The sequence below is a fragment of the Manis javanica genome, chromosome 2, assembly GCF_040802235.1.
Source record: "Manis javanica isolate MJ-LG chromosome 2, MJ_LKY, whole genome shotgun sequence".
Lineage (NCBI taxonomy): Eukaryota > Metazoa > Chordata > Mammalia > Pholidota > Manidae > Manis > Manis javanica.
In genome coordinates, this window is record NC_133157.1 from 215,148,453 (window position 1) to 215,292,631 (window position 144,179).

A 144,179-nucleotide genomic window follows, 5' to 3' on the forward strand; every position below is an offset into this window, starting at 1 on the left:
ATCCAAGAATTTTCAAATCAAAGTCAAAATTGGTCCTCATAATATCAAATATATGGCTTACTCAGAAGTCTTGATAATCTTCTGGGTTATGTCACTAAAGTAGATGTTTTGTCCTTTATTTCAGATCATTCTAGCAGACTGATGAAGAGGTACCACGTCCCCAAGAACAGGTCATGACTTGGTGACCTGGGAGTATCAGTGAACCACCGCAGAGATAGAGGTGCTAAATGCAAAACCACCTTACAGGCTTGATATTAATTATCCTCCTTTAAAAATAAGAAGAGTGAAACTTGATATCTCCACATTTTGCCCAAAGGCACAAACTTTGTAAGAGACAAAGGCAGCAAATAAACCTACAATGACTAAATTCAAATCGCACCCTCTTCTCCACCACAGTCCCAAAGCAAAGCTTATCAACTCTCGAGTTTAACAAACATTAATTAAGAGATGCCTTTATGGAACTTTGAGTCTGGGGAGCTCAAAAGAAAAAGAAAACCATGGGTGTCCCTTCCTTCCTGATCAGGTAATGCCACCTGGGACATTAATTCCCTCCTCCCTGACAGATTAAACTCCCCAGGCATGGTCATTCACGGACAGAAAAAAGACTGATGGGATACACCCAAAAAATAAAAAAGGCTTCAATTGGCTGTCAGAACTTTAATTAAAACACTTATAGATAAACTTCACTGCAGCAAATTGTCTGCGCCACTATTACTATAGCAAGATGGATGTTCACTGGGAAAACAGACAGAGAACTCTCCCCTGGACTAAGGCGTAATTTCGTAGCCATTGATTTTTTTTACTTTGAAAATTCTTCCCTGGCTCTTGGGAACTGGAATCTGTTCTGGGTGACCCGGCAGTAATTTTACTTTCCTTTTTCTTTTACGAAAGTGGAAGACCATGTCTTACGCCCATTCATATTTTATCTTCATTGCTTTGACTCAGAATCAAACTGAAGTGGTGTGGGATGGTTGAGCGCCCTGGAAGCATCTAAGGGCAAAAGGTGGAGAGAGGGTTTTGAGGAGGGAAAGGAAAATGTACAAAGAAAAAAGAAGGAGATGAATAAGAAATAAGGGAGAGACCTGGGAAAGTCAGATCGCATATTTTTGAGAAGATTGTTACTAACGTTTGAAAACAGACTCATTTAAATTACAGTTTCAAGTAAAAAATTCATTACAAATTAATTAGATAAAAATCATCTAATTCACTGAATAATATTGTCTCAAGGTAATGGCTTGTAGGTGATTTTCCTGTTTCTTTATAATTTTAAAATTTTCTAAGTTGAGATTATTTTTTTGAATTCTAGTAAAAATCGCAGCAAATAAAAGAGTTGTTTAGGTTGGGAGACACCCCACTCAAATCCAACCCTTTCTGACGCCTCTGAAACTGACAGCCTAGTAGTCCATTGGTTCTCAACCAGGGGACATTTGCATACAGGTCTGGATACTAATTGTCCAGACCTGTATGGACAAGTTATTAAAGAAATGACTTACTTTGAAATATGAATTAATTGTTGTGAGACATCTCACAACGTCTGGAGACATTTGGGGCTGTCCCACTCGTGCAGAGGGGCATTACTATACCCAGTGAGTAGAGGCCAGAGAGGCTGCTAAACGTCCTCCCATACACAACATAGCCCTCCAACCCGAGACTTACCCAGCCCGAAGTGATGAGAGCGCTGAGGCTGAGAAGCCGTAGTCTCGTCCAAGCGGCCGTCACCTCGTGCCTGGATTCCTGCAGAGGACTCCTTCCTCTCTGCTTGCACCTTTCTTCCCTTCGGGCTGTTCTTCACACAGCAGCCAGAAAGTCGGACCATGTCACCACTTTGTTCAGACCTCTCCTGCGGTTTCCCATCACACTTAGAAAAAAAAAAAACAAAGCCTTTTAACATATCTGCTTCTGGGACCCCACCACTGATCCCTGGCCCCTTGCCCAAGCTGCCCCAGTCACACTGGCCACCTTGATGTCTCCTGGACACGCCCACTTACTTGCTGGGGGCTTCAGATAGGTTGTTTCCTGTCTCAGTTTCCATGGGAAAAAATATCTACTCTGCAGAGCTGGAATAAGGAATAAATAGGAAGATATATGCAAATGTATCAGAACAGAGATGGCACCCTTCACTTTCCATACTTGCCTTTCCAAGAGTGAGAAAACTGGACATTGAACAAAGACACTGGTATCCCACTGTCTCTCAGAGTACCTTAACGGAAGAGTTGCTTCCACTACTTCCTGGGAGCTTGCAGTGGACTGAATGCTTGTGATTTCCCAAAATTCGTATGTTGAAGCCCTAAGCCCCAAAATGATGGTATCTGGAGATGGGGCTTTGGGGAGGTGGACCCCTCAGGAGTGGGGTTAACATCCTTATAAAACCATACAAAGGTGCTCTCTCTCTCTCTCTCTCTCTCTCTCTCTCTCTCTCTCTCTCTCTCTCTCTCTCTCTCTCTCAGTCACATTGGGCAAGAAGGTGGCCATCTGGAAACCAGGAAAAGGGCCCTCACCAGAGCCTGATCGTGCTGCCACCCTGGCCTTGGACTTCCAGCCCCCAGACCGCAGGAAGTAAATGTTATTTAAGCCACCCACCCCATGGCATTCTGTGACAGCAGCCCAAGCTGGCTAAGACAGGGCTTCTCCATGGGACTTAAGGTTGGGCAGAGTCTGGGTTCTGCAGTGGACACCACAATGTCTTCTCACTCCAGCTCTCATACAAACAGGCAGGGACAGTTCAAACACATACACACACATACACACGCAATTTTTCTCTTTTAGTCCATAAAAAGGACAAAGAAAGAAAAAAGAGAATCTAAAATGAACAAAAAAGCAAACATCATGTTAATTGTTTCATACCATCTGCACACTAGATATGCCCAGAGTTGGATTCTCAGTCAGGCTCAAGGATGCCTGTTGCAAAGGACTTCTTTCCACTCACCATGATGGCAACCATCAGGCCAGAGCCAGGCTGCTCACCTGTGGATCTCGGGAGTAGTCATGCATTAAAATAAAGCTAGCTCCCCACCACACACTCAGCCAGATGATTCAAATATGCAGCCCCTCATGCAACTGCGAGTTCTGCAGGTTATTGAATACCTGTCCTGCACATTGTAAACTCTGTGCAAAATCACACCAAAACAGGTAGGAGGCAACTAGCCAACTGTCCAGGATGGGAGGGACACTGGCCCAGACACCACTGAGAGCTTGGTGTCGTCATGCAGCAGCTGTATCACGACAGCACCAGTAATGGAATTATTTACCAGCTGGAGATGAGAAAACACAATCAAGTACATGGCCAAGGTCATATGGGTAGAAATAGCAGGGTTAGGCAAAGACACTCACCCTAAAACCTATGTTTTACATCGTAGAGAAAAGGGAGGAGTCTAGAGAGGGAATTTAGGGGGTCTGTGTATTTAGCTGGGAAAATAATTATGAATAAGCATAATGAATAACATTTATATTCATCTCTATCTAAAATTTAGCATTTCCCTCAAGTGTGATTATAAGGAACAAACCACAGAGCCACTCACAGTAACTTTAACTGCCATTGTGGAAATCACAGGTATTTTCATATCCCATTACAATCATGGCATTACAGATATCAACAAATGTCATTTATATTCACTACCACTTTGGAATTATGGTAGTTATTAAACAAGCTGCTAAATCTTGTTATTTGATGTGTTACTAAAGAAGTCCACCTATCATTATAACACAAATGCTTTTTCTTAAATTTTGATGACTGTTTTTATATAGAATTAGCTTATTTTGAATTTTATAATGTATATTGAATAACATGATACTGACTATATGTATTCTAATACCATATTATTTCACATTATAACAAATATTATTTCATACATCTAAAATTATTATTCTAAAAAGAGGTTCATAGGCTTCACCTGACTAGCAGAAAGACTCATGGGGGCACAAGGATTTAGAACCTCTGAAGCAGAGAGGTTTTTCAGGAAGGAGAGCTGGGAAATAACATTGGTTGGAGAAAACACAGAGAAGCTGGGTGATATGAGGCCAGAGATGTGTGTTTGCATGTACAGATGAGCAACAAATGACAGGCTTCTGGGGGTTAGCATTAACTGTCTCAGATTCTTGAATGAGATTCTGGTATAAAGATAATACAAAATGTTTTCTTGTTGGGCCCAAGCCTAGATGGTGTGGGCTATTCACTGCCCAGTCAGCCATCTGCAGCTACTGTTTAGAATTCTAAATGGACCATTGGCAAAAATTCCCAACCTTCCACTCATTTTATCCCCCAGGTGGCATTTGGACTTTCTCTGCTCTCTTGTGTCTGTGACCAGCCTAGCTAAATCACTGGGGATTTTTTTTTTTTTTATTCAATAGATTTTAATTAGCATGTTTGTGCTTCATAATTACTTGATGTTTTAACTTTCTCCAAAATCATTAGCATCTCAGCTGAGGTCTTCAAGTGCCTTAAAGTAAGGGTCAAAATCTCAAATGCATACATGGACTAAGTAGATGACGTTGTGAGGAAGGGTGGGACCAGCTGGCCTGGAATCCTCCTGTTAGGTTTCAAGGCGCTCCAGTTTGCCAAAGTGCTTGCTCTTCTGGGAATTGTCTTCTGGATCTTGAGTCTGTGTTGCTGTGCTGGAATAAGGAGCCATGTTTCCACAGTCTCCAATCTTCCAATAGAAACCAGAGGCCTAGGATTTTATATAATGTGCCCTGATTTCTAGAAGCTGTGAACCAAATTCAACCAGCACCTGAGCTGCCAGTCTCAGGCTTAATAGTTCTTGTACAATGAGGACATTTCTAACAAGAAAGGCAGATTATTTTGATGGTGGCTTCCCCAGATCCCTCTGAGATACGGCGTCTAAACAGCATTTGATTGTTTCATATGCAGATTATATTTGCCCTTAAAGAGTTGGGGCAAATGTTAGAATCTCCTTTTGACAGATTATAGACTGAGACTCAGAAAGGTCATCTGATAAATCCAATGTCACAGAGCTGGAGGGCTGCTAAGCTGGTCCACATTTTGGATGGCCTTTTCTACCTAACACACTCCTGAAGTTGAATTAAGAGCCAGCCCTGGCTTGAGTTGGCCATGTCTGGCCTCCAACTCTCTCACTGAGATACGTTTAAATAGCTTTAAACAGAAGCTTGGCAACATAGTATTCGGCATCTAGTCCAACTGCTTTGACTGCCTCTGGTATTTTATGTTCTAATCAATTGCTCTTGTGCTTTTTAAATGTTCACATATATCCTGGTGAGCATCGATCTGAAAAGTATCATGGAAAACTTTGATTTTTACATTTGTTCAAAGATTTTAACAGGTTGATCACATCAGCAGTGAGCTGTGAGTCCCTCCCCCATCTCCCCTTTCACAGAAATATTACCACAACTCACTGGTGTCTTTGGAAATAGCCACTTGCCATAGTGATAAATCTTAGGTTCCCTATGTAACCCCCTGATGCATTTCCCACTTTTTCCCACCAAATTCCACTGTCCAAATTTGGAATCCCGACTTGACCGCAAGCAGATACAATTTCACTTTGTGGGATTTTCCCAGCTTTTCCTTGCACTATGGCTGCAAAGCCTGTAACACCAACTGTGTCTGAGCCAGCCCTCCAAAAAAGGCAATTGTGCTCCTTGATGGAATCACGAAGCACAGAGCTGCTACCAGTACCACTCCCTGAATGGCGTTTTCAGGCTTCTGGGGCTGCTTCCAGCCCTTCCTCCCAACTCTACTGTTAATGATGTGGGCCCCTCAAACAGCTCAGCATCTTTAAAAGACCTAAGAAAAGAAGGGAGAAAACAGTGCATAGCCTTCCTCTCTTATTTTCTGGAACTCCACTTTTACTTCCTTCACCACCAAAACCCTATCATTCATTTATTTAATCAGCACACATTTACAAATTACCAACCATGCCCCAGGAGTTTACTCTAGGAATTGGAGAGAAAAGGCTTAAATAACTAAGAGAGGCTGCTGTTTCTGGAAGGACTCATTAACAAACAGGGAACCAGATAAAGGGATAATAATAACAATAATGTCCATCCACTGTCACTTATCCAAAATCCTTGAGGCCAGAGGAGTTTCAGAATTCAGAAATCTTCTGACCTTAGAGATACGATATGATGTATACAGTATATTTCACAGGACCCCCATTATCAAAAAACCTGACTGGTATAAGAGTTAAGAGTGTCCTCACCTCAGGTCATATTTTGGCCTCAAATTCATTTTGGCACTAAACATTCAAGTTCAGTGCCTTTTGGGTTTGGGAATTACAGATACAAGATTGTGGAACTCTAATAATTATCGTGCACTGAGTGTCTATTATGTCCCAGGAAACCATCACATTTATCCCCTTTTAAATCTCCAAACAGCCTTTCAACAGAAACTACTGTTTTGAGTATACTGAACACCCTATCTGATAAACTTTCACATAGACCATCTTAAGTGACCCTCACAACATTGCAGCAGAATATTATTCTCTGTATTTTAAGAAAAAGAAGCTGAGGTTCATGGAGGTCAAGTAACTCTCATAAGGTTGTGGATCAAGTAGATGGCAGGGCCGGGACCTCGTCTGCTGGTACAGGAACCTGTGTTGTTTCCATGATGAAAAACCACTATTTTACATGGGCACCACTCACAGGCCACCAGATGCCCCTCCTGCCCTTTCCACTTGGGACACCAAAGCCCTTCCCAGTCTCCCTGAGAGGCCTCCACAACATGACAATGCTGAGTCCTACCCCACAGGTTTGTTCCACCCCCACCCACCCCCGCCCCCATTTGATAGTCTTTGGTTTTCTCTCTGTGCCTCATTGCAAAAAGTTTTAGAATCTGACCTTTTGGGGTTGAATCCCTTTCCTCACCCTAACATGAGCTTGGGAAAGTCACTTAACCTCTCTGAGAGTATTTCCTCATCCTTAAGGTGGAAAAAAAGTCCATAATTATTATAGTTTCTATGGGGGAAAAAATGAGCTAATTTGTGTAAAGTATGTGATATGATGCCTGCAAAATAGTGTTTGACAAAAGGTAGCTCTTGCTGCTATAATCTTTATTACTTTTGTTATCATCATTATTGTAAAGTTACAGGACCAACTCTTGGTAGCTCCTAGGCAATAGACGAAGTCAATTAAATGCAGTAGCTTAGAGAAATCTATCCTTCTCTAAGAACCTGGCAAGCCCACAGTCTTTCCTGGAGAAAGCTGATCATATGATTTGTTAACACTGTAAGCAAAGCTGACTGATCCAAGAATAGGCACTTGACCTTCAAGTGTAGAAGACAAGAATCTTCTACAGTGGCTTCTGGTTTCTGAGTTCTCTTGGTACAAAGTATTTGCCCAAAAGGAATAATAAAGATTTACTGAATCCATCAGCAAGTCTTTTGGTCTTTCTGCTGGTTATAGGATCTGAAAGCAAAGTACAGACTAGACAGAGAACAAAGCCTATGGAACAGCAAAGCCAGACTCTGTACGGGAGCAGAGGGTAAAAATAAAGGGCGTAGAAGCAAGAAGCGCATCTTAGCACCGAGCATGTGGAGAGAAGCACTGAGGCAAGTCGCCAAAACGCCAGATACAGACTTGAACCGGGAGCCCTTGAATTCCAGAGTTTACACTCTTGGCCTCCACACTGGGGCCCACAGATCCTCTTCCATCTTGGGGCCAGTCAAGACACAGAAATGAGGGGTGAGTACCTGGGGAGGCCTTTGTCAAAGTGGGGAGTATGTAGCCCTTCAAAAAGGGGCTGCTGCTAATGCATTTTAGATAAATGGTCCTATGTGGGATCATGAAGCTAAGATGTCAGGTCTTCTAACTTCAAGAGGAGCCAGAAATCCATATATTCAATGGAAAACTCCAGTGCTTTAATGTTGAAGACTAGTGAGTCTTTGTAAGCATAGTACAAGCAAACACACACACACACACACACACACACACACACACACACACACACACACACATCTTTGAGTTAGATTTAGTATATGGGCCTCCAAATTGTACAAATATAATGTCAGTTATAAGAGAAGGGGGATATTTAATGCAATGTTCAAACTCTCTTCTCTAACTGATGGGGACAGGAAAGGAAAAAGATGTGCTGTCACACAACGTCATTTAAAGGTCATTTCTGGAAGCAGAATTCAAAGGGAGTGCCTCATCCAATGATCCAAACCGTTTCATAAACCCAAGAGAAGAGAAGACGTAAGTTTCTGGTCAAGATGGAGTAATAGGGACCAGATTTACCCTCACCTGAAACACCACCATACCTATGAAACAGCATTCTTCAAGCAGTAGACATAAGGCAATAAAGGACAGTGATCGGTGAGAGACGTAAGTTAATGATACCAGCCTGACAGCTGCCACACCTCATGTGCTGGGGAGAGTTTGCAGGCCATGGCACAGGGAGAAGCCTCGTGGTGCTGTGGACTGACTGAGTCCAGATGATGGGGCTGAGACAGTGGAGATCCCAACACGGCTGGAGTTCGGAGGGCAGAGCCCTGAAGCCAAGAGAGCTGCATGGGCGGACAACCCCAGGGGTCTGCAGGGTCCCCAGGTCTGCAGCTGCACACTAATCAGCATGTGGGTGTGAGCACAGCACCTGAGGCCATTAGGAGGGAGTCAGGGAACTATTCCCCACAGCTGACATGGGGCCAGGAACAATTCTTTTTCCCAGCACTCAGTGTGGAAAATCTCATATTTCATGGAGTATTGGGTAAAATATTTAGAATAGTTTTGTGTCAGTAATGGGGAAAAATAGCCCTTAATGAAATGGTTCTTTACTTGTTCAATACAAAGCTTAAAAGCAAAATCCAAAAGGACCAAACAATTCATTAAATTTTGACAAATACGCACCTGTGAAAACAATCAAGAGAACAGCTATGACCATCACCTCCAAAAACCTGATGCCCCTTTACAGTCCCTCCCCTCCCTTCTCAGTACTCTCTCTTCCCCGGCCTCAGCCCCCAAGCAAACACCAGTCTAGCTTCTCCTCCCACGGGCTGGTTTACATTTTTCAGAACTTTGTAGACACACACTCACACAGTTTGTACTCTTTTGCTTTTATCTGCTTCTTTCACTCAGTGCAGTGATTTTGAGATTCAGCTGCACTGTTGCCCATGTCAACTGTTCATTCATTTTACAGTTCGCTAGTACTGCGCTAGAAAACAAAGGTTGAAAGAGAAAGAGAGACAAAGTACTTCCGTCGCCTGAGCAGGGTTGCGATCAGAGCACACGTGTGTGATGGAGACCAGTAACTCCTTCAAGGGAAATGAACATTTTACTCTCTCAAAGCTGGAAGTGAGAGTAGAGGATGCTGGGAAAGTCAGGGAACCATGAGGTGAAGGGCACAAAGCCAGTCGCAGCCTCCAGAGTTAACGCAGGACACGGGCGCAGCCCTCTGAGGAACCAGGAGGGAAGAATTTGGAGCAATGTCTATACGCCGTGTACAGAGGTTGGTCCAGGGACACTGTTTTGTTAATCAGTCTTGGACCCCGTTGCAAGAAAATGTCACCTCCTACCTGTTACATAATAATAATGACAGAATTGAGGTAACAAATGAGTCTGAGGTTGCACAGAGATTGGAACCCAAGAATGCTTTAGCAGCAACCTGTCAGAAGCACAGGAAGGAGATTGGAAGCACATGGCCTCCGCAGTGGCCCTTTCTGCCCAGAGGTATTCCACAGTTGGAGGCCTGCGGAACCAATATATTCATTCCTTCTCCTTCTGAATCCATTTATTTCCTATTCAGGACAAGGCCTCTCTCTTTGATAGGCTTCTCTTCACTCTGGCTAACATTCTAGAAGACACAGCATGGAGGTCTAGCCCTATAATGCTGCCTTCCTTTAAGCCTTTTCACCTAATGGGGCCTCAATTTCCTCATCTATTCCCGTGTATTATGTACTGACAGTCTGTTCCTGCCAAAATTCCTATGGTGAAGCCAAACCCCCAGCATGATGATATTTGGAGGTGGGGTCACTGGGAGGTGATTAGGGTTAGATGAAGTCAAAGGGTGGGGCCCCCATAAGGGATTGGTGTCCTTCTAAGAAGAGACACCAGAGCTCTCTCTCTCTGTCTGCACCATGTGAAGGATTAGTGAGAAGGTAGAAAAGGGAATCACCAGGAACCCTATCTGCTGCACCTTAACCTTGGACTTCCAGCCTCCAGAACTGTGAGAAAAAAATTTTAAGGCCACCAGTCTCTGGTATTTTGTTATAGCAGCCCAAGCTCAGACACATGGCATGTTAAACTGGAGGATCTAACCTTAGCGATAAAATAAATAGGAGTGTTATTGTCCAACATGATGTTTTCTTATAGCAGACTTCTTATAAATCCAGTACATGATAGGATTTTTTAAAATTCAGGTATTTAATCCATTCACATTTCAAAATAACAAATTATTTTCCATATTCACTCACTCCTCATATGTATGGATTGCGTTCCTGTACAAAGTCATTAAGCACTTTGCAAGGATAAGAAAAATTGCTTTTGACCTTTGGGGAATGCAATTTAGGGTTTATTGTTTGGAAAGCCCCAGGTAAATAATGATTATACAGTAATAAATTGTGTAATTGCATTTAATCTGTGCCTGGAGGCTAGGAAGCACTGCAAATAAGTACCTTCAAAATAGAAGATTCTGTGATTCTGGGAGGCAGCAGGAGCCACCTGTCACTGCAGCAAACACCTCTCCAGAGCTCAGAAGAGTGCAGAGGCATCAGGTTTGGTCCAGTTTCAATCACTGCCACTCAGTGGATGAGGAAGACCAGGGCAAATTATCAGACAGGGAAAACAGGTCCTAGGACAGAAAACCAGAGGATTTTAAACTGTGTTGCTTAACCAAGAGAAGCCTAAGGGCCAGCTTTGGGAATGTGTTCTCAAATCCAGTCAAAAGGATAGGTTGGGAAACGCCAGAGAATAAGAGCAATGAGGTAACTAGTTGAGGTTCCATTTTGACTTAGAATGAAGGATTGCCCTTTTCTTTTAGGGAAATGAAAACACAGGGATTAAGATATGAGCACCAGTCAGATTCCCTGGCCTTTCATGCCTACTCTGGCATGACCTCTCTCCCTGACCTTGAGTTCTCCAACTCTTAGTTTCTTTGTCTTATGGGCCCATCATATTACCCTATTCATAGGGCTATGTGAAATTAATGAGATGATACATAGGAAGCCTTATATTGACAATAATAATAATAATAAACCCCATTTATACCAGAAATGAAGTCTTCAACATAAATGTGTTTTTCAGAACCCTGAAATAGAATCATTTTTCTTAGTAATAATTTTTATATTTTCATGAAAATCTTTTCAAACATACCATATACTTTTTGCAGATTTTCTCCACAAATGTCAGTTTAACCCACATTCAAGTGCCATCGATGAACTTAAACACTAATTTACTTAAGTTATGAAAACTGCTTGCAAAATAGTAATTCCCACAATGCAAATCCCTTCCTGACATCTTCAGTGGAACAGATGACTTCATATAGCTGGCCAAAGTGACGGGGTTGACTAAACTGATGAAAACAGTAGCTGACCCACCTAGTGATCCGTCAAAATCTGGTCCTATTATCAAGAGAGCCACTGCTTTTCCCATCAAAGTCATTATTGGTTCCTTCCTGGACTGTTTTTGTCTTCTCTTCTGCTTTAACAAACCCTCACTTGTGAGGAGGGGGATCAACTGGGCAGAACCTGAGAAGTGCACACTGACAAGGGCTTCGGACCCCAGTATTATTTGATTCCCAGTATCTGACTCGTTTGTTTTCATTTCCTCTGCCTTCCAACTTTTATTTTATTTTTATTTACTTATACTCTATACATATATAGGTGAGAAGATTCTGGGCTCCTCAGAGCATACTTAAGTCCTCTTTGATGTCAGAATACCATACCTGAGGAAAAAGGATCCTCAATAGAATTACAATGTTTGCTAGCAGGTTTATGTGCATCTGGGTTCCTTGGCAACTTTAGTTCTGCAACATTTACCAGTTCGGCTCCCCAGTTAACACGTGAATAACAACTATTGCTTCGGGAAAACTGCAGGCTTTCAGGACCTGTATCTTCAGGGTCAGGGTGACCGGAATATACAACCAGAAATTTGGTTAGGCCACATGCTTTAAGTGGACAGCATTAGGATGAGGAGACTGATGTGGAACCCCAGAGCAGCAAAACCCAGATGTGTACACCTCTGAACTGGAAGAACCTTGGAATCATCTAGACAAAGCAGTGGTCCTCCAACTGTAGAACACATCAGCAGCACTTGGAGGGCTTGCCATGTCCCACCTCAGAGTTTCTGGTCAGCAGATCTGGGGAGGGGCATGCAATTTTACATTTCTAACAAGTCCACAAGGTAATGCAGATGCTGCTGGCAGGGGGACCACCATCTGGGAACCACTGGTCTAGGGCGACAGTTCTCAACCTTCACTGCAGAGTAGAATCGCCTAGAGAGATTTTAGGAATTCCGATGCCCAAGTCACACTTTACACCAATTAAATCAGAATCTCTGTGGGTAGGACCTAGTGTTCGACATTGTCAGGTTTCCCAGATGATTCCAATGTGCAGCCAATGTATTTTCCAGGTAAGGAAATCAAGACTACCTTGTTACTGGCAGTTTAAAGTCTAGATCCTCAGTCTTCTGTCTCTCACTGAGGGCTCTTTCTACTTTACTCATAACACAGACTCTCAGAAAAAGTGAAAGAACATAGCAGATGCAGAAAGTTAACCAGTTTTAACAAGAAACCCTGTATCATTGCACCCATTGTAAGCACTGAAATACACACATATTGGTTATCAACCGCTACATAAAAGTACTCCAAATCTTAGGAGCTTAAAACAACAAATAGTTATTATCTCACAGTTTCTGTGGGTCAGAAATCATAAGCAGACTGCAGTCATGAGTTCCTCCCTGGATGTGTGTGTGAGGGACCAGAAGGAGCCCAGGAAGAGAGAAGGGAGAGAGTGATGCTAAAAGGAAACCAGGAATAAAGTTTTTCCTCCAAATTTCCTCTAGTATAAAAGAAAGAACTTCTGCAAATCATTAGGAAATTGAGGGGAGGTGGCATGAAAATGATGCACATTTATTCTCTTACAGTTCTAGAGGTCAGAAGTCCAAAATGAGTTCTACAAAGCCCAAAATCCTTCTGCTGTCTCCAGGGGAAAATCCATTTCTCATCTCTTCCAGCTTCTAAGGCTGCTGGCATTCCTTGATCACAATGCTCTGATCTCTTCCTTCTGTCACTACATTGTCTGCTCATCTGTATTCAGATCTCCCTCTGCTGCCCTAATATAAGGACACTTGTGGTTACATTTAGGGCCCAAATGGATAATCCAAGGAGTCTCCCCAACTCAAGATCCTTAACTTTATCATATTTTGCAAAGTCCATTTTGCCATATAAGGTAATCATTCCCAGGTTCCAAGGATGAGGACATGGATATATATCTCTGGGGAGCATTATTCCACATACCACAAGAACATGGTGAGCTAAAATGAAGTTTGTTCACCTTAAAATCCACCGTAAGGTTTAATTTAAGCAGGAGAGTGATGAAGCAGATTTGGGGAACCCCCCTGGCAGCCATCTTGTAGGAGATGAATCAAAGGGGCAGGAAGAGAGAGAAGCAGTCAAGTTTTCAAGAGCAAAGTGATGAAAACATGAACCATGGAACCATTTTAGAAATGGAGAGAAGGGACTAATATGACAGATTTTACATCTAAATCAGGAACACAGTTAGAATCTGGACAATAAAGGGAAAGAAGAAATGTGAGAAGCCTGGTGGATTTCCAGCTGGGGTCACCAGTTAATGTTGATGATTTTCATATCAATTTGATATGCAAGAAGTCAGCAGGCTTATGGCTGATCAGAGCTTCGGAGGGGCTGAGGATGGTGCGTTCTCTCCTGACCGGCTGTGTCTGAGGTGCTAGAGGATATCTCATGACGATAACCCGCTCTCCTGTAGGAAGCTGGGTGTCTTTCTGAAGTTAGGAAGAAGGTTCATCTGGTCCACCCAGAGAACTTGCTCTGAATGACATCAGCGTATGAGTGAGCACTGAGTCACATAATAATAAATAGGATCATCTTGAAAGATACATAGGAGAGAACAGGAGAAGGCTGGATTGAGGCCCTTGGAAATCCCAATATGCAAAGCCTAAGTTGCCCAGAGAAGATCCTGGGGAGAAAGGAACAATGAGGAAGCAGGAAAACCAAAAGAGAATGGGTCTGAGAAGACCACAAAGAGGAGTGGCCCGAGTACCCCCCAAGAAGGGAATTGCTACTGTGGGAAAAAATACTGTTTGGAAAATCATATAATGGACAAACATCTAAATTCCCTGAAGATCTACAAATTAATGAGGAAAATATTAACAATTTTATATACAGGCCCATACTGCAAAGATACAAATATTTAACAGGAAAAAATGTGAGTAATATTTAAACATACAAAAAAAAGTTCCACTTCCTTATTATAAAAGAAATGCAAATTAAATGTACACTGAGATGCAAATTTTATCCATCATATAGGCAAAATTAAAAATGTTTTTGACACTGTATTAGCAGCAGCGTGAGAAACTAGACATTCCTAAATTTTGGTTGGCTGCATTATAAACTGGATAACTTTCTTGAAGGGATTTTTTAATATCGAAATGACTAAAGTACATACTCTTTCAGCAAATATATAGTGCTAAGTTAGCAAATGCTTATTCTGTTAAAAAAGTCAGGGGAATATGCATGAGCGTGCATATGTGTGTACATGTGTAAGTATGCATATTTGCTTGTGTGTGCAAAAACTGCTCACAAAACTAGTAACAGTGGTTGCCTCCAGGAATGGGAAGTAAATGGGCAGAAGACAGGTGAGAAGAATAATTTTTATTGTCTTCGCTTGTCACACTCTTTGAATTTTTACCTAAGTGACTTTATCACTGATTCATAAATTAATTAATCTAACTAAGACATGAGGCAGCTATCAATATTTCCACACACTAGAGAAATAGAAAGTAAGAAGAGAATTCATTTTTTTGAGGCAATGGTCAGGTCATAGGTGCCCTTAGAAAGAGGATTTCAGTGATAGTTGGAAGGGAAAGAAGCCAAATTATAATTAAGTCCATAGCAGGGAAGCTTTTAAAAATGAAGACCTAAAAAATGAATGGGTTTATTAAGAAAACTGGCTAAGGAGAAGATGGGAGAACACAAGTAGTAGCTGGGAGTTAAGGCTTTCATTTGTTTGTTTGCTTGTTTTTTAACATGGAGTGTTTCTATTCTGAAGGGAGAAACAGAAAGTCATGAACCACACACACAGAAAGGAGGGGTGAGGATGGTTGTTTAGTGGAGTATAAGATTCCTGAGGAAGCAGAACGGCATGATCCAGATACAGTTTAATAGGAATATGATGAGGGTACAAATGTCACAGGATGAAACTGATGAACATCTCCCTTTGGCCTGGTTTTTTCTCAGTGAAGGTGAGCGTGCAGTCATCTGCTCAGCCTGGGAAGTGACAGGGTAAGTTAGAGGTTTGAGCAAAGAAGCGAAAATGAAAAATAGTTGCTGAAGGAATGATAGTGCGACCCATGGCAAAATGTAGAAGAATTGCCCAAAGGCACCAAAGGCCAACTCTGAATTTGTAATGATATCAACTTATCTGTGGAGGCTTGATTTCACTATCAGAATTCAGCTATCGAGATACTGAGATGAGACACCGAGAAGCTACTTGGGGCAAGGTGGGTTTACGCTACAGACAAGGGAGCAGTTTGGGCTATTTATGAGAACGTGAGTGAGATGCTGGGCCACAATAGCATACCTGAGCCAAGCTGGACAGCGAGAAATGGGCAGCGGGGAGCCAGGTGACAACTGGCAGAAGAGAGAGGAGCCCAGAGGGCGGGGGTCTCAGTGACAGACAGGGGGCAGGGAGAGTAAAAGAACTGGAAGTATGGATGGAGATCGGGGTTTGGAGTTCCAGATTTAGAGGAGGAGGCTTTGACCGTGACAGTGACTAAGAGAGAAGGTGGGCCAGGGGGAACTGAGGTACAATCCCTGGAGGTGAGAAAGTCCAAACACTGCCTCATGCTTCCTGTATCCGGGGCTCCACGCCTGTTACCACAGGATCTCTCCTAGGAGGTGGAGTGTGGTCTCTCCTAACAGGAAGGCTTGACGGGCACTGCTGACTTTAAATGCTTCTTGAAAGTATGGGTAATAGTGAAATGAAGGGAATCATCTAATGGAGTTTCCAATACATGGTCTTTCAGGACCCTGATATCTCAGCCCTTCCACCTTGTGAACTTTAGGAGAGAGAAACTGCATTCCCTTGAGAGTGAGTCTAGGAATGGCGATGCACTTTACCTGAGCTGACCCTCTGCAATCATCTATATTTGGTTGCTGCTGAAAGGTACCAGTGTCACATTAGCACTAAATTAGATAATGTTTTTCATGTTTCTAAATGTCAAAGAGACTATAAAATAAGTGTAAACACCTACAAAAAAGGAGAGAACCCTGGTAAACAATTTTGCATTAAACCATTTTGCTTGTCAAGATTGCCTAAGGGTTGTTTATGAAAAGAGGGAGAAGTTCTACGATTTTGGCAGAAGTACCGCTGCTTTCCCTGGCCAGAACCATGACATGTGTCTGACCTCTGGTAGGCAAGAAATCAGAAATTTGGTACTGACTCCTTCATCCACTCAAAAATGTTATTACTGCTTTCTTAAGGCTGTTAACAAACCGTGTGATCTTAGACAAGTTACTTGAACTCACTGAACCCAGGGATCCTTATTGATCAGGTGGGCCTATTAAGCCTAATTTGGTGATATCACAGAAAATAAAGAGATAATAAAACTGCAAAATATTATTTCCCCTCCAAAGATGTCTAGAAGTCCAAGCTCTCCAATTAATGTAGGATATATATATATATATAGATCTACCACTAAAAACTCTTAAAAAAAGACATACTCTCAAAAACACTATAAATCAAAATAGATTTTTAAAAAATATCAGGGAATCCAAAGGCAGGCAAGAAAACAAAAAATAAAACAAAAATAACTCAGAAAAACAAACAAAAATACTTATGGGTATAAATCTAACAAAATATATATAGGATTTGTATGCTTACAAAGTGTTGATTTTAAAAAATCAAAGAATATCTAAATAGATGGAGAGACATACTGTGTATATGGACTGGATGTATTAATGGTAACTCTCCCTGTTTAGCTGATACAACCAAACGTTACACCAACCCTAACCCTAACCCCAGCCCTCCCCTTAACTCCACTGACTGCTTTTTTCTGGACTATGGTTCACGTTGCCTTGCTTCCTGGAATGTTACATTGGATACTGGATTAAAGTGATACATTCTAGACACTCTGCATTCTGGGATTTTTATTCCAGCAAGCAGCTAACTAAGCCGGATCCCAGTTCCACACTGTCTCCCTTGCAGTTTACAGAAGCTGAAATCTCTGCTCAGGGCTTTCCACGTCCAGCTGCAGCTTTTTCGCCAGGCTTCCTGTGGTCAGTCCTCTGCCCTCCACACATGTGTAGTTAGTAATCTGCCAAGGATTTGGGGAAAATTGATGTGCAGATTTGGGGGTTCCCTCCCTTTCAGGATTTCTCTCCCATCTTTCTAGCTCCTCTTCCAGCCCTGAACTCTTTCGTCCTCCTCTGCAGTTTTGGCCTCTTTCTGGTTGCTCTCCAGTGTCACCAATGGCTGTTTTATATATATATACACATATATGTATATATCTTTTGCCCAGACTGGAGCACTGCTGTCAGAAGTTTAGTCCAACCAAGCTACTTCATCATTACCAGATGCTGCAACTCTCTGGAATCAAGTTTGACCATAGGAAGCTCTCCTTGTGCCAGGCATCTGGGGCAGTGGGCACCAATACATCAGAATAGGTGTCAAGGGAGTCCGAGATACCTGCTCATGCAATCTGCTGCACCTTCCAGACCCTCTCCAGCCCTGGCTCTTACCTACCATTTCCTCTTAATGACGGATTGCTATTGCACTCATCCAGCCTGTGTCTTAGGGGATCAGATAATACTCTGTTCATGATGGGCAGCTCCTATTTGGTGCATTGATCAAATGTTGAGTCTCCACCAGGATTCAGTAGCAACTCAAGGGGTTTTTCTCAAAAGGAGGAAAGTTATTAGCAAATGTGAGCGTGGCTATACTGCAAAGGCCTTGGAGGGTCTGCTCCGTGATTCATCTTTGGAGGCCTTCCAGAAGCTCCGTATAGGATCCTATTTGCCACAGACACTCTGAGTGCCACTGGCTCTTACTGCCACCCTCTAAACTAACCCACCAGATACGCTCCTCCTCCTTTCCTGGGGAGGAGCAAGTGAGGGATGGAGAGAACCCAGGAGTGGCACGTTAGTGAAACTCCCTGCACGTGAGAGGAAATGATTACAATCGGGACTAGTCATCCCTCTGACCCCCAACATAAAGCCTGCATAGAGCTGGCACTCAATCCATGTTGGAACACATGAATATATGAATGAATGCTCACTATAATAAATTAAGAATTGACTCAATATAAATATTACATGATCCATCACTTATTCAACTTTGGCCAATAAAGATTTACGAAAGTGTCATCATTCACTTGGTACTAGCCTGTAAAATGCCAAAGGTATATTTATTTATTATTCATTCATTCAGTACAATGGTGTATGTCAGGCATCACATAAGTGCTAAGGAGGTATATATGAATGAATGAATGAATGAATGAATGAATGAATGAATGACATTGTCCTTGACTTCAAGACACTAACAGTGGAGTAGACAATATGTCATGGGCCCATTTGCCGAAATGTCAGAAGAACTGAGCTCCAAGCCCAGCCTGCCTGCTCACAGCTCTCTCCTTGACCCAGGGAAGCTCTTCTTCCCCAAGGATACATTTACTCCCAGACCTTGTTGTCATCCCACCAACATAATCTGAAATCCAGAACAAAGCAGACAGGTGAGGAACCCTGTAGCCATCAGAAAATTGTATTTTCAGATAACACTTAGAGCCATAAATAATGTGAATGCCAAATAGGAAGAATCATAGGGGAACAGAGCATGGAAAATACAATTTGCCACATTTCCCACAGATTCTGAGACCTTTTCATGCCCCTTATGATAGTAAATGAACAACAGAAAAGTTTGGTTGACATCGTCCAGTTTCAATTCAAAGGCAAATAAATTCTGGTACCTATCAGCATGTTACATACTTCAATTTTTTATGCTCTGTTTATTCTGGGAAAAGAGACACAGAGAGAGAGGAAGAAGGGTAGCGAGAGAGAAAAATAGAGAAAGAGTGGAACAGATGATGATTCAATGGATACAGCAGATTTTATCACTTCTTTTCGTTACACCAAACGTTACACCAACCCTAACCCTAACCCCAGCCCTCCCCTTAACTCCACTGACTGCTTTTTTCTGGTCTATGGTTCACGTTGCCTTGCTTCCTGGAATGTTACATTGGATACTGGATTAAAGTGATACATTCTAGACACTCTGCATTCTGGGATTTTTTTCTTGGGATTTTTTTCTTGGGATTCTTGACTGATTTGTTTTTCCTTACATCGCAGGCTTGGCAATCGCTCCCGGGAGACACAAGGAGGTCTCCCAGTGAATTCTGCATCCTGGATTTGGCCTCATCTGTGTCTAAAGAAGTCTCTGTCTAATGGGGAACACCATGGGCCAGTAGATTCACATCACTCATGCCATCCACTTCAAAAACCACTGCACTCCCACCTCATGCTTAACACAGTTTTAATAATTTATAGTAACCAGGACATTTAAAAAGAAAAGCCAGTTAGCATTTTAGTCCCATTTTTAAAAAGTTAAGAATGCTAATTATATACTAAACTATATATATGGATATGGTGATGTATGTGTTTGTGTGTTTATATTTATATATACATAAAGAAAAAAGCAAAAGTGCACAGAGCCTTACACCAGAAAATAATCGTTTCCATTTCTGTGTAAACCCTTCCAACTTTTCATTCATATACTCTTATTTTGTTTAGATTCTTAACTTGTTTTGCAGTTATAATATTCTAAAGATGATTTTGTGCCCTTTTCTTTAACCTATTATTACAACGGAGCATTTTCCAGGTTACTTATAAAACCCTCCCCATTTTCAAGGACTGCACAGGTATACATCAGCTGAGTGTTCGATTGTTTATAGCCATTCATTAGATTCCTTAGATAGCACTGACACAGCGACTCCATCTTTGTTCATCAATGATTCCTCTGTGTGTCCTCATGAGAGGCTACTTGTAGGGTAGTTACCTGTCTCCTACTGTCTCCTGCTCTGCATCATGAGTCTTGAGGGAGAGAGTGTGCTTTTCCACCTCTTTTCCCCGTACTCAGGACAGAGTCTGACTTATAATAAGTAAGCAATGAATGCTTGTGGAAAGAAGAAACCAGCCAATCCATCACTCAGGCACTTATAACAGTAGCCTATAGGAACTGTGTTTAGTTGTAAGAAGCTGAGGATTTAGAGCAAAACATGCCAGGGTTTATTTACCAGGGAGTCCGGGAACACCAAACCTCTCATAGGGCCTCTCAGCAGCAAACAGGCTGACCCATAAAACACCTCCTTCCTTTGGCTATGTGATCATGTCCATGTTCAAGGAGATGGCCTGTTAGATGAGTCCTTTTTTGAGGACAGTTCAGTCAGGTAAAGCTGAGGTTCCCACTTGCATCTCTGACTCAAGTTCCTTCCCAGCAAAGGGGACTAGCTAAAATGCTCCCCCTGGGTTTACCACAGACCCCCCTGGGATCTGTTTCCAAGCCTGTCTCCCTGCCTCTCCACTTGCATGCCCACCCTCACTGTGAGCTTCCAGAAGGTGGGAATCAAATCTTGCCCATCTCAGTCTCCACAGTACTGAGCACAATGCCCAGAACAGAACACGTGAAGTTCAAATTTGAACTCAGCCTAGATGATTCCAAGCCCCAGGGTCTTTCATTTATTCCACAAGTATTTGTTGGGTTCACCTAGGTACACAGCTATCTGCTACCTGCTAGGAACACAGGGGTGAGCAAGAGAGAAGCAGCAGGCAGGTGGCAGGTGTCACAATGTCCAGGTGTGTTAATGAAGTCTGGGCTTAACCTAAGAGATTGCGGAAGTAGCCCAAAGGTAACACTGAAACAACAATCTAGCTTAGACTCATTTTGGTTGGAAAATAATACAACTTGACTCCTGAACAAACTATCTAGAATAAACAGCTTTTGAAAGGGCCTGGACACTGTGGTGGCCGTGAGAACAAAGACCCTGTTCCCGTCTCTCCCCAGAAGCACCTTGAGCTACGGCACCCACCAGCCAGGAATCAATAGTTGTGATGGTGACATGCTCTGCGTGACTCTGGGAAGGTTAAATCGGACTTGCTGATGGCTGTGATTAATTGGAGGTAGTCCCCTCAGGTCAGTAGTGTCATCCTTCAGGCTGATGCCCTGTGCAAATCAGACACATTTGAGTAAGTGGCTCGAATTCCCTTTGACACAAAGAATCCCCAGAAACATGGAAAAGGGTCAATTTGTGACCCAGGAAGGGGAAAATTCTCTAAGTGAAAGGCAATACTCATGATAAGATTGGATTTAATCAGCCCTGTTGGGAGAAACAGAAGAACAGAAGCTATCCAAGCTCTCAAGGTACTCGTTCTTTCTGGGCCTGCCCTTCCTCTTCATTCGCCCAGCCCCTCGGCGTCTTTGCTTAGCCTATTTGCTCAGTGTCCTTTACGGCTAACAGCTGATATCTGGCCTCTGCAAGTCTCTGTTCCACCCAGGCTCTGTCCCCTATGTGTCATTTTACTTTGGCTAAACCTTAGTTTAGTCAAAGAAAACACAGATTCAAATACCAATGTATTCTTTCCCTAGGGCTGCCGTAACAAAGGACCATAAACTGGGTGGCTTAAACAACAGAAATGCATTGTCTCATGGTTCTGGGGACTTAAGAGTCTAAGAGCAAGGGAGCAATACAACTGCTTCCTTCTATAAAGGAGCATCTCTTCCATGCCTGCCTGCTAGCTTCTGGAAGTCTCAGGCGTCCCTTGACCCTATCTACAAGGGATGTAAGACCTGTGTCTTCACATTGTTTTCTCTGTATGCATGTCTGTCTCCAAATTTTTTTTATAATGATACCAACCATATTGGATTAGAACCTACATTAATGATATCACTTGAACTTGATTACCTTTATAAAGACTCTATTTCAAATGAGGTCACATTCTAAGGCACTAAGGGTTAGGACTCCACATATGTTTTTGAGGGGACATTATTCAAACTGTAATGGCCAACTTCATGGCATTCTTATAAAGATAAAATGTTCTGAAGTATGTAAAATAGCAGGTGCCTAATAGGTGCTCAAAATCAGGCTATTGCTTTCCCTGCTTTTCATTTTTCAGCTTTGATTTTCAGTCCTACCCTGAAACATTTTTTCCTCTCATTACCAATAAGCTTTCCCCCATAATATATACTTTGTTCAAAACTTTTTTCAAACCAGCCTTTGCAAGGATATCGGGGTCTGACTTAGTGCTGGACACTTACTAGGCTCTCAATAAACATGTTATAGAGAAAGAGTTTCCCTTTTTATTTAATTACACCCCTATTTCCTTTGTTTTTAAGAATATGATTATCAATGGAATGAATGAGAATATAATAGTATAATGTTTAATATGAGTAAGAAATACACTTAGCATTGAATCTATGGATTTTGAGATATAAAACACTATTGTATTCACATACACACTAAAAGGTAAACACATTCTCTTATGATTTTAAGAGAATAAAATCAGATAATCTGTATAAAGGGTTTGACAGCTAGTAGACAGTCAGTAAGTAGGACTGACACTTATTATGTCTGTTGCAAAGCCCTGGGTCCTGCTGTCCACAACTTCTCTGCCAGATGGTTTGGCTTGCGCCATGGTGTAAAAGGACCAAGACTGAGAGAGCAAAGAGAATCAGAGAAATACTGAGGAAGGAGAGACATCTCCATCTCAGGACACTTCCACAGGAGCCAAAGATCTCATCAACCCAGCATGAGGAGGAAGGGAGCCTCAAGACAGCCTCTAATAGCATGTACCAAGTCAGAAACTGAGACAAGCGTGTTCTGAGATTGTCAGTCAGCTCACCTCTGCTGGAGCATAAAGCCCCTATTCCTCAAGCATGGAAGGTTCCACTGAAGAGTAAGCAGGTCTGATAATGGAAGGCTGTGTTGACTGGTACAAGAAGATAGAACTTTGTCCTCAAGATGATGGGGTAATCATCAAAGAACTAAAAGTAAGGAGTAACTTCATTCACTCATTCACTCAAGCATTAATTCATGCAATACATATCTAGATTTGTTGTACTGTTTTGTCAGTTTTGGGGTGATAAAAGATGAAAAGCATACAGCCCCCATCCTGGACAGATTAAGAATTACATTTATGAGACGGACTTTCTGTTATTTCAAGTGGAATATTCCCAATGCTCAGATTTTTCCCTTTAAAGTGGTGATGTTAGGCAAAATGGCCCAATTTCCTTCCTGGGGGAATTTCACAAATTCTGGAGAATACATGCAAAGTGCTCTTTACACTGGAGTTTTTAATTATACAGTACTTAAAAGTAAGGACTGTGTAGTTAGATTTCCATTCAAAGTCAAACTCCCTACTAATCATTTACCACAAATTATCTTTTCCCAAATGACTTAACTTTTCTAAATTTTACTATCCTCATCTATAAGCAAGACTATCGATACAACTTTGAGGGGATGGTGTTAAGTATTCAACATGAAAACAATGTGAACTGCTAAGAGCAAAGCCTGGCATACTTAAGCACTCAATACATAAGGGGCAGATACACAGAATTTATATTCATACTCATATATATGAATTATGTACGTTTGCCATTTAAGTATCTACCAGTGTTTGGGTTATGCTGTTAATGTGTTCAAAGAAAATAATGCACATTTTGGTAATTATATTTTCTAGTAGTTCTGATATACACCAAAAAGCCAAAAATCACTTTCAGAAACTAGAACTTGTTTTCCTCAGAGTTTGCTTTGGCATAACTAGCTATACATAAAAGAACAGCTTGTGATGATTTATAAATGTCTAATTACTCAACAAAACACATTGCAAAGATCCCACAGTTGGGAAATGGATTTGCTCAATGTATGCTTAAATTAATATTTTAATATAATTTAATGTAAATGGTAATCTAATAAATATTAATCCAAGCCAAACATTAACTAATGTATTCAACTTGACTTGCTAGGAAGAAGAATGACTTATGATTGCTTAGTATATATGAAATATTGATGTACCACATGGTGCCTGGAGAGTTGAAGCATTCTGTGCTACTGGGCTATCTCTTCAACTAAGATGTGCTGATACAACATTATGTGTGTTGAATGGACTATAGCAGAGATAGGTAAATACTCTATCTAACACTCTTGCACCATCTGGCTTCGGGTTCCTGCCAGCCAATATGAGACTTGATTTCAAATCACATCTGCAAAAGTTCCTTGATATTTGCTCCAGTTTCTAGGTTGTCATGTTGCAGAAAATCAGAATAGCCTGGCTTTCCTTATAATCTTTACATACCAAGGAGAAGACAAAGAGACACTCTGGTACCTACTGTAAATGAAGTAGATTTTACTTTACAATATGATTCCATGCATATCTACTACTGGAACATGTTTGCACACAGCAAAAACTCCTTAGTTGATATTCACATCTTCATGCAAGGTTCTACACTAAAAATATGTCAGACTGGTATCATGGGCCAGCACTGTGCAAGTCAATGGGGAGCCAGAGCTGGAAAAACCTGCTGTACTGCAGCCTTAACTCATGAATAGGACACAGTCAAAGACCTTAAGTTCATCAGTAGGTAAAAATGTACTGTGAACACGTTTGGGTATAAAATCTAGTCCAGTGGTGGCTATGGAGTCATGAAAGCAAGCCCTGGCCAGGGCCCCAGAGGGGCATGGGGCTAGTGTTTGCCTCACCCCAGGCTTTTCTTTAGTTAAACGAAGTGAGAGTTGAATTGCAAGAAAAATAAAAGGGACTCACAGGTTCCAAGGGGAAGGAAAGAGAAGTTGCAGAAGAAACCTCAGAAAAGGGAGAAGAGAATTCTCAGGGAGGAATTTTGACAAGATTTTGCTGCACGTCATAGTGAAACCCATAGGATCTTCAGTAAAATTTATCTCACTTAGTGATGCTTCTCTTTGTGGCCATTAGTGCTACTGATACCTAATTCTTTTCTTTGTTCAGGCACACTTAAGACTGCACTTCCTGACCTCTTTGTGGTTGGCTAAAGCCATGTATGAGTTTCCTAGGGCTTCTGTAAAAAGCATCACACACTGGATGGCTTCAAACAGCAAAAATGTATTGTCTCACAGTTCTGGAAGCTAAAAGTCCAAAATCAATGTGTCAGCAGAACCATGCTCCTTCTGAAACCTTTAGGGGAGAATACTTTCTTGCCTCTTCCCCACTTCTGGAAGTTTGAATGACAGTGGAGTGCCTTTCATTCATATTGGAATGCAAGGAATCCTTGACCTTCCTGGGCTTGCAGCTGCAGCGGGGCAATCTGCGCCTCCATCCTCACATGGCTTTCTTCCCTCATGTGTCTGTGCCTGTGCCTGTGCCTGTGTTTTCTCCTCTTGTTATAAAAACACATTCATGTTGGATTAGGGCCCATCCTAATTGAGTATGACCTCATTTTAACTTGATCACATCGGCAAAGACCCTCTTGCCAAGTAAGTCACATTTCATAGGTTTCAGGGGTTAGGGCTTCAGCATATCTTTGTGGTGGATGCAATTCAACTCATAACAGGCCCATGAGTGGTTTTGCCAATATGGGTGAGCAGAAGTAGCATTTGTATTTTCCAGGCTACAGCACTTAATTAATGGTACAAGACCTGATACAGTTCTCTCACTCTCTCTCTGATTCCTTCCAACATTCTAGGGCATGCCTATTTTGTTAGCCTGGGTTCTGCAGTGAGAACAACATGGACTCCTAATCCATAAGAGACATGCAGTGTGATTTAAAAACACATATTTTTATTGTCTTGAGCTATTGCAATGTAGAAGTTGTTTGTTACAATAGCATAACTTTGCCTACCCTGACTGATACACTTGTAGTGTAAGAGACCTTCTCCAGGAGGAAATGAAGTGAGGCAAAAACCTGCCCAAAGTACCTCAGAGATATCTAGGTTAATCTAATTGAAAGGCACTAAAATCTAAAAAGGGAAAATAAAAGTAGCAACATCCCTGGAGAAATTTCAGGTTAGAGACCTGCATAGAACAAATAGAAAAGTTAGTTCAGTGTGAGATTTCCCTTCTGTTTTGTTTTCTTACTACTGAAAAGAGCACTATTTTATTGAGTTTGGACAGTGAGCTGGGCTCACTCCATCCTCCCCTGATGGATGTGCCTTCTTACACGTACAACTCTCCCAACCTTGCTCCTGATGGAGACATTCGCACCGTCCTAGGAATATATCAGGACAGACAAACAGTCATATAATTCAAACAAGAGGAAGACTGTGAAAGAACTAAGAAAGGGATCAGAAGAAACACAGTATAATAAAGAAAGAGGAGACTAATCCAAGCAGAGACAGTGGTGGGGAATCTAGGACATTGCCCAAAAGGAAAAAGAGGTGTGCAGGAGCTTCAGTATAAATAGGACATTCACAAATGGTACAAAGAGAAGTTTCAAAAGAATTCAGGGAGGGAGTGATGACAGGGGCAAAAACATGGTAGTGAGAAAATGCCGGGACTATTACAGGATCTGAGACTTTCTGAGCATTGTTAGCTATTACTATTAACCTGTTATCAGACATTGGGACATGACAGATTCAACTGACAGTGGACATACTAATTAGGTTTTGTGAATAGTTAAGACACATTTTGGGTAGGTTGATGGGAAAAACTGGGATATCGTTACAGGTAAAGTTTATTATGAGTGCAGGAATTCTGAGAGAGGACTGACTTTATAAGGTCAGGACATGAGAAAGCCTACCAAGAATAAGAATTAGCCAGTATAATACTAGGCAATAAAAAGAGCCTCAATAAATTCAAAAAGATTGAAACTGTACCGACCAGTTTCTTAGACCAAAAAGGTATGAAACTAGAAATAAATTGTGCAAAGAAAACAAAAAAGCATACAAATGCATGGAGGCTTAACAACATGCTCCTAAATAATCAATGGATCAATGACCAAATAAAAACAGATTAAACAATACATGGAGACAAATGAAAACAATAACTCAACAGTCCAAAACCTGTGGGATGCAGCAAAGGCAGTTCTAATAGGGAAGTATATAGCAATATAGGCTTACCTCAAGAAACAAGAACAATCCCAAATGAACAGTCTCAACTCACAATTAATGAAACTAGAAAAAGGACAAATGAGGCCCAAAGCCAGGAGAAGGAGGGACATAATAAAGATCAGAGCAAAAACAAACAAAATTGAGAAGAATAAAACAATAGAAAGAATCAGTAAAACAAGGATCTAGTTCTTTGAGAAAATAAACAAAATAGATAAACCCCCTAGCCAGTTTTATCAAGGAAAAAAGAGTATACACACATAAACAGAATCAGAAGGGAAAAATTAAAAATCACAACAGACACCATGGAAATAGAAAGAATTATTAAAGAATACTATAAAAAATTATATGCCAACAAACTGGACAACCTAGAAGAAACAGACAACTTTCTAGAAAAATACCATCTCCCAAGACTGACCCAGGAGGAAACAGAAAATCTGAAGAGACCAATTACCAGCAATTAAATCAAATTGGTAATCAAAAAACTACCTAAGAACAAAACCCCTGCTGAGATGCCTTCATGGCTGAATTTCATCAAACATTTTAAAAAGAGCTAATCCTTCTTAAAGTATTCCAAAAAGTAGAAGAGGAGGGAATAGTTTCAAACTCATTCTGTGAGGCCAGTATCACTCTAATACCAAAACCAGGCAAAGACACCACAAAAAAGAAAATTACAGACCAACATCCCTGATGAACACAGATATAAAAATACTCAACAAAATATTAGCAAACCAAGTTCAAAAATACATCAAAAAGATTACCCATCATGACCAAGTGGGATTTATTCCAGGGATGCAAGGATGGTACAACATTTAAAAATCCATCAACATCATACACCACATCAACAAAAAAAAGCAAAAATCACATAATCCTCTCCATAGATGCTGAAAAAGCATTTGACAAGATTCAACATCCATTCATGATAAAAACTCTCAAAAAATGTGTATAGAGGGCAAGTACCTCAACATAATAAAGGCCATACATGACAAACCCACAGCCAACATCATACTTAGCAGTGAAAAGCTAAAAACCTTTCCTCTAGGATCCGGAACAAGACAGGGATGCCCACTCTCACTCTTATTCAACATAGCACTAGAGGTCCTAGCCTGGCAATCAGAAAACACAAAGAAATAAAAGGATCCAAATTGGTAAGGAAGAAGTTAAACTGTCACTCTTTGCAGACAACATGATATTATGATATTATACACAGAAAACCCTAAAGACTCCACCAAAAAACTATTAGAACTAATAACTGAATTCAGCAAAGTTGTAGGATACAAAACTAATACACAGAAATATGTTGCATTCCTATATACTAACAATGAATTAGCAGAAAGAGAAATTCAGAAAACAACTCCATTTACAATTGCATCAAAAAGAATAAAATACCTAGGAACAAACCTAAACAAGGAGGTGAAATATCTATACTCTGAAAACTATAAGACACTCATGAGTGAAATTAAAGAAGATACCAATAAATGGAAATACATCCTGTCCTCATGTATGGAAGAATTAATATTGTCAATTTATCCAATAAGGAGTTAACATCCAAAATATATAAAGAACTCAAATGCCTCAACACCCAAAAGCAAGCAACCCAATTAAAAAATGGGCAGAAGATCTGAACAGACACTTCTCCAAAGAAGAAATACAGATGGCCAATAGGCACATGAAAAGATGCTCCGCAGTGCAAATTATCAGGGGGATGCAAATTAAAACCACAATAAGATATCACCTCACATCAGTTAAGACAGCCAATAGCAAAAAGACAAGAAACAAGAAATGCTGGTGAGGATGCGGAGACAGGGGAACCCTTCTGCACTGTTGGTGGAAATGTAAATTGGTTCAACCATTGTAGAAAGAAATACGGAGATTTCTCAAAAATACTAAAAATAGAAATACCCTCTGACTCAGTAATTCCACTCCTACAAATTTATACAATGAAAACAAGATCCCTGATTTTAAAAGACATATGCACCCCTATGTTTATTGCAGCACTATTTACAATAGCCAAGATATGGAAGCAACCTAAGTGTCCATCCATAGATGAACAGATAAAGAAGAGATGGTATATATACACAATGGAATATTTTTCAGCCATAATAAGAAAATAAATCTTACCATTTGCAACAACATGGATGGATCTAGAGGGTATTATGCTCAGTGAAATAAGCCAGGCAGAAAAAGACAAATACCAAATGATTTCACTCATTTGTGGAATATAAAAACAAAGCAATACTGAAGGAACAAAACAGCAGCAGACTCACAGACACAGAGAAGGGACTAGTGGTTACCAAAAGGGTGGAGTTGGGGAGAGTGAGTGGGGAGGGAAAAGGGGATTAATGGGCACTATAATTCACAATCACAATATAGGTAGGTCACAGGGAAGGCAGTACACCACCGAGAAGACAATTAATGACTCTAACATCTTGCTACGCTGATAGACAGTGACTGCAATAGAGGGGGTGAGGACTTGATAATATGGCTGGATGTTGAATCCACTCTGTTGTTTATGTGAAACCATCATAAGATTGTATATCAATGATACTTTAATTTAAAAAAAAATCAAACTCCAGACCCAGATGACTTCACTAGTGAATTCTATGAAATATTTAAGGAAAAAGTAACACAATTCTTCAAAACTCTAAAAAATAGAAAAGTAGCAAGCACTTATCAATTTCTTAAAAAAATTACTGAGTATAGTGTGCACTCCGACTACATGGTTTTGATTACTGGCTATGATAGGCAACCTCTAAAATGGCCTTCAATTAGTCCCACCTGCTGGAATTCATGTCTCTATTCTTCCCCTAGAGATGCCCTAGATTTTGTAACTCACTTTCAGCAAATAGAATGCAGCAAAGATGATGGGACGTCAATCCTGTGATTAGATCCTGTCCATCAACATCATACACCACAATAGTGATTGGCTGAAGGGAGGACATGTGACCCAGGCAGTGATGGGCTTCTCTGTGGTCAAACTGATAGGTCCACACATGATTATACTCTATACTAACTTACTCGAGTTGGTCCACTCAGTGTGAAACCCTCAGTTCGCTGATTGTGTGAATGAAAGACTATAACTTCCACCTTAGTGTCTCTCTGTCTCTGTCTCCCCCCACCCCACCTCTCCCCCTATCTTCCCCTCTCATGCATGCACCCATGAACTCTCAATATTGCTCCTGCTCTCTCTCATTCACTCTCTTAGGTCTTTCAGCCCTAGGGGATAATCACCTTATATGTCACCTTGTGAAGATGTCCACATGGTAATAGACCAAAGCCTGCCAGCAACCATGTGAGCAGCCCCAACCCCACAATCAAACCTTCATATGAGATTGCAGCTCAGTCAACAGCTTGGCTGCAACCCATTGGAAATCTTCAGCTAGAGGCACCACCTAAACTATATCCAGATGCATCACCCAGAGAAATGGTGAGATAATTAACATTTGTTGTCTTATACTTCTTAATTTGGGGATAATTTATCATGCAGCCATATGTAAGCAATATGCCTGCTATTCTGTTAGCCAGTCTTGGTCAAATTACTTAACTTTTCTGGGCCTCAGTTCCTCATTTGTTAAATGGTCTTAATAATAATATCTAACTCATATGGTTGTTCTGAGCAATAAATGAAATAATAAATTTAAGCTACTAGAATACTGCTGAGAACACAGTAGGTCTTCAAGAAATATTAGCTAGTCATTATAATTATTATGGTAGTGTGTGATAAAGTCACAACTGAGATGGTTAAAGCTTACTCAGGAGTTGAAGAGTTGCACATATAAAAAATCTATCTCAAAATGTCTCAAGCAATAAAGGAAACTGGCTGGTTAACAGAAATGATTGATGATAGTGTGAGGAAAGTAATTAGAGTCTCTAAATCCTCTTCTCTACAATTTCTCTAGAATTGAAGAGAGGGCTGTACCCTCTCTCATCTCTTAGTGTATTACTTAAGCAGTTTTCCAACATGACAGTCCAACAGTCCTAGAATTCTTAGCCCTCATACACTCACAACAAATTCATAAGAAGAGAAGAGCTTCTCTTCACACAATCAGCAAACGCAGGGTTTCACACTGAGTGGACCAACTTGAGTAAGTTGGTATAGAATATAACCATGTGTGGACCTATCAGTTTGACCACAGCGAAGCCCATCACTGCCTGGGTCACATGTCCTCCCTTCAGCCAATTACTATTTGCAAATGTCAGTAGTACAGCATCATATTGTTGGAGAAGTGAGTGAGTGTGGCCAACCTCATTATACAACAGTTGCTGCTGATGGAAGAAAGCTAGAAAAGGATACTAGGGAGGCAATGATAATGCAGACTCTATGAGGCTACTGCTGTAGTGCAAATAAGAGCTCAGAGGACTTGCACTAGGGCAATCAGTGGCAACAGGGGCAAAAGAATCAATATGCGTAAGAGTGGGAGTTAAAAGCTCATAGAAACACAACAGAATTTGGTACTTGAGTAGATAGAGTAGCTGAAGAGGAGGAAGTTGAAGAGTTTCAAGACAAGGCCGATGAGAAGGAGTGACACTAGCAGGACCAAAGACACACAGATTAGCAGAAGAATAAGTATCTATGGAGTGTCTGCAAAGTACCAGACAGCAAGTCATTACTCCCCATCATCCTGCTACACTGGTTTCTATAAATTATTAGAACTTGACAAGCTTTTTCCAGTCTCAAAATTTTGTGTTTCGTTTCCTCTGCCTTGCATTTTTTTCATGGTTCCCTGAATTGTTGATTCTTTCCCTGAACACTTTCTAAAGAAAAGCATCCTCCAAATCATCTATAATAACACTCTGTTAGAAAATAATACAAGAAAATATTGATCTTTGTCTACCCCCAAGTTAAAATAAAGTTCTATTAAGGCAAAATACTTTCGTGTCTTTTCCTTACATGTAGGACAGTCCCATAAAACATCAAGAGCACAAATACATTTTGGAATGAATGAGTGAGTGAGTCAATGAATTCACTGGAGAGAAACAATCAACAAGGGAGATCCCAGTCTCTGCTGGTGTGGAGCTTACATTATGGAGTCAGCCAAAATGAACAGTAAGAACCAGAGGGTATAAATTTAATAGCCAGATGCATATTGAATTCAGTACTATTCAAAAATGTTGTACAACAGATTCTACCAACCTGTCTCCTGTTAAAATAAATAAATAAAAAGGCAAAGTGTAAGAATAGACCTTATAGTACCTAAAACCACAGTCCTGAGCAATTTAGAGCCTCCTGTATTTTCACTTCCTTTAAAGAGCACTTTCTCTTCAACTTCTGTTTTGTCTCCTTCTGAATTTTGATCCTATTTTGATCCCAGGTACTGTCTCTGTTTGACCATGGAGGACAATCTTAGCTGTAGAGGGGAAACAGGACTTTGTAGAAGATATGTAATAGTGAGGTTCTCACGCTCAGTTCTGGATAGAGAACAGATTCCTGTGTATATTGACAGCAGTGTTACTGTATCTACTGTTCAGCCCTTATCTGAGGCAGGATTTGAAAAATAGTGGTCTGTAAATGGTTTCCATATGACAATGGCACATTGTCAAAAGCAGGCACAGATCTAGGTGGGATTTGGGAGAACTGCATTCTCTCACAAAAGTCATCTGCTGAAATAGGCACGAACATTCATATGTGACAGAAGTGGAAACTGTTGCTCAGAGTGGTTTAATCATCATCCATTTATGCATGTAGTAAGGATTGGAATCAGATTCCCAATACTGGTCTTTCTGACCCCAAGTTCCTGTTCTCCCTGTTAAACCTTGCAGTGCAGGAATAGCATTCATGATCATTCACTGCTCCATTCACTGACTCCCTCTGAAGCTGACATGGCGAGATCTACCAACCTCAGTTAAAATCATACATACTTGATCCCTCACTTGGCAGATTAGTGAGAAGTCATTTCCCTTGAGAGTCTCTCTTACCACTAAATTGCACCTAAACAGAAAATATATATTGTCCAAAGGGTAGTTCTTTCAAAACTAGTTGAGAGATTTCCTGTACAGCACAGAGCCTAAAGTCAACAATACTGCATTGTGCACTGAAAAATTCATTAAAAGAGTGAAGCTATCAACCATTGTGGAAAGCAGTATAGAGGTTCCTCAAAAAACTCAAAATAGAAATAGCATTTGACCCAGGAATCCTAGGAATTTACCCTAAGAATGCAGCAGCCCAGTTTGAAAAAGACATATGCACCCCTATGTTTATCACAGCACTATTTACAATAGCCAAGAAACGGAAGCAACCTAAGTGTCCATCAGTAGATGAATGGATAAAGAAGCTGTGGTACATATACACAATGGAATACTGAATACTATTCAGTCATAAGAAGAAAATAAATCCTACCATTTGCAGCAACATGGATGGAGCTAGAGGGTATTATGCTCAGTGAAATAAGCCAGGAAGAGAAAGACAAGTATCAAATGATTTCACTCATCTGTGGAGTATAAGAACAAAGGAAAAACTGAAGGAACAAAACAGCAGCTGACTCACAGATCCCAAGAATGGACTAACAGTTACCAAAGGGAAAGGGACTGGGGAGGATGGGTGGGAAGGGGGATAAGGGGGAAAATGGGGCATTATGATTAGCACACATAACACAGGAAAGGCAGTATATACAGAGAAGACAAGTAGTGATTCTATAGCATCTTACTATGCTGATGGACAGTGACTGTAATGGGGTATGTGGGGGGGACTTGATAATAGGGGGAGTCTAGTAACCATAATGTTGTTCAAGTAATTGTACATTAAAGATACCAAATTAAAAAACAGAAAAAAATGAAGCTAATGTTGAGTGTTCTTACCACAAACAAAAAGGAATAGAGGAAACCTTTGGCGGTGATAGATGTGATGGTGGCTTCACAGGTTTATGCATAGCCAAACTTATCAAATTGTATATGTTAAATATGTACAGTTTTTTGTATATCAATTATACCTTAATAAAGCTGTTAAAAATAAATTACACCAGAGTGGGCAGTGTAAATTCCAACCTGCCTCTACTGGAAAGACCTCTTATCATTTTAGGATGTTGTAATGAAATACTGGTACCATAGCAATACTCCCTCACTAGCCAAGCTTCTTACTCCCAGCACTAATATTCTTCAAAGAAAATAATCTCACTCCTTCAGGGGCAATATTCACCCAAGGCTGAGATTGGTTTAGTTTCATTCCCTCAGCTCAGTTCTGCAGTGCCCAGCACCATGCTGTGGTGGCAGAACAGGTAAGAGATTCTGACATCGCTCACAGCACGAGAGAACCAGCCCACCTCTAGGGTGATTTAAATCCAGGCCACCAGCCTAGGTCTTGCCATCCTTAGGAGAATTTTACTTGGAGAATCTCATTGCCTTTTTATGACTAGATCTTCAGCAAGTCCACCCAGCTTGACTCCAGTAATTCTCTCTTAATTAGAATCTCCAGAGAAGGGGCAGGTCTGTTGTCCTTTCTCTATTAAGAAGCTGTAATATCCTCATGCAAATGTATTCACATCCTTTTCTGCAGGGATCAGCTTTCTATACCATTGATTTACAGAGTGACACCCTTAATAGAGTTATAAAAGTTTCTGCTATACATTATCTCAACACAATGACTGTGTTTCCCCCACGATATATTTGCACAATTAAATGGTCTACTCAATTGAGCCTTTACAAGAAAGTCAGTTTCCTTCCATTAAGACTCTAAAAACAAACAAAGACACACCACCTACTTTAGTACAGACCAATAAACATTTAAGTGATATTTGTGGAGCCTTTTCTCAGTATCAGACATTGAATATGATGTCCTGATCTCTGCCTTTCAAAGCTCAGAGTTCAGTAAGTGGGTAAGACCTCATTATAAGAAAACAGTAAATACTATGAGAACGCCACATACAATGCCATGGTGCGCCAAAGACAAAGAAATTTATTTTACACAGGAAGCGAGGGCAGGGACAATAGACAATGAAGAGGCAGCACTTAAACTATGAGTTGAAGATATTTGATAAAGCAGAGAAAATAGGAGAAATATTTGCAAAGGCAGGACCAGTTCATGTCCAGTTGTGATGGTCTCTTGGATGTATCCACTTGGCTAGTGGTTACTTAGTAAAACACTAATTTGAGTGTACCTTGTAGAGGTGACTAAAGCCCATAATCAGTTGAATTTAAGTAAGGGGAATTTTTCTAGATAATCTGGTGGGTCTGACTCAGTTGGTTGAATGAAAAGCAGTGCTGAGGCTTCATTCCTTGAGATGAGGTAAAATGTCACTTACAGACAACAGCTTCAGTCCATGTCCACAATTCCAGTCTGTCCTTTCTGATGGCCTGTTCTATGGATTTTGGACTTGCCTAGCCAGCCCCTAGAATTACATAAACCGATTCATTACAATAAATCTCTGAATGTGTATATCCTACCAGCTCTGCTTGTCTGGTTGAACTCTGACTGACACAAATTTTGGCACCTGGAAGTGCTGTGCTCCTGTAGCAAATACTTAAATACTTAAAAATATGGAATTGGCTTTGGAATCGGACAATGGACAAAAGCTCGAATAATTTTGGAAGCATCACAGAAAAAGCTCATATTGCCTTGAACAGAATGTTTCTAGAAATGTGGATGTTAAAGACTCCACTAGTGAGGACTTGGAAGGAAATAAAGAGCATGGTAGAAAAACATAAACTGCTAAAGTGGGCAGGAAGCTTTAAGTATACAAATAAACAAGCCATTGCAAAACAGTGCAGAGTTTCTGCCAATACCAAAAGTCTTAGTCGCTTTGGGCTGCTATTTTAAAAATACCATAGACTAGGTAGCTTAAACAATAGAAATCTATTCTTCGCAATTCTAAAGGCTGGAAGTCCAAGGTGCCAACGAATTTGGTTCATGGAGGGCCCTCTTCCTGGTTTGCAGGCACATAACTTTTTGCTCTGTGCTCACATGGTAAAGGAAAAGGTCATCTCTTTTTGGTCTCTTCTTACATAGACACTAATTTCATTCATTAGCCTTCCACTCTCATAACCTCCAGGCCCCACCTCCAAATACCATCATAAGTGGGGAATAGGCTTCAATATATGAATTTTAGGGGGACACAAACATTCAGCCTATAGCATAAGATGCTGAGGGGTCCAAAATGGAGATAGTACCTACTCTGAAGGAAAACTCTAATGAATACACCAATTTTTATAGTCTGTAATCCCTGGAGGGCTGCACCTAAGAGTAGGTGCAAATACAATTCAGATAGAGCTGTGCAAACATTATACTCAAGCCATGAATAAGCCCATTCTTGACTACATTATGACGATTTTCCACTACCCTAGACACCTATCAGAGAACAAACAGGATGAGCACTTCCTGGAGGAAGAGAGCTTCAAGAGCCTCTACAGTTCTTCATATACAATGTCAGGACTTCAGTAAAAAAATAACAACAAAAAAACAAGGTGAACATTAAAAGTATAGAAACAGATCCATCAGTGACCTCATTTTCTAATTTTCTAATAACTTTGATGTATTACCTCACAGTTTCTAAAGGTCAGAAGTCCACGCACAGTATAGCTGAGTTCTCTGCTCAGGGTCTCACAAGGCTGAAACCAGTGAGGCTGCATTCTTCCCTGTAATGTAGGACCATCTTCCAAACCTAACTGGATTGTTGGAAGAACTGAGGACCCCATTTTCTTACTGGCTGCTCAGCTCTTAAAAGTCACCCTCAAGTCCTTGTCATGTGACCATCTCACAAACTGGCAGCTTACTTCTTCAAAGACAGTAGGGGAGTTTCTCTTTAGTCTGCTATGAATAAGTCTTCTCACAGAAATGACTATCTCATTACATTTGTTATGTAGCAGTACCTAATCAAAGAATGATATTCCAGCATATTCACAGGTACCACCCACACTCAAGAGGGAGGAGCCTTACCCCTGCAGTGTACACAGGTGAAAGGAGGGGTGTAACTGGGGGCCCATCTTATCATTCTGCCTGCCACATGACCCTAATATTGTATGTAACTATGATTGGTAGGCAAAATATAATGGATAACAAAAATGGACAATTTCACCAAAGAAAATGAACCAATAAAAAACTTAGAGACAAGTATTAGAACTGAAAAATTCAATAACTAAAATTAAGAACTTGATAGGTAGGCTTAGCAGCAAATTAAATGTAGCAGAAAGAAGGATTAGTCAAACATAAAATAGATCAATAGAAAGTAGGCAGGCTGAAGCAAGGAGAGTAAACAAATAAGAAAAATACCCAGAAAGAGGGTAAGATAGATAGATAGACACACAGATGATAGATGTTACACATATCTATAAATAAATACTTTAGTATATAAATGGCATATATATATATGAATTAGGAGGCATCAAGTTCTAATATTTATGCAATTGAAGTCCAGAAGAAGAATGAGACAGAAAGAAAAAGAGAAAAAATGGCTGACAATTTTCCAAAATAAGAAAGGTATTAAGCAACCCAAGCAGGAAAAATACAAAAGAGATCAAACCTAAGCAGTATACCATAGTCAGACGACAAAAAAAAAAAGCAGACGGGGGAAAAAATTTATTAACTTCAAGTAAAAAACTGTAAGACTTCAGGTTGACTTCTCAACAGAATCAATAAGAGCCAAAAGACGATGGAAGAATGTCTGTAGAGAGGGCAGGAAAGCAAATAAACACAAATGTAGAACTCTATACTCAGAAAAGAATCTTCAAAGTGAAAGTAACATGAAGACATTTCCAGACAAACAAAAACAATTCATATCCAGCAGATCTGAAAGAAAGAAAACTTAAGAGAAATTTTCAGACAGAAAGAAAATGATCCCAGATGGAAACATTGACATGTAAACACAGAAATGAAAGCTAATAGAAATGGTAAATATGTTGGTAAGACTAGATGAATATATGAACATTAAAAAAATTAAAATTTTATGGGCTTAAAGTATATGTAAAATTAGAATGAATATAAACCACAAAAAAGCAATAGAATAATTTAAAGTGTTCAAAGCCCTAATATTATTAGAGAGGTGGTAAGATAATAATTTATGTTAAATTAAATAAATCTATGATCAAGCTTACCTCCTAATTATTTGAAATGTAACTAAAATTCTAGTAAAGAGGGGAATTAGAATTTAGAGGGGAAATGGAATTTAGAAATATTTGCATATTCCTAAATAAAGCAAGAAAGAAAAAATTTAAACATTAAACAAGTAGGTCAAATAGAAAATAAGTAGTAAGGTTTAAAAACACAACATACCAATAATTACATTTAATACTAATGGACTAAATTCTCTAATTGAAAGACCCACACTGTCAGACTAGGAAAAAACCTCTATACTGCTTACATGTGATACACATTTAATATCAGGATGCAGAAATGTTAAAGCTTAAGAGTTTAAAAGAGATGAACAATGCAATACTAACATCATCTGATACAGACTCTAAGGTTAGAAGCTTTATTGCAGTTAAGTAGACATACGTTTTATGATACAAGGTCAATTTGTAGATGTAATAATTTTACATTTTAAATCTGCATGCATCTAACAACATAACATCAACTAGTATAAAGTAAAACTACAGAAAAAGGACAAAAAGAAGTATAACCATAACAGGAACTGAATGTGGCATGTAAGACCTCTCCAGTCTGAGGCAGTCTCTCGTCCCTGACTGTAATTCCTTATTTCTCTACACAGGGGGAATTGTAGGACCCTGTACTCCATCTACACATTTTGGGTTTTAACCTTTCTTGGCTTTTATGTGCCACTACTTCTCTTTGTGCCCTTCAAGTAATCACTGAATACCCTTATCCTACATCGTCTCCAAGGCCTAGCTCAAGTATCACCTCCTTCATGAAGCCTTCCCAGAGTCCCCTGAGAATATGTAATTCCTCCTAAACTCAGAAATACACTCAAGGCCCTGGCATTTTCTATCTTAAATTCTAATTCTTTTTGCACATGCCTAATGTCTCCTTTTATTAAGGCAGGGTTTCCACATGCTGTAACTGTGTATCAATTATTCCTGACAGAACATAGTCCAAACCATAACAGGGGCTCAATCAGTCTGCTGAAGCAATAAATCCCATTCACCTTTCACCCAAAATGGTTAGCCAACTCCAAAACCTAGGAGGGAGAGAGAATTAGGAATCTGTTTTTGAAGAAAATGACTCATTTAAGGCAAGAGTTCCTCAAGCCAAAAGCATCTAGAACTTGTTCAAGGTGCCCTTTAAAGAGGTTCCCTGGGAGCTGCAACAGAATTCCATGGACATATAAAACCCTGTCCCGCCAAGGCCTGAGGCACTGGTCAACTTCTCAGGCTAACCTAGACATCACTGTCTATCGCAGTGACTCTTACTGTCTTATCTTACATCCAAATAGTTAAAGCTATTGTGCTTCCATTTCCCTTGCCTTTGATTTTCTGCCTAAGATAGCAAGGACCGGTAAAAGTGGCTGAGACACTGGAATGACATGATTTAGAAGGTCCACACTTAGCAACTCCATACTTCCAAAGAGCTGCTTCACTCTGATGAGATGCACTGATGTCTCAAAGTCTCTGTTTCATCATTTATAAAGGGGAACTAATAACACTACTTATGGTGTAGGGTCATAAGAATTACATGAGAAAATACATATGACGATACCTAATAATGCCTCTAAAGAAAGTTCAGCTCTTTCCCCACCTCTTAGGAAGCCATTTTCCTTGTTCAGAAAACACTTTGCTGGGAGAGTGGGGATAACAAACGTGTGCCCATCATCTACTTGGAAAAGAAGAGAGATTCACTCTGGCTGCCTGGCATTTCCAGAAGCCTTGCAGACTTGCATTCTGGATAAAATGTCTGTGTTCTGGATAAAACTGGATTTCCAATAAACTACTCCACACAGGGCATCGCCCAGCCCGGGGCCTTGACACCAGTCCAAAATTGAGCTGAGTTTGCCATCTAGAGGACACCCGGGGACAGGCAGGCAACCATGGCGACTTCAGGGCCTAATGAAGCTTCATTCCTTCACTGACATTTCCTGAGGGTCTGCTATGAACCAGCCATGCACTACAGGAAAGGGCACAACACAGCCCCTGCCCTCAGTGAGCTCACATCCTCACACTCCAGGGGGATTTCAGTGTCCAGAGGTTCCTGGCAGGAGGAAGCGACCCTCCTTGAAAAGTACAGAATGGGTTTGGCCACTGACAAGTCAACAGCCAGTACGTGGAGGGTTTAGCTGAGCCTGGCGCGCAAGACTTGGGTTCCAATGTTCTGGACACTTCACAATCACAGTTGTGTTGAATATCAGAGGGACCCACTCCCTCATTTTACAACCAAAGGGAGGTAAAATGAACAGACGTGGGCCACACTGCTGGAAAGTAGCAGAGCTGGACTGTAAAGCATCTCTTACAATGCCTATGCTCCTTCCAGGACACCAGAAGATGGACCTGCACCTGAAGCAGCCAGACACCAGGGCAGTGTAGATAGTTTTCTGGGTGAGTGTCCTTCAAAGGCAGGTATGCAGAAGCCAGTTTTTTTGTATCTTTTGAAGCCCTCATTTTCTTTGTTGGAATAAATGAGGAAGCTTGGCCTCTGGCCTAGATTCACATGTCTTTCCTTACTCTATCAATCTGGTGCTTTTGGAGAAGGTCTCTCTGACTTTCATGGGCATTCCTGCAGTTGCTGGGGATTCTCTACATTTGGAATTGTGCTTATGGTTCAAGAATCCGCTAGCTTATATGAAAGACGGCATGAGGCTCCGTACAGTTCAGGACACTTAAACTGAAAAGGATACCTCTTCTCCAGAAGCAAAATGTACTCCAGGATACCAAACATTGCACTATTGTATCCTCTTCAATTTATATCATATACAGCTCTTTGTTGCATTTGTGCCCAGTTTTGGTACATCCACATAGTCATTAAACAAACATGCATTCTGTGCCTACTATGTGCCAGGTATCATGCTAAGCAAAGAGCTGAGGATTCAATGATGAACACAGCAGCCACCATCACTGCCCTCATGGAGCCTGAAGGGCATTATCCAGATAATGATGCCAAGTTATAATAAATACATATAAAGGCAAAAGATAGCTTTGCTGAAAAAATGCCAATGATTCACTGACTGCAGAACGAAACTGGATTTTTGATAAGCTTTTCCACTCCCTCACTATATGTCCATAGCCTTGTATGCCCAGTTCCTTAGAACTAAACTTAACGTTTTTGTTGTCATTAATTTTCCTTTTTTTTCTTGGGTTTTGTTACAATTTATACTTGTCTGTATCACCCACAAGACTCCCAGCTCCTTGAGGTCAGGGAAAAGTTCGTATGTATCTTGAGATTTCCCCATCTCTACTCAATGTAGGTGCTCAGTGAATTTTTTGAATGAATAAAGGGAAGAATCGAATTGAATCAATCAGTCGGTCAATCAGTCTTGAACATTACTGATAAAACCACATCCATAAAGTTTTAATTTGAAGTGCATGAGACCCTAAACACAGTTATTGATGATCTGTAAAACTTTAAGTTACACATTTCCATCCAAGTAGATCATTGCAAGCCATTCATCATTTATTACACAAGCAATCTGACAGACATGGTGCTGGGTGCAAATGAGCATTTCAAAAAAAGAATCATAAGATGCACAGGGATTCTCAGAGAGGACCCTGCCCAGTACTTTCAGGAATAATAAGAGCAAAGAAAATAGGAAGAGTTAGGCTCATCTTTGCTGAAAGCAAATTAACTGAAAACCAACTAAAATTATTGAAAATGCTGCCTCAGTGGAGCCGTCTGTCCCAGGAGCGGGAGCAGGTGAGGGGTATGTCAAAAGACTGTGTCGCAAATGAACAGACACTTGCCACAGTACACTCAGTTCCTTATATATGTGAAATATTGAGAAATAAGTTTTGGTTTTCCAAAATTGGTTTTCAGTGAAGCCAGTTTTAGTTAAAGAGCCATGATATCTCCCAGTCACCTCATATGCCACCCTAATTCCACCTGCCTACAGCAACTTTACTCACTCTGTAAGACTTGGGCCAAATCACAGTTTGACCTGGTGGCACTCCCCAGTCCTTAAAATGCCAGCCGCAAGTGCACTCTATGTACCTCTAGTCATAAGTTCCCAACAAGAAAGGGCAGTTAGTGCAAAAAAAAGCTATGGTTGCGTGAGCATCTGTCTACATGCCCAGAACTGAGTGAGGCCCTCTCTCAGAGAATGATCTCAGTTATTTAACATAAAAACATGACATGATTATGATTAACTCCATTTCACACATCAGGAAAACAATGTTGAGGAAGGCTAGTGCCCTTGCTTGGGCTACCTAGATGATGAATACCAGAGCAAGGAGCTTAGTCAGGTCTAGCGTCCACAGCCCATTTTCTGGTATGTTTCTCAAAATGTTGTATATGAGCTATATATATTGGGCGCATGAGTTATAACTTCATCTTTACTTTATTTGTTTTTATGTTATTTCTTCCACTGATGACAAGCGGTACTGGTTTTCAAATTACAGTAAGCATGTAAAGCTTCCTACTTAAGGAGATTATTTTTTTGAGGGAGAGATTTAAAGCAATCTGTTATGTAAGTAATAGTAGAGTTGATGTGAGGATATGGAAAACACTATGAACATGATAGGCACCAACTGATATCAGGGAAACGCTGCTGGCTCTTTTCGTACTTCCCAAATTCCCCCATTTCTGTCATTACTTCTTGGTCTCTTTACCTTTAGAACAGTTTCTCAGCTCTGGATAAACACTAGAATCATCAAAGATTATTTGTGCCTGGGTCCCGTTCTAACCCAGTTATATAAGAATTTCTGGAACCACTTGCTCATGGTGTACCTTATGCCTTCAGCCCCTCAGAGCTTCTTCTCATCACCTTAAGTGAAGCTGATAATGCCCAACTCTCACATAGGAATGGTCAGGTGGTATGAAAAAGGGATGGATTTTAATAACGGGCAGACCCAAAGTTAAATAACCTACCCATCACCTCAGACAAACCACTTACTCTCCTCATATTCAAGTGAAAATGGTAGTATTTACCTTGTAGTATTAGAGACACTATACGGAAAGTTCCCAGGAGTACCTGGCATGCAACAGGTACTCCTCAGAGATGAATGTGTAACGTTTCCGTGGTTGGAGGAAGGAAGGAATGAGCAGATATATAAGGCTGTACGGAATTATTATGAGTATCAAGAGATATATGTTTCCTCCTAAAAGAGAACACAGCATTTTCCCCACCCTTGAAGAATCCCATCAGCTTTTATACATTCCCTAAAGAAAGATCTACTCAACAAGAATACCCTTCAAGACTTAGAAAAGCACGTCCCTTGACAGAGTCCATGTACAGCTTTAGGTAACAAAAAGCCTTTTACTGTAACTCCATTATTTTAACATTAGTTGGAAAGGATGTAAATGCTGAACATTAAAGAAACTTGATGTTTTTGTGTGTTGGAAAACAAAGCCTGAGAAAGAGCTATTTTGTGGGAAGAAATCTTGACTTTTAAAAATGCCCTGAAGGACTAACGAAATGCCTCCTTAGATCCTTAATTACGCTAAGAACTCAAAGTCTCTAACAGAGAAGCATTGCTTTCAAATCCTTCAAATAGTAAGAGTCACACCTCAGAACTGTTTTGTCATTATTAACACAAAAAGGAAACTCTCCCCTCTACTTATTGAGCAGATACTTTCTGAGTTCCTGCTGGGTGCAGTGCACCATTTCAACCAACAGTATTTTTTAATGCTCACCATATAAAAGTAACTATCCCAAGTATCTCCTCCTTTAATCTTTTACCATGTGGCAGTCTATCTACACCTAGTGACATCATCACCACCACCACGACCACTATCACTATTATAACTACCATTTATGGTAGAACAACACCCAACTATAACTACCACCTGGTTTTATTTAAACATCTGGCTCAGTGTTCGACCTATTTGGCAAAGACAGATCTTTCCACAAAAGTCCTTCCCTTTCCTTATACCAAATAGCATAATTTATAGGGATTATTATTAGAAGCCTCCTTAAAGATCATCTAATGTGATCCCTCCTCATATGGAATGAGGAAAATGAAGTCCAGAGAGGGGAACTGATTGGCTTAAGGTCACACAGCAAGACATCAACACAGCTGTGAGCAGGACTCTCGGCTCCCAAATCCCATTCCAGTACTCTTTCTAAGATGTTTCATTCTACATAAACAATGCTATTTCCATCCTCTACCTGATACATAGAATCAGCTTAGCTGGTCTGGTTATAATAAATAATATAAAATAAAATATTTTTTAAAATTGTGTGATTGGCCCTGGATGAACTCACCTGAAGAAAGAAGAAGAGGGGTAAAAAAACATTTACTACAGAGTCAGAGTCATGAAAGAAATCCAGCTTAGTATGTTCCAAAGGAAGTAATCCATCTGGTATACCTTGAACAGACATAGAAAAGGAAGTAAAAAAAGAGAGTAATAAATTATTGCTTCCCTCAAACTTCTTCTAGGGCATTAAAAATACAGTGGTGACCATGGTATTGACCCAGCCTTCTGGGAACTTAAATTCTCATTGCTTAAACAAAAAATGAAACAGGCATCTACAATACTGTATGATAAGTACTATGAGAGGGGTCGTCCAGGGCACTGCAGAGGCATAGCATAGAGCTCGTGATCCAGACTTAGGAAGGTTTCTTGGAAGAAGTGGCAGCTAAGCTGGGTTCTGAGGATGAATAACACTAGTGAAATACAGGTCAACAGAACAATTCAAGACAGAATAAGAAGAAACTTAGAGACACAGCAGTTAAAGAGAACATGAGACTGTCTTGAGCAGCCCTGAGTTCAAGACGATAGACCTAGAAGAATGAAGAGGTGATGGTAAAAAGTAAAGCTGGAGTCAAAGATGTAGACCAGGTTGTATGGACAGGCTAAGTTGTGCTTGTTATTTGAGGCATTATCCTAAAGGAAAAGGGACCCACTGAGAATGTTTAAGCAATTGAATGTCATAATAAAATGCATGCTGGAGATAGAGCAGTAGAACTGCTGAACTGGTTGATGGAATGGAAGAAGGAGACTAGCCAGGTAGCTCTAACAACATTCTAGAAGAGAAATGACAAGAGCATGAACTCCAACTCTGGAAGAAGTGGATACCGTCAAGCAATATCAATAAAGTAGAATCAGCATATTTGGGGAACTGATTAGATATTGAGAGGACAAAGCCAAAAAAAACTCTCAGCTTCCTAACTAGGGGTATTGGTGGCATAATGGCCAAGGCAAGACTTTCCCAGGGCACAATATGTGCCCCTGAGCGTGTAATAGGCTGAAGTTCAGAATAAGTGTCTTTGTTGACACCATTTTAATAATTTCTAAAAGGAAAATCATATTTTTCACGATTCCACTACACATGATTTCTGAGCCTAACTGGAGGGACTCAATTGAACAGCTTATACTAGTCGTTTTAGAGACAGTGGGGAACAGATCTTGCCAAGTTTGTGTCTTGTCCAATGATTTCATTTCCAAGATCTACGTACAAATCAAGGCATACGAGATTCAGTGTTGTTTGATCTTGACCAGGAAAGTGGAGACGAGAGGGAGCAGGAAAGCAACGCATTAGCAGTATTTCAGCAGGAATCATTAGATATATTGGACACCTTTTACAAAACACGATCCTGATGAGCGAACCATGAATTAATAAACCTTGAGAACAAGGACGTCCCCTGCCACAAGGCTAAATTAGCTTAAACTTCATGCAGAACGTGTCTGGCTACAAGAGTTCTGGCTTTTGCCAAACCTCACAGAATGCGTTGGAGCCATTTTACAGACCTCTGCATTCCTATAGGTCTTCTCACCCTAAGCTCTGTTCCCTCTAATGTTGTGTTTTTCTAGGAATGATAGGTTTTGGGGCCTTGGGTTCGATACAATGTATGCCAGGACTTGGAGACATTTTAAACAAGTTAGAATCCACATGTTGTTTTCAATTAAAGGCTTTTTAAGGCAAAGGAATACCAGGTCAGCCACCAAAAATTTGGGTCTGGGGCAGCTTCTTCAGCCTTCCTGACAGGCCATGTGTGTTGTGGTGAGCCTGGCTCTGTCAAAAGCAATGAGAGAGACAGTAAGCGACACTGGGAAAACTGGGCTTGGCACCAACCGAAGCCACTGAGTAGTCAGATGTGTGGCGTGTGAAGTGTGGCTTGAACATCACAGTATGGGAAGCAATGAGAATTCTGGATAGGATTTGAGTAATTGTGAGTGATGATTGAAAAGTTCAATCTCAAGGCAAAAATGAGTAATGGAAGAAATATGAATGGTCAGATAGAAAATAGGGATGAATAAAGAATATACAAGCACCTTCCAGATTTCTAGTTTATTTTTGAATAATCCACTAAGTATTGGCTTGCTCATCAAATTCATTCATTCAGTGAGTGTTCAAGATTGAACTTTGTGAGTGTCCAGAAATACTATAACGGCCATAAAAGACTTTGATGTAAGGAGGAGACTAGGTGAAAAGAGGGTCCCCAAATCTCTAATACTAGTGAAAAGGCATAAATTTCCTAAAGACTTACATACCCAGATGATACTTTCCTCTTGTCTTCCAGTTGAAGTGATGACCTTGAAGGGGAAGGAATTTGGAGGCAGTATGGGCCTGTTATCAAAAGTGTGAACCTATTTATTTTCAACGTCATTAATGAGTAAGGAACATGGGGTTTGGTAGGCCCAGTAGATCTGAACTCAGTCTCAGCTCTGCTATTTACGTGATGTGAGACCTCGGATATTACTCTAAAGGCTGACACACAGTGCCTAGCGCACTGCAGATACTCCACAGATATTTGATGAGTGCATGCTGAGCAAGTGTGCTGCACAGTGTGCTGATGGCATATGCACACCCTCATGAATTACAAATGCCCTGTGAGATAGAGACTACTGTTGTTCCTATCTTATAAAAAAGAAAACTTGTGTTTTCAAAGTTTATACAACTTGCATAGGGCCACAGAGCTAGTGAGAAGGGAAGCCAGAACTCAAACCCAATCTATCTAATTCTAAAAACAGGATCTGCCTTAAAATAAATTATTCTTATATGGGTTAGAGATAAGACAATAACCCTAGAGGAAAAACATTCAGATAGGATAGAGGAAAAATCAAGAGGATGCCAAGGGGAAAAATGTGAAGCCTTCCATCCTGGAGTGAAACAGAAGAGGGGACTCTGGCCAGGACAGAAAAGGTCAGATAGAAGACAGGAATGGGTAAATAACATATAAGTCCCTTCCAGATTTCTACTTTATTTTTGAAAAATCCACTTAATATTGGCTTGCTCATCAATGCTCAGAATGCCACATAAGTACTCCCTAAAGCAAACAAAAGATAATATACACGCTTTAGCAAATTGGGCCAGAGAGCCCCAGGTACCATTTGCTGTTGTGTTTGATGTCTGCCTACCAAGGTAGAACAGAGATATGAAGAACAACCATATGTAAGCTAATGAAGCTACTGGATGAATGCACTGTCTTTTTGGAGCAGGTAGCTACAATATTAGGGAAGGAGATTTGGCCAAGAACATTCCAGTAATATGGGGATCAGCAAACTATGACCAGCTGGCCAAATCTGGCCCACCTCCTCCTTCTGTGTTCAAAAAAGTTTTAACAAAACACAACTATGTTCACTTATTCATATGTTGTCTATTGTTGCTTTCATACAACCAAGACACAGTTAGGTAGAAATGGTGGAGCCTCTATGGCCTGAAAATCCTAAAATATTTACTATTGAACCCTTTACAGAAGATTCATACCAGCCCCGGCAGTAAGGTCATCTGACATAACAAATATAGAAATACCTAGCCAGTGTCCAGTCTATAGTAAAGAGGTAGAAAATTAGGTTTTACCTGAATCACCACCAAGCCCACCAGCCTCTACCCACCTTGGCTGATGCACAGAAAGTAGCCAAGTGCAAGGACCCTCAAAATTGACTTTATAATAAAGAGAAAGGAAGTCAGTAATGCTCAGCACGACTATGAATCAGGGACTGAACAAGGAGCTTTCATACCCATTCTCACATTGAATGTGAACCCACAACTCAGGAATGCAGACATTTGTGCTCCCATTCCACAGAAGTTCCCAGCTAGTAAGCAATAGAGGCAGTGTGAGCCCAGGCCCGTCTCCATCTATCATAACAAAAGTCCCATCAAGCCAAGAGTAAAGGGATTAAAGGACTTACATACCCAGATGACACGTCCCTCTTGTCTTCCTGTTGAAGTGATGACCTTGCAGGAAAAGGAGTTTGGGGGCAGTATGGGCCTGTTGTCAAAAGTGTGAACCTAATGTTGGCAATTGGGCTTGGAAGTGTGGACCACAGCTCACACATCAGAACAACAAGTCCCTAGAAGGGGAGGTCCCCATCTCATGGACACCAGGGCAAGAGCCCCCATGGGCAACAGGAAAGACTAATGAAGGTGACTTCAAATCAGAATTTCAAAATAAGAGAGAAAAGTGATCTGATACAACTGAAAACTTGTAAGAAAGGATCTGGAGAGGCACAAAAGGGAAACAAAGGAAAAGGGGTCACCAACAAAGAAAGAGGACAACACTTCAACCAATCCTAAAGACTCTAGTTGTGCCCATACTGACCAATATATTGGTTGGAAGTGTAAAACTGAATTAAATCCAACAGTTTGTGTCAGGTGTCCTGCTATAATATGAGCTATGAACAAAGAAAGAAACTATGGTACAGATAATGTCATAGGTAAGAGCAGCTACCCTGAGTAGAATCTCATCTACTATTCCTAGCTGGGTAATTTGGGCAAGTGACTTAATCTCTCTGAGCTTCAGTTGCCTTAACTGTCAAAGGTTAATAATAGTGTCCCATTGGGCCAGTGATTTTTTTAATTGCTTAGCACATAATAAAATGCTTAATAAATATTAAACATATTACCATTGAGAACATTATTAAGTATAATAGAAACAGGTAGGAGACAGTTCCTGGGAGAAGATGATGTTTTAGCTGTGTCTTGAAGGAATGTAGAAGTTCACGAGGTAACGCTCTCTATGATGGATGGAGTATAATTAAGGATGGAAAGAGCTGGAGGTGAGGGTGAGGAGGTGGGCCAGTCCCATCGCCTCCAGTACTGCCAACCCCATCCATCCCCCATTCTATCTATCCCTAAGCATAACCTCAACCCTGCCACCACCTATGCTTAAAACCTATTTAGGACTCTCTTTGAATCCACGGTAACATTCAAACTCCTTAGCATGCAGCATTCAACTTTCAATGTGCATTTATTTAGCACCTACTATTTTTCAGGGACTGTTCTTGTAAGGAAGTTCACAGACTAGTGGGAAAAAAGATGAATGTCAAATAGTTCCAATGCAATGTAATCAGAGCTGTGACAAATGCATGCCCACAGCAGTACAGTGGAAAAAAAGGACTCACCCTGAGATTGGCAATGTCAGGGAAAACCCTGTAGTGGAGATAAGGTTGAGCTGAGCTTTGACAATTAATGTGGAAAAAGGGGAAAATCTAGAAGACACAGAAAAGCATGAAGGCAAAACAAACTGGCATTGCAGTGATGGCTTTCTGTTCAGCATTGCTGGAGTTTAGAGGGGTCAAGTGTGGATCTGCAAGACATGAGGGGGAATGAGTAGGCACAGATTAGCTGAGTGATCCTGGACACCATACGAAAGCGCCTACACTTTATCTTGTGAATGATAGGGAACCATAGAAAGGTCATGGTCAATGATGTTTAAGTTTCAGGACAGGGGCCAGAAGAGAGGTGGACCACTGAGGGCCTCCTGTGATAGTCCAGACTCTACAGGACCAATGAGTGAACAAACAGATAAATGAACAGTCATATAGATGAATGACCCCAATAACTTCTGCTGGAGTTTCTACTCACATGAGAAGGGAAGTAGCTTTCACATCCTTTTCAACTGCTATCCCCTCCCCCACCCCCAGCCTTCATAAATAGTTTCTCTCTTTTGCACGCATATGTATCTCTTCCTCAAATACTGGGATCTTGGAGCTGCAGCCAGAGTGTGTTATATTGTGTGGATTATATTTGAACAGTTACTCCATGAGGAAGCATCCAAACCAATTAAATCAGAATCCCCAGGGGTCCCAAGCAGAGAATAGAAATAAGCAGTCAAGGTATAGTTTGGACCAGAACAGTCATCAGTTGCAGCTATTCTGAGATTGCTCTGACCATAGACAAGTGAAAATGAGGATGTTGAGACCAGGCAAGGGCCTGAAAAGCAGACATGGTTAGCCTGTTATGAGGATAATCCTTCTCTCAGATATGTCACGGTAAGTCAGAGGCAAATGTTAATATCTTTTGATTCAGTGATTACTAATATTAATACACCAGTTATGTGCATGCCATGTGGTGGACAGTAGATACAAAGAGGAGTAAGACACAATCCACCCCCTCAAGAATCTCCCGGCTTATTGGAGGTAGGAGGGAAACCAATTCAACACATCACTTTGTAATAATTGATAAGACATATGAAAAATAAAGGAATACTTCATCCCGTCTGTGAGTGAGTAATGACAGCCTTAACATAGGAAGGAATAGTCAAGCAAGATCCGGAAGGGTAAGACTTCCTAAAATCAAGGATACGGCTCATGCAAAGGCACAGAGGCATGAAGTGAGGGAAGGCTTGGAAAACCTGAAAAAGAACATATCCAGATCTGAACACTGAAAGTTGAGAACCTCTTCCGAGACCCCTTTGTCTCTGCCCCCTGCACTCGAGGCAAAGACTTCAAAAGGCAGCTTTATAATCTTGACATCAGAAAGACTAGGGAACAAACACTCTCCTCAGGCAGAAGAGAAATACAAGTGGGGTCACAATCAGCCTCTCAGAAAACCTATGATCCAGCCATTGTTAAAAATGAAAGCAATTAGATATGCTCCATCTATAAGGAATTTCCTAAAATGCTTGTCAGAGACTATGAACTTGGTCAGTTGCATGATAAACTGCAGGGAAAGCTGAATTCCTTTCCCAAGCCTGCCACTTACTTAGCTGCACAACAGCAGGAAAGCAAGAAACTCCGAGACTCAGTTTCCCAATCCACAGAAGCAGATGAATATGTGTGTAACTCCCACTTCACAGGGTTATTCCAAGAATTAAATATGACATACATGAGACGATCTAGCACAGAACCTGCCACTCAGAGGCAATGAACAAAGCCCTTACATCCCCCCAGGCCCTTGAGTCCTGGCTTGAGTTCAATGCACTCATCTCAAACACAATGGATGTTCACACAGTCTTAAACATGTATCTCCTCCATGTAGTCTATTTGGGTCCACTAAAAAATGGCAGAAAGATGATAATAGCATTTGCTATGCACCGCTCTTTCCTGTTTAATTTTCACAACCCAATGTGATAGCTAAAAGTTATGCATCCCCATTTCACAATTGAGAAATTCTGAGTTAAAGTGATGTCCAAGGTCACACAGCTAGTTAAGTGGCAGAGTCAGCAACTGACCCCAGATCTAAACCAGTGCTGGGTCCACTCAGACTCTCCAAAGAAGGTCACCCCAGAAATGAGGCTGGGATGACCTCAGGCACCTGTTTAGCAAACCAGACCTGGACGCAGTATGACAGCTATCACATGCCTCAGAGTGGACTTGTCCCCAACCCTGCTCGGTTACCTCTGCCAGCATCCCCTGTGCATCAGATGATACGTCCATGTGACGTGCTCTGTTCAAGGCTGTATTTCTGGAACTTCGCTATTATGATAAACTACAAGAATAATTCTCATGATTTGGAAACAGGATTTATGGGAAAATGCCTGGAACATAACTGGTAGGCTTTCTCAATTCCTAAGTCAGTAAGAGAAGACAGTGAGCTAAACGAGTGAGATGTGGGACAATTAACAGTGAGCAAAATGTCCTCTGTTTCTCAGTATCAGTCATTTTTTGGCCACTTTGGGGAGGTTTTGTGCCTTTTTTTAAACTTCCAGATTTCATACTTTCTGTTCAGCTTTTGCAACTTCCCAAGAGCATGGTTTAAAAAAAAAAAACAGAAAAAATAGAACCTCAGCCCCTCTGTATCACTTTCAAGAAGGTACCTCTTACAGAAGGAAATTTGGGCCCTAAAAAACCTCTTCAGGCTTGCTTCAGCTCTTCCCTTCCCTTCAAAAGCATTCTTCTTCTTTTTTGTCTTTTCTTTTTTTTCTGGTAAGTGTCTTCAGATGACCGGTGTTGCATATCTTTGGGAAAAATTCATGCCAGACTAGTCAAATCATAACGGCTGCTAGTGTCGGCTTGCAATTGTTTCCAAGTTACTCCCCAGCAAAGAAACCACACAGACACAAGCACACAGGTCTCCTCGGATTTTGACACTGGAAATATCTATCTGAAAGTTCTTAGATCTAAAAAGAATACATGTAATCACAAAATAGGACCGTATCATCAGAAATCTAAAATAGAATCCAGATGCAATGCTCTCTGGCTCCCTTCTTTCCACCTCTGAGCACACACAGAAATAAACTCCGGGTGTCTGCATGGCACCCTGTTCACAGTGGTCTATCTACTGGAAACATCTGGCAGCTTTGGTCACTTGATGTGAACCTGCCAAGCAGAAGGACTGTTGTATACCATTTTAACTGAAAAAAAAAAAAAGAAGAAGAAAATGCACCCTCTCCCAGCTTTGCCACTGACTAGCCAAGGGACTTTGTAAATCTGCCACATGGTTTCTTTAGTTTTCATTTCAAAACATTTCTCACATACATTGACTGACCTACCTTCTTTTTAAAAGGAGGCTACATACTGTCTTTTCTGGAAAAGGCAAAGTCATCATTCCAGTCGATTCAAGAGACATTTTTGAGAGCCCTAGACAGGGTGGAGAGGCCTGAGCCCACGGATGCTCAGCTCTGCAGCGAGCAGCCTCCTCTATTTATCCCAGTGTGCAGGGCAAGTATCATCTCCCCTGTGGGTGCTGTCCTGTGAAAAAGGTTAGAAACAACTGGACTAAGAGTATTGACTAGCCTGGGGTTATTTGCCCTGAATAACCCAACTTTTGAAACCGTGTATCTATTTTTTATAGCTTTCCTTTTGTTTCCTTCCAGTTCATTGCCAACACCTTGCTGTCCTGACTGTTCCTTCCTTCTTGTGTTCTTTAAGCAAACAAAAACAAAAAAAACAACAAAGCAATTAATCAAAATCACATTACATCCAACAAATCCTTTCTGAGTACCTAGGATGTGCTGGGCACTGTGTGTTCTGACAGAGAAGGTGCCCGCTGCATTCTTCGGGGGTCGGGGCGCGGGGGGGTCACACGTAAATTTTTCAGTAAGGGACACTAGGCCCTCTCTGACTACTAACTACACCCCCAAATCCTGGGTATATGTTTGAGACTGCTGCAAAATGCTTCTGGAGTTTTAAAACAAAGTCTCCAAACAGTGAGCTGAGGAGTAAGCTTCATCTGTGTACACATCAGCTGACTGCAGGCATACAAAACACACAAGCCCTGAAAGGGAACTGATTCACAGTCTTGGCTCCAACCACTACTAGTTGAAGTGTTGCTATTTCAAGCTCCTTCATCTGTCTCACTCTCAGGTTCCTATCTTAGAAAATGTGGAAAAGAATACCTACCTTCAGGATATTGTAAAACTTAGAGATAATATATAAGGCTTGGTCTTAACTCCAAGTTGCATATAGGTTCTACAGCCTATATTTGGAAATTGACCTGTTGATGATAAGTGTCAGTAATGTAGACATACATGAGGCTTGTTTCATTGTGCAAGCATTAAGATTATTATACTGAACACCAGTGTCCTCTGTAATGCTTTGTGCACAGTATGTCTTCAAAGTTTGCTAAAGGAGTAAAGAAATGATGGAATGCAGTTTTTGACCTAAGAATGGGAGCTTGTGCTAAGTTGGCTCTGGCCAGCTTCCCTTTTTGATCACCTCCTTGAGATAAGCTTGCTTGCTCGGCACAGCCTCTGGCTCCTAAAAGTGGAATCACATAGCAGTGTGATATTGGACAAAAATATGTTTCCCATTGTGGCTGTGCCATGGAACAACACTACCTGCCCTCTTGGGACTCTGATTTTTCATCTATAAATAAGGATAATAATAAAGTTACTGTGAGAATTCATGAGGAAATATCTACAACACACCCAGCACTGAACCTGGCATTTAATTGATATTCAGTTGGTGTCAGCTTCCTGGCCCACCCTTTTTATCTGTGATAAACTTAGGCCAATAATTTAATTTTTCTGAGTCCCAGTTTCCCCACCAACACAATAAAGACAATAACACCCACCTTGGCAGTCTGGTGAGAAGCGACCAAGGTAGTGTTTTGGAAGTGTCTGCTGGAAGGTCTGTAGCGTGATGTGGACTTAAACATTGCTAATTTCCCTTCACCCTACAGAATTATTTTTATAAGTTCTGATTCATTGGAAATTCTAATCACTGAGGAATGTGTGTGTGTGTGTGTGTGTGTGTGTGTGTGTGTGAATTTCATTTGCCCAAAAGCCACTGTATATTTTAAAACCATTAAGAAAAGCCCATTGTAATCTACATGCCCCCGGAACTATTTCTCACGTCAGAAGGTTCGGAGCTCATATGGCACACTCATTTTGAGTGGCTGGCTATCCAAGCCAGAGTTGAGAATCTGCAGAATGCTAAGCAGTCACAGTCACCCGCTGGGAGAGCGGCTGCACGACCCTGAGCCATGTGGGAGATGTGCAAATTTGGACCAGCAGAAATAGCAGCATCAGATAATGTCCACAGGCTTGCTCTACAATGGAGTTTATTATCATTCCTGTGAATGAAGTGGGAAAGTGCTGTCATCTCTTCCTGCGGTTTACTGAGTTTTCATTGACAAAAAATAAGAACGCTTTTGTTTGCTAACGCACTGCCCTTTGCCATCCAGCTATGGCCCAGCCGTGTGAAGTTGCACTTGATGTTTCAATGGAGCAGATCTCCCCCAATGAAAGAAAAGGTTACTTCCCCCATCATCCTCCCCTGACCACTACCCTTGCCAGATCCTGTCATGTGCTCAAGAAGGAAGACAAAGCAAAAACAGAGCAGCCAGCAGAAAAACCACTTCTCACTCTCACTCCGCTCCTATATCCAAAATACGAAACCAGGGGCCAGAGGCGTTATCAGGCTCTGTGGTCAAGGCCCTGACTCCGGTTATGATTCTTACGCACGGTCATGGACGGCACATTGGAGGTGGCCATGGCATCTCAGTGGCATTATTTTGAAGCCTATCCTGTAAACACTATTTCTTCAGAAAACAAGAGAAACATTGCAATTACACCTTCTTTAATTACAGTCCCATTCTGAGCTCACACTCTGAGCAGGTTCAGTTGAATCTGAACCCCCATTTTAAACAACTCCCACCAAAAAAGAAAATTGAGGTCCGCAGAGGTCAATGATCTGCCTGATTTTTACCCAGTTAATAAAGGCCAGAGCCAGAACTGGAACCAAGAGGAGAAAAAGCCTTTTTTAGAAACATAGGTTCAAAAAGCACTGTTAAGCTGAAATGCATACTGAGCATCAAGCACAGAGCCTGGCTTAAGAGTAGTTATTCAAACATGATTTCCTTTCCTCCTCTAGAAAAGGAAAACAATCTGGTTAATTGTGGTACTGCCACACTGCGGGCCCCCTTCAATCAGCAGAAATCATTATCACCCCAGAAGATGACGACAACCACAACATCAGTAATAAACGACAATCACTCTTGACACTGTTGAATGGCCATTGTCCGACCAGATTATCAGTCTCAAAGCTTTAAATACAATGTAATCCCAACTGACCAAAGAAGAAAGGACAGGTCACCAAAAGGGACATCTCTCCACTCACACTGACAACCAGAAACATAAAGAATGAGTTCCCCTAGGCCAGATCTCAAGTGTTAAAGGTAGTGTGACCACACAATTAATCACCATATCAGGGCAAGCTGCAAAATGGAAGGGCATGCTGTGAATAATTACTCTGGGATACAGTACACACACCAGACTGTCCTGGGTAAACCAGAACACATAGTCACCCTAGTTTAGCAACTTTTAGCTCTAAGTCCCAGGAAGCCAATGCATTCTGTTGCAAGGAGCTGGCATGAGTGAAGAGAAAGCCAGACAGCTCTGGTTGGATCCCTTGAGATTCTAGGCTCTTGAACACATTGAAGAGGGGCTTGTGGCACATGCGCTTGAGGACATAATGGAATTTAAATCTCCTCTGGGCGTACAGGGACGCATGTCCCCTTGTTCACTTCCACTCCAGCCAATAAGCCCCTTTCCACTTTGGGAACTTTGCACATGATGTTTTCCATTCTTCAAATGCTCTCTCCACCTTTCAAAACACTTTAAGCTGTGTGAAAATTCCTTGAATACTGAATTAGTAATAAGAAAGTACCTTGATACATAGTTAATTCATAACAAATAAATGGTATTTGCAGTTCTAAATGATATTTTTTCCCAGTTGAATAATTCATTCTGCCCCCACCACAGTAAAATCCATCTCCCTAGGACCTAAGGAATGTCCCTGCTGGCTCTATTCTGTGACCTTCCCTCCTAGATGGGATTACAAGAACCTTGCTAATTTCTGAGGACTTCATTCATTTTCCCCTGGTGGACATGCAAATTGTGCCCTGTTCCTGTGCTAAGCACAGAAGATATATTTTATTTTCTTAATCTTATAGGAATTTTATGTAGCAGATACTATTATCAACACCATTTTATAAATGGGGAAACTGATGCTCAGAAATTAACTTGCCCAAGATCACACAACTACTAAATGGCAAAACTAGGATTTAAGCTCAGATCTGCCTGATTCCAAATCCTAGGCTCTTAACTCCTATATTAGAATAGCTAAGTCACAGTTTTTCGTAATTATGTTCTAGTCCTGATCATAAGATCTGGTCGTCTTCGATTACACTTCAATGACTCCCAAATCATTAATGTAAAGTCTTCCTTTTACCTAGAAAGTCTTCATTCTACAGATAAAGATCATCCGGAGAGATACGCCCTGGAACGATTTCCCATGTCATGTGCATCAACAGAAGCTTGGACACAGGTATCCCCCTGTGAAAATGTCAGTCCCTTTTCCATTGGCTGCTCTCACCCATAGTAAGATAAAGGTAGTGTTCATCCAAAAAACTCTATCTCTGACCTCATGTCCCAACTCCACTGACTTAAATAACAACCCTTAAGTAAAGAATAGAACTTTCTTTCATAGCAAGCCTGGAAAAAAATGCCCATTTCCTGCTTCCTATCACACAAGCCTCTGGGCACCTCCACTGAATTTCCTCTTGCTTTCTTTGGACAAGCTTTCTTTCCACTGGTTGGTTTCTTCCCAGGTGTGTTCCTTATTGGGAGGTGGGGGTAGATTACCACCTACCCCCTGGGACTGCCAGGCCAGAAAAGCCTTCCAGTGAGTGTCTGTCAGAGGAAGAAAGAACAGATGTGTGACCTGAAATGAACTGGGTTTGGAGAAAAAGCTTCAGCTGTCTCTGGTACCTGCTGTTTGCAGGCAGTACCTACGAGCTGCCGAGGCCCACTGAGCAGATGCCACAGGAAAACTGTACATCACTATGTTAGTAAATCAGTCAACATAGATGTCTTGTAAATTCTCTCTACTGGTTCAAGGTGGCCAAGATCCTGAGATACTATAAAAACTAAAAATACTACATGAGCTATGTTCCAAATTTCCAAAATCTAAATATTTTTTTTATTTTCTCTTGGTGCATTTTTTGTTTTGCAAGTATTTCTCAGATAATTTTGTGTGACTTTCATGATATTACTATTATTAATCAAGATAAAATTATATTTTTACTCACAATAAGGCTTGATAAACTAATTAAAATGTCAGGTTTAATAGCAGTAATTTGAGGAGGAAAATGAGAATGGAACACTCATAGAAGACGATATACAAATCTGTTCTCCAATATAAGTCAGATGATGCCACATCACTGTATAAACCATATTAATTTCTCATGGCACTTAGAATAAAATTCTAAATACTCATCACAGCCTAAAAGGCCCAACTTAATCTGGCCCCCATGAGCATCTTTGATTACACCTTGTGCCATTTATCTCCTTACTCACTACCACTGGTTTCCTGAATATGACACCTTATCCCTGTCTCGGGGCATCCGCCAAGCTATTCCCTTTGCTGGGAACACTCTGCCCTCCTGTCTGCACATGGCATCTCCTTTATCCACTCAAGTCTCAACATAAATGCCACTTTCTCAGCAAGGCCCTTTCTGACCACCTAATCCAAATTAACATCTTCCCACATTCCACAAAGTCACCCTCTGGAACAATACCTATCTTGTCTCTGGATGCTATTTATTAACTATTTGAAATTTATCTTATTCACTTATTTCTTCCAAACTGTTACACATTCTAATAAAAGATACAATTATTACTCTCAGGTACATAAAAACATGTATCAAAAATTATATCAAAGATTTTATTTAGCTCAGTAATTAATGAGGCAATGAGAGAGATGTTAATGACCAGTTGAACAGAAAAGCTTCAGTGCCACATCTGATACTAGGCTGAGGAATGCTAAAATGAATTAATAAATTGATATACAACTGGCAAAAATGCTAGGTATTGACAGGGTAATAATCAGGTGCATTCCACCCAGGTACAGTTTGCATTACTAACAGTTTTCTATAACCTTTATCTCTACAGAGTTCTAAAATAGCCTAGTGGAAGACAAGACCACCACCCTCCACCCCTGTCCACAGCATCAAAGAATCTCCAGAGACTCCAGATCCATTGATAATATATTCAGGAATCTCTTTTGTCCATTTCAAAACCATCCACAGTTTTTCCCTATAATATTTACTACTATCTGAAATTATCTTTTTCCTTTATTGATTCCTTTTCCTAATCTCCTTACTCTGGAATGCAAGCTTCATGAAAACAGAAGCTTTGCCCACCTTATTCACCAGGGGTTCCCCAAAGCTCAGAAGCATGACTGATTTATAGCAGGTGCTCAGAAATATTTCTTGGATACATAGGTGGCCATAAGTACATGGGAAAAAGTCACACTCACAATTTTAAACATGCAAATTAAAGTAAGATAATCGCTTCTTCTTTTTCATATTGGCGAAGAATTTTAAAAGGTCCCCTCAAGTTCCACTGAGTATATAAAGAGAAGGCATCTGAGGATTGTCAGTCTTCAACAGCACCACCACTTCCATCCAAGGTGTGAGCTGCATTTCCTAGAATACCTCCCTGTGTGGTTCAGAGCTAGGGTTTGCCAAAGGGAAGAACTCACAGGAAATTTGGATGGCAGAAGTGAAGCAGAAGCCAGAGATCCTAGTGGCCAGCGTTGGTGGCTTTTTAGACCTTTTCATGAGTTCCCACTTTGGCCATTTGCGGTGGGTCTCCAACATCTCTGCAAGCTCTAACTCCTCCACCAGTCGCAGTGTTTTGCGCTGAAGTCGTTAGTGATGGTCTCTCCCATCTTCTGGCTGCAGCCTTCCAGCCCCTCACTCCCCACCCTTCCCACACTCCTGTAAGCCAGAATTCCTACAGTAAACTCTTTTCCCTAAAAAACTTGTAGTGAGTGGCTTTATTTTCTTGACCAAACCCAGACAGATACAGAAGGGATTCAAAGGCTGCTGGGAAAAATGTCTTTCTCTTCCATTCGACATTCAACAAATATTCATTTAGCAGTAACTCTGTCTTGGAGAGAAATTTGAGAATAGTCAAGCAAAAGTTCACAACCTTTGACCTAGTTGCTCCACTTCTAAGAATTAATCTATTCTAAAGAAGCAATTGTTAATCCAGACAAAGATCTAGGCATATGTTAATGGGGCAAAAGTAATACCCTTTTCCCAAATAAGTGATGACCAGAAGGTCCAACAATAGGAAAGTAGTTTAAAACTTAAAGTATATCCATAAGAAAGAAACATTATGCAACTTATATGAATCATGGTTTGGAGTTCTGGGGTTTTTTTAGTTACTTCATGATATGGTAATATTACCACAACTAAAGTTAAGTGAAAATGCAATATATAAAACAATGAAGTACATCCATTTGCTAAAATAAAAATAAAATCTTGCCACCCTCTATTGTATAGCACCACTGTGACTTTGGGCACATCCATTAACTTTTTGAGTACAATGAAGTGGTTAGGAACAAGCCCTCTAGAGTTTTCTACCAGGGTTCAAATCCTGGCTTTGCTACTTAATAAAAGTATCATCATATTAGAAGTCATTTGGCCTTTGTGCCTGTTTCTCCATCTGAAAAAATAGACTTAAAACTAGTGTTATTTCATATTGTTATTATGAGACCTGAATTAGATAAGTGATGCAATTTAGGGCAGGAATTGGTATGCAGCAAATTGAATAAATTGTATATCTTCCTCCAAATTTAAGTAACCTTCCTTCAAGATTAAGTAATCTGCCCAGCATCACCCAGCTAATAATTACACTAATAGAAAGAAACATGTAAATTGCAACATTAACATTTGCATTTTATAAACTTTCTCTCTTTCGATCTTCACAAGAACCCTCTGAAGGAGGCATTTGTAAAACGGAGTCCTATAACTGAAGCATCTGAAACTCAATAAAGGTGTGACTTGCCTAGGAGCACACAGCTAGCAAATGGAGGAGTAAGAACTTCATCCCAGATCAGGCAAAGTCCATCCTCCTAGGACACTTTCCGCTGGGTCATAAATGGTAACAACTTTAAATTTCAAGTTTCCAGTAATACTGTGATTCATTACATTATTCTTAACCTCTCACATGCTGGGATCTTTTTTCCCTAAGCATCAAGAACCAACTCTAAAGCACTATCATTGTATCAGAACCTAACAGGCTCCCCGGCTGGCAGGAAGCCCTAATTCATCAGTGTCAAATGCATGAAGAAATGCATGCATGTCAGAGTCAATGGGGAAAAGATAGAACAACTGTCTCCTACCTAGTAAGGCTTTATTTAAATAGCAAGAATAAGTGCTGAGATAACTAGCCATAAGAACAGTAACCAGTCAGCTCCCAAACAAAGGGTTGTCATCTCCCTGACTAGTCTCCCATCAACCTCAGTCAATAGTGCAATCCTATGGCACACTGAGTGCAGAATTTGACCCAAAAGCAGCACAGTCAGCAGGAGCATAGGCAATTGTTCTGATTAAATACAGCCTGCCAGGATTAAAACACCATAGGCTGTTTGTTGAACTCCTTTGTTTTAATGAAACAACCCCATTTCAATAGCAAAGATACAGCAGTGTGTTCCCCGGGCCCCGGAGAATGACAGATGTAATTGGTCTATGATTTAGTGTGGCTAATCTGCATCCAGTGTGGCTATTATAAGATGATCGATTAAAGCTGCCCGACGTAATTCCTCCAAGTCTCATTTGGAGGACTGAGGGGGCCAGTGCTCTGGGCATCAGCCTTCAGCAGCAATTTATCTCACCAATGTTCACCCTGGAAGGGAACTAACATTTGTTAACAGCTGATTATGCACCACGAGCTAAACTCAGGTATTTGCACAGACCATCTCTACCAATCCTCCCAGTGCCAGCATTTCACAGATATGCAAAGTATGGCTCAGAGAGGTGGTATAAGTCACTCCGACATGCATCTGGTATATGGCAAAGCTTGGGTTCAAACCCTGGAGTTACCTAGTTTCACAGATGTTGGTGTTGGTAGGGCAGGTAAGAGGTAGGCCTGCATGGGTTCAGTCCTGGCTCCTGTAAGTACTGGGAGAGAGCCTTGGCATGTTTCTTAAATTTACTTCATCCTCAGTAGTCTCATCTGTCAAGTGGATATCACAGTATTACCTATGTCATAAAACAGGCATGGAAAGTGAAGGAGATTGCATACAAAGCAAAGAGTAGATGTTAGTTGTTAACTATTATCTTGCGGATTATTGCTGACATCTCTGAGGTATCAAGAAATGAGCAAGTAGACTCCAGAGAATTCTACTGTTTGGATGACGTCACATCAATAATAAGTGCCACAGCTAGAGTTTAACTCAGCACAAACCTAAACACTCAACCAAATACTGTGGACTTTCACTGTATCTCCATTGATCCTCAGAACACACCAGCCAGATAGGGAGCACAGAAGCCCTAAGTAAACAGACAGATCAGAGCAATGAGGTGCCCAGACCCCAACACGCCCACGTTAGAACAAAGAGGCGAGTTTAAGCTTCCCCAACCCCATGATGTTTGTGGCACCCGTGCCATGAAGGTCAAGGCCATGGTCAAGATCTGGGTCTGGTACCAGATTTGCAGGTTGTTAACCATGAGACTCAGTCCCCTCCTCTGTGAGACAGAGGCAGCAATAGTCCCCAGTTCATTGCGTTGTTCTCAGTGTTAAATAAGTTATTGATGGGAAAATGTTCAGGACTGTGCTTGGCATTATTTTACCTGCTGTAGCCAAGTTTCATTGTCTCCACAGGGAAACAACACAGTTCTTACCTTCTATGATGGTAACAAATGTTAAATTATTCAACCCATGTAAAATGCTTGCCACGGTGTATTGGAAGCACTTAGTATAAATGCTACTTGTGTTCATCGAGTAGCGATAGTGATGGTAAATCATCACAACACAAAACTCCTGGTAGAGAGGATCCTCCCGAGATTGTTAGAGACTGGCCCACATTAGCCTGAATGATATTTTTGTTTGTTTTGGTTCCTTTCCTGAGAGAGTACTTGTTTACTCCTGAGTGAAGGTGATAATTCTACTCATTACCCCTAAAATGGGAAGAGTCCATCCTGCTAAAGACACAGGAAGACAAAGTTCACCTGTTTAGTATTTACCTCCTAGTAGACATGAGAACAGCACAGGGCAGTTCATGGGACATCCTGGTGGTTTCCGGGATGCACCACTACTTCCCAGAGCTGCACGTATCACACGGGTGCTAGAGAATACAGCAGGTATCTGAAGGCCTCCCAGCCTAACCTCTCCAAATGGAAGGTTGGTTGCGCATTTGCATGCTGCCTTTGGTTGGTGGTAAAGAACAACAATTCAGGGCAGCTGTCCCCCTAATGATCCCATTCTAATTTAAGACATTATGAATCCAAATCTTAACCCAAGAAATCGATGCTCATACAACCCACCCAGTTAATTCAAAAATGCCTAAGTACTTTTCAACTCCCTACCCAGCTGTGTTCTAGACCCCATGGGGGAAAAAAAAAAGATTCAGAAAACATGGTGTCTCCCCAGTGCTCCTTGAAGAGCTAACCCCACCCATCTCTTCAGCAGCAGTGCACCCCTCTCAGCCTGGCATTGCATTGACCTTCTTTTTGTTGCTTGCAACAACCTCTTTCCTACCCTCAGAATGTACAAATTTTGTATCCGCTTTCTGAATGGCTCTCTGGCCCCTTCCCTCCACCCCTCAGGACCTCTCCTGCTTGCTATCACCTACCTTGCAGGACTCAGCACACACATCACACTGAAAAACTTCACCACATGCACGAGGCAAGGATGTGTGCGTCTACCTCTCCAGTCCCTTCTCCTTGCAGGCCTTATCACAACGACAGTTTAACCACTAACTGGGTTGAGTGTATAATGTCTATCTCAGCAACTCAACTAGGCTGTAAGCTCCATGAGGGGACACCCACCGGTACCCCACCACCTAGTGAAACACTGGAACTCGGCTGCCACTCACTAATAGTGTGTTCACTTGTTTCAATAGTTACAAAGGAGCGTGACATATTTTGGTGTTGTTACATTTACTTTTGTTTTTGTTTTATTTTTTTAGAAGAGGAATAGTGGTAGATGAAGTCCCTTAGAGCCATCTGGTATTAAAGAATATCCAAATACCTGTTCTCAAAATACCTTTTTTCAAGTAAATTCCTTTATTCCTTCACTTTGAATCAGTTGAGGGATCCAATATTGCATAGAAATAAACCCCATGGATTTTGGTAGTATCTACCAAAGTTAACAGTTCATTTGCTCTTTCACCCATTAATTCCACTCCTACAAATCTAACCTACAGAAACACTTGATAAAGCATGAAATGGCATATGCATACGGGCATTAAGTGTACCATTATTTGTGAGTCTGAATATCAAAAGTAACTGGAGAACCATGTGGCCATATGAAAGGATAAGGATTCTCACTATATTGCAATAAGGATAGTTCCCCAGGGCATATTGCAAAGTCAAAAGTAGGCAAGTGTGGAATGGTTGTATTACTTTTAGTCTAAGAGAATAAAATAAGAATATCTATATGTTTCAGACACTTGCAAAAACAACACCACTAAAAAACACTGGAAATAAAAACAAGAAACTCACGGAAGTGGTCACCTTAAGGGAAATGCCTGGGGGAATGTGGGGGGGTGGCGGGGGGAGAGATGGAAGAAAAACTTCCCAGCATGTACCTTTCTGTGCCCTTATGCCCTCTGAGTTATGTGAGTTCATTACCTATTAAAAGTAACACTAATTTTTTTAAGTGTTTCTAAAATTGAAAATAAACCAAGACAAATCTAACCATCTATCAATTTAGTAACATAACCACACAGAGAAACGATTATTTTTTTCCCCAAGATGCTTAACTTTGATTGAACATCCGTAGTGGGATACGCTCCATGGACAAAAAGAACAACAAAGAAATTGAACGAAACCTATTTTATGTTAGTCATAAAATGTATATTGTTATCTTAGAACTTATTTTCTTTATCTCACACGATAAAGCAAATGAGGAATTATATTAATGATGGTTTAAGAGAATAAAAGATCCAGTTATAAAATTAAAAATGAACTATAAAACATGCTGAAGTGAAAATTATTAAATGAATGTATGGTTTTATTAATCGTATATTATCTATCTCAGCCCACTGAAATGGTCTAGCAGCAATGTCACCCCCAAGCAACGATTACTCCTAGCACTCAGATTTTGCTCTACAAAATCAGGATTTCTTGGGGAACTGGCTGCTTTCAGGACTGGATTAGGGAAAGCACAACTTGAGCCTGGAACATTTTGTCATGTTCAGAAGCAAAGAAGCTTTCAAATAGTAATTGGACATGCCAGCTAGAAAGGAGCCCACGCTGCCCCAAATTGTGATGATTGGAGCTCTACCAGAAGCAGTCATTATGGTGGATCGAAATACATCAGACCTACGGAAACCATGAGTCCACAGGGATGCTCTAACAAGAGAAAACTTGGACAAAAATTCATTTAAAGTGGTTATTACTAAAGCAACATCTTCCCTGGCAAACCAGTAATTAAAGAGAAGTCATTCAATATTCATCTTGCCTTGTCAGTAAAAACTGTATTTCAGGGAAAACTGGCCCATTTATGACAGAATTATCTGTCCTATGGAAAAATATTAAGCAATAAATGTAGAAGGAAGGTTAGAATTACAAAGTCAACACCACCCCAGTCCTCATCCATGCTCGGGCGTGGAAGGCTGCTCTTCACACGGAAGCATAGGTAACAAAACGCAGTCTGCACAGAACGGGACAGAGCTTCCAGGGAGTCTGTGCGGGCTGAGGCCTGGAAATGAGCAGAGTCAGAGAACAAGAAGGCAGGAAGACCTGTCAGATGGAGGGATTTTCAGGGGAGGCTGGGAAAGTGTGAGGACCTGCACTGGTCCTGGAGGGGACTGGGTCCCAAGAAACAGACGCACAGTCAGCACAAAACTGCAAACTGCACCATCAAAATGGTCCTTAGAAAATCCCTTTGGAAGGAGCTCTGTTGTGACCCAGTGCAGCAACTCTTGGGGACCCCACCACAGCCAGTGTCCTCACAGAGCTGGGATCACTTCACCATTTGAGAAATACGAGGTAGTTAGCCATTAAGGCTGATGTACGAAGATAGCATTATCTGAGAGACACGTGGGGATGGGAGCCGAGGGGAAAGCAAGAGTCCTGTCTCCCATCTTTGGCTTTCTTGGGGACATGTGGCACATTCAGGAGACCAGCTCCCCACTACTGACATTGTTTATACTGGTCTCTGTTGTCCCCATCTCCTCTCAGTTGTAACCGAGAATATCCACATAGTCAGCCTCTGTTGTTGAGTATTCATGGGCAAAGGTACATGAGAAGGGGTGAGGGACCAGAGATGACACTTGCAAAGTGGGCAGGGGTCACACTGGGAAGGGGCCATGTTGCTAAACTAAGCAGCTTAAATACTGGAGCGGAAGAAATCTCTGGAGAGAGGTTCAAGTGGAATGTGGCATGAGATGTGGGCTTTGTGAAGATGACTCTGATCTCCCTGTGAAGAAGGGTATGGAGGCCAGGGGATTTGGGACAGCATAAGGATGCAGACACGTAAGGAAGCCACTGCCATCCGTGTGTTTAAATCTGGCTTCGTTTTCAGGTCCTCCTTGAGAAGCCAAGCGTGCCATGAATTAGACTTGGATGTGAAGTTTTAGGTCTGAAGGCAAAAGTGGACACCAGCTTTGGAACCCCAGGGCACATGGAGAGTCCACTTAGGGATCTAGACTCTTTAACCACAGAAAGCTAGTGGGAGAGAAGTGGCTGGCTGCCACTGAACTCTAGTTAAATGAAGGGGACTGTGGGGTGTTTCTTCCCAAGAACTGACCATAGTAGAGGGAACTATAAATGGGGCCGCCAGGAAGGGGTCCCTTTAAGGCCAACCCATCTACAATACATTCAAAATAGCCACCACTTACAAAAACAAACCTCAACTTCCTAAACAGCCTACTTAGCATATATCCATTCACTCACCAAACTTCACTGAGCATCAACTATGTCAGGGACTACACTATAGGTTAGGTTTACAAAAACTAGAAATTAACCCCCCAGGAAGCAAAGACCTGATAAGTGAGACAGACAAGTGAACAGGAAATTCAGAATAGGGTGGTGGGTGCTCTGACAGGGAAGAGCCCAGGGGAAGATCTTTCACCAGGCCAAGGCTACTGACTTCAGGGAACCTGGGAAGCCATGCCTGATGGTAACTGGATGGGAACAGGCTTTTTATTATAGTCAAAAATATCATTAGCCTCAAGTACGAAAAATGCAAGAATTCTGGTCGATTTCATTTCCATCTTGCCTCAGCATCACCCAAATAAGTTTTTTGTTTCCAGCCTCATTGTAAAAATATCCCCAAGGTAAACAAGCTAAGCTAGTTAGCAGCTATAGTAAAATGAATGAAATTTAATTATGCAGTGATACAGTCATTCCCCCTTATCCACAGGGGATACTTTCCAAGACACCCAGTGGACACCTAAAACTCCAAATAGTACCAAACCCTATATATATACTATGTTTTTCCTATACATACCTATGACAAAGTTTAATTTTTAAGTTAGATACAGTAAGATATTAATAACAATAATAAAAAAGAGTTATAACATTATACCACAGTAAAGGTTATGTGAATGTGCTCTCTCTTAAAGTATCTTACAGTACTGTACTGACCCTTCATCTTCTTCTGATGACATGAGATGATAAAATGCCTACATGATGAGTGAGGTGAACGATGCAGGCATTACGAGGTAGCGCTAGACTACTGACCTTCTGATGATAGCTAAGAAGGAGGATTATCTGCTTCAAAACCACAGTTGATCTCAGAGAGTAAATACATGGGAGGACTACTATAACTGTCACATAAGTAAGAGAATTTTGTTTTAGGAATTTGAAACTTGGAGGTGGGAATGACTGTTTTACTACTTTGCCCTTGAAAGCTAAAACAAACAGTGATGATTGACAGATCCATGATAGAAACAGAGATGAATGATAGACAAGGACTTGCTAGATGTAATATCCAACAAACCCTCCTTTTACATCTCTGATGCACTCTTTGCTATGCGTGGTTACTTGCTTCTTCAAAATTCTTAAAGGAAAATAAATCTCAGTTAATCCGAAAATTCTGGTGAGTTTGGATCTAACAACATGCGATGTGCAAAAACACATTTTATATCCAGATGCCCATCAACTGGTGAATGCATTTGCAAAACGTAGTATATTACTCCATTATAAGGATGATGGAATACTACTTGGCAATTAAAAACAACCAGCTATGATACATACTATACCACAAATGAACTTCAAAAATATTAAGCTAAATTTAAGAAGCCAAGTGAGAAAAATATATATATCATTTACATGAGATGTTTAGAATGACTACATGCTTAATCTCTAAGAAATGTCTATGAAAGGCAAATTTGCACAAAGAGAAAGCAGATCGGGTTGTTCTTGGCTAGGAGCAGAAGCAGGAATTAACTGCAAACAGGCACAAGGAAACTCGTGGGGGTGATGATGTTCTAAAGCTGGATTGTGGTGACAGTTGCCCAACTGCATAAACTTACTAAAATAATTAAATTGAACACTTGTAAAGTGTGGATTTTATGATGTAGAAATTACAGTCCAGTAAAGCTATTAGCACACATACTTCATCTATTTTTAATACAGGTAAATAGGAAGAATTTGAAGATAATGACATGTAGCTACCTTATACTGAGAACCTTATATTAAGCCTCTGCTTAATCTCCTTTACTCATCTTAAGGCAAATTTCCACCTAAGCATTTCCTTAGCCATTCTGCTTTTACACACCATAGGATACTGCCTGGAAGCCCAGGACTCTAAGGTTAACAGAGGTGGACTATGAAAAATTAAGATCCAGTCTCACCCCCACCTCCATCTCATCCCAAAGCTCATGGGTGTTCCAGAAAACTTTCTTCCAATGTATCATCTCCAGTGAATCTTAACTATTTTGTTTAGCTATTTCTTCATGTATTAAGGGTATTATTATCTACTATTAATACTAATAGTATTAAGAGCAGAGAGAAAATAATTAAGTGAAAAATACTAGCCTAGAAGCCATGCAGAAATTCTCAACAAAATATTAGCAAACCACACAGATTAATAGTGAATTACACACCTTGACTAAGTGGGATTTGTCAAAGGAACACAAGATTGTTTTAGCATCAAAAATTAAAAAACACATGATCATCTCAACAGAGAAAAAAACACATTTGACAAAATCCCACTCACATTCATGACAAAAAGTTGCATAAAGTTGAAACAGAATGGACCTTCTCACCATGACAAAGGAATCTACAAAAACAAAGAACAAAAAACATAGCTACCATCATATTTAATGGTAAAACACTACATGATTCCACTTAAGATCCAGAACAACAACAAAACTGTCTGCTCTTGGCACTTCTATTTAACATTATACTCAAGGTTCTAGCCAATGCAATCATGCAAGAAAATAAAATAAATGGTATCCAAATTGAGAAAGAAGAAAAACTGTCTTTATTCAGGTCTGACATGATCCTGTAGGTATCACTTTCTAAGGAATTCATAAAACAACTAGAAATAATAAACAAATTCAGCAAGGCCACATGATGGAAGATCAGTATGAAAAAGATTGTATTTGTACTAGTAATGAACAATCTGGAAATGAAATTAAGAAAACAATTCAATTCACAATGGTATCAAAAGAATAAAATACTTGGGAAAAATATTAAGAAGTGTTCAAGACTTGCACACTTAAAATTTCAAAACACTGTCTAATTAAATTAAAGCTCTAGAAATATAGAAAGACAACACATGGGCATGTATTGGAAGACTCAATAGTGTTACAGTGGAAATTCTACCCAAATTGATCTACACAAACCCTATGAAATTCCCAGCTGTGTTTTTGCAGAAACTGAAATAGCCAAATAATATTGAAAAATAAGAATAAAGTTGGAAGATTTACATGTACCAACTTGAAAATTTACTGTAAAACTATACTAATCAAGACAGTGAGGTATTGACCTAAGGATAGTCACATAAACCAATGGAATTGAGGGTACCCCCCAAAAAGGACCTCCTTACATTTGCAGTCAACTGATTTTCAAAAAAGGATGCCAAGAAAATTCAATAGGAGAGAAGATTTTTTCAGCAAATATTGGGGGGACAATTGAATATTCACCTGCAAAAAATATTAATCTGGATATCTACCTAACACCATACACAAATACTAATTTAAACTGATCAAAACCAAAATGCAAGAGCTAAAACTATAACACTCCTAGAAGAAAACACCAGAGAAAAATCTTTGTGATCATGGGTTAGGCAATGATTTCTCAGATACTACACAAAAGCACAAGCAATACAAGAAAATATTGATAAATCAGCTGTAAAATTTTAAACTTTTATGACTCAAAGACACCATCAAGAAAGTAAGAAGATATCCACAGAATGAGGGAAAATGTATGCATATCATATATCTAGTAAGGCATCTATATCTAGATTATATAAAGAATTCTTACAACTCAGCAGTAAATAGACAACCCAATTTAAAAATAAGCCAAGGATTTGAATGGACATTTCTCCAAGGACATACAAATGGTCAATAACCACATGAAAAGGTGCTCAACATCATTACTCATTAGGAAATACAAATCAAAACAAGATACCACTTCACATCCAATAGAATATTTAGAATCTCAAAGTCAGATAATAGCAAATGTTGACAAGGATGTGGAAAAACTGGAACCCTTGTATATTGTTGGAAGTCTAAAATGGTAGGGGATGTTGCAAAACAGTTCAATGGTTTCTTAAAAAAATTAAACATAGACTTACCATACAACTCAGCAATTCCACTCCTAGGTATCTGCCCAAGAGGAATGAAAGTTTGTGTCTTTAAAAAAAAGTTTGTACAGAAATGTTCAAAGGAGCATTATTAATAATAGCAAAGAAGTGAAAAAATCCAAATGTCACTGCACTTTTAATATGTATTTGTTAACCCAACTAACTTGAACGTCAGTTTCTCTTGCTTTTTACCTTTGTTCCTGAACACTTCAAATAGTCAACATTTTGTATTCTAAAGATGAGACTTCCATTTTACCATCTTAGCTATTTCTGCAGCCTTATGCCCTTCCCCAGTCTCTCCCCTCCCAAGCGCTGCCTTTGCTATTGTCCTTACAAAAGTCTTCTGCCGTTGCTGGGCAACAAACTGTCCTACATCTGCCTTAAAATATTTGTTTGACTGTTTTCAGGGAATTACTAGTTGATCTTTTGAAAAATTGTTTTCACTGAATAGGTTTACAGGGAACTGGTGTTTTGGCAAATTGCCTTTAGGCAAATGGATTTTCAGAGACTGACTGAGCACCAGTGAACAACTCAGTCCTTCTGTACTGTCTGTCTCCCCACAGCTTCATTCTTCATTCACATAAATGAGTTCATTGACAGTCACATGTTTTCATTGTTTGAGCCTCTCAGAAGCTTCCAGACTTGGAGACCTTAGCTTGTCAGCTCAGGTTTGTTGACCTGCCTATGGGTCATTGTTAACAGAGTTGAAGGGTCCAGACCAGATAGCACAGACTAGCTGCCCCCTTCTCTTCTTTTTCAATAGCCATGAAATCCTTTTTTCAAAAGCATCCAGAAGTCCTTCATATATTCAAGGAGATGAAAGAAGACAAGTTCTTGGAGACTTGGAAGCCATTAAGCACACCCTCCACCATGCACACACCTCTTCCTCTAGTAGCCACTGAGTTCCTTGGGAAGTGACTCGGCATTCTGCATAAAGCAGTTGAAAAATTACTAGTTACATCCAATCATGTCTTTTCACAAACCAGAAAACTGAGGTCCAGGGAGTCCCAGTGACTTTGGTCAACTTCAAAGGGAAGAATAAAAAATAATGATAGGACCTGAACTCCCCTGAAAATGTGAGTAACTACAGTCAAATCCCACTATTTGTTACAGAAATAGCCTATGGTGTCCAAGTGGCTCTTCCCAAACTGACAGTGGAGAAAATGTGGACTTCTAGTCTATCAGATCAAGTTCCAGTTGTATTTCTTCCTGTTTATGTGAATTTAAGCTTCTGTTAACTTATCTGCACCTCAGTTCACCTATAATGAGTGGATAAAAATATCTGTGTTCTCAGATTGCTGAGGATTAAATGAGCTAATATATGTAAGTGCTTAAACATCTGCATGAGAGAAGGTGCACAAAAAGTCTTTCCCTTCCCCTTCCCCTTGCCTCTTAACCTTTCTCTCCTGCAGGCATAGGAACTAAGGATTTGAGCATGGGTTCCATCTTTCAAATGCAATCATCTCCAAAAGAGTTACCAACACTCGAAATAATCTAACCGCAAGTCCGAATGAAGTTCACATTGATCAGTCAATTAAAACCCACAAAGTAAATAAATGCTACAGGGAGCAGCAAATAAAGCCGAAAATAGTTAAAACCATATAAATTTGCATTAGAAATATCACTTCCCTTTGACGTCTCTCACACATCTATCAACCTTCTTTTGGCTCTTTAAACAGTCTTTTCCCCAAAACTCGACTGGTAGTTTCCAGTGTGTTTATAAGACACATATGAACCAGTAACTTTCCTAGAAGTTCCCAAACTTAGCTGTTCTCCGTCATTTAGGCTCTCAGAGGAAACAGTGCTGAAGGCCTGCTGGCTGGTTATCTTCTCCAATTCCCAGGTCAAGGTATTCCTAGAGAGCTCAACTATGTACCAGTGGAAGGAAGGCTTCCACAGAAAATTTGGAAATGACACTCTCGGGGTTTACCTGGAATTCTTATGAAGACTTCAGCTGGAGAGAAGAGAGAAGGAGGGTAGGAAGGGAAATATGTGGATCAAAACTGCTGGAAAACAAAAGAGAAGAGAGCAATCTCTAAAATCTAGTTTGCCCTGTATTCTTGAGGGTGAAAGGTCAAAGCAGGCAAAAGAATAACCTTGGAGGTTGAAATAGCCCAAGATACTTCCTCAAGGTCATTCTCATAGCTATCTTGTTGAAAGCCTTTTATATAATAGACATCAGGCTAGAAGCTTTTTAGCTATCATCACATTTGAACCTTGGACCCCCATCTAAGACTTCTTAACCCTTACTTCTGAAGGAAGGAAGAAATTTTGAACTTTGATCCCCCCCAAATGACAGTTTTATCCCAATAATAAGACACAAAAGATCTCCACTGGGACCACTCTGATTTTCCTTCACCACCCCTGAAATGCCTCTACTTTAAACACATCAAAAGTTCACTATTGCTTGTACACAGTACACCAAGCTCCTTACGTTGGCCAAAAAGCCCAGCATGGCTTCATTCCTGCTTCCCTGTCCTGCCTGCTGTTTTCCCCTCGTCCCTCCTTTCATCCTGTAAGCTCCAGACCTACACCACGGTGTGCCCTCTCCCTGCCCCTCTCCCCTTTCCCCTTCCTCACTCCGGCATGTATTTTTTCTGTCCCTCTTACCCACTCGGGGTCTCCCTTTGACTTTACCTGGGCCTCTCCCCAGCACTCGGCCCCTTCCCATCCCCTTGTTAGGTAACTCATCCTCAGATTTTCAGACCCCAGCTTTAGTGTCACCTTCCTTGGTAAGTCTTCCCAACCACCCGAAGGTGACATTAGGTGATCCCTTAAGACTGAGCAGCTCCTCGTCATGGACCCATGAAACCACACATAGACTCTGATCACCAACTATCAGAGTCGGAAAAACTTATTCCAGACTTCTCAGGGTTCTGGCTGGGAACAGCAACCATCAACGGACATTTCTGAAGTGTTAGAGTTAGAATATGAGTGCCAGCCCCTTTCTGGGTGACTTCACCAACACAGGCTCATGAGGTGATGGGGATACTCTGCTGTGCAGGCACCCAGGTCCCCAATCCAGTTCTGCCTAGAAGGGGAACGTGTCAGCCTGACTTCTCTGTCCTTGTCTTTCTCTCTGTATCTATGTCTCTCATTCTCTCTCTCTCCTCTACTCCGTCACACCACTTCATTTATTGCACAAGTTGCTGATGAAATATTTCTTATCAAGTCATGCATAATTGGTTTAATGTCTCAGTCTCCCAAGAGCATTTGCATTTTAATAGGAGATGGTATTTTATTAGCATTGATGTTAATTATTAAGTAAAATAGCATTCATTTTTATAGCACTTCAGAGTTTACAAGGCACATTTACAGAGAGTATCAAATCTATACTCACAGAGGTAAAGACACAATCATGTTTTCATTAAAAGAAAACAGTTAACTGAAATTATGCTTTCTTCCTGTTTTGACTCTCCCCTTTACTTGAGAGAGGGTGCAATTTAAACTGAGGGATTATATGCAAACAACAAATGATGCTAAAGAGATTGTGAGGTATTCCTACATTTTAACAGAAAAATTTTATTTTGTCATGATTAGTAAAAAATGCTCATTGTAATTGTAGGGATCAGGAGCAGGCCACTGCAAGAGGTGCCATTGTCACATGCAGATTTCTGTGAGCTGAAAACCATCAAGGCCCAAAAGACTCAGAAAGATACTTTGAAAATCATCAAGGCCCAAAAGACTCAGAAAGATACTCTTCAAGTGCATGAAAAGAATCTGGATGGAAGAACTACTCCAGGATGAGACTTGTCGCCACAGACAGCTATAGTCTAATGTAAACTAAGGTGACGGAGAGGAATGTGACAAAGCCTGTTAAAAAATCCCCTCTGTGCCCCACTGTTTCTGTGTGGCACATCAAGTATTTTGTTTACCAAACATTTACTCTTTGAATATTCCTGTGAATTCCTTCCCTTCTCCTCTGAAGTCTCAGCTCCCTGCCCCCTTCTATGTTCAGGATGACATACGCACCTCACTGTCCCTGAATGTCTCTGAAACCCATATCTATGGCTTCCTTGTATGTACGGAATTAAGCTTTGGGGTTTTTCATCTGCTAATAGGTCTCATGTCAATTTGATTCTTAGATCAGCTAGAAGAACTTTGAGGGGTTCTGGGGTAAATGGCAGAATTTCCAGGATCTCATGCCTAGCTTTAGTCCATTTACATAACAATGGGTCTTTACTACTGCAGAGCCTTGAAGTCAATAGGGGCAAGGGGTGGGGAGAAAACTGCCATTCCTGGTGCCCAATTGGTCTAGTGCCAGTCAATCACCACAGGCCCGGCCAATAAAGTTCCCCCCAGAAGTGATGGGAGGGGAGGAGAGCATGAGTATCCCTGGAGGAGAGGGACAGAGCAGTGCCCGGCTAGTGATGCCAAGCAAGCTGTAAGAAATAAAAGCCTTTCTCCCAACCTACCCTGCCCCTTGTGCCCCTTCGGTTTCACCAGATTAATAGGGAATTTGGGCCAGGTGGGGAACTAGCTTACTCCAGGAGCTATGGGGATAGAGAAAATTTCTTCCTCCCCAGCATAACAAATATAAGAAGCAAAATTATAGCAATCAGTCATCATTAGACAAGGGTAGAGTTAATGTTCATGATTATACTGGAAACAAAAAGCTGGGATGTTAAGACATTTTGTCTAGCTTCCAGTTTTGTCCTTTTCTTTGCCTTCTCTTATACTTGGAAATCCACAGTAGAAGAGAACATGATGGTCTTTTCTTGTTGGGTCTCAGTTCTCTGAATGCTGTCACTGAAGGCTTTGAATAGAAGGAGGGATGTGACATGTCACGAGAGGAGAATTTTGCAAATCTTAATCAAATGGCTATGGTTTTCTTTTTTTTTTTCAAATCTTAATCAAATTGCAATGAACTAAGAGACTAGAAGAGGAAAATATTACCCAGAACACTAAAGATATAATTAGGTACAATACAGGGTTGTGGCCCTGAAGATGGAAAGCAAGGGAAATGTGTGTAAGTAATATGAATGTATCTTCCTGTCTCTGGCATTGGTTTAAGTAGCATCTTCCAGACATGTGAGGACTTCCTAAGCCAAGCAGCTCAAAATGAAGGAAAGCTGCTGTGGGTAAAACTGCAGTATTTCCAGAATCTCTCGCCTGGCCTTAGTGTATCTCCATGCAATAGGTGTTTTCAAGGGGTAGAGAGAAGTAGTCCATCTCCATATCAATAGGTAATTACAAGGGCCAGTGAGGACATATCTGGACCGGAGAGGTTAGGTGGGGCCTCTTCTTCTGCAGCCAGGTTAAAAGAGACACGGGAGAGCAGAAGTGGACTGCTTGTAAGAAATAAACAGGTTTCTCCCACTTTATTTCTCCCTTTGACTGATTTTGGTTTCAAAGGTATTTTGCCCCAGGATTTCCCCCCCAGAGTTACAGCTGCATTCAATATGATGATGCCACTATTTTTTGTCAGATAAAAATGTCTAACATTCTTTTAATAATTACTAAGAAGACTAAGAAATAGGACTGAGAAAAAATAATGACCATAGAAACAAATACAGGGGTGACCTATGTATTGGATCTAATACACATGAACTTTTAAAAAACTGTGTGTAGAGAAAATGGAAGTTCCATGGCCAGGATCCTCACCTGATACCCACTGTATACATGCAATGATGTAATACTTAGCCCACTGCACGGGTGCATACTTGTATACCCATCAGCGATAAGCCATTATTGTCTGTGTTGCTATAAAATAAGCTCCACCCAGTGCTACAGCAGAGCCTGGAGCACAGCAGGGGGAAGCAGGAGAGCCCAGAGAAGAGAGCAGAGACCGGAGAGCAAGAGAACGGAGGCTGGGAGTGGAGACAGAGCCTGGAGGGGAGGCAGCACCTGGCGCAGAGGCTGAGCCAGGGATGCAGAGACGGGCTTGCTACTTTAGACTGCCAGGTGCAGATGTGACTCTAACACTCAAACTACCTCTGTGAGAATAAAGCTTGGTATGAGCCCTTTTTACCTGCAATGTTCCCTTGTCATTTTTCGGTCTCACTGAATCCACAGTGAACTTGCCTCAGGTGAGACACTGTGTTAATGTGCTCAAAAACAATGATGACAGGATGTAGAACATTATCAGATAACTGAAATCTTTAAGAAAGAATCAAAAGGACATTCTAGAAGTGAAAAAGCACAAATAAAATCAGAAATGCAACTAATAGATATAACAGATGGCACATAGCTCGTAAAAGAATGAGTGAACTAGAAAAGATACCAGTAGAAATTATCTAGATAGAAGCACACAGGGACCAAAGAAATGCTGAAATACAAAAAAAAGAACATAAGAAACAAATGGACAATAATGAAAAAGTAAAACACATACGTAATTGAAATTTCACAAAAGGAAGAAAAACCATGCTTTCTACTATGCAATTTTCAAGTGCATGTGGAACACTTACCAAAAGCAAAGCCTCAATATAATTCAAAGGATTTAAATTGACTGAGATATATTTTATGATGGCACTGGATATAAACCAAACATCCATAACAGACAACTAGAAAATTCTCAAATATTTGAAACACATTCAATGACAAATCATATTAGAAAACATGTTAACTGTGTGATAGTGAAAACTTGACATTTTAAAATTTGTAATTCAGCTAAAGCATCTTTTACAGAACAAAAAGCTGAAAAGTCAGGTCTAACTATTCACCTCAAGATGTTTAAGTTTTAAAAAGAACAACAAATTAAAACCAAGGAAAACAGAAGAATATTATTAGGATACTCGATTAAATTCATGAGAAAAACAAACATGGAACTGAGAAATCAATTAATTCAAAAGTTGGTTCTTTGAAAAGTCTAATAAACTGAAGAACCCATTGCAAGGGAGAGAACAAATAACCAATGGAAGGAATGAAAATATAGATATCAAATGACATCAAAATGCAATATAATATAAATAAAATAATTTTATGTTAAAACATTTAACAATTTAGACAAAATGAACCAATTTCAAAAGAATATAAATTACCAAAACAGACACATAATGAAATAGAACATGCGAATAACATTATATCTAATGACAAGGCAAAAATTCTGAAATGTCCTAAAGTGCCATAAGGGCCAGAGAATGAGGGAGAGACAAGGGAAGGTCATCAGTCAATAGCCACAGGCCTTAGCTAACCAGAAACTCTACATTCCTGGATGAAGTCACTTCAACAATGATCTAGAAGGTCCCCAGGACCACTGCATCCCCACTGCTTGTGACAAGCATCTGACCATCATCAACAACCAATCTGTGAGCCTTCTCTATGGACTAACCACCTATCCCCAGATTCCTCTAGCATTAGCCCACCTCCTTATCTGTAGCCAATACGAATTTAAAGAACTTTCTTTCCTTGAGACCCCTCATAAATGTGCCCTGTTTCTTGAGTCGGGTGGACAAGCTGTTTCTGTTCTGGCCTTGCTGCTGGTGAAATGGAAATTTCCTGCCCCAGGACTCAGGCCTTATCTGGCTGCATCTGTAAAAGCTCAAGAAACCTTCTTATTTCATAGATCTCTCAGCCTCTAGAGTTCTTGATTTGTCACTACTAAATTAAGTTGAATTTGTAATTAAAAATCTTCCCACAAAGAAAACTATAGGCCCTGATAAGCACTTGTGAATTCTCTTTTGGCTACTTAAGGAAGAAGTGACACCAGTATTACACAAACTCTTCCAAGAAAGAAAAAAATGAGAGAACAATTCGGAATTCATCTTATAAGGCCAGCATAATTTATCTTCAAATCTAATAAGAATATTAAAACATACTATAATGGAGAATTACCTCTCAAGAAGAAAAAAAATCCTAAATAATTTATTATTTCAAATCTAAAAATAAATAGAAAGTATAATATGTTCCAACCAAATTTATTTATTCCAGAAAGGTCATTGGTATAGCAATCCGTAATATTTACCATCTTGATAAAATAAGAAGAAAATCACATGGTAATCTTTATGGATATGATAAGAATGATAAAAACTCAGTAAACTAGAAATACGAAATTTCTTTCTTAATCTGATGAAGAGTATTTATAAAAATCCTTCAGACATCCCTGTCTTTCTGGTCTGAAAAAAAAAAAAGCCTACAGCATACATTTTAGTAATGGTGAAATACTGAACAACATCCTCTTGAGATAAAAAATGAGACAAAGATATGCACTATAAATACTTCTATTTGACATTATACTAGAAGCCCTACCCAGTGTAATAAAAGAAGAAAATGAAATAGATAACCTAAGAAAGAAAAATATGATCATCCATTGATACTCTAATTATGTATACTGAGAATCCATAAGACTCTACACCTTACTTAAATTAACAAATGATTCTGTTCATTAAAAACCTTAAAAATACTATTTATTAAAAAATCAAACCACATCACATATCCAGTCAGTAAAGCTGACTAAAGATATGGAAGACTTCTAAACTGAAAAATACAATGAATTATGTAGAGAAATTATAAAAGATCTAAGCAAAGAGGAGAAACCACGGTTATAGATCAGAACACTCAACATGGAAAGGTATAATTTCTTCCAAATTGACTTATACATTCTATGCAAACCCTATCAAACCCCCAGAGGATTTTTTTCATGAATATTAACTACCTGACTCCAAAATTTATAGGAAATGAAAGAGTCAAGAAGAACCAAGACAATCTTGAAGAAGAACAGTTAGAGGACTTACACTACCAGCTATCAAGATTTATTATGGAGCTAGGGGTAATTAAGGCAGTGCAAAGACAAATAGACCAATGAAACAGAAAATAGCATACAAAAACAGACTCACACATGTAGTCACTCATTAATAACAAAGGTGACACTTCAGTTAAGTGAAGAAAGAATGCTCTTCTTAATTAATGGTGCCTTGATAATCCTGACTCTCTGCTTTATAATAGACACAAAATCTCAGGTGGATTATAAATCTAGATGAAAATGGTAAAATAACGGAGCTTCTACAAAAGACCTGAGAAGAATACCTTGACACCTTGAGTAGATAAAAATTTCTTAAACAAGGCAAACACACAAACAACCAATGTGTAGAAAAATATAGCAAATCTTAAGTCTTTTCATCAAAAGAAATCATAAGGAGGTAAAACACAATGGCAGGAGAAGCTATTTGAAATTCATGTGCCTGACAAAGGACTCAACACTGTATTATATAAAGAACTCCCTCAATCAATAAGTCAAAGACAAGTAATGAGGGGAGGGATGAGTAAAACATTCAACAGGCATTTCATAAAAAAGGATACCTAAGTGGTTAATAATCACATGAAAATAATAATAATGATAATGATAATAAGCAAAATCATTAGTCATAAGAACGATATAAGTTTAAACTGCAGTGTAGGGCCATTAGGTACCCACTAGAATGCCTAAGATAAAAAACACCATCAATAGTATATAATGTTAATGAGGATGTGGAGACATTAGGACATTCCTGCCCTACTGGCAGGACTATAACTTGGTACAACTTTAGAAAACCATTTGGTGGTATCTCCCAAAGTGAAATATATGTGTACCCTCTGATGCCACATTTTCACTGCTAGGTGTATACCACACAATAATGAGTACACAAATGCCCTAAAGGATGTGAATAAGAATATTAATAGCATGATTATTCATGACTGTGAAAACTGGAGACAACTTAAATGTCTTCAGCAGAATAAATAAAAAATGTTGTATATTTACATAATGAAATAATATACAATGAGGAAGAGGGACAAACCATTGCTACGTACAACCACATGGCTAATTCTCACAAACATAATGGTCAGTAAAACAAACCAGACACAAAATAGTATGTGTTCTATGGTTGCATTATATAAAGTTCAAAACAGATGTAATGAGAAGTCAGGGTTGGGGTTCCCTTGGGGGATGTCCTGGTAGGAAAGGTCATCTGGAGATTTGGTCACATGCTGTTTCCTGAACTAGGTAATAGGTACTGGGAAATGTTTATTTTTGAAAATTCATCAAGCTGTACTTTTATGATCTGTGTACTTCTCTGATATTGTTTTATAGAAGGATTGTCCAATAACAGGAGTAATTTTAACAAATTTGTGTGGCACTCCAAAATATTGCCCAATCTACTCTCCCATCCATGGGACTATTCAGTACTTTACCATCTTTTGGGTTTGGGTCCTGGAACACAATTCCAGTGTTTGTGAATGCGGTGGTGGGTGTGGGTTCCCCTACCAACAATTCTCAGGACACAGGTGGATGTCCTACAACTCAACCCAATTCTGACACCATCTACCTAGAAATAGCATCAGATCCCACAGGTTAAGGGCTCATCCTACAATACTGGCCCTCAACACACACCACTAAGGGACCACCGGTACCAACCCCTCTGTAAATTAGGTTTCCACAACCTCCAACTTGGACTCAATTAATATACTAACTCAGATCACAGAACTCAGAGAAACATTGTACTTACTAGATTACCAGTTTATTATAAAAGGATATAACTCAGAAACAGCCAGATGAAACAGATGCACAGAGCAACTTATAAGGAAAGGGGGCAGAGCTTCCATGCCTCTCCAGGCACGCTGCTCTCCCAGAATTTTAACGTGTTCCCCAACCCAGACGCTCTCTAAACTCCCTCCTTTTAGGTTTTGGTGTAGGCTCCATTACATAGGCATGATTGATTAACTCGTTGCCCATTGGTGATTGATTCAACCTCCAGCTCCTTCCCCTCCCCAGAAACTGGGAATGGGACTGAAAGTTTCAAACCTCTATTACAGGGTTGGTTCCCCTGGCAACCAGCCCCCATCCTTTTTAGGTGCTCTCCAGAAGTCACCTCCATTAACATAAACTCAGTTGTGGTGGAACTTTATGGCCCTGAAGTGATTTCAAAACCAAGGACAAGAGACCAAATATGACAAAGATGTACCCATAACTTTTATTACTCAGGGAATCCCAAGCGTTTTGGGAGCTGTGACCTAGGAACCATGGGCAAAGAGCAAATACATATGAGAAATCTCCTTTGATCATCAGAATGACAATATATATATTATATATATATATATATATATATATATATATATATATGTAAAAAATACGTAAATCACAATATTGTACCTGACTTTTAAATATTACCATCCAAGATATTCCCCTTAACTGAATGCCTGATGTGCTCTTGTGCTAATGATCAAGAAAAAATTCTTGTTGTTTTAATAGAAATGTATTCACCTATGATAAATCAATATTAATATCTTAAATATGTATACTTCAGATATGATAACATGGAGAATAAGGAAGGCTCTTTAAAAAAAAACTAAGACTTAATGAAAGGATTGTAACTAATAATGAAAATAATAGGAAATTAAGAATATGCAGAAAATTCTTGAGGTTTTTTTCCCTGAATTACAATGCCAATATCCGGCAGATTCAACTCTCCTGATTAAAATCCTGATGTAACTGAAAAGACAAATACACAGCGAAGTCCAAAGCCATTCTCTCCTGCTCTTTCACTGGTGAATCCTCCTTTACAAACGGCTCAGTTCCTGTGCACATTAGCCAACCAGCAGGCACATGGAAGCTTCAGCTGTTGTCTGCACCTAAGCCATGCCATGAACACCAAATTTTCCCCTCATGTGAAATACCTCAGTGGACAGCCCTAAACTCAGCTGTCTGATGTCCAAGCGGATGTAGAAAACAAGAACCTCAGTGGGGACAGGATTCCAAATGCATGTCTGCCTTCAGATAGTAGTCCCCTAACTATCTTCTTGCAACAGAACCTAGTCTGCAAAGGAGACAATTATCTTTTCTAGTGGGGGTTGCAGAGAGGAGAGGAAGAGAGCTGGGAAGGAGCGGGAGAGTTGGGGGATGGGAAACCAGCAAAGGCGGTGTTCGTTTTCAGGAAGCTGTTAGGCTGGATCTGTCCGAGCAGCTCGTATTTTTTTCAAGATGCGTTTTCTTTGAGGTCCCCCACTCCGGATACCCCAGTGCCCTCCTTTCGGCCCCAGCCCTTGCATCACCACGAGCCAGGGGAAGGAGCCTTGGCATGGCAGCGGTCACAGCTCTCTTGGATAAGCCTTACCGTAATCTTCATAAACCTCAACGCTCAAGGTGCAGAGGGAGATTGGAGGAAACTTGTTTTTCCGTTGGTTTCTCTCTGACTTCTGTGGCTAATCATTCCTAGAACAGGAAGCTGGAGTAATTTAGGTGGGAGACACTCTTCCGACCAGTCAGGTCTCCTCACCCTGCTAGGGTACAACTGATTAGGAAAAGCTTCGGGGTTACATAACCCCCTTCCTTCAGGGTGGTTTCTCGCCAAAAGGTGAATGGGTTGCCCACCCTTGAGAAAGAGGGCCGGGATCTCTTGTGTTTTCATATTGTTACTGCTGAATCGCAACGCCCCAGGAGGGCAGGAAAATGGACTCCATTCATTCAGTCAACAAGTGGCCATTGAGTGTCCACCAAGCCAGATTCTTGGAATCTATCAATAAACAAAATGAAGAGCTCTACCCTGATGGATGCATCGTCTAGTGGAGGGAGACAGCATAAGCAACAGTAAATAAGTAAATCATACAGTGTGTTAGAAGGTGGTAAGGGAAATCAATAAAAGCAGAGAGCATGGACACAGTGATGGTGAGAAGGGAAGCCAGGGGGTGCAATTCTAAACAGGTACCTGGCATAGGCCTCAAAAAGATGACATCTGAGCAAAGCTTGAAGAAGATAAGGGTGTCAATTATGGGACTCTCTGTAGGAGAAACAAAGTTCTAAGAGAGAGTGGTCCCATGTGTTCAAGGGATGAAAGTGGTCAGGGTGAGAGACGCAGAGAGACAAAGGGAGAGAAGAGGGGCAGGTGGTGTCAGAGAGATACAGGCCAGAGCAAACGGGGCTTTGCGTGTGATTGTTAAGGATTTGGGCTTGCAGAATCAATGAAATGATAACCATTGCTCCTCTGAGCAAAGCGGCAGAATCAGACCATTCTCTGTTGTGCTTCCTCTGGAGTAAGAACTAACAGGAAGGTCCTTCAGATATCATAATCAGCTGTCAGCATCAGAGGCCCCTGCATGCTTTTGGGTCAAGTCAGATGACCTTGAGGCCCCCTCATCTTCATTGGCCTGGGGGAGCAGGGGTGGTTGAAAGGAGGAGGGATGCCATCAGTCTATGAGCCTAACAATATGGTTTAAATCATTCAACTCTCAGGGGCTGAGAAAACAATTTTGAGGGTTTTTTTCCTGCAGAAGGAATGGCTTTACCTTGAGTCACCCCTCTCTCCCTTCTTCAAACTTCCTTGTGACCAAAGAGACAGATTCTAAGGACCACTGGCTAGGTGCAATCTACACCCTCAGAACACAGAGAAGATAAATGGCTATTCTGGACACTGGGGCCACTAACCCATGCTCCAACTCTCTGTTCTGACCACCCATAATGCTTTACGGGATGCAATCTTTTTTAAAGAAATAATGACACAATGAGCACACTATTATTTCAGTGATATGATAGATCAGGAGAAGTCTTTTTAGCTATCAGTTCCTTTTGAGCATGGCCACCAGCCTCTTGGACAGGACAGTTTGTTGCTCTGAAGGCAGGAAACCAAGGGAAAAAGACATGACACACTCAGAGAAAATCACGCTACAGCTATGCTGCTCTCACTCCTAAATTCCAATGAAAAATAGCAAGAAGGTGAGGTTAGGGGTAATGCATGGAGATCATTCAAGTAAGAATCACCAGCCATTGAAATTTGGATCGAGAAAATCATTTAGAGGTTGGCCAGCCTAATATTAACCTGAGGCCTATAGGTTCAAATCCAACTGGCAGATATGTTCTGTTTGAACTATACAGGCTTTTTTAAAAAATTTTGTTATGTAGTTGCAGGATATGTCACAAAATATTTGTATTTCTTGCTTCCCTTTAAGAATATGAGTATCTGGCAACACCAAATCTGTATCCCAACACAACTAGAGTTTAATAGTAGCTCTCATGTGAATCAGGTAAGTGGGGCCCAACTCACCCCAGCCCCCATCACTTACTGATTTCTGACCATTTCTTTCATTACAGCTCTAAAGTCATCGAGCCCTCATCTGATCTAATACCTTTGTATAAAACACAGAAAACTGAGGTTGAGAAGGAGGGAATAGTCTTCAGTCATTCTAGACACCCCCATAAATCCAAGAGCTAAAAATAAAAACCTCACAGGAGCTAAATTTACATAGGCCAGTCCTCCTCCAATCACAACCTGGCGGCCAAGGCTCCATAATACTCTGGGGTCCGGCTCTTGGTTATGTTTCAGAATTATTTTTAGTTTGGCTTTGATTCTGTTTCACACCGTGCCCCACATTGAGCTTCACTTGTGGCTTAGAGCTTGAACAAGCAAACAGGACTGGGGCCCCAGGCTATACCAGAGTTCAGGTGGAAACCATAAAACCACCACCTTTCACTGGAAGCTGGTGGAAACCAACTTCCCAGACTGGTTAGTGTCACTTAGACATTGGACTGGAGTCAAAATGGTGTGTCTGCCTGTCGCTCTTCCTCCCTTGGCACTGTGGCCTGGCCTGGAGCCAGTGGTGAAATGTACTAGAAAAGCCTGCTTTGGCACAGCATGACTCTGGACTTCTCCCGTGTGGTTCATGCCTCTGTCCCCACTTTTGGACTTTCAAAGGCTGTTCCATTTCTTACCCGTTCTCTCACTCTTCAGCAACGATATAAAACTCCCTGCATAATAACTTGCTGCTTTCCCCCAGGAAGTTCCAGCATCGGGCTTTGCAGTAACTGGGGAGGAAAAGGGTTCCATGAATCACAAAAAAGGTAGCGGAAGAATGTGGACGAACAGAATGCTTTCTTATTCATTCATGCACTTATTCACTCACTCAATCATTCTTTAACAAACCGGTATTGAGTACCTACTGGGCTGGGTGTTTAGAAGATCTAAATGTGACTGACATATTTGTCCTCCTCTCAGGGGCCTCACAAAACCAAATCCTGACCTTACAGCGCAACACGTGATGACTGAGGGGCCTCTCCGGAGCTTCATTTTGCTCACCTTTGGGATAACTGGTGGATCTGAATAAGGTCTGTAGATTAGTAAACAGTTTTGTATTCATGTTAATTTCCTAGTTTTGATAATTATACTATGGTTATGTGAAAGAATTTCTGTTTTTAGAAAATACACACGGGGTCCTTAGGGGTAAAGCACATCATGTCTGTAACTTAGCCTCAAATACTACTTGTACATAGAGAGAGAAGAATTAAGCAAAGTGGCAAATTCTTAACATTGAGGAATGCTTTGCATATTATACAGAGAGGTCTGGCTGTGCTTTCTGGAAACCCCAGATGCCAAATGTATCTCACCCATTTCCCATCTTCTGTTCAGGGCTTAGGATATTCACCACAAGATGGGAGACAGTGCGAAATGAGCCTGTTTCCTCAGTGATGGTTTCCCATAACTACGCATTCATCCATCCGCACAACAGAGCAGCATCATTAAGACTAGTTATCACAGCCAAGCCAGCTGGAGTCTTAAAAATTCATATCCTGGGATGCATAGTCCAACACCATCTCTTTGATTCCTGATGGAAGATAGAAGGATATCTCTACTGTAGTACATCATGCCAGCACACATGGATCATGCAGAAATCAGGTTGCAATTTGGCCCCTGGTGCTATTTGCACCATCTGATGGCTGTTTGTTGTTCTTGACCCCTATATGCCAGTTGGGCCATGCAGTCAGCTCCTATCCATTTTGAAAAAGCCACTGGTAAAATCAACCCTGCCCTGGACCTTTTGCATTTGAAGGAATCATGAAATGGCCAGTCCCAGAGAATGGACACAATGTAATCTACCACCCACACAGTGAGTCAAGAATTAAACAGGACAATAGGGGACAAGACTTTGTCCCCTCCCTCTACCGGGCTAAGACAATCTAGAGAAAGTACAAGAGTGCCCCCTTCTGCCCAGAGTTGGAATCTTTCTCATTGCCCCATCATACGTTTCTGTCTCAAGGACTTAAAAATCAAGTCTTCCAGATAAAAACATGATTCCAGAACACACATTTTTAAACTATGCTATAGCTGTCCCTCAAACTAGCACTTATCATCTACAATAAGATTTCGCCCTTATTATTTCATTTCATCCCGTCACTGACCTCAAGAGCAGAGCAGTGACCATCATACCCCCTAATATATCAGTAGGTGAAGTCATCCAAGGTCAGGGAAGCTCTCCTCTGTGTCTACATCTTTAAAATTCAGCAACTGAAAAGAATGGTTTCTAAATTCCCCTGCCTCCCTGACAGTATAGATGGGATTCTGTGATTCCTGATGGAGCAAAGACTAGGGAAAATTAGGAAATGGCCATAGGGATTACCCACAATAATTTATATCATTCTAAGTAAAAAATACAAAATTTGTTAATTTTCCTGTTGGGAGGTGACACACCCACACCTATCTTCCTGGTTTCCCATCATCCCACTATTCTCTCCTTCCCTCAATGAGAGCCGCCAGAATGGAAATGACTATCAAATCTGAAGAGAAAATTTACTAGACCTGCGCTATGCAGACAAAAGGTCCTGGACATGTACATACCAAGGTACCCAAACATATAAATAAAGGTCTAGAAGGATGTGCACCAAAGTGTTAATAATGATGTGCTCTGAGAAAAGTCTGCAGGGAAGACAGTCCAGAGGTGACTTCTGTCCTATTTGTCATATTTTACTCTACCACTTTATAAGAAATGCATTTATCTATTTCTGTACTATTTATGTATTAGTGTTATGTATTAACTATGCAAATAAACATTAACTTTTTTACATATTAGCTATGCAAATGAACCTTTATGCAAAATCAAAAACATTTCTACCTGACACCTCAAATGTCAGTTGAGGCAGAGGGACAAATTTTGTTCTACCCAGATCTAGCCACTCTGAAAAACTACCCAATGGGGGGCCCTTTGCAGCTCAATCAGTTGGTAGGATTTTAAGAAGATGGACCCAAACATCGGTCTGAGTGTTGGACCAGAAAATGACACTTTAGTCCTTTCCAGTCCAAAGATTTGACTGAATGTGCTAAGTATGAATCAGTGCACTGTGTAATGGTAAGGCCTGGTTTAACCTGGGTGGGAGAGACTTTCCACCCTCCCATTGCCACCTAATATGCTCACCTCCATAATGGGTGCCCATGCACGCGCATGCGCGCACACGTTCTCCTGCTCTCTATAGGGGCAGGGAAATGAGTCAGCTCCAAATTGAGGCATATTCTCACATCCCCTGGTCAAGGATTCCAGCCTAGGGGAAAAGGGAGGGGTAGGAATCTAATGTGCAAGCACACTAATAAATGCGTGACGTTTGAGTTGGCAGGAAAGAGAATGGGCTTTCATGGCTGACTAAACAAGCAAACTGGGTTCTCAGTGGGTGCCGGCTGCTTTCTCCATCTTTTGGGTACACGCAGATAAACTCAGACGCAGTGGTCCAGCTGTCTGCAATTACCTACATGCAGGTGAAAATGGCTAGAGTCATTGTTCTTTTATTAGAAAGCCAAGAGGTTATGGATTCACAAGATGAACTGCTGAGGTAAACAGAAAAACCTGGGGCACTCTAGGAGCTAGCACTCTATGGTAGGGAGAGGGTGGCTGCCTGCAGACCCTCCTCCTTCAAAGCCTGAGACTGGCATCAAATTGCACTCGTCAGTCCTGGGAGGAATTTGGCATAGACTTAATGCAGCACAATGGCTATACTCACCTTGAAAAATAGTTATTTTGTTGTGGTGGTGGCTGTCTTCTTGAAAGTTTAGAATAACCAGACCAAGAAGGCCTGTTCATAGCTGATAACAGTGCCAGAATAGAAAAATACTTTGCTGAACAGCCTAGAAGGAGTAATTAACCAATTATTTGGGCTAAAAAAATGAGTTGAGAAGAAATGGAAAACTACACTTGGAAATGAAAGACCAAGTTCAACATTCAGCTCTGATACTCATTACCTGTGTGATCTTGAGCAGCACAAAAAATCTCTCTGAGCCACAGCTGTCATCTGTAAAATGGATAGAATGCTAATATGTAGCCCAAGGATGTCATACAAAACCATAAAATAATTCTCATTAGTCTTTGGATGAGGCAACTGAGACTGTAAGAGTTAGGATTCTCCAAGGACATACAGCTAGGACGTGGCAGAGCCCAGTTCAAACTAACGTGTATTTGATTGCAATGTCAGTTCCTTCCATACCATCTGCCTCTACTGTTACATGGGGTTTGATATTGATTGACTGAACTCCATGCATCACTAGCTCCACCCCCGTCACCCAACATGAAGTCTATCACATAATAGATGCTCATCACACCTATTGAATGAACCAACCCGTGAATCAATAAATGAGTGAGCTAATAAATTGTTGGTTAACTTGCAAATGCTATTAAACAGTTACATGCATAACACATGGAATTTGATTGTTTCATGTTCATAAAATAAAATTACATTTCTCCCTATTTGACATGGGTTCAAATGTTAATGTGTGTATATGTGTTGGCATCTATAACACTTATGTGTTGTGTGCTCAAAAGAGAGAGAATCACAAGAGAATAAGATAAAGGCAATCACCATCACACTAGCAGCCCCCTCAGTGCAACATGGATGCGAGGCCCCTGTCTTTGGAACCCTGGGAGCTCCCTGGATATTGTCTCCCCTCCACACCTCAATGGACAGTCCTTACTGCAAATTGCAGAGAACTGTCTTTGAGGAGCAATTCTAGCTCCTTTTTCCATCAGCGTTTGGTGCTCAGAAAAGGTCAGGTTTGAAATTGGATCTATTCTCTGCATTTCCAAGGTTCTGGCTCAAAGTGAAACATCGGAGAGCTTTGTGATCAAATAACCAATGTGATCAGATAACCTTTCATTACACAATAAAGGCCACCGATGCCTGCCTCCACCTTGCCATGCTGAAAAAGGGAGTCTGTGGAATGCTGCACTTCTAACATGGGCTCAGAAGTGTAGCTCTGGCCTCCAAGACAACACCCAGCTGCCCTTTCCACTCGCATTTTACATTGTATGTTTTCCAGATCCTTATTCTATTACCTCTTAGGTATAGTTTTCACTGGACTGGAAAGATTAGTGAACTTACAGGATCTTAGGTAGACAGGAGCCATCAGTGTGATTCCTACTCCACCACTTCCCAGCTACGTGATGTGGGTGAGTTCTTTGACACCTATGAGCCTCAACTTTTTCATCTGTAAAAGGGGAATAATGATACTTAGAGGCTTAAATGTATAACACATGTGAAGTGCAAAATACTAATCAACAGGAAAGGCTCATTAAGCTGAAATATAATTAGCAAATAAAAGTATAGTTTTTGAATATGTAAAAGGAGAGTGAGATTCATATAAAACAGGTGGCATGAAATGATAGCCCTCATTCTAAGCCCAGCTTAGGCATCATCTCCTTGGCGAGCTTCCCCTGCGTCCACCAGGCACAGCTAAGCAGCACTTCAGCCTCACAGAGCACACTGATTTGCGACCATTGGTCCACCTGTCTGTACTCCTCCAACCAGACCATGGTCAGCCCAAAGGCCAGGACCAGGAGGTCTTATGAATCCTTCTATCTTCACCACTCAGCACAGGTCATTCACTAAAAAATGCATATTGAAATTGACTTGAAATTGTGGTAACCAACAGGCGAGGGCTGTTCAATCATCAAACATCACACTAAGTTGCAGTGCAAAGAAAGATTATGTCCTTTTGAAAATGATGGCATTGAGGCTCAGACAGAGGTGACTCTCCTAAGAACAGAGCTGTTACCAAGCTCAGACTAGGTCTGGGGTCTTTTACCCCAAGACCAGCACTGCTTCCACCACTGAATATCTGCTTCCAGATAGGGCTGCCCAGCTAAATTTGAATTGCAAATAAACAACAAATAAATTCGTTAGCATAAATATGTCCCACCTAGTATTTAGGACATGCCCATGCTTAAAAAAAAGTATTTGTTATTTATCTTAAATTCAGGTCTCTCTGAGAGTCCTGTATTTGTTTTCTCTGAATTTGGCAGTCCTACTCCCAAACTCCAACATAGACCCAGCTCATCAGCGTACAGAAACCTGGCTGACATGGCCCAGGTGGCATTTTTTTGAAAGCGGGAGGGACAGGGAAGAAAGAACAATGTGGCGCTAAGTGGGGATATGCAGATTCCCTAAAGCCACAGGAGAGTTGCTCCAGATACCTGCAGAAGAGGCACCCAGAAAGGTGTGGTGAATAGCAACACAAGAGAGAGGGAAAGAACTGGCTTTATAGATAGAGTCAGAATCCCGGTGAGACACTGCCTCTGCCCATCTTGAGACTGTAAAGCTATAAAAATACAATAATGGCCTCACACGGTCATTGCAATGATATGGTGAGATAATGTTTGCTTAGTGCTAAGGCCCGGCACCCAACCAAATTCCCTAGTCCTAATAGTAGCTTTAGTGTTTTGGTTTTTTTGTGTTTTTTTGAGGGAATGAAAAGTAGCATTTTTTTAACATACTGCATATGCCCAGCCCTGACATGAGAATTGTACATATGTTATCTTAGGCAAACCTCTTAACAGTTATCCAGGGCAGTTGTTGTTATTAATTACAACTTACTAGGGTTCAGAGAAGTTGACCTACCTGCTCAAGGCCACACAGATGCCCAGCAGTGGACCTAAGATTTGACCCCAGATCTGCTTATGATTAAAAATCTTTCACCAATTCTCCAAGCTGCTTGGAGTTATCCTTTGGGGTCTTTGCCTGTTGGTAGCCTGTTGAGGGCTGCCACCCACTAAACTTGCAGCCATTCCTTCCTGGAACTGCCTTCTGACCCCTACCTGAGGCAAGGTACAGGGGAGCAAAAAGGATCGGCCCATGCTGCCTCTCAAAGATTAAGTGCAGGAAGGTCCAACCTGAATGGGACATCCCAACAGGGTCCTGCTGCTCTTCCAGAGCCCACTAAGTGACCAGCCCCTGGCTTCAAGGCTGTACTTGAGGCTGCGACCTCCTGTGTACACCCTGGGGCCCTCTCTCGGCTCCATCTCTGTGGGCTCAGAGCCAGGGGTGGGCTGTGGAAAGACATGAGGGTGGACAAGTCTGAATGGAGCCCCCCCTCCAATGGTCACCCCCACAGCCCCAATTCAGTTAAAGATTGCAGGAAGTGGTTTGTCCGTTTAGAAGTCATCTCAGCTCTGGGGCCCTTCTGAGAAATGAACTTGCAGTTCTCTAAAGATAGATTGCGCAAAAACAGGAGGGGGCAGCCCCCAAGGACCCTCGGGCAGCAGCTCTCCTGAGGACCTGCCCAGAGCTCTTCAGTGCCCCCACCCGTGCCCCAGCCCCCAGCAGCTGCCCGGCCTGGAGGGACCAAATCAACACTCCGCCATGGCGTGTGCTCTTGTGCAAGGCTCAGGTTTTGTATCCCCAGTGAACAAATTTTGTTCTGAAGAGGCAGTGGGGGGTGGGGGCGCATAAGAAACAGGGAGGGGAGCCAAAGATGGTGGGGGTGGGGGCGGGCTCTTCAGCTGTTCATGTCATTTATTTTCCATGAGACCTTAACTGTAATTTCAAACTGCATCTGGGTTTTCCAAAACTATGTGATTTGACGTTAGGTTCAGAGAGTTTAGGCCTCTCTCCAGACTCCAGTTCTTTTATGCCATGGAAAACAGGTGGCAGGATCTAGGAGAGAGCAGGGATGTGAGGAGGGGGACTGAGGTCTGCTGAAGGAGGCACAAGTGAATAAGCAATTGGCTTGGGCATCGGGAGGGTGAGGACAGAGGGGTGAATCCACTCAGAAACTGAAATTTCCTAGCAATCAGATAGAGCTAGCCTTTGGTGGAACAAATCTGCACCATATTTTTTACTTCAGACAGTAAGTTTTTATTCAGCTGGTTTTGGAGAAAGGGCATAACCTTAAAGAACTAATAGACACTTGAGGCTTCTGTATGCCATCAACCCATATCCTCTATTACCAGTCTGATCAGAATTACTTAAGCAGCCCTCAATGCTTATTTCATTTGTTGGTGATCTTCTCTCCCGAGTATTGGGAATACAGAGGCAACCAAGATACAATGAACTTAGAATCTAGGGAGACATAAAAAATTGTAGACAAAGAGAAGACCCTGCTATTCCATGTCATAGGATGAGTATTGCAAAGCATAGGTTGGCACACGAAGAAGGGAGCACCTCTCTGGAGAGGCAGGTTAGCTGTTGAAGAACATCAGCCAAGCCCTTCCTGGAGGAGATGGCCACTGAGCAAGATTTTGAAAGGTGAATTCAGCAGATGGACAAGGTAGGCAAGGCCAGTTCCGGCATGAACAAATAGCAGGTACAGAGGCATGGAAACATCAAACTGCCTGGAGCCATGAGCATTTGTAATTGTTCAGCAGGAAGGGATACTGGGCGCAGTGGGATCAAGGCCCCCTAAAGCATGTGACCATGGGACACAGGGGACAAGGATCTTCTGTGAGCTCACTGAGGGCATAGTGGGCTTTGAGCCAACCTGGAACCCTATAAAAGCAGAGACAGTAGCGCTTGGAATCCCACCATCAGAATTCTCTAGCTAGGCAGACTTAAACATCACTTCACCTCCTGGTGCCGAGCTGACCATGACACACTCACCTACGAGAGATCGCTAGCATGCCTGTGAAGAAGCCTGAGCCCCAGTGGCCATCTCGAGCCTTGGGACAAGCTGCAAACAGAGCCCGTTCCCAGTGGCGCCAGCTCACTCCTCAGGCACAGCCCTGCCAGCCCCTCTTCTCCCACTTTACCACCCCAACTAGCCTGAACAATGACAGTTTCTGCACCCACCCGGGTCTCTGTTCTCCCTCTCAAATGTTCCCACTGTTTCCCTGCACCTTACCTCCCTTGAACCTCAAACCTTTCCACTGAATGCTCATTCTTCCTACTTACCTCCTGGACTTAAACCGAACCCCAAGTAAGTACTTCAGGGAGCCACCTCCCCTCCTCTCTTCTCAGAATCAAAACCGCAATCCCAAATTAATCTCACACAAATGCTTTCTTTGCCCTTTTACAGGGCTGGCTGAGCACAGGTGGGGAAAATCACAGAGCTGTGAAACAGTGCCACACCTCCATGGCTCAAGGGCAGAGGTGCTGTCAACACCTGAAACCTTGGAGAATCAAGGTCACTTTCCCATTCTTTTCCTTCCACTAGTTCACCAGCCTCTGCCATTTACTTCCAAAACCCTCGCTTTCAACTTCCCTAGCCATCCCCACCCTCCTAGCCTATGGATTCCTAATTCAAGAAGGAATTGAGGATATAAGGTATGCACACTTAAATTCCTGCCCACCCTTTCTCAAAACTACCTGTGCCTGTGTGTCTTCTCCCCCTCCAGTATCAGTATTCATTTCCTATTGTTCCTGTGACAAATCACTACAAACTTAGTAGCTTAATACAAAAAAGAAATTTATTCTATTACAGTTCTGGAGGTCAGAAATTCGAAATGAGTCTTACTAGGCTAAAATCAACATGTCAGCAGAGCTGATTCCTTGTGGAGGATCCAGGGATCCTTGACTCTTCTGGCCTCTGGTGGCCACCAGCATTCATTAGTTTACGGCCGCATCACCCAATCACTGTGCATGTGGTCACACTACCTTCTCTTCTTCCCCAGTCAAATCTCTGCCTTCTTCATGTAAGGATGCTTATGATTACCTGGATAGTTGCATATAGGACACGGACGAGATGGTGGTGCTAGAAATGCAGACTTAGGAGACAATCAAGACAGAGATTGTTGTTAAAATGATGAGAGCAGATTACATTGCCCAAGCAGAGGACCTATGGAGAGAAGAAAAGTACACCAAGGACCTAACTCTAGTATTCAAACATGGAAAGAGAAGGAGCCCCATGAATAGTCACACTCAGCATATCCAAGGTAATCTCCCTATTTTAGGGTCCATTTAATTTAATCACATCTTACAAGTCCCCTTTGCCATAGTAGGTTACATTGGCAGGTTCTGGGGACTAAGACCAGATATGTTTGCAGGCAATTATTTGGCCTCGCACAGAAGATGGGAATGTCCCTCCTCTGAAGCTCCTCCAGGGCTCTGTTCTGCCTCCTTCTAGGGCCTCTAGAACCTTTGGTCTTCTAGATATTCCATTCTCTATGGGCTCTCTCCCAGGAGCCTATAATCAGGATCAAGTGCCTTCCATATAAATATAAATGCTCTGAAGAAGATGTAGTATATATACACAATGGAATGCTACTCAGCCATAAAAAAGAATGCAATCTTGCCATTTGCAACCCCATGGCTGGACCTAGAGGGTATCATGCTAAGTGAAATAAGTAAAACAGAGAAAGACAAATACTGTATGATTTCACTTATAGATGGAATCTAAAAAACAAAACAAATGAACAAACAAACTGACAAAAAAACAGAAATAGGTCATAAATACAGAGAATAAATGGGTGGTTTCCAGAGGGGATTGATGAAACAGGTGAAGTAGATAAAGAGCCACAAACTTCCAATTATAAAGCAAATAAATCACAAAGATGAAAAGTACAACACAGGGAAATACAGGCAGTAATATTGTAATAACTTTATATAGTGACAGATGGTAACTACACTTACCATGGTGAGCATGTTGTAATGTAAATAATTGTCAAATCACGATGTCATACACCTGAGCCTAATATAACACAGTGTGTCAACTATACTTCAATAAGAAGTAAGTAATAAAAATACAAAAAAGTGGGAAATAAAATAAAATATAAACACTCTGAATCTAACATTTCCTTCCAACTTTTGTTCTAGAAAGCCCCAGAGACAGCGTTCACTTGCTGCCTCTACATCTCACCTCCCACTCAGTAGCCAGGCTACTGCGATCCCCCTCTGCTCCCGTCGTTCCACTGGACCTGCTGCTCTGAACGTGCTGCAGAAACAATGAACAATTTTCAGTCCTATCCACACCGACCTCCGTGCTGCATCAGACTGCTGATTACTGATAGCTCTTTGGAAACTGTCCCTTGCTTGCTCCTCCTCGCATCTTGTTAGTCATTTTCTTTTTGTATTATTATTACTATTCATGGGGCTCCTTCTCCTTCCATGTTTGAATACTAGAGTTAGGTCCTTGGTGTACTTTTCTTCTCTCCATAGGTCCTCTGCTTGGGCAATGTAATCTGCTCTCATCATTTTAACAACAATCTCTGTCTTGATTGTCTCCTAAGTCTGCATTTCTAGCACCACCATCTCGTCCGTGTCCTATATGCAACTATCCATCTGACACCTCCAATGTGACATACCACACGCTTCTCAAGATCATCAAACTTGTCCATCCTCCTGTTTCTGATCTCAAAGTCTTCCTCCACCCAGACATAACCTACTTTCTCTCAGTCACCAAACTCTTAATGATTTCACCTATGTATTTGTTCTCCTTTATCTAGTGACCTACTGACCTAGTTTAGGGCACCCTACAAAAGCCCCATAGCCAGACTCACACCACTCACCCCTACCCACCCCACTGTGAATCACCCTCCACCCAACTGTCAGAGGTATTTGCCTAGTTGCACTTTCTACTTAAAACACTTCACCTGGCTCAAATGGCAAATGGGAGGTCCCAGGCTTGCCTTCTCCCAGGGATACACCAAATCTGCAGCTACTTACAGAACAATTTCCCCTGGAAATAAAAAAAAACAAAACAAAAAAAACTGCCTAAGCAACTCCTAAACATCAGGTGCGTAAGAGAAGGCCCACAACAAAGGAGAGGCAGGGGCGCAAACGCGCCTGAAACCATTCCGGTCATGGCGACCACAATCTTGAGCAAACTTGAAACCTGGAGCCAAAGGTTTGAACCCCACACTGGACACCACAACTTTTAAGACCAGTACCTGAGAGTCAAGCCCCCAAAACATTTATCTTTGAACAATAATGAGGCTCCCATTCACAAGACCCACAAGACCATATTTATCTGAGAAACGCTGACTCACCTACCCGAGGTCTCAGTGCAGAGGCAGCAGATCCAGAGGCTCAGAGAATTGATGTGAATTCAGCTCATTTGCTAATCTTAAGGCATCAACCTGAGGGTCAGGCGTCTACCTTAGCCCACATCTTGGGGGCCTTCTGGCTGGGGGGAACCATCTTCACCTCTCCCCCAGTGCCCGGCTCCAGCTGATGGACGCCACCCTCACGTGCTCCTTTGGCTGGGCTGCAGAGCGCCGGGATCTCGTGGAAGGAGCTTTTACATAGCTCGGTGCGCCGCCTGTTGCTGCTGCTGAGATGTTGGGATGTTGTTCCCACCCTGGAAATACCCTTGATTACCTGGTTCTGGAGGCCACAGAAATGCTGGGCTTGCAATCCTAGGTTCCAAGGGACCAAAACACTCAGAGAGACAGTTCTTGGCAGACTACCTTCCCCAGGGCACTTCACAGCCCAGCCGGTTGAAACACACCCCAGGTCTTCTGTGAAAGAGGCCTCTTTGCCTGTCCTGGAGGTTCAGCCTGAGGGACAGGTTTCTGTCTTGGCACACAGCTAGAGGTCTAGGGAGGTGCTCTCAGGAAATGGAGGCCAGGACTTGGGTGACTTGTTATTATTGAGTTGTAGGAGTTCTTTACATCCTCCAGGATACAATTATCAAATGTATGGGTTGCAAGTATTTTATCCCATTCTGTGGCTTACTTTTGCACTTTCTTGATAGTGTCATTAAAGCACAGCTTTCAATTTTAATGAATTCCCATTTATTTATTTTTCCTTTCCTTGCTCACACTTTTGGTGTCATATGAAAAAATCCACTGCCAAATCAGAGGTCATGCAAATGTATCCTTACATTTTCTTCTAAGAGTTTTGTTATTGATATCCTTTGAGTTAATTTTTGTATATGGTGTGGGATGTGAAAATTAATTAAGGGAATCTCACTGACATGGCACTGGAAGGCCAGCAGGAGAAGCTTTCACACCCACCACTCTTCGTAAACCTCAGACCCCACCAGAAGAGACCAGCCATACTGCTTCAGCTACGTCACCCCCAGCAGGAGGAAGAAAAGTTTCTGCTTTTCACCTCCACACAAAAACACAGCCAGAGAGACTGTCACAACCCAACCCATAAGAAGCCATGATACATGGAACTCCCAATTTACTCCAATAGAATTTTTCCTTAGAATAGCCCTCCCAACTTGGTGCTTTCTCTATAAAAGAGTGTTTCTCTTTTATTCTCTGGACTTGCCTATGGTTCTGCTATAGCTTGCCTGTCCCAGATTGCAGTTCTCTGCTATTACCAAGTAAACTTGCTTTTGCTAGTAAAATAAGTTTTATTTTTAAGGTTAACAGGGATATAGGTCCAATTTCACTCTTTCACAATGAGGCTATCTAGTTTTCCTATAAAGGACTATTATTTCTCCCATTGAATGATCTAGGTATCCTTATTGAAAACGAATTGATCAAAGACATGGGTTTATTTCTGGACTTTCAATTCTATTCCATTGGTCTATATGTCTGTATTTATGCCAGTACCATACTCTTGATTACTGTTGCTCTGTATGAAATGAAGAAGTGTGACTCATCTAACTTTGTTCTTATTTTTCAAGATCCCTTGCAGTTCCACATGAATTTTCAGATCACCTTGTCAATTTCCACAAAGAAGCCAGCTGGGATTCAGATAGGAATTGTGTTGGATCTCTAGATCAATTTGGGAAATGCTGTCATCTTATCAATAATAAGTCTCCCAATCCATAAAAATTAGATATTGTCCCACTTATTTAGATCCTCTGAAATTTCTTTCAAAAATATTTTGTAGTTTTCAGGGTATAAATTTTGTACATCTTTTATTAAATTTGTTCCTAAATATTTTGTTCTTTTTGATGGTATTGTGAATAGAATCGTGTTCTTAATTTCAACTTCAAACTATGCATTCCAAGTGTTTAGAAATACGATTTATTTGTGTATATTGACTTGTATCCTGCAAACTTGTTGAGTTGCTTATAGGTTATACTAGCATTTTAGTGTATTCCTTAAGATTGTCTATAAACAAAGTCATGTCATCTTTCTCTTTTCCTATCTGAATGCCTTTTATTCCTTTTTCTTGCACAGTTGTTATGGTTAGAACTTCTACTCTTATGATGAAGAGAAGTGGCAAAGCAGATATATTCTTTTTCCTGATCTTAGGGAGAAAGATTTCAGCCTTTCACCATCAGCTATGACATTAATTTAGGGGGTTTCATAGATGCCAATTATCAGGTTGAGGAGTTCCCTTCTATCCTAGTTTATTGAGCATTTTTATTATAAAGAGTGTTGGACTTGAGCGAATGTTTTTACTGCATCCATTAAAACAATCATATGATTTTTGTTTTGAATTCTATTGGTATGGTCTAGTAGATGAATTTTTTTATGTTAAACTAGCCTTGCATTCCTGGGATAAATCTCACTTGGTCATTATGTATAATTCTTTTTAAATGTTTCCTAAATTGGTTTGTATTTCCATGAGGATTTTTGAAATATTCATAAGAAACACGGATCTATAGCTTTTCTGTTCTTATAATATCTTTGTCTGGTTTTGTATCATAGTAATACTGGTCTCCTAAAATCATCTAGGGAATGTTTCCCCTCTTCTTTTTTCTGGAAGAGTTTATAAGAATTGGTATTAATTCTTCTCTAAATGGTTGATGGAAATTACTACTGAAGCCATCTGAACCTAGGCCTTTCCTTGGATAGTTCTCTTTTTTGATAATTTATTGAAATAAAATTCACATAATATAAAATTAACCATTTTAAACAAAGCAAACAACTCAGTGACATTTAGAACATTTACAATGTTGTCCAACCACCACCTCTGTTTAATTCCAAAACTTTTCCTTCATCCAAAGGAGAATGCCACAGACATTAAGCAGTTTCTACCCATTCCTTCCTTACCCCATCCCCTGGCAACTACCAATCTGCATTCTGTCTCTCTGGATTTATCTATTATGGATATTTCATTTAAATGGAATTATGTAATATGTAACCTATGTTTCTGGCTTATTTTACTTAGCATAATGTTTCCAAAGTTCATCATGTGGTATGTATCAGAACTTCATTCCTTTTAAGGGCTGAATAATGTTTCACTGTAGATCCACACCTCAACTTACATTTTTCTGTTGGTGGATGTTTGAGCTGTTTCCACATTTTGGCCATTTTTAATATTGCTGCTATAAACATGTATATACATGGACTTGTTTGAGTCCCTGCTTTTAACTCTGTTGGGTATATTCTAGGAGCAGATTTTCAGGGTGATATGATAATGTTATGTTTAACTTTTTGAGGAGCCACCAAACTGTTTTCCACAGTGGCTTTACATTCCCACCAGCAGTGTGTGAAGATTCCAATTTCTTTACATTCTCTCCAACATTTATTTTTTTCTTTTTTTTTGTTGTTGTTTTTATTACAGCCATCCTAGTGAGTGTAAAGAGGAACTACATGTGGTTTCCATTTTCATTTCCTGAATAAGTCATGATGTTTGAACATCTTTTCATGTACTTGTTAGTCATTTGTACAGCTTCTTTGGTGAAATGGCTTTTCAAGTCCTTTATTTTTTTAATGGGGCTGTTTTTGTTTTGGAGCTGTGGGTTGTGTTTTGATCACTAATTCAACCTCTTTGTTACAGGACTATTCAAATTGTCTATTTTTTTCTTCAGTCATTTTCAGTCATTTGTGTCTTTTTAGGAATTTGTGCATTTCATGTAAGTTGTCTAGTTTCTTGGCACACAGTACTTTTTGTTTCTAGAAAGTCAGAAATAATACGCCCTCTTTCGTTTCTAATTCTATAATGAGTCTTACTCTTCTTGCTCAATCCAACTAGATTTCTCAATTTTGTTTACATTTTCAGAGAAATAGCTTTTGGTTGCACTGATCATCTCTATTGTTTTTCAATTCTGTTTAATTAATTTCCATTCTGATCTTTATTACAGCCTTCTTCTGTTTGCTTTAGTTTTAGTTTGTTCTTCTTTTCCCAGTGTCTTAATGTGAGAGATTAGATTATTGATTTAAACCCTTTTTTAACATAAACATTTACAGCTATAAATTTCCCTCTAAGCCCTTCATTAGCTGCATCCCATAAGTTTGATATGTTGTGTTCCTGTTTTATTCACTCAAATAATTTTCTAACTTCCCTTTTGATTTCCTCTTTGACCCTTTGAAATCTGTTATTTAATTTCCACATATTTGTGAGTTTCTCAAATTTCTCTTATGTTTTCTAATTTCATTCCAATATGAAGAATACAGTTTGTATTATTTGTAGCTCTTTAAATTTACTGAGGTTTTATTTTATGATCTAGAATATAGGGTAACCTGAACTTGAGAAGAATGTGTATTCTGCCATTGGTGGATAGAGTTTCTATAAATGTCTATTCAGCATAGTTGGTTTATAGTGTTGTTCATTTCTAATATTTCCTTGTCGATCTTCTGTCTACTCATTCCATGTATCATGAAGGAAGGTATTGAATTCTCCAACTATTATTTTTAAGTTATTTCTGCATTTCTGTCAGTTTATGCTTCATGTATTTTAATGTTCTCTTGTTATATGTACATGTTTAAAATTGTTATGTCTTCCTAATGAATCGACCCTATTATCATTATACAATATCCCTCCATATCTCCACTAACATGTTTTTGTCCTAAAGTCTATTTTATCTGATGGACACTTGAGCTTTCTTGCTGTCACTATGTGCATGACACTTTTCCATCCTTTTACTTTCAATCTACTTGTATCTTTGAATCTGAGTATATCTTATGTAGACAGTATATTCATTGGATTGTTTTTTTCATCGAGTCTGACAATCATTGCCTTTTGATTGGGTTATTCAATCTATTCACACTTTATGATATTATTGATATAGTTGGATTTACATCTGACATATAACTTTGTTTCATATATGTCTCCCGTATTTTTTATTTCTGTTCCTACTGCTTTCTTTCTCATTAAATGAACATTTTTCTAACAGTATTTTCATTTCTTTAATGATTTTTTCACATTATTTTTGAGGTTTATTTTTGTGTTGTTCTAGGGATTGCTGTATCTATCTTAACTTATAAAAAAAAGCTTCAGTTTACTTATTTGAAATATGAGAAAAGAAATCCTTGCCATATGGACCTAAGACTTTTATTTGCTTGTTTTTGTGGAGGAGTGTGAAATCAGTATGTAAAGGGAAAGTACCATAAAGAGTGTAACTGAAATTCCATTAGGAGCTCTGAGATTGAAGTACACTTAACTCAAGCCCCACACCTCCAATTGAGAAATGTGTTTGAGTTAGGGCCTTCTTTGTCATTTCCCCCGTATTCTCTTCCCCTTGGTCCCATCAATCGCCCCTCCCACTTTCACACCTGCCATATCAGTTATGATTCTGCCAATTTCCAAGAAAAAAAAGAATCTGCTGAAGCCAAACATCTGGTGATTTTTAAAAACACACTGAAGACTTGTGGTGTCACAGCAAAGGAGTATCATTTCTCACTTCACAGGACACTGCCATCTTGTCAAGCCTACATCTCTCTTCCAAAGCTTGTATTCCCAGCACATGGCCCTCCTTGCCATGCACAGCCCCTTGGCAGTGCTGGAATACAACATTCTTTCCAGCCCATCATCTCCATAAGCCCACATTTCCACAACTGCAAAGGAGAAGGAGCAATGAGACCACGGGTTTTTCCTAAGAGTACAGATGTGAAAGCACAAATCCCACCAGAATTTAGAACATATTGAGAAGGAAAAGGAAACACAGATATAAGACATACAATCACATACATCTTTTATTCTTTTGTAGTTATTCGACTGTTAGAAATGGTGTATCATACCCAAAAGTGACAGGAAATTGTATGAGGTCAACTGAGGCTTGACATCAATCAGGTCTTTTGTCTCTAGTAGCACTTAATGACAAATCATTGCATTCATATAAGTCATTAATTCTGTGATCTGGGTCATTGTGTTATAATAAACATTCAACAAACACTCCAACCAATATTTTATAAGCAGCCTCATTTAAGAGTACCAAAAGATTTGTAAAACACGCAGTTCGTGTTTTCACAATGTATCGTGCTTAACAGGATTTGCCTAATCTGCTGTAACAAAAACATTGAAATATTCTTAATAGTGGTGCTAATGTCACTATCCATTTGGCAACATCATTCGTAATTACCACTGCTGCTAACCTGGGTTGTCAGTACCTTGTACTTGACCAGGAGCCTTTCATTATCTCATTTAATCCTCCCAGATCCCAAAGACCCGTGCCAGGAAAGCTGTATACATGATTTCATTTAATATCCCCTAACAGTCCTCCAAGGTTGGCATGATTGCTCTTATTTTACAGATTACAAATTTACTGCTGATGGCAGGCAAGAAGCTTGTCTGAAGTTGTGCATGTGAAAAGTGACAGTCAGGATGAAACCATGTCGCCTTAACACAGAGATGATGTTCTTGCCACTACATCAAACAAAACAATCAAGCATTTCAGAATGTGATGACCAGTTTGACAAATAGCATCCTGTGGGAACCCAGGATGTATCTGATTGTTCTTTGACACACACAACCCCCACTGCCCGGTTCTGCAAGGGGACAATTCCTTTAGCTCAACCGTAAAGTAGAAAAATAAACATTTCCTAATATCTCAGTTAGGGGCTGATGATAAGTGATTATATAACTAATAACACAGAGATTATACCTCACATGTCTCAATGTATCTCATAGTTTTGTTAAAGGAAGAGATAGGTCAGGAACACTTCGAAAATATACATTAATAAGTTCTGATGCTCCCATTAAGAATCAAAAAAGTCTCTTAAGAATCCAGTTTAGGCACAAATAAGTGTTCTGTGCTTCCCTGCTACATTCCAAGTATTTCTAGGTTAAATCTCCTTTTTCAAGAGTATCAACATCAGTTCCAAAAAAATTTCATTTGGCTTAAAAAAAGCCAATAAAGGAAAGTCTTCATGAATCAAAACCCCTGATATGGGCACATGATTCTACAGTTTACAAAGTCTTGTCAGGCCTATTATCCCATTTGAGTCTCTCCCAACTCTCTGTGAGGTAAAATGTGCAGAAATTAATGATCCCTGATATATCTTCATTTAGTCAGCAATATTAATTGAGAGCCTGGGGTATGCCAGATGCACTGTGAAAGGCTAGAGAAACTGTGGTGAGCTAAACACACACAATCCCTGCCCACATGGAGCCCCTACTCTAGTCACTGCACAGACATTTCACAAACACAGTTGATACACAAATCAACATAAGAATGAGGGCCAGCACATCATGAAACTTACCCAGTAGCAAAAGCTAGTAAGTCCTGAAGCCAAGGCTCAAACCCTAGTCTTCTGTGTTCAAGATTTTTTATTTACTCTTTCTCAAGGCATTTAACTTATCAGTCTGAATCTCCTGGACTGTAAAATGGGATGACAGTGGTATCTACCTTATCTGGTCGTGGGGAGAGCTAAAAGAGAGAACATACAAACATCAGCACAGAGTATATGCTCAAGACATGTTTTTTCCCTTCTTCTGCCCCTATCTTGGTCCTTTCCTTTCAAGATTCATCTTTGGTGAGAAATCTTCCCTGCCTACCCCATCCCTCACATATCGGAGTATTTCTCTCTGAACTGCAATCGATCTTACTATCTGTGTCACTCCTGTGAGAACTTAAAATGTTATTTTTTTGTTTCATATTTTTCTGATTATAAAAGCAGTACACATGCATTGCAGAAAAATATGTGATAATATTGGTAAAGAAAAAAAGGAAGACAAAAATGAAGCAATTGCCTTAAACTCAGAGATAACTGACATAGGCAGTGTAGTTCAGGAAAAGAGCTAGGTTCTGGGCAAGTCAAGAAAAGCTTGAGACCAGTTTGTATGGCCAGTAGGCAAAACAGGTTAAATGAAAACAAATAAGCTAGATTCTAGAAGAATCACTGGCTCAAACTAACTAGATTGGGGATGGGGAACAGTGGTAACCTACAGTTACCCAAAGCTCATTATATGCTCATCAGCCTACTAAAAATCACATCCCTTGATGCCATGACAGTTCCAAGGCAGCCATCTAAGGACAAAAAGAGGGCATCTCACTATTTCCTGGAAATCCCCTCTCTATTCTGAGAAAACCCCACCTATCCCAACAAATATTCCACCTCCTGCTTAAACTCCACCTATAAGACCACTCAACCTGAACCTCACCATCCTGCTCACATCTCGAGCACACATGACTCCCTCCCTGAGTGTGTACTTTGCTTTATTAAACTACTTTTTGCTTCCACCTGCTCAACCTGCTTGTGAATTCTTTGTCAGTCAGAGTCAAGAACGCTCTCCCGGGTTGAGGTCTCACCTAGCTATCAGGGAGACCTCCCTGGTTGGGACTGCCTGACAACATAACAAATGGGCTATATGTATTTTATGCAGATACTTCCAGATCTTTCTGTAGGCACTTTTTTCATGAAAATTTTTATAACATTTTATACTATGTTTCTCCACTAGACAATGTATTATAAACATCTTTGTATTAAAATAAATACATTTTTGCATTATTTATGTCATTCCATTGCATAGATGGGGGCCATTCCATTGCATGGATGCATTTTCTTAATCAGCCTTGTACATTTGCATATTTATGTTGTTTACAATGTTGCAATGAATATCCATCCTCATAGCTTTTTTTTCTTGTGTATCCTGAATATTTCCTTGTACCTACTCATCCCTTTTAACACAAAGCTTGTCCTCATCACAAGTTCCGTTAAATTGGGGTCTATCTATGTCATGTACCACTTAAATTCCTCCTCAGTGTCTAGGATAAGTCCTTTAAAATTGACATTTCTCATGAAGCTTAAACCAGTGAGCCTGTCCCTCCCACAGGCATTCTTTGCAGATCAAGGACTGTGCTGTTCATATGGTAGCCACAAGTCCTGTGGGTAACTTTTTACATTTTTTAAATTACAATTAAATTTTCAGTCACTCAATCACACTTGTCATATTTCAAACACTTGATAGTGATATAGCTGGTGCTGCCATAGTGAACAGTGCAGATGTAAAACATTTCCATCATCACAGACAGTTTTATTGGGTAGCCCTGGTCTGTGGGTTAGTGGCTATGAATTTGCTTAAAAAAGGATAGTGGCTATGAATTTGATTTTTTAAAAAAAGTTAAAGCAGTAACTCGGCTCTGCTACCAACTTCTCCACAAGGCAGGACCCAAGTAAGTCTTAAACGCAGATCCAAACCTGTGTCATCTCTGTCTGTAGCTCTTTGGTGGGACTACCCTGCCATCGGGTTAAAGCCCATGGTCTTCCTCACAGTCTCTCTCCAGCTGAATCTTCTCCCTCTCCCTCCCCTCATTCTTGTTCACCGACAGTCAATGACTACATTTTCCTGCACCATCTCATTCTTCTAAATCACGACTCGGCTTGCAATTCCTATCCTTTCTTTCTGTGCATGGCTAAATCCCATTTGTCCTCCAAGACTTAGCGTAAGCCTAGGCTTCCTCTGTCAAATCTTTCTTTCCTGACACTTCCAGGCTGTATTAGGTTCCCTTCCATTGCGCTCCACACCACCCAAGACATATTTAGAAAAAAACTAAAGAACCTCTAACCTTAGGCCCCTTCCAGGCCTCAGGCAGGAAGTCTAGCACATGCTCTCATGGTCACACATTTTTGTAAATTGGCGAATGTACAATATTTTAACTGGAAACAGTTAGGGGACTCTTCCCCCCATCATACTTTCCCACATCATGGCATCGCTGAGGCTGCCACCATTAGCGGAGTAGCTTTGGGAAACGTGAGTTGAGAGTGTGTCACTTAATCTGAAAAATAGAGAGACATTTTCTATCAACTAAATAAGTCAGAAATGAAAAACCCCTGATGTGAATACATATAAAGGTACCTGTTTGTTATATTTATATATTAAAAAATGAAGAGAAAGCTCAGATAAAAAATCGAGCAATATAGAAAACAATACAGAACAGTGATAAAATCAATAGAAATTATTCTGACCTCAAGAAGTAAATTGCCAAAAAAAAAAAAATCAGGCCATATCAAAAGTAGTAATTGACTAAAAGAAGGAAACAATTTTGAATAGAGCAATGAATAGGCTCTCAGATAAGTTGATAGTCCAATTAATGATGAGGATTGAATCCTAAAAGCACATTGGGAAAATACTTAAGTTTCTTGCTGATTTAACTGATATTGACAAAGATAGCAAAAAACTCATAATATAACACTAAACAAGACTTGGAGAACAAATATGTTAGTAATGTTGTCAATGAAAAGAGTGTAGTAAGCAGAAGAATGGCTTGCCTTCCCCCCAAAAGAGATGACTACTTCCTAATCCCCTTCACCTCTGAATATGTTACCTTATGCAGCAAAAGGGTCTTTGCAGATGTAAGTAATTGCACACAGATCTTGAGATGGGAGACTATCTTGGATTATCTGGATGGGCCTAATCTAAGCACATGGGTTCTTAAAAAAGTACGGAGGCAAAGGCGTGGGTCAGAAGGAAATTGACTACACAACATTTGGAGCTTTAAAAATAGAGGAAGGGGGCAATCAGCCAAGGAATGTGAGTGGCCTGTAGAAGCTGGGAAAAGTAAGGAGATGGATTGTCCCCTCCAGCTTCCAGACATGAATGTACCCTGCTGACACCTTAATTTTACTGCAGTAATATCTATATTGGACTTGTGAGCTGAAGGACTATAAGATGGTATACTTGGTTTAAGTCACTAAGTTTTTGGTAATTTGTAACAGCAACACTAGAAAACTAGAAACATTATAAAACCAATGAAAATAACACTAGAAACACTAGAAAACTAATAAAAATAACACAAAAACATTAGAAAACTAACAAAAATAACCTTTAAGATGAGCCAGTGCACAAGAAGTGTCCTGAAATAGAATTGCTCAGGTATGATGGAAATTTGATAAGATTTTCCAAAATTTAACAAGAATCCTAAACAGTCACAAGATATTATTAATAATGAATTACAAAGTTGAGACTTTTCTAAGCTACCTATAATTTTAAAAAACTGTGCAATCGCGTTAAAGAAAGACCAAATTATCTTTCCATTCTCCCTTTAAAAAATATCACAAAACTATTGCATGCAGAAGCAATCACAAAATACATAGCCAAAAGTCAGGAAAAATATGAGAGAAGGGTCAACATTTAACGAATAAAAATAGAGTTGTCTTCATTTTCAGATTATTGTGGAATGTCTCTGTCTTAGTTTGGGTTCCCCAGATGCAAATCCCAAGGCAGGACAAGTGCAGGCAGCTTATTTGGGTGGGGCCACCAACACCAGGACCAGCGTCCTAGGCATGCAGCCTGTGCAGTCACACGGGGCTTGTGTCCAGAGGTCCGGTGCTTGCTTTAATGCTCTGCTGCCCCCATCTTGAAATCATAATAGTTTTTCAACTAGGGGCCCTGCCATTTCATTGTGTGCTGTCCCTCACAAATTACATAGCTGGGCCTAACCAGGAAGTACAGCAGGGAACTGAGGAAATAAAGAGAAAGGAAGACAGCTGACAAAGGGAGTGGGCAACTGGGCCTCAGTCCCTCTGGGCAATTCTGGGAGTTCATACGGAAAATATCTCAGAGTTATCCCAACCAACAGAGTGCTTGTCCTCCCAGGAGGCATGGCCCTTCCACCTTCAGAGGGTGGTCAGCTCCCAGGGGCATTAACTCTCCTCACTTCCACCCCACTAGCCCCAGGCACAGGCCTTGAGAGGAGGGCTGCGGGTGTTTGCAGAGGGAACCTGAGGCACTAAGTGCCAAGAAAATGTGGCCAGGTCACTGACAGGATATGGTACAGTTGAAATTATATAATTTGTGGTAATATTTATTCTCATTCTAAATAAATACTCAGTTTCATAAGTAATTTTGTTTTTATTTTCTTAAAGAATGCTGCCAATATATATCAGCTTCAGTCCTTACAAAACTGAATCCACTCCTACATAGCATCATATGCTTACCTTTGCAGATGCAATGATCAGTCCAGTTATAATAATTTCCATTGCCATCTAATTTCACAGACCAGAATTATTCCTCTAGAGGTCCTTAATTCCAAAGAGATCATGTTTCCAGCCATCACTTCCCCCAGTGATAACTCAAAACAGTATTAAGCAAAATCAATAAATACCTCCAAAGCCTCCTATAGGGCCTCAGGGTTTGGATTCAGAGGTTTCACACTACACAGTTTAGGGGCCCCCATTTATATCATAGTCTCTTTGAAAGCCACCTCTTGGACTTGAGCAGTGCACAACCTGCAGACCACTGATATCTAACATGGCCATCAGAATCTGCCTTATTGTCTGACATGAAATGATCATCTACTTTGTTTTGGTTCCAGATACACCCATCCCTCCCTGAACTGAGCTCCCAGAGGTTTTGCACTTCTTCTAATAGAGTTTTACTGTGAGACTTAATTTTACCGTAAGACTTAATTAGTGATTTTCCCAGCTAGAGTGAGCTTCTGGGAGGTATGGGAGTATTCCCACTCCTTTTTAAATCTGTGATGTATTGTCTTATTTAATTGCCCGTATTATCTTACTCATGATTGCACTATGCCATGATCACAGTAAGACTTCAATAAATTTTAGTTGAGAACATACATGAATGAGTAACAAATAAATCCTCATAATCTATGTGTCCCTATCATTTTACGCTGTTTTCCTTCTTAGCATTTCTGACAGTTCACAGTTACTTAGTTATTCTCTGTACCCAAGGTGTATGTTCCATGAGAAAAGGAAAACTTATCTTTTGTTGGTTAGTGAAACCTAATTCAGAGCCTGGCATATTAGATGCTAGAAAAAAGCTTGTTGAATAAAAGAAAAACAACCCAATAAAATGTAATTATTCACATTTCCTGGATGAGGAAGGAGATGTTGGAGTTAAGTGATGAGTAATTATCAGCACTATTATTCATATTCAAATTGACTTGGCCTCAAAAATGCATGCTCTTCCCGTTACTCCATCCTTCCTATCATTACAGTAGAAGCCCTTTTAACTGCACGTTCTTAGTCCAGATGAATTGGCTCACTCTTCACTTGTGCACACACAGAGGCTGACGCCCACGAACCCAAGAGCTACAGCTAACAGACTACACACTATTGTGTCACACACTTCTGGATCCATCCATTGAGTTACAGGCTCATCAAGAGTCAGCACTTTATTTTTCTCAAAACAGCTCTTGTATTTTCTCCCCTGGGAAATGGGGATAATTACATTATTGGTCTTCGAGGCCGGCAGTGTTGATTAGTAAGTGAATTCGGGTCAAGCACTGAACAGTACCTAGTACGACATATGCCCTCAAAGTAAGCTGATACTACATGCATGTGGTTTAATGCAGTAATATGTAAACCTGTGGGATCTGAGTATAAAAACATAAATTATTATTTCTGTGAAAACTAAGTTGAATTCTTTGGAAAAATTTGATGAAGGCAAGTTGGTTTTAAAAAAGCCTTTGTTGAAATGAATAAAACAGCAGTAGATTCATAGACACTGAGAAGTGACTGGTGGTTACCACAGGGAAGGGGCTGGGTGGGAAGGTGGGGACAATGAGGGGGATAAAGGGACACAAAAATTCTCAATCATAATATAAGTTGGTCACAGGGATAGAAGTAAAGCATGGAGAATATAATTAATGATTCTGCAACATCTTCCTAGGTTGACAGATAGTAACTGTGCCACTGGGGGGAGGGATTTAATAATATGGATAACTGTTGAACCACCATGTTGTATATTTGAAACCAATATAAGATTGTAGATCAACAATACTTTAATTTTTAAAAATGTACAAACAAAATGCTGGAACACCCTTCCTGGGAAACTATCCCACTGAAAAAGAAACTTGGACAAAGAATCTTTTAGTTAAAAGATATTCATCACATCACTATTATCATGGTTTAACCAAGAAATACTCTAATGTCCAAAAACATAAAAATGGCTAGATGGTTAAATAATTTGATATAAAAAAGTATCTGCTGAATTAATTCTGGGCAAAACAGCTATAAGATAAGGAGGAAAAACATGGTAAAAAGTTAGAAGTCAGAAATCAAACTGCTCCAAAAGTATCTCTGAGCTCCTGATCCATTTCGAAGAAACTAGAAGTAGAAATAGAGATGATGCATTATGGCTGTGGTTTGGGTTTTTTCCAAGAAATAGGAAAACCAACACACAAATGGCTTGTATCAGAAGACAAATGAATGACTATACAGACATAATTTCTAAGTAAAACAAACAAAACAATTTAATTATACATGTATTTTTTAAAGTCATTCCCTTCTTTAAAAATCATTTTGGTTCACTGGTCCTGTACAGGTTTCTGCTCCTGTTAAAGACACAACTTGAAATACATATGCTCACATTTTTGAATGAGTGAATGAACAGTGACACATAAACGAATGATGAAATGAGTGGCTAAATAAATTGGCTAGTCCTCTTAATTAATGACCTATTTTACATGCCACACAGCTAATCAAGGATAAAAGGTTTTACCCTTTTGTTACTGGTCTGATGGCTTGTTAGGCCTTATAAGTAAACAAATGTGGGGACAGCTTCTTTAGCTTTTTTCTTCCCTTTCAATTTCCTAAACCTCTTCTTTTCTCTGCCATCATTTTCCCATTTTCTTCACCTGCTTGGGTGGATGAAAGAACCTTAGTGAAATAAAAAGCTCAGTGAGGTGAAAGTACATCCCATAAAGACTCCCATTAAGGAGTTTACTGAAGGGGCTTGGACTCTGCGCCCTTAGATGGCCATATTTTATCCCTCCCGGGGAAACTGGACACCCTTAATCCAAAAAGAATGCAATGAGCTTCAAAGTGCAAGAGGCAGGATCAGGTTGCAATCCTTTTATTTTCCAAAGAGAGATCAGGGGTAAGGGATGGGAAGAAATTTATAACTAGCTATTCTAGAGCTTTCGGAGCACAAAAGTTAAATCACTCTAACTTCTGCCTGACTTACTCGACCTCAACCTGATAAACAAAGCGAGATTCTGTGTGAAAGGGTAAATCTGGGCAAAATTGAAAATGAAGGAGCTGGAGTATAAATGATGAATTTAGTATATAGCTTTGCACATAATATGTAAGTATGTTGCATTAATGGGTTTTGTCTTCCAATGATGAAGCAATGTAAAGAAGGAAAAAGACCATGGAACTTGGAACTGAACAGAACCAGGTTCATATCCTGGCTAAGCCATTTTGGGTCCCTGTGACCCTAAATCAGGTTAGTTAGCCTCTCCGAGACTCCCTTTCCTCACCTGTTAAATAAAGGTAATAATATCTATTTGGAAAATTATGGTGAGGATTAAACAGCAAATATTAAAGTATCTAACACAGTACTAATCTTAAAATAAATCATGATTATTGATTTAAAGTAAAAGTTTTCTTTCAGTTCTGATCCAAAACCTTACCACCCATATCCTGGGAGTATAATAAGTAGGTAGGTGATGGCAAGATGCATTTACTCTCTTTTAAAAGTTATGTTTATATGAATTGTGCTAAGCATTTTATATTCATTTCCTTACTTAATTTCCACAACATTATGAGGAACCTGGGGCCTCGGATGGTTAATTAACTTGCCTAAGGCCACACTGCCAAGCAGCAGCCCAGCTCGGGATTGACTGCAGATCTCTTGGACTTTCCAATATTCTCCAATATTGTATCAAAGCAAATATAAACAAAAAAACCTAATCTTTCCTCTTTCTGATAAGCACCCACAGCTTGCGTCGACAGTGCTATATCTTGATTTGAATAAAGTCTCTTTGATATTGGTTATTTGAGAAAATTCACTGCATGTATTTACTTAATTTAAATGAGGGAATCCTAAAATGCTTATGCTCCTGGGCCAAATAATTCCCATTCTAGGAACTTAGAAGGGAAATGAGATTTCCATCATGAAGACATTCCTTACAGAGTTATTAAAAATTCAAAGCAATTGAAAACCATCCAAATGTCCAACCAGCAAAGAAGAGTCAAATTAACTCTGGTATACCTATTTGAAGTAATAGTATCTGGCAATTAAAATAACAGTTTCAGAGAATTTTAATGAATTTAGTATATAGCTTTGCACATAAAATGTAAGTATTTTAATGCTCCTGAAATAATATGAATGTTCAGAGGCAATACACCCTAAGACTTAAGTGTTTGAGCACTTCCATTAGCTTTCCTGGGCTGCCAAACACATACCACACACTAGGTAGCTTAAACAACACAAATTTGTTTTCTTACGATTCTGGAGGAAATTTCTTTGCAATTCTAAAAGTCTGAGATCAAGGGGTAAGCAGGGCTGGTTTCTTCTGAGGCCTCTCTCCTTGGCTTATAGTCAACCATCTCTCTCTATATCCTCCCACAGTCCTGCCCATGCATGTGGCTGTGTCCTGATCTCCTCTTGATCTAAGGACACCAATTATATTGGATCAGGACCGGCCCTAAAGACTCCTTTAACCTTTATTATCTCTTTAAAGTCTCTATCTGCAAATACAGTCCCATTCTGTGGTGCTGGGAGTTACAACTACAACATATGAATTTGGAAAGGGGGGATGGGTGTGGCCACAATTCAGCCCATTAACAGCCCAGGAATCAAACAGACCCTGCATTTAAATTCTGGCTTACCTAGTGAACTGTATCTCCAACATACTGTCCTTCCGGAGCATTAGTTCCCAATCTCTAAAATGAAGCTAATAATATTATCTGTCTCAAAGCTTTTGTAAAGAATAAAAGAAATGTACATTTTAGAAATTAACAGTGTCTGACCAACAATCAAGACATAATAAGCAGTAGCAAGCATAATTATTGACTGTAAAAAGGAGCGTGCGAACTATGTATAAAACTGATCTCCCCTATCAAGAAATATGTCAAAAAAATAAAATAAAGGAATTATGTCAGATCCTTACAGTTTTCTTTTGGGGAACATATTACAAGCAATTTTTCTCTTAACAGTTTTCCATAATATACATAAATTGGTTCTCTAGTTAAAAAGTTAATCAGGAAAATTTTACAAACTTAGATATTATCTTAATTAACCTTAAATTCTTTGGATGTACCAGGAGATATAAGAGAACAAGTTGATGAATTTTACTTTTTATAAGAATTTCCCAAAAAAATAAACCCTATAGTTTTCTGGGAAAATACCTGTAACACAGATGTATTATTAATATATTGCTGCTTAACAAATTACTTCAAAATGTAGAGGCACAAAACAAGCGTTTAGTATCTCAGAGTCTCCATACGTCAGGAATCTGTGAGCCCCTGCCTAGCCACCCGTGCTCCCAACATGAGCTCTGAGGGCCTCGGCTGTCCGGGGATCGGAGGCAGGAGGGACCTACCAGGCTTTGCTTCCTGGGAGTTCCCTCCTGCTTCCCAGTCCGTGGAGATGTAAAGATGCATTTATTCTCTTCTTTTCAAATATGCTTATATAAATTGTGCTAAGCCTTTTACATTCACTTACTTACTTAATTCCAACAACATTAGGGATACCTGAGGTCTAGGATGCTTAACCCAAACCAAGGGAGTCCCAGTAGCTCCATCCGGCTCCCAGGGAAGGAAGCGTTGGCTGTCTGAACGGGCAGCCAGGGGGTTCCCTCCTGCCTCTCTGCGAGTTCAGGAGGCCTCAGTCTACCAGGGCCCTGGTCTTGCGTGAGGGTCTGGAGGGCTGACTCCCCCTCCGATTCTCTCTGCAGAGTGCCCCCAGCTTGTTGTTTCTCACCTGGTCAGTGGTGACTCACACACAGTGTGCCTTGAATAAACGCTTGTTGAAAAGCAATGGGAACGAGCTGGTTTGAATATCATCACGTCTGTACGGAGTCCAAGCCCGCCACCATGGACCGCCAGCATGGGAGGAGCAATGCTGGGGGAGAGGTGCATGATTTCCAAGGAATTTCTTGGGAAGAAGCCATTAGTCTTTCCCTCTGAAATTCTCATCGGCTCCCTCCCAGTTCCTTGACATGGATGATTGTAGGGCAGTACATACCCTCAGATTTGAGATAACACCCCTGGTTCCTCAGCTGCTCCTCTCTAATCTGGACTGTCCTTTACCCCTCTCCAAAGTAGCAGCTCAGAGTATGCTTCTGATGCAGGGCATGGGGCTTAAAATACCAAGACCCATTTTTCATATATTGAATTGAGATGTCCTTAGACATGCCAGGAGAGGGTAGGAAAGGTCATTCCCCAGGGACAAGGGCAAAAGGGACAGTATGATAAAAGGCAGAGGGGACAGCAGGGCACCCTGAGGAGCAGGTGGCTTCAACCTCAGAGGACAGAAACAGGGTCTGGATAGGAGCAAGGACAGCCATTGAGGCAGTTGGCCTCTATTCTGTAACAGCAAAAATAGCAGCAGGGATGCCAATGGCGCAGCGAGGCCTAGAAGGAGGCCAGACCTGAAATGGAGGGGCCAACCACCCGTCTTCTCTACTGCCAGGAACAAAGGGCCAGCCTGAATGTGTGCCTCACTATTTTAACACCCAAAGGTTTTCATTTGGCCGTCCCTGTTCATACAACACAAACTCTCTATGCTCTGACAGAAATTCTTTCTTCAAGAAGAAAACTAAGAAAGCCTCCATCATCACAGCCTGTGGCTGCAGACAATGGCAGGAGCGTGGCTGCCAGTGCGCAGTGAAGGGGGCCTGTGTGCCCGGGCAGCCGCCCTCCTTATCTTTTATCTCCTGCCCACGCCAGAGCTCTTGTTTTTCCTGGATGTTTTGACGACTTCTCTCCTTCAGCTGCTTTGACAGAATTGCCGGCTGCTGGCTGACGTGAAACAACCCTCTTCTTGTGCCTGTGCCACTCTGTCTTCACTCCAGGCCGCAGGGGAGAAAACGTGTCTTTGTGGCTTCCCTTCAATAACCCTCTGAATCCAAACCCCTTATGGGCTCTGGCAGGAGGAGCCTGCGAGACTGTGACTGTGAATAGAGGGTGTTGTTTGCTTCCCTTTGCAAAGCCGGCCTCTGGGCCTCCAGAAATGCATCCAGAGCCCAGGCCTGGTAGTCTGGGGACGGATTCATTGACGAGCTGGCAGATGCCCCAGCCCGTGAGGTTATTATCGCTTGTGTGTATGCAGCTCATTCAAGTCCCTCTACAAAATGCTTTCAGAACTGCTGGCTTTTGATTAACATTTACAGTGGACCTACTCTGTGCCTAGCACAGGCCTCACCATTTATTATCCCCTTAAGCCCTATGATTATGTTCCACCATGGGGTCATTCTGTCTCTTACTTCACAATTGTGGAAACTGAGTCTCAGAAGGATATGGTGACTTGCATACAGTCACACAGCTAAAAGGTTACAGAGATCCAGCCAGAGGTACCAAGAGCTTCAGAGACGACCAGAGTCCCCTAAAATATATCTTATTCTCTGCTAAGCAATGCAAAAAGGAACATAACCCCCCACCAGCCTGAATGATGAGTGTCATACCCCTCTCCCCACATGTAAGGAAAAGGGAAGAAATAACTGATACTCATTTGCCTTCCTAAGTATTCCTCCCTCCTACACTCAACATCAAAAACTTCCTTTAAAAAAAAAATGCAGTTTGTCACAAGGCTGACAGCTGTCAAGATTTGCCAAGGCGGCCAGACCCTGGCCTTCTTCACTAATCTATCCAGAATCTAAACCACCAATGCCTTAATCTCAATGTTGGTTGGGCAGTGTAAGGGGGCCTAGGAAATTCCCCAGGCTCCAGTAGCAAGGCTGAAGGTAAGACCTGATACCAGTTAGTGTAGAGTATGCCAGCTGACTGCCAACATGACAGACTGAGCCCATAGATGTGCTTTATTTGGCACATAATTGTTTTAAATGTGAGCCAGGACTTTAAAATTGGAAGCTCTGACAATATTGAGCCTGTAATATATACAAGGGAGCAATCAACTAGAATGAATAGAGGCTGCCTCCTTATGCAGGGCAAGCAGGCTCCAGCTCACCCCAGTCGCCACTACTCCCTACTGTCTCACCAACACTGCAATTCAGTTTCAGTTCCATTTGTTATTGTGATTATATTGTGGTGTTGTCCTCAGTAAATATTCTGTCCATGTGTATGAGGATAAACTAGCTGCTGTAACTAATAAACCCCCAAATGTGTGTGGCTTAATGCAATAAACATTTATTTCATGGTTTTGTAATAGTTGATAGTGGTGACCTTCCTCCAGATAGTGATTTAGGGACCCGAGCTCCTTCCAGCTTGTGGTTCTGCCAGTCCCTTGGGCTTTGATTTTTGGTATTTAGCCAGAGAAATGGGGAAACAGAGCAAAAAAACCCAATCTGCTTCATAAAAGCCCACGCTCAGTGGAGGCATATGTCACTTCCTCACACACCTAGTTGGTGAGAACTAGTCACACGGCCCCATCAGATGATAGAAGGGCAGGGAAATACAAATTCCACCTGATGGCCACCTCTCACAATAACTCTAGAGTATGGAGAGGGAGCACTTGCTTTTCACCGTCATTAGTCTCGGCCACATCATAGCTCTAAGGAAGGTGTGGGAAAATAAAATACAGACGAAGTGCAATACAATTTTTTGTACACTCACCCATCATACTCATTTTATATTCTATCCCTGACAGCACCTTGGTGTCCAATGCCTGCACTATGAGTCTAGGAACAGAGGACAATCTGATTCCATAGTCAGGGACTGAGCCTAAGATTCTGCATTTATAACAAGTTCCAAGTGATACCGGGATGCCGACCTGTGGACCACGCTTTCAGTGGAAGGACTTTAGAATTCTTGCCTTCCTAGACCATCGGTCTCTCCTCCCGAGCTCCAGTCCCATTATTTATGTTCCTGTAGCTCTCTCTACTACCTCTGCTACACTTCAATGAAATTATGTTTATTAATCTGAAATGGTGTCTGTCCTTCTCAGCAGACTGTCGGTTCCTCAAGAGCAAAGATTGTATAACTCACGCTCAATACATGTTAGCTGAAACACTGCATGGACATTTACTGAGAACCCAGCTATATTCTAGGCATACAATGCTGTATATCCCAGGATATGTGGTGGCTGAACTGAACAAACTAAGTATTTCTCAAACACCCACCATGGTGAAACATGAGCTGGAAGCCACACATGTGGCAAACATTCTGGCTTTAAGGGGCTTCCACCTAGTAAGAGACTTAGGATAAAACTCAGGGCAAATAAAAAGTGGAGGTAGGACCTATGTTTATCGCAGCACTATTTACAATAACCAAGAAATGGAAGCAACCTAAGTGTCCATCAGTAGATGAGTAGATAAAGAAGATGTGGTACATACATACAATGGAATATTATTCAACCGTAAGAAGAAAACAGATCCTACCATTTTCAACAACATGGATGGAGCTAGAGGGTGTTATGCTCAGTGAAATAGCCAGGCGGAGAAAGAGTAGTGCCAAATGATTTCATTCATCTGTAGAGCATAAGAACAAAGAAAAACTGAAGGAACAAAACAGCAGCAGAATCACAGAACTCAAGAATGGACTAACAGTTACCAAAGGGAAAGGCACTGGAGAGGATGGGTGGGAAGGGAGGGACAAGGGGGAAAAAGGGGCATTACGATTAGCAGACATAATATGTGTGCGGGGGGCCTGGGGAAGGCAGTAGGGCACAGAGAAGACAAGTAGTGACTCTACAACATCTTACTACGCTGATGGACAGTGACTGTAATGGGGTATGTGGTGGGGACTTGATAATGGGGGGAGTCTGGTAAGCATAATGTTGCTCATGTTAATGATACCAAAATAAAAATAAATGAATAAATAAAAAAGTGGGGGTAGGAGAATCCAGTGCCAACTTGAAGGCTGTTCCCTCAGAATCTGGAGAAGGTAGAAGGAATGGCTCCTTAACACATAGCATCAGCTGCATGTTTCCACTAGTGACGACCAGGCTCCTCTTGTGTTATGAACTGAATTGCATCTCCCCCAAATTTATCTGTTGCAATCCTAAGCCCCCAGATTTCAGACTGTGATCATATTTGGAGGTAATGGTCTTTAAAGAGGTAATTACATGAAAGCAAGGTGATTAGGGTGGGCCCTAATCCAATAAGGCTAGAGTCCTGATGAGAAGAGACTAGGACACAGACATACATAGAGGAAAACCAAGTAAGGACGAAGGGAGAAAATGGCCATCCACAAGCCAGAAGAAACCAACAAGGCCGACACCTTGACCTTGGCCCTCTACCTCCAGAACTGTATAGAAATAAATTGCTGTTGTTTCAGCCACCCATCTGTGGTACTTTGTTACAGCGGTCCAAGCAAACTGATACACCTTGTCTATTAACGTCTTAGCTACCTGGCGTCCTTAGCTTTCAAGGGAGGTGGGAGGCAGGTGTTGGCTGAGCACCTCTGCGTGATCTTGTTAGGCAACTCATCTTATTTAAACCTCATCACAACCATGTAGGATAAATACCCAGATTATTCTCATTTTACAGACAGAGGAAAGTCAGATTCAGAGAGATGAAATTGCCTTATATCACAAAGAGGGAAGTCAAGGGAGCCAGGTTTGCTTGCCTCTGTTTACCATAAAGCCCAAAAGCAGGCCCTAGCCTCTCTCAAAGTCAGCCCACGGACCTGTTAAGAAAATCAAAATGTACAGGTGTACAGTACCTTGGAAAATATTTTCAAACGCAGTACATCTGAGCAGCATTGTAGCCCCTAAAACAAATGTGATGCAATTTCTGAACAAAGAGAACGTAGAAAATACTGGGGCTCCAGCCTCCACATCCACATTTCTAACCTTTTAACTAAAAACAACCAACAATGGTAGCGAATTTTACTCATGTTCCTACTCCTCTCCACTCAGGTTGACTTTGTGAGTTCTCGGTTTTATCAAAATTGAGTGACAGTATGTTCAATACAGTGTTGGATTCACTGGGGAGAAAAAAGGCAAAAAAAGAAGCTCCGCTTCTCCAATGCCAGGATCTTACAAAGACAGACAAACCATGAGGAACTCCAAGGACTTACTCAGACGCCGTTCTGCAAGTGCGTGTCTTGAACAAAGGGCCAATGTTCCTCTCAGGGCAGAGCGCGGTACCAGTTTCCGGCATTTTTCTTTAAGTCATTAGGGCCATGCCGACAAACAAACATATACTTCTCCTGGAAGAAAGAATCTCATTCAACGCAGCTTACAAGAGTTTGATTATTGGGGAGGGGTGCCTCACGGCACGTGCCTCGCCAGCCGGCCCGCAAATGTACAGATCTGCTTGAAGGGCTTTATTGATGGTGCCGCAGACAGATAGGAGCTTGTGGGAAGAACTGCCATCCATGGATACTCTCTGCCCCATCCTGACCAGCACACAGTTCTGCCAGAAAGAGCTGAAAAGTCTGCCCCGTTCCTTGGGAAATCTGCTGCCCAAACATGTGCAAATAGAGGAATACCAAACCCGTGTCTAGTGGATGTGAGGTTTCCTTCACCCTGACAGCTCACGGGTTTTAGACGACCTGAGATGACATAAAATTGAACATCAAGTGAAATAATGATTACATCTTTAGCCAGATACATATTTCAGCTTTTAATGAGCTGGAAAGATTGCAGGGTGGGCTCTGAAAATACACCAGCATTAGAGTAAGACGGGCCGTAGCTCAAACTCCAGTTGTGCTGCATACCAGCCACATGGGCCGCAGTAGGTACCTTAACGGCTCCAAGCCTGAGTGTCTTTAAAGTGAAGGGAATAATGCTACCCCTTCAGATCTATGGGAGGATGAAATGAGATTACAGAGGAGTGTTCAGACAGTGCTTCATGTGAGGATAAACCCTTAAAGTATGTTACCAATAATTTCTTTCTTGCAAGGGAAAGATTTCAAATACACAGCACATTTAAAGTAAGCTGAAGTTTAAAGCAGTACTACTGTACTGCTAGTTAATAAGGGTTAGGATTCTACTCTAGTCGTTAGTAAGGGATGTGTTCTCTAATCACCTATACCTTGGCCTCTAAATTCATTCATTTCTTCAAGTATATTTATTGAGCTCCCTCTCTGTACTATGCCAGTTTGCTAGAGCAGAGAGGGCCACAGACATGAGCAGAGAGTATCCAGGGGCCCAGGCCCTAAAGGGTATGACAAATGGGTGGAGAACCGGCTGCATAATGGGCAGAAGAAAGCAGAGTTATGATGGAGGAATAATCCTATACAAAGAGAAGTCAGACCGATTCCACCTGTGGGACACACACACACACACACACACACACACACACACTATACTGTCATGGATCAAAAGTCTCATGAAGCTTAGGGCCTTGTTTTCTATGTCTTGTATGCTAGCACTTAACACATTCCCTGATACTCAAGTAGGTACTCAAAAAAGAAGACTGTGGGTTAAGTGAATCAGTAATAACATTCATCCATTTTGACTAGAAGACTCCGATGCAGAGTACTGCTGTGATCTGGAAGAGGAGATGTAAGAAGAAAGTTCTTCAGTGGGAACATGGAGAGGCACAGGGCCATCGGATACCCTCTGAATGGGAGAGCTGGTGCTCCAGACCCAGGCCTTGGCTGGAGGTACAGATCTGGGATGGGAACTCTAGAGATGGGAACTCAAAGCAAGTGAGGCAAGCATCCAGAAAGGAAAGGAGACCCCGGGAGCCAGCCCAGGAGCTGAGCAAGAACGTGCTTTCTAGGAGGGGTTTGCAAAGACCTCTCAGAGCACAGAGTTCCGTCATCACAGCCAGGGTGTAACGGAGGAATGGCTGCTCAACCACTGGGCAGGAAACGCCAGTGGGAAAGGCAGCCGTGGGGGAGGCTCATGTTCCTGGGCCCCGGTGGGAAATGTTATCTCCATACGACCACACACGCCCACGAACCCTTCTCCCACCCAAACCCTTCCTCAGCTATTTGTGTTGATGCTGTGGTTTTCCTTTCTGACCCTTCTTATTGAAACTTTGGAAGAAAAGGGGAAGAAAGCCAGAGCGCCACAGAGGGACTGGGGCTGGCAGAGGGTGAGGCCTTGACTGCTGGTGGTCTCTGGGGAGGCAGCATGAGGCCTTAGGAAGACTGTAGACCTTTCAGCCTCCCACTTACAGGGACATCAGCAATTCTCTAACTTCTCTGTGCCTGTTTCCTCATCTGTCAAATGGGCTCACAGACACACCCACAAATTTCCCAGTGTTCTCTAGACAATGCAACAAAAAATATGAATGTGAAAACCTCTCATGTCATATCTGGTACTTAATAGGTACCCAGTAAACAGGATTTCCTTTCCTTCAGGCAAGGCTTAACTACTATTCTGGGTCTCCATTCTTTAGAAGACAGAATTAAAGTACTACCTACTCACATGGTTATAATGAGATCCAGAGAAAAGCTACTGGGTGTTACATAATCAGATGTGTCTCTCGCCCCTGATATGCTTCCTCCCTGCCTGATTCTTCTAGTGGAGGTACTAGATATAAGCAAAAGAACTGAGCTGCTAATATCCACATGGAACTGAGAGACACTTTTTTAAATAAATGCATGCATGGATGGATAACGGGAGCATGGGAGGATGAGTGGATGGATAAGTATGTCTGAGTTAATTCCTACAGATACAGAATCTTGAAAATTCATGCTTCTTTAACTCCTGAAGGGTCTCCTGAGAAACAGTGATCACATAAATTGTCTCAGGGATCTGGGCACTATGAAAATAATTTCTCCTTATTTTGTAAACCCACAAAGTAGCCATTCTTCATCAGGTCTTGTTTAGAGATGGTTGTACAGCCTGAGAAAATTGGGTTCAACTTGCTGTGCAGAATTTTGTTAATGGAGTCGTATAAACATAGCTCTTTATTAATCTAAATTACTGGCCTTCAGGGTGAGTTTATTTTATTGGCACACATGATCTGCAGTCCCTGGGAACCCTGAAGGACAAGTGTGTTCCAGTGAGAACAAGCCGTTTGTGAACCACTTAGAAATGGACGCTCAGGAGGTGCTGCATAAACAAAATATAATGAATTGTTCCCCTTGTCAAAAACGAACAATTCATAATGTATCCCTGAATGGAACCAACTGGTCCTCTTGTCAAACACTCTGCACTTTGATGTCCATTTCACTAATTAGAAAAAAAAAAGAAGAAAGTAACAGTCCTTTTTTATTTAATGATCTTTTTTTTTTTTTCAGAGTAAAAAAGAGAGAGAATGAACTATCAGCTACCAAGCCACAAGCACCCTTCCTGGAGAACCACAGAGGGGCCATTTGAGGTAACTGGATTAGACTTCCCTAACTAAGAACAACTAGGGCAATACAATAAAAATATTCTGTACTAATGTTGGGGGATCAAACTATTTAAAATAACAATATTCCTAAGTGGCCAATAGGAACAGTGGAAATTATAGCAATAATAATTATTAACAGTTATATTTTCTTCCTGTGTACAGAGTACTATACTTTCATACTTTATATATGCAGTATCAAGCAATATAATCTATTCCACAACCCTATCAGGTAGGTGCTATTATTACCCCCATTTTACAAATGATAAAACGGAAGCAGAATGAGATTAACTGATTTACCCAAAACCACACAGAGAAATACATGATGGAAGAAAGTATTCCATCCAAGACATTCTGGGCCTAGGGATCATTCCTGGACCATTATGCTATAAAGAATATTAGACTAGGAAGGATGAAATGTCCTTTTAGTCTAGATTCTGCCATTCACTCCCCATCTGACCTGAGGCAAGCTGCAGATAGACCTCAATGCTCCTCCCTCTAAAACAAAACATTTTCATGAGATGATTTTGACATAAGCTGGGGTTCCCTGGTTGCAGGCAACTGAAACCCACTTTGGTTAATTTAATTCAGAGAAGGAGAAGGAGGAGAAAAAGGAGGGAAAAAAAAAAACAAGAATTCACCGGCAAGGTACTTAGGTAGTTGACAGAATGGACAAAAGGCTAGAGGCTGGGGAGCCAGGCTTGAAACAACATGCGCCAGTGGTTGAAAAGGCTACTAAACTGTCTCCTTTAAGTGTCACCAAGAAAGCAAATGGGCCCCCAAAATTTGTTCCATTCGTCTGTCAGTCTTTAAGATTTAAAGTCTCAGTGGAAAGTACATTGACCTTGCTGGGGCCAAGTAACACCCCTGCCAGGGGAGGGCAGGGCACCTGACTTACAGTCCCACCAATATTTCACCCACCAGTCCCAAAGAGAATGTCAGTCCTGTTAAGAAGGCATGGGCTTTCTTTCAATCCACTTCCCACTCCATGGAAGGTCACTTTCAGATGAATGTTTAGGTTAAATAAGGTGTGTGCAACATTTGAGTTCCATAAACGTTGAGGTTGTTGTAGGAAGGTGGTGGTGGCAGTTATTGTCCCTACTGCTTTTTCCACAGTTGTTGCCCTGCCTGACATAGAACTTGTAGGTTCTGCAAGGTTGCCAGGACTAGGTTAGGGGAATTTATATCACCAAGTCGCTGATAGTCTATCAATGCCTCTTCTACTTCAGTGGGTGCTCCTACCTCTCAGAGAGAGTGATCACGCTAAACTGAGCCGTTCAATGTCAGTCCCCCTGAAAAGGGTCGTGCTATTTGGATGGTTTTTTCAAAATTTCAGATAAGGAATGATACCTATCTAAACCAGATCAAAGACTGTAGGAATGGAGAAGACAAGCAACATACAATAGACACGGTAAAGACTGCTTTGACAGGACTCAAAGACCTGGCAAGTGAAAGGGAAATGTTAAGGGTGACCTCAAGTTTTCTCACAGATGATCAGGTAGGTGGAGAAACCATTACCTGTGGAAATACAAAGGCAGTTATCAGCCTGCAAAAAAGGACAATGGGCATGTATTTGGAACATGTTGAATTTGAAGTCCTTGTGCACATTTCCAGAAGAGACACTGGGAAGTCAGCTGAGTATAAGAATCTGGAGCTCAGCATGGATTTTGATAATGATATTTGGCAATAATCTACTGCAGCCTTAACTTAAGCCATAGATTTGCTTAACCAATGAAGAGTTGAGAATGTGTGTGTGTTGATGGGAGGAGCAGCTGGGGGGACACCAGGAATTGGCGGTAGATCCCTGAGGTACCAGGGGAAGTGGGAAAGAAGCTCACAAGGACATGGAAAGGAAGAATCAGGGAAGAGGGGTAAAGTGAGGGTAGAAGGAGTCACTGATGTTTAAGACTAGAAGAGGGCTCCTTTGCAATAAGATATAAAACTCAGAACACAGAAATACAAGGAGAGAAATCCAGGTAAGAGATAGCTTTTGCAAGGGCCTTCGTGGAACGGCAGAGTACTCCACAATTCCCTACATAAGGGGATTTTCAGCCTAAGGACCTCAAAAGAGTAAGACTGACCAAAGGGAGATGGAGCTGGCGGGTGCTCAGGACCAGACCAGGCACAGACTCATGGATTGTGATAACGAGTCTGGATTTTATACCTAAGTAGAGCAAAGCCACTGGGAGTTTCAACCAAGACGATGATATCATCAGAATGAGCTTTAAACAAGTCACAGGGTGAAGATTCCAGAAAGTCAAGAGTGGATGCAGTGAAACCAGTTAAGAAACTTGAATAAATGTTGGGATATTAAAAGTGGACAGTGGTCCAAAGCAGGAGCTCTAGAGCCAGACGGGCTGGCCTTGATTCCTAGTCACTTACAAGTTGTGGGCAAAATGTCAAGCCTCTTGGTGCATCCATTTCTATATCTGAAGATAGGTTTGTAAATACATCCTATCTCCAAAGACATTATTAGGATTAACATGCAATCATAGGTATAAAGCACCCCAATTTCTGGTACATAATAAGCGCTCAAAAACCCTCCCATTATTGTAGCTGTGCAGTGAGAAATAACAGTGATCAGAGCAATAACAGAGAAAATGAAGAGACACAGATGAATTTAAGAGAAATTTTTGGTGGCAAGAGACACAGAACTTAAACATCAGCTCAGCTCATGGAATCTGTCTTCTAAGAAAGTACTAGAAAATGCTGTTGAAATGGTAACTTGTAAAAATACGGTATTTGGTGAATTCATATTTTGTAAATTCAGAGTTTGTATAATGAACATGGAAGAAAAAGTCCAGATAAACAGGCACGGTAAAGGTTTGCGTTTCTCAGAATGGATGTGACAAGCACATTGTAACCTCATCTCCAAATAGACCCATTATGTGTGAAGCATTACCAATTATTACACCTGGCTTTTTGGAGAGATTTCTCACAACAACTGCTAAAGACACCAGTGATATAACAGAAAAGCCTGCAAAGACAATCACAGTATCTCATTCTTCTCTTGACATTGAGGTCCAAGAATCTGGGATATTTTATGAGGGAGGATTAAAAAATATATGTGAAGGCAGAAAGCACATAGCATAGTGCTAGCTCATACAGGCTGTTGAATAAATATTATATTTTTTCATTAGGTTTGATGACAATAGTTATTCTTTTTCTTGGTCTACTAATATTATAAACCACTAAGGTACAAACTAGAACACTGAGAGCTTCATTAGCCATATGTGTTCAGAATATGCTATATTCATTTTATGGCCACATACTTGATTAATGATTAAAAATTATATTGGCTGCAATTATTTGTTTTCAAACTATATTGTCACTTAGGTCTTAAAATAAATGACAGCATTAAAATCATGCTAGAACACAGAAATACAAAGATTTATTAGTGAGTACTATGAAAATCTATATGCTAACAAGCTTGGAAACCTAGGAGAAATGGACAACTTCCTAGAAAAATATAACCTTCCAAGACTGACCCAGAAAGAAACAGAAAATCTAAACAGATCAATTACCAGCAATGAAATTGAAGCGGTAATCAAAAAACTACCAAAGAACAAAACCCCTGGCCCAGATACATTCACCTCAGAATTTTATCAGACATACAAGGAAGACATAATATCCGTTCTCCTTAAAGTTTTCCAAAAAATAGAAGAGGAGGGAATACTCCCAAACTCATTCTATGAAGCTAATATCACCCTAATACCAAAACCAGGGAAAGACCCCACCAAAAAAGAAAACTACAGACCAATATCCCTGATGAACATAGATGCAAAAATACTCAACAAAATATTAGCAAACCGAATTCAAAAATACATCAAAAGGATCGTACACCATGACCAAGTGGGATTCATCCCAGGGATGCAAGGATGGTACAACATTCGAAAGTCCATCAACATCATCCACCACATCAACAAAAAGAAAGACAAAAACCACATGATCATCTCCATAGATGCTGAAAAAGCATTTGACAAAGTTCAACATCCATTCATGATAAAAACTCTCAGCAAAATGGGAATAGAGGGCAAGTACCTCAACATAATAAAGGCCATATATGATAAACCCACAGCCAGCATTATACTGAACAGTGAGAAGCTGAAAGCATTTCCTCTGAGATCGGGAACTAGACAGGGATGCCCACTCTCCCCACCGTTATTTAGCATAGTACTGGAGGTCCTAGCCACGGCAATTAGACAAAACAAAGAAATACAAGGAATCCAGATTAGTAAAGAAGAAGTTAAATTGTCACTATTTGCAGATGACATGATATTGTACATAAAAAACCCTAAAGACTCCACCCCAAAACTACTAGTACTGATATCGAAATACAGCAAAGTTGCAGGATACAAAATCAACACACAGAAATCTGTGGCTTTCCTATACACTAGCAATGAACCAACAGAAAGAGAAATCAGGAAAACAACTCCATTCACAATTGCAGCAAAAAAAAATAAAATACCTAGGAATAAACCTAACCAAAGAAGTGAAAGACTTATACTTCGAAAACTACAAGTCACTCTAAAGAGAAATTAAAGGGGACACTAACAAATGGAAAGTCATCCCATGCTCATGTCTAGGAAGAATTAATATCGTCAAAATGGCCATCCTGCCCAAAGCAATATACAGATTTGATGCAATCCCTATGAAACTACCAGCAACATTCTTCAATGAACTGGAACAAATAATTCAAAAATTCATATGAAAACACCAAAGACCCCGAATAGCCAAAGCAATCCTGAGGAAGAAGAATAAAGTAGGGGGGATCTCACTCCCCAACTTCAAGCTCTACTATAAAGCCATAGTAATCCAGACAATTTGGTACTGGCACAAGAAAGGAGCCACAGACCAGTGGAACAGACTAGAGAATCCAGACATTAACCCAGACATACATGGTCAATTAATATTTGATAAAGGAGCCATGGACATACAATGGCGAAATGACAGTCTCTTCAACAGATGTTGTTGGCAAAACTGGACAGCTATATGTAGGAGAATGAAACTGGACCATTGCCTAACCCCATATACAAAAGTAAACTCAAAACGGATCAAAGACCTGAATGTAAGTCATGAAACCATTAAACTCTTGGAAAAAAACATAGGTAAAAACCTCTTAGACATAAACATGAGTGACCTCTTCTTGAACATATCTCCCCAGGCAAGGAAAACAACAGCAAAAATGAACAAGTGGGACTATATTAAGCTGAAAAGCTTCTGTACAGCAAAAGACACCATCAATAGAACAAAAAGGAACCCTACAGTATGGGAGAATATATTTGAAAATGACAGATCCGATAAAGGCTTGATGTCCAGAATATATAAAGAGCTCACACGCCTCAAGAAACAAAAAACAAATAACCCAATTAAAAAATGGGCAGAGGAACTGAACAGACAGTTCTCTAAACAAGAAATACAGATGGCCAACAGACACATGAAAAGATGCTCCACATCACTAATTATCAGAGAAATGCAAACTAAAACTACAATGAGGTATCACCTCACACCAGTAAGGATGGCTCCCATCCAAAAGACAAACAACAACAAATGTTGGCGAGGCTGTAGAGAAAGGGGAACCCTCCTACTCTGCTGGTGGGAATGTACATTAGTTCAACCATTGTGGAAAGCAGTATGGAGGTTCCTCAAAATGCTCAAAATAGACTTACCATTTGACCCAGGAATTCCACTCCTAGGAATTTACCCTAAGAATGCAGTACTCCAGTTTGAAAAAGACAGATGCACCCCTATGTTTATCACAGCACTATTTACAATATCCAAGAATTGGAAGCAACCTAAATGTCCATTGATAGATGAATAGATAAAGAAGATGTGGTACATATACACAATGGAATACTACTCAGCCATAAGAAAAGGGCAAATCCTACCATTTACAGCAACATGGATGGAGCTGGAGGGTATTATGCTCAGCAAAATCAGCCAAGCGGAGAAAGAGAAATACCAAATGATTTCACTCATCTGTGGAGTATAAGAACAAAGGAAAAACTGAAGGAACAAAACAGCAGCAGAATCACAGAACTCAAGAATGGACTAAAAGGTACCAAAGGGAAAGGGACTGGGGAGGATGGGTGGATAGGGAGGGATAAGGGGAGGGGAAGAAGAAGGGGGGTATTAAGATTAGCATGCATGGGGGGGTGGGAGAAAGGGGAGGGCTGTACAACACAGAGAAGACAAGTAATGATTCTACAACACTTTGCTATGCTGATGGACAGTGACTATAAAGGGGTTTATAGGGGGGACCCGGTACAGGGGAGAGCCTAGTAAACATAATATTCATCATGTAAGTGTAGATTAATGATAACAAAAAAAAAGCAGTTCCTGTGTGGTGACCTCCAATTAGTTCTACACAATGGTATAAAGGGCATATAAAAGTGTGGGCAAAGGGTTTGTTTGTATTTATACAGAGGATCAAAGCCTAATTTGGCTACCCTGAAAATGAACTAAGATATGATATGAAAAAGAACTTCCAACATCAGCACTCTCGGGAAGACTCATGCCAGAAGATGATCATCAAAAATCCCCAACAAAAATCCACACACTGCTACAGGTGTGGATGCACTCATCCCACCGGTTCCTGGACTTGCCATGGGAATGAAGAAGGAGATATCTAAGCTGGCCTGTGCATACAGTAAAACAACAAATTTGACCCTATCTATACTGTTGGAACTCAACCAAGAATTAGGAGAAGTGCAAATTGTAGCACTCCAAAATCTTACAACTACAGACTATTTACTGTTAAAAGAACATATGGGATGTGAACAGTCCCCAGGAATGGATTGTTTTAATTTGTCTGATTTCTCTCAGACTGTTCAAGTACAGTTGGACAATATCCACCATATCATAGATAAGTTTTCACAAATGCCTAGGATGCCTAACTGGTTTTCTTGGTTTCACTGGAGATGGCTGGTAATTATAGATCTGCTTTGGTTATGTAACTGTACTCCTATTATGTTAATGTGTGTGCGCAATTTAATTAGTAGTTTAAAACCTATACATGCTGAAGTTACTCTACAAGAAGATATGTCAAAGAAACAATCAATCTTCCCATGTTTTTCTTCCATCTGCTACCTCTATAGCTTTTCTTCTTCCTTCCTAATTACAACCCCTAAATAGAATTCATGCCTCATATCGAATTTACCGTGTATCACAATTCTTCCAAGTGGTAAAGATACCTCAAGACAAATGCTGGGCATAGAAGTCACAGGGCATAAATATGCAAAGAAATAAAAAACTAACCTTTTCAAACAATAAGGCTGCTCTCTCACTTACCAACTTTACATTTCCCTGTATGGCCCCAGAAGATGACTGGTTAGCCAGAGACGGGTAAGATTCCTCAAGGGAGGAACAACCTAAGACAGGCACAGTCGCAGGGGGGCGATCAGGTAAGAAATTGGGGATCAACAGAGGTGAGGCTCAGAACCTCACCCCCCCTGTTTTGAGAGAAATCTTCTGCATCCGTGGATGTTTTATTGCCCTTGTCTAGCTTGGATTAACACATAGTCTACAGGCACACACCTGATCATCTACATTTGCTCTCTTACAACACTAAACTATGTTTTCTACCTTTATCTTGCATCTACCTACCACTTCAGCATTTTATTAAAAATAATAATAATAAAGAGAGAAATGTGGTATCCACATATAAATCAAGTATAAAAATCAAACGAATATTCATATTTGAACTGTTTATAGTTCATAATGCATGATCAAAACCGAAAGTTTCTGTGATGACTGCCCTTGTACTGTTCACCATGTTACTTATTCACTATGTAAGAATTTGTTCTCCATTTAAGAACTTGTTTGTTATGCTTCAGAAGATTGGAAACTGACAAGAATTAGGCTTGGAGTGGATTAATGATTATACATTGAACATTGAGTCCCCTATACAGAATTTTATTGTTGTTAACAACCATTTGATCAATAAATAGGAGAGATGCCCTCACAAAAAAAAGTACACACTTCCAATTGTAGAATAAATAAGTAACCAGGATGTAATGTATAGCATAAGGAATATAGTCAAAATATTGTAACAACTTGGTATGGTGATAGCTGGTACCTAGAATTATCATGTATATAAATGTTCAATCACTGTGTTGTACACCTGAAACTAATGTAATGTGTGTCAACTACCCTTCAATAAAAAATAATTATCTTAAAAAAAAATCATGGTAGAAGTCCTTGCCCAAAGCTTTCTCACTACCCCATAACCCCTGTGACCCATTCTTACATAGACTTGAACTGTTTTGGTCTACAGGCAGAAATAGGAAAAAATAAATGAGGTACTACCAAGCTGGCTACACCCCAAGTGGTGTGCTAAGAGCTCTCAGATGCATCTGATATGGAACTCCCCACTCTCTGTGCAGTAGGAGTTGTGGTCTCATTTGACAAAAATGAGTCTATAGCTCAAGGCATTAATAATCAAGTTAGGCGATCTAGTGAATGACAGATCAGGGGACCCGATTTAGATCTATCTGACTTCAAATCTCATTTCTTTCCCAACTGCACTGGTGTTCCTGCGGAGTTAAGACTCTTGAAGCATCTCAGAAACATTTCTTTCTTGATGAAAGGAAGCCGGGAGCTTACTTTTAAACTTGATTAATGGAAAATATAGGTTTCACTTTCCTAGCAATAGTAGAATCAAAAACTCCTTGCTTAAGAAGTCCTTGCCACAGTGAAAATGAGAAACTATTTAGAAAGCATCAATGTTCTTCTGACCATCAGCCATGTATTTGTTCAGGAAATCCCAGGTGCACACACAAACAAATGGTTTTGTTACTAATCTTGTGGAGTCATAGGAGTAGAGTGTAAAATGACCTCCATAAGTAAAATGCAGCAGTCATAAATAAGGCAAGGAATAGTGACAATAGTGAATTGAGGGCATTTAAACCAGGAAAGTAGGTAGGAAATAGAAATCGACTAGCACCCACGCACAAAAAAAGCTCAGTGATTTGGAGTTTAGGGAAGGGGCTGTTTTTAAAGACATTTTTGTCACTGTATGAGAAAACATTTTATGACTGTTAATTGCTCATGTGCCTGCCTCTCTTACTTCATCTTGAGCTTATTCTGCTAAACAACACACTACTTAGAATCTTGCACAGTGACTGGCACATGGTATATATATATATAATATATGTTTTTTGATGGGATGGATAGATAAAAGAATGAAAATAAAAAGATATTACAATAAATGAATGAATGAATGAATACAAATGAGTGCATTTATGAATGTATTTGCATTAATGACATCTCTCTGAATAATAAGTTTTTCAAAGTTACCAAAATTCCACCACCCTTTCTGCCCTGTTAAAAAGAATTAGATCTAGAGTTTTGGGCAGTGGCCATGCAATAGTGGTAGTGAATGGGTTTCATAGGCTCAGGAATTTTATGGAGAGGACTCCTCAAATACAAAGGAAGGCAGTAGGTCAAACCATACTTTAATAGATTTCTGATATTCAAATAATGAGAAGACTAAACATAAATCTCACATGGACATTGGTTGGCTGTCTCTTTATCATCTACCACCCTCCTTCTTAATGGTCTGACTTGCATCTGCTTTCCCAGCACAGAGCTCACAGGCCATGCCTAAGCTGATCTGGGACAGTCCTATAACCTTAGCCAATTCAGAATGAATCTCAAGACTTATGCTGAGAAATCTCAGGGACAGAGGTTTTCATATCACCTGGATGAGACAAGACAACATGTTATTCCAGGAGCTGTTGGTATTCCTCTAGGAAACAAAGAAAGAAGCAAATGTAGCGTGAAGCCAGAAAGAAAATGGAAAACAAAATCAACTCTTGGGTGTGGCATTACCTGAAGCTGAAACTTTGCCTCTGAACTCTTCAGTTAGCTGTTTGTTTTCAGTTAATTGTAATAATCACATTGTCATTTATAATATAGCCTAACTGATAACCATCATCATTTACCCAGCAAGATCATATCTAGAGCAATAGGTGAGAGAGCGGTTCCAAGGCATTTCCTCAACCTCAGCTGGTGTCCACACCTGTGTTTATGGGCCAGTAGACCTATGACACACAACAAACAGCATTCAAAAACTTAACAGACCATGAAGGTCAAAAGGAAGGGAAGAGTAAGGACGAGCCAACTCTGAGCACTCACCATCCTCACTAGTTCTTGTGCATCTTTGGGGTATCTGGATGGATCAGATGCAGTCCACCCCTGCACCCAGACTTCGGGGTTCACTGAAGAAGCTGACTGACCTCTCATCAAATGCACATCTAGATGACTCCCCTCCTCCGAGTTCCTTCCTAAAAATGACCCTATGGCCAAAACAGGCAATGCCCTTGAGTCTCCCTCACCCTAACTGCAGCTGTACCAAAGGCAATTATGACTGAATGGACTGAAAATGTGGAATTCAGGAATTGGGAAAATGAGCAAAACTCTTAAGTGGCTATCATTGCATTCAGTCCTAGAGCATATTGGGGGCTCAGGGTAGAAGACTGAGCAACAGCTGCCAGCTGTAAATCTGATATAGGGTAATGTAATCACGTTGGACTTGCAAAGCCTGTTTGGTTTACAAGGGATAGAACTTTCCAAGCCTACATCACCAAAGTTCAGGAATATGTCGTCTTCTGGATGGGAACCAAGGCCTCCAGCCACGGCCGTTTTATTCAGCGAGCTTTGACATGGATCTAGCTATTCAGGTTTCTCTGGTGGGTGAGAATAAGCAGCACATTCCCCACAGGGATGCTAAACCCCCTGCTATCCCATACCATGTAATCAAGCTAGGAAAAGTATAGGGTGATGCAATGAATTCCAATTGGATGGGACAGGAACAAGAAAGAAAAACACTCTGAAACCTCCAAATCTTTTCTAAGTCAGTACAGCAACTGGAGGATTTATAATGAAATTCCAATCCATGGGACAATGGCCAAGCCAGGAGACAGCGTAATTACAGGAGGTAAGATTTGGAACAGGATAAATTAGAAATATTGTCCCAAAGTTACAGATTTGACAGGAAGTAAAGAGGACACACACAGTGAGATTTCTGTGACAAGGAGAATACACCAGGGTTAAAGAATGTATATATGTAAGGATCTGTACTCACATCAATTTAAACTTAGACAAATATAAAAATGAATGCATGTTCAGTAGTTCTGTTTAATTCAACAAACATGTAGGGCAAGCCAGGCACTGGGTTAGGCCCCAGAGGTAGAACAGGGCTTCTCAGCCTCCACACTACTGATATTTGGGAATGAATCATTCTTTCTTGGGGTAAGAGGAGATGGCATGGAGACTACCCTGTGCACTGTCGGATTTCTAGCAGCACCTCTGGCCCCCAACCACTACATGCCAGTAGCAATCTCCCACTCCAGTTGGGACAATGTAGAAATTGTTTAATATCTCCCCTGGATGGGAAGCAAAACAATCATACCTGGCTGAAAATCATTGGAATAGAGTAATTATTAAGACAGACCTATCACAGTTCAATGCATGTGCTCCAGGGTTAAACTATTCATGTTTGCACCTTAACTCTGCTACTCATTGGCCGTGTAACCTTGGGAAAGTTACTTAATATATGTCTAACTTCAGGGTCTCCTTCCATCAAGTGGCAATAACAAGAGCATCCTCACCAACAAAATGGAAATAACTGTGGAATTGTGATGAGGATTAATGAGAAGATGTGTAAAATACCTGACACAGTACCTGGCCTGGATTAGGAATGCAAATATTTTCCTAAAGAGCTCACAGTGTAAAGCAAAGTAATAACAGCAAGTATGAAATTCCTTTTCACAGATTTCCCTTGAGTCATATTCAATATTTCTCCCCAAATGCCCAACTCCCATTTCATGTCCCACTCACTTAGATGATTTAGCCCCCTATGCCTATGTCCACTGCCATGAATCAGACTGGAAACTGTACCAACCCTCTTTTTTAATTCTCCAATGCATCCTACATCTTGCTGCGGAAGTTGATTTGCTGGAGATCAGCTCTGAAAACGATGCCATGTCCTTGTACTTCATAGGTTCCACACGGCTTTATCTGACATGCAAAGTCTTCTGTGATTTGGATTCACCATGTTTTTCCAGCCCGCCTGTGTTTCAAGAATTACTTCAATTCCAACATCCTTCAGAAAGTTCTCCCAGATCCTCCCAGGTAGAATTTATTTCTTCCTCTGCCACATGTTCCCTTGTGCTTTTATGCATCTGTAAATGGACTCATAACAATCTGCCTCATTTAAGAGTTCTTCATGTCTGTCTGTCTCCATTAGCATGAGAGCTACTGGGGAGTCAATATTAATCTTTCCATTATTTCTGTGCCCTCAATGCCCTATCTGCTATTGTAGAGTTATTATGCACTACGTGTAAAAGAAAATAAACAACTTGTACGACACAAGGAAAAATGGAAACCAGACAAGAATCAAGAAGAACAGACACCATTTGGCCAGCCAGTGGTTCTTGGCCCATTAGAATCACCACTTAATCAGAATCTCTAGAAGAGGACTCCAGGCATCTGCATTTTTTTAGTTCTTTGGGTGATTTTAATTAAAGAACACTATGGATGTACGACTGTATGTATACCTGAGAATAGTTTCCCCACTGGGATGGTCAAGTTTCATTTGCTGTACCAAGTCCAATTAATTGATAGCAGAAACTTGGAGCATTGCGTTGAAAAGGATTTCGGGCTCCCTTGGGTCTCAGCAAAAGAGAGTATCGTGATTGATTGGTAATGTCTGCCAAGAGCATGTAATCAGGGAGCTACAACAATGGGGCTACTAATTGACCTCTTTGATTGATGCATTAATGAGAAGGAACTGAATGGACATGGACCTAATGAATATCATTTATATATGTATGTATTTATATTTATAAACAGACATATCTGTTAAATGCAATAATAGCTACCATTTTTACCTGTTAAACACAGATCTAGAAACTGGAAGGACAATAACAAGGTGTCAACAGGGTGGGTTTCTCCTAAGGCCTCTCTTTTTGGCTTGCAAATAGCCATCTTATTGCTGTGTCCTCACATGGCCTTTTCTCTCTGTGCGTCTTTGGTATCTCTTCCTCTTTTTAAAAGGACATAAATATTGGATTGGGGCTCCACGTTTATGACCTCATTTAACCTTGACTGCCTCTTTAAAGGCCCTATTTCCAAATTCAGTCACATTGGTAGGACTTCAACAAATGATACACAATTCCATCCATTACAGCCTACTATCTCAGTCAGATGGGGCAGATGAAGGAAGGCCTGGCATCAGTCTATAAATGAAGGCAACGAGAGCAGCCTCAGCACAGAAATAACAGTGGAGGCTCCACCTGGCAAGAAAGGACATGCATCAGGCCTTCGGCAGTTCCGGGGAGATGTTTCCTGGAGAAGTGGCAGGAAACAACAGCAGCAGTGATGTTTCTGCCTTGTCCATTCTCCAAAAGTAGTACTTTTAAAAAGTAAAACACATTAAACCAAGTAGTGTAGGTAATCAAACTGTGAGACACAAGAGAAGATAGTAGAGGGCAGTATTTTTTGTGAACTCCTTCGCCTCCTGATTGCCCTCCACCCAGCCCTACTCCCAGCTCGTCCCCCTGGGGTGTTGAATAGAGTCATGCTTCTGAGAAGCCAGGGTCTCAGGAAATGCAGAGTGTAGAGGTGTCAAAAGCAAAGCCTGAGGAAGGGACTGGAGAAGTAGGCAGATTATTGAGATGTTGTGTTGTATCAATGACAATGCTTTTGGCTTCAAGTAATATGGAAAAATATTCAAGTGGCTCAAACACCAAGGGAATGCTTGGAGGAGGGATAGCAACAGGGTTGATTAATTCCATGGGTTCTTCACAAAGATCAGCTTATTTCAAACTTCTGTGCTGCCGTGCTCAGAACATTCTCAGGCTCACACCTTTTATAGTCCCCAAAATGGTGGCTGCAATTCCAGTCATCATATGTGGGCACACCAGTATCCAGAACAATAGCAAAGCTCCCAAAGTTCCTTTCAGAAAAGGAGGAGAACCTTTTCCAGAAGGCCCTGAGCCATCACCTACTCATGTCTCATAGGTCAAATTGAGTTACAAGTTACAAGTTACGTCACCACATCTAAACCAGTCATTGTGAAGAGGACTGGTCCTGTGATAGCTGGAGTCACTCCCTAAACCTAGAGCTGGTGCTGAGGCCACCCTCTCTTCTTGGCCACAGAGGGTGGACATTTGAGGAAAATCAGAGTTCTGTTAGCAAGAAAGAGAGGGTCGTGGCCATTGGGTAACAGCAGCCAACAATGTCTGCTAAAGCCCAGTGATAGAAACAGGGGAACAAAGCAGGAATCAGGAGGACGTAAGTGCTAAAAGCACTATCTGAGGGCATGTATTGGCCACACTCTGCAGACTCCCCTGTCCAGTCTTGAGTGACAGGGAGGAGTGGCAGAAAGAGCCATAGGCTGGTTGCATGGAGAGGAAATAAGTCAGCTGTCACCTGAGTCATATCTAGAAGCAAAGGGAAACCCTACTCTCCACCCCTGACCCTGAGATCAGCAAGCAGCAGGGCAATTGCCTCCATTCCTGGGCATCTTGAGGTGGGTACGAAGGATGCTTCACACAATGTCAGAAGACGTATGACCAATGTCCACCTTTGCTACTTCCTGGGCCATCTTCTCCAGCTTTCATTCAAGCTTTCTTCCCATTCTTTTTTTTTTTTCTTTCAGAAACAGAACTAGCATCCACACCATTCCACATTCAAGCAGTAATAACTCTCCAGCATGTCAGCTCTTAGTTTAAAAATTATGGCTTTTCATTTCTGCTCCACAGAAAACACCATCCAGCAATATGGTCACAATATTCCAAAGGGAATGTGTAGTCATTTTCCACATCTCTTGGATGCACATGATGCTATCTCCTGATTTGAGCACACTGCAAATCCAGCTTGTTAAATAAAGATGGACTTTGATTACAGAACTCCTTTGATGGAACTTTGATTTCAGTGGCCAGAGAAAAGTATTTTCATCTCAGGTCTGCTATTAATTTGCTGTGCAACCTTCCCCCAAGTGACTCCTCTCTCTGGGAGTGACTTTCTTCATCCAGGAAATGCAGAATTAGATTAGTTAATTAGTTGCACACATTCAAGTAGGCATGACCTTTAGCTCTCATTATCACTACAAACTGAGAAACCTGAGTCTCAGTGAGATAAGGTCTGGGTTCAAACCTCCATTCATATGACAGTATATTGCCCCTTACATGTTCCTATACCATCTTGAAACGTCTGTTCTTTTCTATTTTGTCATTTACTGAATTTTTAAAAAAATAAGCCACTTATTTCTGCTTTCTTCTAGATCGGGACTGTGAGCTTGGGACTATGTTACAGGTTTTGGAATCTCAGTGTCAGTTTCTATAGCTCCCTTCAGGGACCAAGGTGGGGACACGGAGTGTCCCAAAAGGGTGGGGACTAAACCCGAAGTGATGGGAACCCTGCAGCCTCTCTCAGCGCCCCATTCTTGTGACAGGGAGAAGTTTTCCAGCCAAGTGGGTCCTCTCCCCACCTAGTGGTCTGAAGCAAGCCCAGCCCCTCTGAGAACTGGAAAGGAGAAGACCAAGGCCCCTCCCAGGCCCTCTTCCTTTCCTCGGCTTCACAAAGACTATGCAACACAGGTCATTACAGGGGATCAGGCCTCAGAGGTCACGGGACCCCGAGGCTGGGTCACCTCCTGCAAAGCCCTCCTTTGTGGCCTTTCCCAAGTTTGGTGGGCCAGTGCCCTCTCCCCTCCCGGCCTGGTGGCCAGGACAGAGAGTTTGAGGAGGGAAGGAGGAATGGAGAGGTGGTGTTTCAAGGGGGGGAAATGCCCGTTCTCAACTCAGACAAAGGACTAGAGTAAATGGTTCAGAGGACAGCCCCTCCGAGTTACTGAGGGGCCTCTCTGAAATTAACACACTTCCCGAGGCCTGCTGAGAAAGTCGTTCCCCCTCTAAATCCACATGCGTGAGGACGTCAGCCCAGGAACCTGGTTTGGGGTTTGCTTCGTGTCAGGAAAAGAAAGGGCTATAGGCCAGAATTGATCTAAGACCTTTGTCCTTCTCGGGTCACCTGGGGGTCTCGGCGTGGGGCACAGGGACTCAGAAAGAGGCGTATTTCACCATTTGTAACAATAATCTGGAGATCTGGGCGGTAGCTTTGTGTGTCACCACTCTGCTATTTGGCGCTGGTGTGCCTTCAGCAAGTTCCTTGACGTCTCTGAGCCTCAGGTTCTTCATCAGGATCTCTCTTACCCAGTTTTTAGGAGTAAGTATGAGCGGAGGTATGGAAGGTAATTAACTGGTAACTCGGATGCTTGTTTCCTCCATCCCACCCTCCCTGCCTTTTCTCCTCTGCCTTCCTACCTTCCGTCCTTTCCTTTCTCTGATAAGAACAGTGGAAACCATGCCCAGGATGGGGATCCACACATATGCGCCCTCACCCTCGGTGTTCTGGATGGTGCCTCTGAGGCTCCCCTAAGTCATCCCAATCATTTATCGTTACTGCTCAGCCGACCTGTGCATGCGACCAGGGCAGAGTTGGGACCAAGACTCGCATCTGGCGACTCCTGGTCCCATCTTTTTCAAAATGAGCGTAATCACAGAAAATTAGGCCATGAGCCATGATTTTAAAATATGCCATTTAATTCATGCTCAAACAGGAACTGTCCTTTTTTTGTTTTTATTTTTCTGCCTCAAAAGAAAAAAAGAAAGAACGATTCTTTTTAAGGTAAGATCACTTTTGTGATAACACAAGAGAGTAGAGCTGCAAAATTCAGCTTTCAAAAAATAGCTGCATGGAAACACAGACCCAGAGCAAAAGGTCACTGGGTTGGGGGGAAGCGGCGGCCTTACCCCACCCTTTCTGAAACCAGACCGTATGGAACCTTGAGGGGGCTGCTCAAGTTCCAGCTGAGACTGTAGGCGGACACACATGCTTACAAAAAAATGCATGCACACTGACCTTTGTAGTGGTGTTGATTATGTCTAAAGGGGCAGTGTGGAAGGAGGGGGGGGCATGATGTCAAAGGAGACCCTCTGTAACTGCCAGCTGGGGAGTCTGGAGCCAATCCTTCAGCTCACTGGGATGAACGTTTCCTCACTTGCAGGTAAAGTAAGGATCCAGGACTCCACTGTGTAAGGAAGTGTCTCAAAATGACCCAACTGGTATCTCATCGGGTGGCCACTAGCCACAGGGGTCTACTAAATTTTAATTAATAAAAATTTAATTTAATTTAAAATTCAGTTCTGCAGTCACACTAACCACATTTCAAATGCTCCATCTTGACATGCACCGAGCTCCCACTCTGGTAAACAGAGCTGAAGCGGAGCACGTCCTCACTGCAGAAAGTTCAGTTGGGTACCACTGATGAAGAGAGCATATACCACGCTCTCAACAACTGTACCCAGGGAAGAAGATGGGTGCCGGGAGGCATTTTATATGTTGCTTTGTAAATTTCCATATCGTTTGTTAATTTGGCCATGAGCATGAATCATACTTATCCCTCTAAAAATAAAGAACAACAAGGAAGTGATTGCCATTAAAGACAGGACAATGGTACTTCCAGGGATCTGGAAGGTAGGCAAGGCAGACTTCTGGGACACTAGCAACTGGAAAGGTGGGGCACAGATACTCAGCAAAAGAAATGAACTTTCCCATTCCTAATAACCAGGGGTATGGATAGAGTTATGCACATTCACTTTAAAATCATTTACAATAGTTACATTTATCTTATGCATTTTTTCACATGTGTGTTTTATTTTGCAAAATATATTTTAATAAGACTCTTTTAAATGGATACATACATTGTGTGGCTACCTTTTTTTGTAAGGAGGTCCCACCCTTAGCATTAGAAAATGATCTCAGGCTTGGTAAATGAGGAAGGGGTTTCAGCTCTAAGCTTTACCTCCTCTCTTTTAAACTGCCCTTAAAAATGACAGCCCTGTGCATGTTTGCTCCTCATTGTCGAGGCATTGCTCCCTGCCTACCTCCCACTAGGGATGCTCAAGAGAAACCAGCAGAAGGTAACTGATAACAGTGATAGAACTTTTCCAGGGGCAATTTGACAGTATACACCCCCACATTTTTAAGCATGCATATGTTTTGATATATTGATTTTAATTAGATATTTACCTTGAAAAAATTACTATAAAGATTTAGATAGGAGGATATTAATAACCGTGATTTTTATAATATGCAGGAAAAAGAATTGGAACTTAAGTGACCAAGTTAAAAAATGGGTTAAATTATGATATATCCAGATAGCTAGATATGGAAGACCTATTAAAATCATGTTATAGAGGAATATTTGATGGGGAAATCCATTCATGCTATATTAAAAGGAAAACAGCAGATCAGAGAAAAGCACATGCAGTATTATTCTTCGCTGGTCAAGAAAAATTTATATTAAAAATTACTTCTGCTAATATATGTAGGTCATCCCCCACTTAGGAATATGGAGCTTAATTACCCATATTCATTACCTGAGTGTTGACTGGGCTCAGTGACTCCCTTCCAAAGCAGTGAATATTAATAGTTAACTTAAAATGGAGAAACTTGTGATCAATAAGTCATATTGATTCATGTACCCCTGAAATGACATGATGAGAAACTGAAGAACACTTCAGAGCCAGGGTCTTCTTTCCCAAAATCTATAACCCCAATCTAATCATGAGAAAAACATCAGACAAATCCACCCTGAAGGATGCTCTACAAAATATATTCATGCTCCTCCAATCTGTTGTGGTCATGAAAAACAAGGAAAGACCAAGAAGTTGCCATAGATCAAAGCAATAAGGTTACATGACAACTGTATGTAATGTGGTATTCTGGGTTAGATCCTGGATCAGAAAAAGGACATTAGTGGAAAACAGTGTTGAAACCCAACTAAAGCCTGAGGTAGTTAATAGTATGGTACTGCTTTAATTTCTTAGTTTGACAAATGCACCGTGATTATGCAAGATGCTAAACTTAGAGGAAGTTGGGTGAAGGGTATATAGAAACCTTCCATATTAATTGTTGCAACTTCTCTGTAAATCTAAAGTTATTGCCAAATAAAACAATTTTTTAAAACTACTTTTTAAGCTGTCTCTGGATAATGTACTTCTTTTACTTCTAAAATTTCATTCTCAGATTACATCAAACTAAAAAGCTTCTGCGTGGCAAAGGGAACATCAACAAAATGAAAAGGCAGCCTATGGTACAGGAGAATGTATTTGCAAATGATATATCTGACAAGGTACTAATAGCCAAATGTATAAAGAACTCATACAACTCAACACCAAAAAAACAAATAACCCAATTAAAAAATGGGCAGAGCACCTGAATAGACATTTTTCCAAAGAAGACATACAGATGACCAAAGGGCACATGAAAAAATGCTCCACATTACCAATCATAGGGAAATGCAAATCAAAACACAATGAGATGTCACCTCACACCAGTCAGAATGGCCACTATCCAAAAGACAAGAAATAACAAGTGTTGGCAAGGATGTGGAGAAAAGGAAATCTCCTACACTATTAGTGGAAATGTAAATTGGTGCAGCCACTATGGGAAGCAGTATGGAGGTTCCTCAGAAAAACTGAAAATAGAAATACCTTATGACCTGGTAATTCCACTTCTGGAAATTTACCCAGAGGAAACAAAATCACTAATTCAAAAAGATATAAAAATTCCTATGTTTACTGCCACATTATTTACAATAACCAAAATATGGAAGCAACCTAATGTCCATCAATATATGAATGGATAAAGGAGAGGTGGTACATATGTATGTATAATGGAATATTACTCAGCTATAAAAAAGAAAGAAATCTTGCTGTTTTTTTCATGGATAGCCCAAGAGGGTATTATGCTATGTGAAATAAATGAGGCATAGAAAGACAAATACCATATGGTTTCACTTACATGTAGAACCTAAGAAACAAAAAAAAATAGAAATACACTCATAGACATAGAGAAGTGACTGGTGGTTACCATCAGGTAGGACTTGGGGTGAGTGGAAAATCAGTCACAAGGATGAAATTACAGCATAGAGAATGTAGCCAAGAATACTGGAATATCTTTCTATGTTGACAGATAGTAACTACAATTCTTGGGGTGAGCATATAATAATGTAGATAACTGTTGAATCACTGTTATATACTTGAAACTAACATGATATTGTATATCAACTATACTTCAATAAAACAATAACATAACTAAATAAAATAAAATTTCATTATCTAAATTTCCTAGAGTGAATATGCATTGTGTTCTTAATCAGATAAGCAGTTAATTACATAATCAGAAGTTAACCAGGAATCTCTCCTCTTCCACATTTCAAAGGGCTATGTGCATGCCAGAAGGAGTCTATAGGATAAATGTAAAAGCAAGACAATTCAGCTGTTTTATGAATTGGACAGCTGGCTGCAGATGACCTAAGCTGGGCCAATTAGAGCCCTTCCATGGTATCTGACAACTAGAGAGACCTATGACACAAAGCCCCTGTTGCTCTCCAGTGATGGCAAGTGGGATGTTTCAGTGCTATTTTCCTTTTCCAAGTGGAAGAGCCAGGCTGAAGGAGGAGATGATGAGGCTGGAATGCAGAGAGCAGAGATAACACATGAGGAGAGCATGTGTTAATGTTCCACACATGCTGCCCTCCCCTCAGTTATAAGGGTCATCTCCAAAACCTCCCTTTTGGCCTAAAATCATCAAAGTTGGCTTTCTGTTTCTTGTAACCCAAGAGGAAAACTCCCCTACCTGATTCAAGCCCGTGGGAAGCCCCCAAAGTCACATTTGCTTGCCATTTAACTGGACCACTCTCAGGATGGATCACATTAGGTTTTCAACAAATAATGAGTTGGATTGAACTGAATTGAGTTAAAGTGAAGTTATATATGGGTTCAATACAGAAGGTAGCAAATTGAAATCGTTGGCTTTTTTTCCCCAGAACAATAAGGATTAGACTTTGCATTACCATGAGAGGAGGAAACATAATGTCTCAAGACTACATGATCCTCAGTAGAAGTTGACATATAGTTGCAACCCAGTGAATGAATGCATTTTCTCTTTTCTGTCCATAGCTTGCTAGAAATATACCCAATTGCATGGAATATATAAATCTTGTCTTCCCATGACTTAGTTAACTGTGATGGAAGCTTGCATACTATACTGCCATTCTCTATCAGTTGACTACATAAGGTGAATATAGTATGTTGCATGCAACCCCTTGCAATCTAAAGAATACTAAAGACACAAATGATTCTGCTAATGGAAATTAGATGACAGAGGACCATTCAACTTTTTAAATAGCTTCCATCTCAGTGCTGCAGATGTCTGCCATTAGGAAAAATAGTAATATGTTGGACTCATTGGACTCACTGAGAAATCCAGTGAGGGAGAGAGAGAGAAAAAAAAATAAGGAGAATGAGTGAATAGATGTCACAAGGGATTGATCCAATACAGATGAGGCAAATGGCTTTCTTAAATCTCAAGGGAAAATTTTAGGAAAGAGTCTTTGGAAAGTGGAGAAGCCTGGAGAACCTGTGTTTGACACCCCACCTACTACCTTATATTCCTTTAGCTCCACAGGATTCCTTCTACCATCATCAATGACATTTATTGATCATCTACTATGTGCCAAGCAATTTTCTCATAGAAGCCTCTTAACAACGCCACAAG

The 144,179-nt window shown here is 40.8% G+C and overlaps 1 long non-coding RNA gene across 1 annotated transcript; it reads right to left on the minus strand.

The window, feature by feature from the left end:
* Positions 1 to 10,615: 10,615 nt before the first annotated feature.
* LOC140845469 (uncharacterized) lies at positions 10,616 to 93,471 on the minus strand. Its single transcript, XR_012124240.1, has 3 exons — positions 93,392 to 93,471; positions 85,187 to 85,279; positions 10,616 to 10,753 (listed from the first exon to the last, which is right to left on the minus strand). It is a non-coding gene; the product is annotated as an uncharacterized lncRNA (long non-coding RNA).
* Positions 93,472 to 144,179: the final 50,708 nt, after the last annotated feature.